Below are 144179 nucleotides of genomic sequence, written 5' to 3' on the forward strand. Positions count from 1 at the left end.
CAAGTACCTTTGCGTGTTCACACCACTTCAACTGAGAATGAATATTCATTCCTAGAAATTTTGCATTTGTTACATAGTCATTACAGGTCCCAACTTCACTTAATTTAACATTCTCATTTTCCCTCTTCAAACTGAAATTCATGGCATTAGTTTTCTTTATGTTCAATGTCACTTTATTGCTTATTGACTCATCACAAACTTCCTTGAGAGTTTCATTTGCTTTCTCAGCTAGGAGTTCTCTTGCTTTCTCAGTGACTATAGTATTGCTGTCATCAGTGAGTTTCCAAGATGGCCGCCGAGTAAGTGACGCCAGAAACCATTACCAGAAAGTTAAGTGATTTAGACAGGAATATAATTTAGTTTAACGTCGACAACAAATTGAATACATGCATTAGTGTATCATTTAGTCTTGCCGTTAAAGGTTTGACTTTTCTTTGCGTATTTTTTCAGAAAACACGAAAAGATCGTAACTTCGCGAAGTCGCGCTTAGGCTTAAATTTTGTAAACGTGTTTGTTTCTTGTTTCACGGTAATTTAACTAATTTCTCGGTAACAAATAAGTAAACTACCGTAAATAGCGTATAACTTCATTGTTTTAATACAGATTTCAGAAAAACAGCGCAACTTTATATCAGAAACTTGCTTATATACATTTGTTTATAGGCCTAATTCTCGTAACGTTTTTGCAGAATCAAAGTTAAAGTATCTCGTTTAATTGTCCTTTTTTTCATTCCATCGAGTGAAATATAAAATAAATAGCGTATACCTTCATTGTTTTAATACAGATCTCAGATAAACAGCGGAATTTTAAATCAGAAACTTGCTTATATACATTTGCGAATAGGCTTAATTCTTGTAACGTCTTTTTTTTATTTTCGGTAATTTAATTGATTTATTCTAGCTAAAGTATTATTTTTGCCATGAGTGAGAAGTGCCTGACTTGCCGTAGAATTGTTAGTTCCGGGATTTGGTGTGATGGATGCAGTAGTTTTTTTCACTGGGGGGACTGCAGTGGCGTGGGTGTCGGGAAAGTGGATCAGGCTCATCAGTGGTTATGTAGGATTTGCAGCAGAGATAGGAAGATAGTGGAACAGGAGGGGAAAATTGCTGCCCTTCAGGCTGAGCTAGATCAGGCTAGGGAAGATCTGGACAGGTTAAGGAGGGAGAAGGGCAAAGAGAGGTGGGAAGTGGCAACAGGTAGCAGAAGGAACAGGCCTAGAACTAAGTCTGACAGTTTTGTGGTGAATGTCAAAAATAAGTTTGACCTGTTGCTTCAGTTAGAAACTGATGAGCCTCAAGCAGAGGTAGGTGTAGACAGGACACAACAAACTTTCAATAGGAAATTGAAAAAGAATGTAGGAAAGCCATCAAAAAGGAAGAAAGTTTTGTTGTTAGGCAGTTCTCATGCCAGAGGTGTAGGCCAACTTCTGCAGGAGGAATTAGGACCAGAATACCAGGTCACAAATTTTTTCAAACCAAGTGCTAGTCTGGATCAGGTGACAGAGGATTTAGGTTCACTCTGTAAAGGATTTACCAGGGAAGACACCGTGGTTATTGTGGGAGGGCCAGGGAACAGCATCGACAGAGATCCTGGGTACAGCATAGAGTGTGACCTGGTAAAGATTGCGTCGGCATCGAGACACACCAATGTTGAATTTGTATCTGTCCTGAGACGCCATGACCGGCCTCATTTGAACTCTTCTGTTGGGAGAGTTAATTTGGAGTTGGAACGGCTGCTTGGGTCGGGTGCGGGGGCTCATATTGGTGTGGTTCATGTTGATGCTCTCAGTAGGTGGGACTATACCAGGCACGGCCTACATCTCAACAGGAAAGGGAAGGGGAAACTGGCTGGGGTAATAGCAGGAAATTTAAGGGGGGGAGGCACTGCCATGAATGGTAAAATACCAGTGGTTACAGGTGTTGGAGCAGCATCTTTTTTAGGATAGGTAAGACAGAAAGATGTCAAGTTCTACGAGAGGTCAGGATTGAAACAAATCTTCAGTTTAGGAAAGAAATTAAACAGCACAATTCTAGCACTTTGGATCACCAGTCACAGCTGTCAATTATAAATTTTCACCAATCACCAGAAATTTTATCTCCACCAAGTTGTATCTCAGTCCTAGGTAATTGCATTGATGAATTAAAGTCACCCAACCCAGTTGACATAATCTGCCTCTCTGAACACCATGTGACCACTGGTATAGCAACTAGGCCTAAGCACAATGAGAAACTCAGACAGGAGAGTACTGCAAATGTTAGAATAAGGAAAGGTTCTCATAAAAGTACAATTAAAAATAATGTAAGTATATTTCATCAAAATATTGGGAGTTTTAAGAATAAAATAGATGAGCTTCTGGTTTGTTTAGAAGATTTAGAAGCTGAGGATGAAATAGATGTACTATGCCTGTCTGAGCATCACATTGTTACTGATATGGATAAGGTAAATGTAAGTGGATATAAGCTCTCTGCACATGTAATGAGAGAAAATATGGAGAAAGGAGGAGTTGCCATATATGTCAAAAGTTATCATTGTGCAAAAAGTATAGAAACAAAAAAGTTTTGTGTAGAGAAACATATAGAAGCATGTGCCTGTGAGCTTAAATTAAATAAAGGCACATTTATAATTGTAACTGTATATAGGTCCCCATCAGGAAATTTTCATCTATTTCTGAAAAATTTGGACTCCCTGTTGTGCTATCTGTCAGACAGGGGGAAGCAAATTATTATTTGTGGGGACTTCAATGTAGATTCTCTGAAAGAGGGTAATAGGAAAAATGACCTTGAAGTATTACTCGGTTCCTTCAATTTGACACCCGTTATTGATTTTCCTACTCGGGTGGTAAAGGATAGCAGCTCACTGATAGATAACTTCTTTATAGACCAAGATAAGTTTAACCAGATAAATGCTCAGCCTGTTGAGAATGGTCTTTCTGATCATGGTGCACAGCTAGTTACAATATATGACATAGCTCCATTCAGCAATACTAAACAGTCCTCCAAAGTAGTACGTTCAGTCAACGATTTAAGAATTGCAAATTTCAGGGAAAGCCTAGAGCAGTTAGACTGGGATGAGGTGTACCGTGAACCTGATGCCAATTTAAAATATAATTTATTTCATGACATTTTTGTAAATGCATTTGAAAACTGCTTCCCCAAGAAACTAGTTAAATATACTCGTAAGAAACCTTGTAACAAACCATGGCTTACTAAGGGTATAAAAATATCTTGTAAACGGAAAAGGGAAATGTATCTGACAGCAAGAAAGAGTAGTGACCAAGAAACTATCGAACATTATAAAAACTACTGTGTTATATTAAGAAAAGTTATTAAAAAATCCAGAAGTATGTGTATCATGTCTGAAATCAGCAACTCTGATAATAAAATTAAAACAATTTGGAATATTATTAAAAGAGAAACAGGTCAACCAAGAGCACAGGAAGACAGTATTACCATCAAATCGAATGAAAACTTTACGAACAAAAAGTCAGAAGTTGAAAATATTTTTAATAATCATTTTCTAAATGTTGTGGATATAGTAGGATCCAGCTGTTCATTAGAAGATGCTAGGCTGTTAATGGAAGAGGCCATACCTATGCAACTTGATACAATTGAAATCTCACCCACTTCTCCCTCTGAAATTAGAAAAATAATAAACTTGCTTAAAAGCAAAAACTCACATGGAATTGATGGCATTTCCAGCAAAATACTAAAAGCTTGTTCTCAACAGATAAGTAAGATTCTCAGCCACCTGTGTAATAGCTCTCTGGAACAGGGCATTTTCCCTGATAGACTGAAATATGCTATTGTTATACCTTTGCATAAAAAGGGGGATAGATCTGATGTCAACAATTACCGTCCAATCTCCCTTCTAACAGCTTTATCCAAAATTTTTGAGAAAGTAATGTATTCAAGAGTAGCTTCACATATCTGTAACAATGAAGTACTAACAAAATGTCAGTTTGGTTTCCAGAAAGGTTTTTCAACAGAAAATGCCATATATGCTTTCACCAATCAAATTTTGAATGATCTGAATAACCGAACACCATCCATTGGGATTTTTTGTGATCTCTCAAAGGCTTTTGATTGTGTAAATCATGAAATTCTGCTAGACAAGCTCAAGTATTGTGGCATGAGTGGGACAGTGCACAAATGGTTTAATTCGTACCTAACTGGAAGAGTGCAGAAAGTTGAAATAAGTAGTTCTCATAATATGCAAAGATCAGCACATTCCTCAAACTGGGGAACTATCAAGAATGGGGTTCCACAAGGGTCAGTCTTGGGTCCTTTGCTGTTCTTAATATATATTAATGACTTGCCATTCTATATTCATGAAGAGGCAACGTTAGTTCTCTTTGCTGATGATACAAGTATAGTAATCACACCTGACAAACAAGAATTAACTGATGAAATTGTCAATACTGTCTTTCAGAAAATTACTAAGTGGTTCCTTGTAAATGGACTCTCACTGAATTTTGATAAGACACAGTACATACAGTTCCGTACAGTGAATGGTATGACGCCATTAATAAATATAGACCTTAATCAGAAGCATATAGCTAAGGTAGAATATTCCAAATTTTTAGGTGTGTCCATTGATGAGAGATTAAATTGGAAGAAACACATTGATGATCTGCTGAAACGTTTGAGTTCAGCTACTTATGCAATAAGGGTCATTGCAAATTTTGGTGATAAACATCTTAGTAAATTAGCTTACTACGCCTATTTTCACTCATTGCTTTCATATGGCATCATATTTTGGGGTAATTCATCACTGAGGAATAAAGTATTTATTGCACAAAAGCGTGTAATCAGAATAATAGCTGGAGTCCACCCAAGATCGTCCTGCAGACATTTATTTAAGGATTTAGGGATATTCACAGTAGCTTCTCAGTATATATACTCTCTTGTGAAATTTGTTATTAACAACCAAACCGAATTCAAAAGTAATAGCAGTGTGCATAACTACAATACTAGGAGAAAGGATGATCTTCACTATTCAAGATTAAATCTAACTTTGGCACAGAAAGGGGTGAATTATACTGGCACTAAAGTCTTTGGTCACTTACCAAATAGTATCAAAAGTCTGACAGATAACCAACAAGTATTTAAGAAGAAATTAAAAGAATTTCTGAACGACAACTCCTTCTACTCCATAGAGGAATTTTTAGATATAAATTTTAAAAAAAATAAAAAATAAATAAAAAATAAAAAAAACACAAAAAATGAAAAAGTTGTTATATTAACGTAAGTATGTTGTTAAATTAACTTAATTATGTCATGTATTGGAAAATTTGACTCGTTCCACATCATTACGAAATATCGTATTCATGATCCATGGAACTAGTATTAATCTAATCTAATCTAATCTAATCTAGCAAAGAGAATTTTTTCACCATGAGTACAACTACTGGGAAAGTCATTGATGTATATCAGGAACAGTATTGGTCCTACTATGCTACCTTGCAGAAACCCTATATTAATGTATTTTGATTCTAATAAGTGTTTTACTAAATGTTTTGATCTATTTGAAGTATTGTTATCTCTTCTCTTTGTATCTGTTAGGTATGATCGAAACCAGTCATTAGCTACCCTCTTATTCCTAATTCTTCTAATTTGTTTAATAGAGTCTTGTGGTCGACTGTATCAAACGGCTTAGAAAAATCCAAAAATATTCCTGTGACACACTCATCTTTATCAAGAGCATGAAGTACAACTTTTGTGAATACTACTGTGGCTGATTCCGTATTTTGGCCACTTTGGAAACCAAACTGTGATTCACTTAAAAGATTTATTTAGTCATGTAGTTCATTAATCTGTCTTTCATAATTGCTTCTATTATTTTTGAGAATGGTGACAGCAGGGAACTGAGCTGGTAATTTTCTGTGTCTTCTGCATTGCCTTTCTTAAGCAGAGGTACAACTCTTGCCTGTTTTAACTGCTCTGGATGTGTCCCTGATGTGAAGGATTCATTTATTATATTTGTTAAGGAGCCTTATATAATTCCTATGCATTGTTTCAGTACACACACTGGTATTTCACCTAAGCCTACTGACTTTTTAATTTTTAGTTTTTGAACAGTTTTATTGACTTCATTCTCTGTGGCTGGAAGTAACATCATTATATTTAGTGCAACATTATTTACAGGTATTTTATTTGTTTTGGTGAATTTTTGCTGTAACTTCTGTACAATTCTTGAAAAATGCTCGTTTCCATAGTTTGCTAAGTGTTGTGGATCTTTTATTATTTTATCCCCCTCCCTCAGCAGTATGTTACTGTGCATTTCTTGGCCTCTCCCCGTTTCCTTTTTATAACATCCCAGACTGCTTTGCTTTTATTCTCTACATTATATATTATTTTGTCATTAAATGACTTTTTTGCAGCAGTCAGCACCTTCCTACACATCTTTTGGTATCTATGAGAGAAATGTAAGAATTCTGGATCATTGCGAAACTTTTTCATGGACCTGAGGTGTTTAAGTGTTTGGTAGGACTTCTTAATACCTGCTGTCATCCCATCTGTTTTTGTGAGATGTTGATACAGACATGCATACGTTTGGAAATGCCTTTTCAAAGCTCTATTTAAACAATGTGGAGAATTTAGAGAATTTCATATTCACATTTATTCCCTCATACACTTCAACCCAGCTTTGTTTTTCTTGCTCTTTTAAAAAATCTTTTATTTTGATTTCTGATAGATGTCGTTTGTACGCTTGTAGTTTAGGGAATGATTCGATTCCTGAATTTACTGTTGTTATTTGAAAGAGATTGTCTGATAGTCCGAGGTCTTTTACAGCTACATCACATTTTTCCCTGTCCATATTTGTGGCCACATTGTCAATTATTGATGCAGTCATTGTAGTAACCCTTGTTGCACTATTGACCAATAGGGACATGCCAAAACTTTGAAGGATGTTTATGAAGGCGCTGCTGGATTCATTTATGATATTAGTGTTGATGTTAATGTCCCCACACAGAATTATGTTGACCTTTGTACTTGAGACTTTATCTAGAACTTCTGTTAATTTATTGAAAAAAGTGTCCACACTATCACTGGGAGATCTATACTCACACAAAATGATTAATTTCTTGGTGATATCAAGCCCCATTCATTCAATAGCTGATATTTAAAAGTGTTTGTCTTCACTTACTGTTCTGAGCTCATGTCTTGATTTGAACTGTGTTCCTTTTCTGATATAAATGCATGATCCTCCACCCCTTGAAGTAGTTCTGCAGTAAGAGTTTGCCTCTTCATATGATGATAATACTGCATGTTGGATTTATGTGTCTCTACACCAGTGCTCAGTAATACAAACTACTGTGCAGTTCAAAGATTGGAGCTCAACTTCTAATAGTTGTATTTTATTTTTTATTGATTGCACGTTTCGATGAAGGATTGTTACGTCTATGAAAAGCCCCTTGTTACTCTTTCAAATGGTTTGTTCCTCTTTGTGACATGTGGTATATGTGATATTTGAAGCGTTAACATCTGTTTTGCGAGTGATTGTTTCAGTATTTTTTAGACTGTTAGAGATACTCTTTAGCCGTGGGAACCTATTGTCAGGATTTATCCTAAAAAGACCTACTTTTCCTACCTATGACAACAGGTATTTGACCATGTGTGGCCTGAGATCCTCCCCTATACTTTCATGAATCAGCTGTACCAATCTTCCTTATTCGCCTTGGGGTTTTCTAAGTGCTATGTTTTTGAGTTATGTGATGTACACAATTTTGCACTTTTGGACAAGTAAAGGAAACTGCTGATCCATTCACCAGTTTGAAACATTATCAATATCCGACTCAAGATTTGGGCAGCTTTTTCTTTTAGACAGCACGTCGTTGTAGATGATTCCATCATCTGCCTGACGTCTATATGGTCATCAATATTCGTCATGAACCTCAACTGATCCAACACTTCCTTGAACTACACCTGCATTTGCTTTACTTCTGTCATGGATTTCCATCAAGTTGTGTCCTGTCCACCAAGAAATCCTGAAGGCATATACTTTCATAAGACATATCATCGTTCTTTCGTTAACAACTCTTTGTGTGATACTTAGTTGAATGTTTTCTTAACCTTCGTAATATCAATGCCCAGCTTTTCAAAATATTGTAATCCAGTAATATACCCTACATTTCCCAATTCCTGAAGTCTTGTTATTGTTTTTAACGATTTATTGTGCCAGTTTCCGTGATCGTTCTAAATTTTTCTGTAAAACGTAAACCAAAAATTTAAGTCTTAATAGTGGATGAAACTTTTGACATCTAATGTCGTATTCATGTTTTCACATTCAGAATCCTTTTCATACATCAAGATGTTGTAATGGTACTTGAATTACGTAACCATTACGGCAGCTCACCTGAACCTCTCGATACCAGTAATACTCTACCGTGTTTTTGTAGAATAGTTAACATATTTCTGTGACAACATTCAGATTTGATTTCATTAATGTAGAGGTACTTTGATACATCGATATGTTTATGTTCCAATGATATTATTCTTATGTGTATTATTTCTTTTGTCACTATGATCTTTGTCGTACTTGTAACTCTGATTTTTGGGCGCGTAAGCGATTGTTAGAGAGTTAGAGACGGACCTTGAGAGGGTCAAGTCTTGGACGTCATGTTGGAAAGACGCATATTGTAGCCAGTTTATAAAATGTGAGCTTTAACAGTGAGGAAGATGTTTTCAAGCATGTTTTGTATTGTGAAGTGATGTTTTGCGTGTTACGTGCCATTGCAACAAAAGCAATAAAAAGGAAGTGTAACTTAAATTCGGAATGCTGATTAATTTTTTTACATAATTATTGTGCTAACTTTGAAAGGTTTAATTTTCAAGAATGGTTTGTGAAGCGCATCGACAAATCTTTTGAATATAGCAGAATAAAACCTAGGCCTCTTTGCATCCGAGCTTGGAATCATCACCACCTAGATTTTCGACTATTGAGCCATGATTTTAGAACGAGACCAGCGTGGGAAACACGAAAAGATGAGTGCCTAATTTATTCATTATTACATGAAATGACTTTATTAACTGTGCTCTAATGACATCTGCCACATAATATGACTGTTGTTGCCCGAAAATGCAGTATTTAGCAGCGTGAGCAACACCACAATCATTATTAAATTTTGACCTTTGTTGTGGTAGGGTTGTTAGAATGTGAACGAAAGTCAACGATATTTAACAAAATTTTTAATTCTTTTTGTGGAGGTAATTAAGTATCGCCCCTTGGTAATGGAAAATTCGTTGGTATTGTGAAGAGTGTTCTAAAACATATCAAGTTCTGGTCCATACTGACACATCAGTCTCAAAAAAAGAAAAAAAAGTGTTGTTAACAAAAATTGACAAAAATTAATGAAATTTGTTGCTATTCAATTTTTTGTCATGGCTATAAACTACTGTCTTCTTATTGCCTTGATCTCTGGCTTTCGATATACTATGAGTGAAAAATTACTTGCGTTCCATGTGACCGATTTTCGATATCCTCGCTGATTGGAAAGGCATTCTGCTGGATTTACCTCATTTCGTTTGAGGTCAGAATTTATTCTAAGATTATGTAACGGATGACAGTTATATTGGACGTAGTTTTCGGCACAACATCCGTTATCTGACTGATAGATCTAAGTGACTAGAGATTTCTTCAAACTTCTTCACACGCATTTGTATTCGAATGATCTACGGTGTACGGTATTGTTAATAGAGGGACTGGTTTCCTACAGAATCAGATGTATTTTACCCTAGGATCCTACTAAATTTTAACGAGCACAGATGTTTCTTACGTTTGATATCATCATGTTGATTGCAAATGACAAAGAACTCCATTTCTTTGCGCGAAGGGCAGTCACAACTGAATTGTACTTTAACATCGTGGGAATCAATATTTAAGTCTACACATACAATCCACCAGCCACTGAGCATATAATGTTGGCAACAGTGTCTACAGATTATATTGGATTAGATATGCTTTCCTCTGGGATGTGGAGAGTGTTAGAAAACAAGAATACACAGTAAATATTTGCAAAATAAGAACAGATACGCTAATGTTATTCCACAGATCCCAAATGAAATTACCCTTTTAGATTTCAAACCGTACAAAACTTGTCATCAAACATTAAACGTTAAACACACTTAGGTGCATATGATAATTCTTAGGCTATTGCAGCCACACATCATCAATTAAGAAAAAAATAGTTTTACAGAACTTATTTACAGCGATCGCTGCACAAACTAATCGTACATAATATTCAAATTATGTGATGATATTAATAACATACACTCATCAATTGGTTCTAGTAAGAAATTTATAGAAGACGTTTTGCGAGAACTACCGCTACGTGTCAGTTGAGCTGTTCAGCTTACCACTAAGATGCTACAAGTCAGATTCACGGCGACCTGCAGGATAGGGAAGCTCGCCGTAAGATCATGCAAAGTTAACAGAAACGGTGTCATGCCTTATTGAATGAGAGTTATTAGTGTGGCCTAATGACGCACGAGAATGCACGGAATCTTAGGCACTACACAACAGATCTGTAACAACATCTCATATATTAATGAAATGAGACATCTGACTACAAAAGGAAACTATCCCTCACTATAACAATTTAGTTTGTTGTCGTACGACATCAAATACAACGATTTTCTCACTGAATCAAACAGACAAACAATAAATGTACAAAATTTTGTAATTCTGAACTATAACGATGATACAGATGGATGGTCAAATGAAAGCATAATATGAAACAAAATCAGTGATATGGCCAATGACTGTGTAATTGGTTAGTGATTTGAAGAAAGAACGACAGAAAAGGAAGAGTAAACACCAGTCATCGAAGTACGTGGTGGTGCAACTAGCTGGCTGCTATTGTTACAATTAAACTCTGATACATTTAAACCCTGATACATTTAACTAGCTTTCCATATCCCTTTTCTCGGAAATTGCATCGATGGCTCATGCTTACCACTCCTAATGGGTATGAGTGTGCAAGACGGCTGCGGTAGCAGCTGTAAATTTTGAGTCCAGTTTGACCTCAGTACTCTGCTGTAAGTCGGAGACATCTCTCTTTGAAATTCTTTGCAACGCCCTGGAGCAATTATACTTTTAGACAACCCGACAGCAGGTGTTCTCTGACTTTTACTCGGCCGTACCTGGTTAGTTGTGCTAGTGGAGGAATATCGTCGGAAACTTGCAGCAGACTTGCTAGTGCCGACCAATAATAATTTTATAAACTAGTTTAATAAATTCTTCCCTCACGGATTTTGTCAAGATAAATAATAATAGTATGATGAGGGAACTACAGAATCTCTCGCACCAGACAACAGTACTCGGACCTCAACCAATCAAATCCTCTGCAAGCAGACACACATAGGAAAATGCTCCTTCTACTGAAGTAACTAGCATGAACTAACCACAGATTCTCACTCGGATTCAAACCAAAATTCCTCGACAGCACTGCTGCGATCAATAGCGGGACCCTTCGTCTAAACCCCTGAGTTTTTCACCTGGCTGTAAGACCTCATCTAGCCGAAAAGAGCTAGTTAACTTCACTTTCTTGAACCAGCTGCAGAAAGCTCCGAAGGCTGTAGATATTAAGAGATCTCTCTCACTGTAATAAAAGCAAAGGAGACGAAGAAGCAACTAGCAGCGCAGTCATTGGCAGTAGTGAATACTGTCTGCAGTTTTCATGCAGCGTTGAAGACTACTGGGATGTGCATATTACATGATACAATAGGTTGCGTGACAGTATGGGCATAAGCTACCTCGTAACATTACAACTTCATTAATCCAAGTCCCTGAGCGTATCTGCTATGCTTCCGTATTTGCTGTACCAACCTCTTAGCAACCTTGCAGCATGTCTCTGGATTGTTTCGATGGCTGTTGTATATTACAGTATAAAATAGGTGCATGGCACTTTGGGCATAAGCTATCATGTAACACTACATCGTAATTTATCCAAGTTCCTGAGTATTTTTGTTATACTGTCTTACGAACCTTATAGCATATCTTTGGATTGTTTCGGTGGCTGTTTTCATGTATCGTTCACAAGGACTGCAAACACAGCAACAACACACTAGCTATGATCACACTAACGATATGTATGCGACTTGCTTTATAGATGCAGTGCATTTTCTCAGAACCATATCCACAAACTAACCCTTCTGTTCAGCTTCCCTGGTATCCTTCACAGTATTATCTCTAAGTAAAAGATTAGATAAACTACTGTGCTGACTGCAGGCTTATACCTGTCAGGAAAATGTTCTCCCATGTTACAGTTTTACGCGTAAACATTTAAAAAAACTTGACAACAGTGGGGATTAGAGCGCGGGACCTTTTGTATGGCGATCACATGATCACATACTCAATGAACTCACCCACACGTGATCTACAAAACTATTACTCAAAGATAAGCTCTTCCTGTGCTCCGTAGGACTGGTGTTAGTGAAACCTAACTCTCTTCAGTAAAATATTTGCATGTAAAAACATCATCACCGGAAGACAAAGAGCAACAATCAGAATACTAAGAAGCCAGATACAAAGCAAGATAAATCTGACATTGTCCATATGTTCTGGAGAATTCTACTACATACATAATATGGCACATGGAAAATGTGATGTAGAGTGGGATTCAGATGGAGTTAGGTTAGTGTTGGGTGTTGTCGAGATGTGATTCTCAGTTTAGCATTTATTTTACAAAGCATCCAAGCTTTACATTCCAGAATAGCAAACCACTTTCAGTAAAAAAATAATATTTCTGTTGCCCGAAAGAGCTTTAAGTAAGGTCAGAATAACTAACAGCACAATCATCCTTATAACAATAACAGAAAAAAATTAAATACACAGAAATTCAGTCTTGTCCTATAACGAACAAATGGTCAAGAATGAAACACTTTATCAGATGTGGCACTCGGCCATAATTATAAATAAAAACAGCAAAGCTTAAGACACCAAAAAATAGCTTACCTCTTATCAGTAAACGATAGGTAGTTCCAATTAACGCGCAGCTACTCACAGAGGTCCAGTGTTGGCTGCACTTATAGTAGGGCAGCGATAGTTTATAGATATTGTAATGCATTAATAAGGAACTGATTAACGATGGGAAAAAAGTTGTTCAAGTTTTAGCCTCGAGGTGCAGATCTGACTCTGTGAATGGGAGAAAGACATAGAGAAATCTTCCAGTTATCAATGGATTACGAACGGGATGAGGGCAGTTCAAACAAGTGAGAAAGGCATAATGTTGATTTTATTATTAACCGTCGACAGGTCCAGCAGGAGCACCGAAGACGTCGATGAGGTACTGCATTCGTAAAATGGCATAACCAACTGTTGTTCATAGCAGTTCCGGTGTGATCTGAGCAACGTGTTCCTGTATACCGATATTCAGATCAGGTAAAGACCAAACATGTCCCTGACAAGAGCTTTCTTTTAGATATCCATCGAACTCAGGACTAAAGTCTAGAAAATCTGTGGAGATAGTACGTTTGTGGAAGGTTGCGTTAAGCAGATCTTTCACCGAACTAACGACGTGAAATGTTGCTCATCTTGCATGGAACAGTGGTTTTCAGACGGTTGCACTCTTCGAAAGCGGGAATCACATACTGTAAAGGAAGGTCTCGATAACACGCAGACGTCACGGTGCACCTGACAGTACAAAGAAGAATGGACCGAGAATAAAGGTACTTGTGAATCCGCACCACACTGTAACATACGGTGCTTGCAGCAGCTCTTCGCGCACAACACGCATCTTAACAGTACACCTAATACAGCAGTTCTTAGTATTCACAGCACCCGTTAGTGTAAAATATGCCCGGCCACGTGTCATCAACATCGATTAATGCCGGAGACAGAAGAGGAAATTCAGAACTTTCAGTTGATATACCATGTGGTTTCTTGTACGAGTACCAACGTAAAGTAGACCACACAACTTACCATATGGTTTTCCGTGGGACGGACAATTCTCGTAAAATGCACCAGCACTAATACTATCCGGGGCATGAGCTGCTAGGTCAGTTACACCAACAGCCACCCCGACAAAAATTTCCGGCAGGATAGGACTCTTCCAGACGCCACGCCAATTTCACGTCTGTTTTCCATTTCCTTATCATCTTCTACAAACCATTTAACGACGTCGGGACTCTCCTCAAACCTCCAATCGGCAGTACTCTCTCAATGCAGCACTGTAATTGCTGTCGTTTACATAAACAAGTCTCGCTATCAGTGTACGGTCTCTCTTCTTGATAACCATACTGTTCACTCACGCCATAGCTTGTTAAATGACGGTGTGGACGTCATAGCGTCATACAGACAGTGTACAGCGCCAATTTTGCACCTGGCGGTGGAGATAGAAACTAGGTTTCTACTGGCTAAATCGGTTCCGCATTAACGCATTAGCATAATTATCAAGTTTATAGATAATTAGAGCCCACACTGAACTGGACCTCTATACGTAATTGCACTGTAATTATAACTGCCTGGAGCCGGCCTGAGCGGCCGAGCAGTTCTAGGCGCTACAATCTGGAACCGCGAGACGGACAGGGTATCAGGTTCGAATCACGCCTCGGGCATGGATGTGTGTGATGTCCTTAGGTTAGTTAGGTTTAAGTACTTCTAAGTTCTAGGGGACTGATGATCTCAGAAGTTAAGTCCCATAGTGCTCAGAGCCATAGAACTGCCTGGTATAAACTGCAATTAGTCCTTGGTCTAGTATTCCTACACTTACCAGACAACTGCCCACAAAACTACCAAGCTATCCACCTTTATCTCTCTATAACTTATTATACAATATCACACTTAACAGCTGTTCAGACAACTGCCCACAGCACTACCAAGACAACCACACTTAGTTCTCTATAACTTATTAAACAATACCATACGTAACAGCTGCATCACGTAAAAGCTAGAACAATAATCTCTTAATGCAACAAGAGTAGCCACAGGGTCACTCACATAAAATCAGTAACATAATAAACTCTTAAATCTACTGAAGTAAGCAAGTGAATTGCGCTGACAGCAATAAATAATCAATTTCTCCTTTATACAATTAATCACGCCCACAGCATGCTATAACGTAGTTATGGCTGGTCTGCCTCACAACTCACACTGTTGCATCCCTATGTGTCACAAATAACCAACAACTTGTTACGCAGCGCTCTTAGATTTTCGTGCCGGAAATAGTTTATAAGTGGCTACACTCAGTCCACGATTAGCCCCTAACACGATGCATTTCTGCAATCACAATACCACCATTAACTGTGTAAGCACTTAAGTAGTGCTCCTTATGACTTTCAGAAGACATTCCATTGCTTCCACTGGAAATGCTACGGGTCTGGCCTGGAGAGACAACAATCGCTCCACCAGGCCGTTGTCCAACGCTTGCGGCGCAAGTGCTGGCCATCTTCTCGTCCGGTAAACGTCCCAAACACCAACTTCTGGCAGCACATGGCTACGCCCAGAAATGTATTCTTTGTGTCAGTCCAGAAACTGACCCATCTCGACCCACATTGATCCTGTACATGACACCACCCGTTCAAGGAGATCGTAGGGCGTAGTTTATTGAAAATTTAATTTTTGTTACCCATTGGCGGTTTTTCAGTCGGTAAACAGCACTCTTTCACATTGTCTCCTTGCGAAGTCAGCTTGTATTTCCAAACATAAGCAAATTCCGATAAGGGTGCGTGACAGGTCACGATTTTCGTGTGAAGCCTTAAGACATCCAGTAGGATTCGTGGGAACAGAAACAAGTGGGATCAGCAGAGAGGCATCCGTAGCAGCGCGGGAAAGACTCTCTCTGGACGCAGCCTTCGGGATGGCAACACTTGTATTTCCTCCCCTTTGCTTCGTTTCCTGTTCTCTGGGTCTCGGTCCATCTCAACCTAAAAGTCATTGCTCCTCCAATGGTCGGTGGCTACTATGTCTTCCTAGGAGCGCTCTGTTTATACTTATAAAAAGTACGCTTCTTTTGTTTACCTCTCAGATCTCAGGTGTTTTCTTGTCCCCAGAGTGAATGTCGACGCCCGGCCTATCATTAGCACCTGCAAAACGAGTTTGATGACATTTTACACCAGCAAAAAAAGCTAACCATGCCCCATGAAGAATGTACCGCGTCCTCCAACTAATGGATCATGGGTCTTGGATGAAATTAGAGCCCAATTAGATGCTGACTTAAACGAAGAGTTTACATTTCAAATATATTTGTACTAACTACTACAATACTTCATACTCAAATCAGTGACGGCTCGTGACCACACATTTCAATTATGCCGTAAATGGCTGATTTGCAGCCTCACGTTCATTGGAATGTTGTCGCTTTTGTTGCATAATGTCATGGCAGTAGTGTCGATCTGAGGACAAGCTTACAAATAGATTTAAAACGCTGTGTAATCAGTGATGTGTTGGATTTTCTGAGTTAATAATTCCACATTCGATAGTAATTTGGCTTGATATAAACACACAACTTATTAGTAACAGTACGGTATTGTCAGTTACAAATAATTGTGCTAACTTTTTATGCTGAGTCGCTTAAAACTTGGACAGCAAATTATAATTACAATTTTTGATGACTCACATTAGATGTATTGGTCTAATATACACGTGGGGATATGAACAGGTGGTAGACGATAGGAAAGGAAAGCAAAGTAATATATTTACAATGTTTGCTTTGTGGTATTAGTTGTCTCCGTTTTACATTCCTTGCGGTGTCGACTGCGTCTTCGTCGACCGCATCAACACTGCTGTGCGACGCTCACAGTTATGCGGGGGCGCCACTGTCAAACCTACCATCAGTGCACCGCCGACCGCGATCGCTCCTTCATCGCTCTCTCCGTCTGGAGGCGCAACGCATTCTCGCCACCAGAGGACGCTGATTTCACATGACGTCACTGCCTGCGACTCCGATTGGCCGGCGCTACTTTTTCGACAGCCGCACTCAGAGCTTCTCCCGGACTCAGTGAACCTACACATATGTCGGCCTTATTACGAGAAACTGCAGTGAGAAATTACACTGGCACAATGCTACCAAACATTCTTTGTTATCAGTGACTTGTCGCATTGTATCAGTGTTCCAGATTACGTGTTTCTATGAAGAGCATTAGAGCAGTTGTATATAACTCTGGTTCACAAACGGACCTACAGCACTTCACAGTTACGCATACCTCAGTTACGAGGGTTGTTTTTTAAGTAGGGGCCGTTTTTATTTTTAAAAAATGATACAAATGCTTTTGTAAAAAAACTTTTATTTTCTAATTCTACACACTTTTACCTATTTTTCTACATAGTAGCCTTGTTTATTTAAGCACTTGTCATACCGTACAACTAAGTTTTTAATTCCCTCTTCAAAGAATTCGGCCGCCTGCTCCGACAGCCAAGAGTTCACCGCCGCTTTCACTTCATCGTCGTCATTGAAGCGTTGCCCGCCAAGATGGTGTTTCAGGTACCGGAAAAGGTGAAAATCGCTAGGAGCAAGGTCGGGGCTGTATGGTGCATCGTCCAAAACTTCCCAGCCAAAAGAATTAATCAAATCCCGAGTCTTTTGAGAGGTGTGAGGCCTAGCGTTATCGTGCAGGAGCAAAACTCCTTTTGTCAGCATGCCGCGCCTTTTGTTTTGAATTGCTCTGAGGAGTTTCTTTAGAGTTGCACAAGAGGCATCTGAGTTGATTGTCGTTCCTCGTGGCATACAGTCCACTAGCAAAACACTGCGCCGGTCCCAGAACACAGTTGCCGTAATCTTGCGCTTTGACAGCGTCTGTTTCGCTTTGACCTTGACGGGTGAGGTTGTGTGTCGCCATTCCATCGATTGTCCCTTGCTTTCGGGAGTGATATGGGATACCCATGTTTCATCTCCAGTGACAATTTGACTCAACATGTCATCCCCTTCTTCCTCGTAACGAATCAAAAAGTCCAATGAAGTGGCAAATCTCTTCCCTTTGTGGTCCTCTGTGAGGAGTCTGGGTACCCAACGAGAACACAGTTTCTTAAAGTTTAGGTTTTGAGACACAATTTTGTACAAAACCGATCTTGAAACTTGTGGAAATTCCAAAGAAAGAGTGGAAATTGTGAATCTTCTGTCCTCACGAATCTTTGTTTCGACTGCAGCCACCAAATCATCAGTGATCACAGAGGGCCGGCCTGAGCGTTCTTCGTCATGGACGTTTTGACGGCCATTTTTAAACTCTCTAACCCATTGACGCACTTTACCTTCACTCATTGCATTCAAGCCATAAACTTTTGTTAACCGACGATGAATTTCTGCAGCTGATAGGCTTCTCGCGGTCAAAAAACGTATCACTGACCGTATCTCACACGCGGGGGGCGAATCAATAATCGTAAACATTATAAAGTAGCACAGCGATGCGTACACGTCAGTTACAGAGCTGCAACTTGCATCAGTGTGAATGGGAAGGATGCCGGCAAGTGGCGCGGTGGCTTGTTGCGGCGTCCGCGTGAACTACGGGACTATACGCGCGAACGGCCCTTACTTAAAAAACAAGCCTCGTATTAAGCGTACATATTGTAAGTATACATGTAACTGCGTTGTACTTTTGTAGATGCATGGCTTTCTTGGCCATCACATCATTCTTCCTAACTAATTACGTTTTCTTTTTGCATGTATTTTCCATTAAGTTGAATTCAATAAATTAGCAATTTATTAGAATTAAGAAAATAAATGTAGCCGACTTGGTTATGTAGAGAAGCTACAGTCTAGTGAATATATTGTACGACCTGCTAGAGAATCATAAGAAGACAGATTTTATGATTGCAATAAATAAATAAATAAAATAAATTCTTGCACTTCTGTCAGTTTTTGCTATTACTTGTAATACACCCTGAATGTATACTGGTTGTCGTCTGCGTCTATAACCCAATTTCCGCGATGCCCTACTATATACGTAAACATATCCTTAGGCGGCGACATTTTGGACCATGTCCGAGATACACTGGTAATATTGCCAGTTTTCAAGTTTCGACCAAGGTTCTTGTGAAGTTTCCCTTGGTTATTGGTCGATGCAATAAACGGAAATCTCTTCCACGGTACTACCACTTGAGAACTCTTATCTCGCTCCCTACGTGACTGGACATAGCTGAAACAGTAATAGTAATAGTAACATAAAAGGCGTAGGGAACTCCTAGTGGTCTTACCACAAGTGACTTCTAACCTTTTCGATTATCCCTTACCTCTAATTCGTTCCGCACGCGTAGTAGTAGCTTATTCGACTGTTTTAGATGTAGCTTTATCCTCTCGGGACGAAGCGTGTCGAAGTTTCTTACATATCCCGTGATAGGACTATGAAAATTTTTAAAGCTACGTTGCAACGTTGCTAACATTCAGACCTTCAGACGTCAGACACTCAGATCGATAGAGTATGAACCAAAACACCAATTTAATTCGTGCTGTGAGCTGTCGCGAGTAGAAATTGGAGGTATCACAAGAGATACGGACGGCAGGAAAAACATATCTGTGAGTGATCGTATTGTAGATCTCGCGTGGGTCAGAAGGTTGAGCGTCAAAACCCCACTGATGACAAATTTTTTAATTGGTCACGCGAGAAACTGATGTATGGAAGAACATTTTCCTGACGTGTAAAAGGACTTTTCAGAGTTCGTAGTAACACTGCTTTGCCGAGCTGCTTTCTCTTCGTTAGTTCGACGTTATGTTCGTGTTAATGATTTTATTAATTTGTTTATTTTTAATTATTATTATTACTATTACTTCCTCACGTGTGATGCAATTGGTTCTGGATATTTCTGTTCTGATTGTATATTCTGTGAAACTACAAATGTACTCTACAGTACCATAATGATGGAAGCTGAAGAAATGAATTAAAAATGTGCTGGAGCAGGGACTCTATCTAGATCTCCTTCTTTAGAAGACAGAAACGCTGACCATCACACACCGTAGCACTATAGTTAACACTCCTGCACGAACTAACTTACTTTTCCCCTAAATTGTCACTATTGCCAGAGATTTCCGGTATTGGAACAGCAGCCCAGCGTTGGACGTAATGGGGAAGTACTGTACCTCAGATGATCGTATAAATCTTATAATTAAATTTTTCCCGAGACATTTAAGTCTCATCTTTATCTATGACAATAGTGGAAGCTGAATGTTCGTCAACGTGCAGCAATGATTATGTTTGTGTGTCTTGTGTATGTAAAGCAGAGACCGAGAAACCGTCCCTCCGTAGCCGTCAGTGGTTTACAACCCCACACAAGGCCACAGCAGTCCACCCACCCCACCGGCGCCCCACACCCGAACCCAGGGCTTTTTTGCGGTTCGCCCCCAGCTGACTCCCCCCCCCCCCCAAACCCCCAGTCCCTTCAGGCCGACGGGAACGTCTCATACCAGACGTGTGTACCCCAAATGTTTGCGTTGTAGAGTAATTGTGGTGTACGCGTACGTGCAGACAGTGTTAGCGCAGCAGTCGCCGACATAGTGCAACTGAGGTAAAATAAGACGAACCAGCCCGCATTCGCCGAAGTGGATAGAAAACGGCCTTAAAAACTATGCACATGCTGGCCGGCACACCGGACCTCTACACTAATCCGCCGGGCGGATTCGTGCCGGGGAACCGACACTCCTTCCCGCTCGCGAAGCAGCGCGTTAGACTGCGCGGCTAGCCGGGCGGGCTATGATCATGTTTGGTTTGTGGGAGGTTCAACTCTGCGGTCATCATCGCCCGTACAAAGCCCCAATTTGCACACAGTCCAATTTTTACACAGTCCAATCTAGCCACTGTCTGAGCGTCATGTTGAGAAGCCCAGGGAGCGGCGTTGTTATCGTTGTGCTTCTTCTGAACATTTGGTAGCTCAGTGCCCGGTACAACGGAAACCTCGTGCTTCTCAATGACGCCAGGTAATAGGGAGGAAAAGGAAGCGCGTTAGGAACTGGCTCGTTAAATGTAGAGCCATTTCCTACCCGAAAGGCGCTCAGTACCGTATTTATGCCTTGCTATTTGGCAAGAGCCTCTGTGTGACCTCTGGGATTCCGGGTGCGCTCTGTCGGTTGTTGATAGCCGTTGGTATCATGAATTTAGACGTTTCTGTGGTTTTACTTTACCCAAACCTTATGAAGGTAGACGTCGGCTCGCGGATGAGCAATGGTTACCCATCTTCGGTTTGATGAAGGTAAAGGTCTCTACACAAGGTTTTTCATGGCCGACCCCTTTCTTGATTGCTGAAAAATTGAGCGCCCCGGTTATTTTGGGTTGTGATTTCATTCAACATACGGGTTTGGTCTTTGATTTCTCTGGGAACACCTTTTATTTTAAATTCAGTCCTAACACTTCTATCGCCCTGTGTTCCTGTAATCGCGAAAATCCAACCGAAACCCATTGTGTTATACAAGATGAGGCGGGTGTTGATCTGCATCATCTTGAGCAGGTGTCTGCTAGCCAACTTCAGCAATTAATTGAGAAGTTTCCTGAGGTAATTACTCAACGCTTGGGTATGACTGCCCTGATTCAGTATGAAATACAGTTAACTGACAACGTCCCCGTCCATCGGGCACCTTACCGCCTCTCTCCACCAAAAATGGGCATTCTTCGGCAAAAGATTGATATTGTTGTTGTTGTGGTCTTGAGTCCTGAGACTAGTTTGATGCAGCTCTCCATGCTACTCTATCCTATGCAAGCTCCTTCATCTCCCAGTACCTACTGCAACCTATATCCTTCTGAATCTGCTTAGTGTACTCATCTCTTGGTGTCCCTCTACAATTTTTACCCTCCACGCTGCCCTCCAATGCTAAATTTGTGATCCCTTGATGCCTCAGAACATGTCCTACCAACCGATCCCTTCTTGAAAAGATGTTACAAAATGGCTCTGAGCACTATGGGACTTAACTGCTGTGGTCATCAGTCCCCTAGAACTTAGATCTACTTAAACCTAACTAACCTAAGGGCATCACATACATCCATGCCCGAGGCAGGATTCGAACCTGCGACCGTAGCGGTCGCGCGGCTCCAGACTGTAGCGCCTAGAACCGCTCGGCTACTCCGGCCGGCAAAGATGTTACAACAGGGAGTCATTCGCCCTTCTACTTCGCCTTATGCTGCCCCGATGTTTGTAGTGCCGAAAGACGACCAAAAGGACTTTAGGCCGGTGGTAGATTATCGCGAACTTAATGATGAGGACAACACAAACATCCAGTCCCCGGGCAGAGAAAATCCCCAACCCGGCCAGGAATCTAACCCGGGACCCCGCGATCCAGAGGCAGCAGGGTTAGCCTTTTTTTCGTTTTGTTCGATATAGTTCATTGCGTTTGGTCTGGGCCGACGTCACAAGACATCCGCTCAAGTTGATCGTTGATGCCTTGACTCAGTTTGTTTTATTAGAGAGCACGCAGCCCTCTGACCGAACACGCTGAGCTACCTTGCCGGCTAACCGTTAGACCACGAGCTGCGGACACGCGCAGCAATGCCAACAATAGTGCTGGTGTGCGTTATTGTCAGAATTTCTGCTTAGCAAGCAAGAAGACACGGGTTCGAGTTCCGGCTACAATAGGTGAAGGTGCGACTTAAATATCTCGGGGGAAAATTTAATTATAAGATTTATACGATCATCAGCTATTAATCTGACAATATTAATGCAGAACGTACCGAATGTTGAGCATCAATGTTAATTTATTAAATGAGTGTTGAAAATGGAAGATGGACCCAACTCTTGAAGAGTCGATAAAGTACTTTCTTTCTCTCTTTCTTTCTTTTCTTTGTATTTTTTCCAGTGGTCAGTTTTCTGACTAGTTTGATGCGATTTGTCACAAATTCCTCTCCTGTGTCAACCTATCCATCTCCGAACTACGTCCTCAGTTATTTGCTGGATGTATCCCAATCTCTGCCTTCCCCTACAGTTTTTACCCGCTGCAGTTCCCTCTAGTACTAGGGAAGTTGTTCCCTTATATCTTAACAGATGTTCTACCACACAGTCCATTCTTCTTGTCAGTATTTCCCATACATTCCTTTTCTCGCCAGTTCTCCGGAGAACCTCCTCACTCCTTAATTTATCAATCCAGCTTAATTTCAGCATTCCTCTGTAGCATCACATCTCCAAGGCTTTGAATATCTTCTGTTCCTGTTTTCCCACGGTACATGTTTCACTACCATACAATACTGTGCACCAAACGTACACACTCAAAAATCTTTTTTTTCAAATTAAAGTCTACGTTTGATACTAGCAGACTTCTCTTGGCCAGGAGGGCCCCATTTGCCACTGCTCGACTGTTTTTTTGTTTTTTTTTTCTTTTTACTTTTTCCGTTCGTCATGGGTTATTTTTCTGCCTAGGTAGCAGAGTTCTTTAACTGCATCTACTTCGTGATCACCAATCCTGACGATACGTTCCTCACAGTTGTCGTATCTGTTACTTCTAATTACTTTCGATTTCCTTCGATTTACTCTCAGTCCAATTTCTGCACCCTTTAGACTTTACTTAATTCAGCAGATCTTGTAATTCTTCTCACTGTCACTCATGATAGGTATGTCATCAGCGAATCTTATGACTGATATCCTTTCACCTGCAATTTTAACTCCAAAAATGAACCTTTCTTTTCTTTCTATAATTGCTTCCTCTTTGTATAGACTAAACAGTACGGCGAAAGACTGCATCCCCTCTTACATTACTTCGTTCATTGTCATCCTCTCTTATTGATTCCTCTTGGATCTTGACATGTTTTATATTACCGGTATTCCCTTCACCTTACTCTTATTTATCTCAGAATTTCGAACATTTTGCACCGTTTGACATTATCAACGCTTTCTCCTGGTCGACTAACCCTGTGTCCGTCACTTTATTTATCTTTAGTCTTGCCTTTATTATCAACCTCAGTTTCAAAACTGTCTCTCTGGTCCCTCTACCTTTCCTAAAGCCAAACCGATCGTCATCCGACACATCCTCAATTTTCCTTTCCTTTCATCTGTACGTTACTGTTGGCAGTAACTTGGATGCATGAGCTGTTAAGCTGGTCGTGCAATAATTCTCGCATTTGACAGCTCTTGTAATCTTCGGAATTATGTAGATGATGTTTTTTCGAAAGTCAGATGGTACATCGCCAGACTCATAATTCTACACACGCCCCCCCCCCCCCCAAAAAAAAAAAGAAAAGCTAATGTTATACTTATAAGAACAATTCTGGTATATTATGTTAAATAAAGTTAAAGTGAAACAACCATTGTGAATAGTCGTTTTGTAGCCGCTGCTCCCGACGATTTTAGTAATTCGTACGGAATGTTATCCGTCCCTTCTGCATTATTTCATCAGAAGTCTTCCAAAACTTTTCTAAATTCTAGTTCTGCTACTGTATCCTCTCTCTCTTCCGTATCGACTTCTTTTTCTTGTTCTTTTCAGGAAGATTTTCTTCCTCATAGAGGCTTTGAGCGGACACTCTCCAGCAATTCGTTTTGTCTTCTACTTTTAAGACTGGAAAAACTAGTTTTTAATTTTACTTTTCTGTATGTTGAGTCAGTCCTTATGACGAGCATAATTTTTTTGATTTCTGTACATTTTTCATGCAGTCATTTCGCCTTACTCTCCCTGAACTTCCTTTTATTTAATTCTTAAGTGAGTTCTATTTCTGTGTTCCCGAATTTCCTACCTAGCTTTTGTACTTCCTTTTTCAACGATCAACTGAAGTGTTTCTTGTGTTATCCATGGCTTCTTCTCAGTTATTTCTTTTTACCTATGTTTTTCATCCCAACTTCAGTGATTTCCTCCTATAGAAATGTTCATTCCTCTTAGACTAAAATGCCAACTGAGCTATTCCTTACCGCAGTATCTATAGCCTTAGAGGACTTCAGGCTTAACTCTTCATTCTTACAACGTCTGAATTCCTCGTCTTTACGCAGTGACTTTCTGACAAGTCTCTTAAACTTCAGCCTACTTTTCATCACTAATAAGTTGTGCTCTGAGTCTGTATCTGCTTCTGTGTATGTCTCTCAATCCAGTGTCTTATTTCGAAATCTCTGCCTTACAATGGTGCAATCTAACTGAAATCTTCCCGTTATCCCGGTCTTTTCCAAGTACACCTCCTCTGCGTGTGATCGTCGAACAGAGTATTCGTTATTACATCTGAAATTTATTTCAGATCTCAGTCTTTCTGCTGGCTCATTCCTACTACCAAGTCCATACTCTCCTGTAACTATTTCTTCTTCTTCTTCCCCTACAACAGGATTCCAGTCCCCTATAAATATTAGATTTTCCTCTCCCTTTATGTAATGAATTACCCTTTCAATAACCTTATATACTTCCTCTATCCCTTCATCTACAGTTCACGACCTTGGAGTGTGTACCTGAACTATCGTTGTCGGTGTTGATTTGTTGTCGATTCTGATGAGAATAACACTGTCATTGACCTATTCACAGTAACTCACTTTCAGCGCTAACGTCCTGTTCAATGCGAATCCCACTCCCGTTATCACATTTTCTGCAGATGCTGATATTACCCTACGCTCATCTGACCAGAAATCCTTCTCTTCTTTCCCGGTTACATTTAATCTGAGCATTAACCTTTTCAGATTTTCTAGCATCCTTAGCACGTGCAGTCCTTCTGACATCCCACGTCCCGATTCGTAGAACGTTATCCTTTCATTTGTTGTTCAACCCAGTTCCGATGGTCACCTCCCCCTTGGCAGGCCCCTCCAGGATATCCAATTGCACGACACATTCCTTGGGTATATACACTATGTGTCTCTAATGCAGAGGTTTCCATTGCATTCTGCATCCTCATACAGTTGATCATTGCCAATTCTTCGGCCTTTAGCTGCAGTTTCCAATCCCTAGCGCCAGACAGTGCTCTGAAACTCTGTCCGATGCTTCGCCTTCTTTGACAAGGCCGTTGGCTGAATGAGGATGACTTCTTGTAAGTTTTCGGCCGCCATTGCTGATGATTTTTGTTCAAACTTTGAGCGGAATTAATATGACTCTATAAAGATGGAATTAGAAATGGCTGTGAAAATTACAGAGACTGGCTATCAATTACATGAGCAAATAAATAATAACTGAATGATAAGAGTAGATGACGTCTTCCTATTGGAGGAGCAAATTGGTTTTAGAAAAGGATGAACATGCAGTTGCAGTATTACAGGGTTGCGGCAAAAAACTGAGAAGAGAGAAGAAAATAATCTGAGGACATGTCCCATATTGTAAATTATAAAAAAGCCTTCACTAAAGTGAATAGGTGTACGATGAGGAACAGAATGGGAAGACGAAAATATCCTAAATATTTAATACAAAAGATAAAAAAGTTTCAATAAAGAAATTTTTGTAAGTATAGGGAAAGATAGTACAGGCCCAATTGCAATTAACAGAGGTATACGGCAACGGTGCATTCTCTCTTCTCTCGCCCGCTTCATTTAAATTGTATGCCGACAACATTGTTGTGCCATGGAAACAAGAAGTTAAACCACCAATGAAATTAATTCTTAGAAATACGCATTTCAATACTGTACTCTTTGTTGATGACCAAACAAATTTACAAAGCACAGAGGATGATTTGCAGTTTGATTTTCATCTCTTGGACTTAAAAGCAGAACTCTATAAATCAAAAATAGCGTGAATGATGTCAACAACTGTGCACAAACACACACAATGAGACCTGGAAAATAACCAAGAAAGTCTATACATGCACGCAGTCAGCTGAAATGAAGGATGTTGAAAGCGTACGGATAGAAAAAATAGTCAGACATATGATAAACTATGGAACTGAAGGAAAAACAGTTACGTGAGTAACATGTAAAATGTGACAAGCTATAAGCCTACTTTTAAAGAGAAGAAAAAGAGGAGGACTATCGCGTTCATTTTCTGAACAACGAATATTTTTTGCCGTGTTAGGGTATGACAACACAGCTTGCATTATATACGTTACAAGCATTGCAAAAAAGACGCTGTCACTTCTAAAGCTATTAGTGCTCTGATTCTGAACAACTTTAAGGCGTTACCACTTGTATACCTACGCCTTTTTCGCACAGAAGTACTCAAACATCACAGACGTTTCAACAACTACTTTTTATAGTGGTTAATTTAGCAAAGTTTACGTTCATTTACACACACAGCTAAATATGTTCTATTCATGTTTCTACAACTGAGCTCTTCGGTGATAATTTCGGAGTACACGCCAGCAGGACGCTATGAAAACTTGATGGCCTTTGGATCCAAGGCGTGCGCCCCGTTCTTGCAAGGAACCCTGCCGTGGCAGTCAAATATTCATGCGTGCGATATTGACAATATAACTTGGGTAGCCGCCTCCTTTGCTGGCGCGCTGCATAATGCACCGCGCACACAGCCCAGCCGCTCTCATTAAGGCTGTGGCGCCGAGAGTACGTCGGTGCGGCGAGGGACGGTGATCGAACGTTTGTAGCAGAGTTACGAGCACCGCCTCCGGGCCCGCTCTTGAAGCTGGAAGTAATAGGTCAGGGTCCTTTCAAACTGTTGGAGACGTGGAGGTATTCGTCAAAGTCGAGTCAACGTGGGGCTACTATTGGCCATTAGTTTCTCATCTTTGTTACTGCATCCCTGTTGAAAATTACAATTGTTCGGAGCTTTAACAACTGATATTTAAGAATGTAATCTAACGTTGCAAACGTCTAGTTTAAATTGATCAGAGTATTATAGGATGCAAATACACTGCTGGATGTTAAGACTGCAACGCAGGGAAGCAGAGAAAAACGGAATTCTCCTTAAGGGGCTCCGGAACGCCCTATACTTGCAATGTTAAAATAACGCTTTTAAATTACATCTTTCTTCACAAAGTATTTGAGGTAGGAAGTTGAACTTTTTACAGTTATTTATTGGAATATGGGCTACAACTTAACACAGGGATTTTACAAAATTTTAGTTCAGTTATTAAAGATGATTTTTTTCAATTGTAATGAAAATTCACAACATTTTTTATTTATATATTCAAAAATATACAGTTTTTTGGAAAAAGGCTGTGTTAAATTATGCAGAAGGTACTGTGTAACATTTACTGAAAGTTTGAAACAAATATGTTTGGAAGATCCTTAGAAAACATGTAATTAGTATGAGAAAATAAAAGCTTTGGGAATCGAGCGACAAAGATTGGATTAACTTTTTAGTGCATTCCAGGTCCATAGGATGGATTATCTTCATCCTCTGCAAACTCCTCCTCCAGCTTCCTCTTGTTCCTCCTCCTGTTTACTCTTGCTTGTATTTCTAGACTCCTTACAGCCCTGTCTGCAGCCCGAAGGCGTTCCTTGTCTAAAGCAAGCATCGCTCGTACCATGTTAGAACCTATCTTCATTCCCATATTTCTAAATACCTTGCACCTTACAATGTTGCCATCATTGAAAGTCGCAACAGCATCATACACACCAAAGTGAAGTGTTTCTATTCCAACAAATACAGTCTTGGGGATTCTCGACCATATAACACTATTTACACTTTCATTGCGGTTTTGAGTTTTTCCGTGAATACACTTTTTCAACAGTTCAGGTGCTGCTAAGTCTCTGAAAATAGGTTTTATCACCTCCATTATTGCATGAGGCAGACTATGCTTATGAGTGTACACTTCACTAGTTAGCAATCCTTTGTTATATTTACACCAACTGTCTTCTTCTTTGGGACACAAGCTATGTTGGGGATTTTCATCGGTTGAAGAAGTATGAAAAAAAAGAGCCCAAACAGCCTTCTTCATTTCGTCGACACTTTGTGTATTTTGCCTAATAGCCATTCCATAATAGTTCTGTATTTTGTCAATTACACTGTCAGTTAACCTTCCCTTCCCATCCAACCCTTTACCATCACTGAGTTTTTGTTTTTTGTACGAAGCTTTCAGTCGCCGAAGTCTTGTTCCCATTCGCTTCTGTACGTGTCCAATACACTCAAATTTCTGCACTACAACATCACCACCATAGGGCTTCAGTCCTTGAACATGTTTGAAACTTTTAGAATCACCGTCACCAAGGTAATTAACATATCGCACAGCGCCACAGTGGGTCACGCCCATGTAGAACACATTTCAAAAAAAATTTAAAAATAGTTGTAGTCTTCGGAATTGTATAAATTATATATCTATTAAAAGGTAATAGTCTGCAGATTCAGAAAACGCAAAAAAGTAAAAATTGAACTTTTCATGATTTTGAGCCTTTCCGGAGCCCCTTAATTAGCAAACACAATGTGATAGGAAGAAGCAAGATGGAAACAAAAGGAAAGTTAAAGACTAAGACTAAAATTCAAGGTGTAAGGATATCAATGATAAGTTTTGCTAATGAGATTGCTATCCTCTTGAAGGTGAAGAAGAATTACTGGATATATTGAGGGAACGAACAGACTAATTGTTCTGGGGTACCCACAAGTGCCGGAACGAAGATGCGGAACGCAAGACCAGAGAAGGCGGTGTGGAAACTTCGCCTACGGTGCATGGAACTGGACCGCGCCGCGCCAAGAGCGACACCTGGAAGAAGTGAGTATAAGAGCCGCTCCTGCTTGCCTCGGCCGCTCAGATCGCCTCAGTGTACTGACATTAGTGGAACGTATCTGCGGAACGTGCTACAAGAGCAACTAGTTGTGATCCTTATCAGTTACCTGTCTCGAATTTGACTATAGGAATGACTATTACTATTTGCATGTTAAGAGCGGCACCGATGTAATTCCAAAGTTAAGTATTGTCAAATCTGTTTTATAGAAATAAAACTACCAATGTTATTTGTTTGAATTGTTGTGTAGCATTCCCGGAACGCTGCATCCCTTAGGCACCATATAAGCGACGAGTGGGCGAGATCCCACAACTGATGACGAAGTGTTACAGAGAAGCCATGTTCCTGCCGGCCACGGACTACCTCATTTTGTTTTATTTTCAGTTCCTGGTGCCTTAATTCTATTTTGTCTTTAGTTTTGCAGGGACGCTTATTGCTTCAACAGTTTCGTGTCGTTTTTGCTAATCAGTGTTTTCAGGTGGGCTTCGCAGAAACTTTCTTTGTGCATATTTATGCCTATTTTGCTTCCCTTATCTATTTGTTACATTTGTGTATTCCAACATGACTACCCCTCCAGTCCCACCCCCTGCTCGTGCTCCGCACAGCTAATGCAGATGTTTCAGTTCCAGACTTAGCATTGGAACCCTGCTCAACACGGTGCAGCAGCTACTCGCCAACGCTGCACACCCGACAGAACAAGCACCGCCTAGTACAGCTACTATACCACGTTTTCGACAGTTGTGAGACCAAGAAGATGCATGGCTCGAGTTGTTATCACAGTCTGAGGCGCACATTGACGTTCATAATGTACCAGGTATTGTGAAACTTCCCTGTCTATTATCAACAGTAGGCAGTGAAGTGTTCCGCCTCATTTAAAAACTTTACCCTATTGCCACTCCGAGTGCACTTGATTACAATCAGGTGGTACAAGCCCTAAAAAACTATTATGACAAACAATTGAATGTGGTAGCAGATAGGTATCAATACTTCAGTTGCAAAAAACGGTCAGAACAAACTTATCGCCAGTGGGTAACAGATTTGCAAGGTATGACAACGTAATGCAAATTGGGTCAAATGGTTCAAATGGCTCTGAGCACTATGGGACTTAACTTCTGAGGTCATCAGTCCCCTAGAACGTAGAACTACACCGAGCGAGGTGGCGCAGTGGTTAGCACACTGGACTCGCATTCGGGAGGACGACGGTTCAATCCCGTCTCCGGCCAGCCTGATTTAGGTTTTCCGTGATTTCCCTAAATCGTTTCAGGCAAATGCCGGGATGGTTCCTTTGAAAGGGCACGGCCGATTTCCTTCCCAATCCTTCCCTAACCCGAGCTTGCGCTCCGTCTCTAATGACCTCGTTGTCGACGGGACGTTAAACACTAACCAACACCACCACCACCACGTAGAACTACGTAAACATAACTAACCTAAGGACATCACACACACCCATGCCCGAGGCAGGATTCGAACCTGCGACCGTAGCGGTCGCGCGGTTCCAGACTGAAGTGCCTAGAACCGCTAGGCCACACCGGCTGGCTAATGCAAATTCAAATGTGCTTGTGGTGCTTTATATTCCGATGTCATGTTGCGTGATGGGATCGTGTACAATGTGCCTGATATCAGAATCAGAGAACAAATTTGAAACAGTCCGATCCCTCATTTCAGCAGGTAGTGCAAATACTAGATCCGTACGATTCCGGTGCCTTGTCGGTTCGTACATTTGAGCAGCCAGCTATTTGTCGGTTTGAGTCCCGTAGTTGCGATCGCCCCATTCCGCACGGACGGCGTGAGCTAGCCACGCCGCGTAACAACCTTTCACGCCGCGTATGCAGTTCGCTACACTGGCGGCTACAAAGGCAAACAGTATTACGTCTTGCCCAAGCTGTTATACACGGCACAAACGCCAAGATTGCCCCTTCCGCCAAGCTCAATGTTACCTTGTGGTAGGAAAAGACACGTGCAATCCGTGTGTTTGCAACGGAACAAACATCAGGATTCTGCCCCCTCACAAAACTCTCATCACAAGGCACACCTCATTAAACCAGTATATTCCAAGCTTGCAACTAGAAAACGTGTAGCTTCGTCAGTGATACGACAGTGAAACAGACTTTTTGTTCATTTGTTTATTTGTGGGTAAAGCGAAATTTCAGTTGGACACGGATGCCTCTGCCACATTGCTCAAACGTCGCAGATATGAACTATTAGGCTCCCCACGCCTGTATAAAACTAGCACGCAACTAACGGCTTATAATGGACAAGACATTCCCGTTCTCGGAACATGTACTTTGCCGCCTATGTATCGCTTCCATACGCGGACAGTGACTTCTATAGTGCTAAAAACACGTGAGAGTGAGAACATATTTGGTCTTTGGCTTTAACATTCAGGACAATATGTTCTCAACGTCCGCATTCAATGCAAAAGAATTTCCGGAACTCTTCTCTGATGGCTTAGGAAAAACTAACCATTTTGTTCCACAGACAATGCTCAGCCAAAATTTTGCCAGGTCCGAACTGTTCTCACTTCATTACGCGACAAAGTCGCTGCTGACCTTAAAGAATTGCAAGATAGCGGAGTTATTGCGCACATATCAGCCAGTCAGTGGGCAAGCGTACTGGGTTTGCTCCTCAAACCGTCAGGACGCGTTCGCCTCTGTGTTGAGTTTATGCTTATCCACTGCCACGCCAAGAAGATCTTACGGACAAATTAGGCGCTGGAAGCTATTTTCCAAAAATTGATTTGCAGCGTATCTTCAAATACCGCTCGAAGAAGAATCTCAAAAAGTGTGTGTAGTAAGTACTGATTTGGATGTGTTTAAATATTTGCGTTTGCCTTTCGGCAGTACTTCCGCACCCGCCATTTTTCAGCGTATTTGGAACACCTGGCTGCACAAGCGCCAAACTGTTCAAACTACTGTATTTGACGATATTGTAGTAGCATGTCGTACACCTGAAGAACATATCGCAAGTTTACGTGTTTCGTTTCCTGTGTTATCTGATGCAGGACTAAAGTGGAGACTGGAAAAGTGTGATTTTTTTTTAAACATGAGTTGCGGTGCCTTGGTCATGTCATAAAAAGTGAAAGCGTAAATAACCTTCAGTCGCATTTGTTAGCCATTTGAGATTTGCCAGTGCCTCGCAATCTCACAGATTTGCAATCAGTTTTAGGGAAAATTAACTATTATATCCGGTTCATACCGAATGCTGCACAAATCGCAGCTCCATTGCATCGCTTGCGTCACAAGAATGTCTCCTTTGTTTGGACATAGAGTGCCAAGTAGCTTTTCAGAAAATTAAAAATACATTGCTCAGTGATCGCTGCTTAGTTCACGTTGATCCTGAAAAATCAGTTGTATTGTAAGTTGAAGCTTCCTCTTACGGAATCGGTGCAGTGCTTTGGCACAGAATTGGTGATAAAAACTGACCTATTGCTTTCGCTTCAAAAGTGTTGTCGAAAGCTCAGTGTAACTACTCACAAATTGAAGAAGAGGCTTTGGCTATTGTGTATGTTGTCACCAAATTCCACCACTATTTGTATGACAGAAAATTGTACTAGTAACGGACCACAAGCCTTTGCAGTCATTGCTTCGTCCGACGAAACCGATTCCTGTACGAACTGCCAAAAAATTACAAAGATGGGCTTTGTTGTTGTCTCAATAACAGTACGAGATTGTGTATCGTCCGATAGCTCAACATAGTAAAACGGACGCATTTTCACCTTTTTCTAATTGGCCCTGATACAGACTTTGACGCTTCTGCTGCATTTTGTTGTCACATCGATGCTCAGGATTCTGAATGGCTTCAGTCTTTTCCGCTGAACTATAGGAAAATTGCACAGGCCATGGACGCTGATCCAGATTTGAACATTTTGCTCAACTACATTCGCACATCTTGGTCTCCGTCAGGGAACAGCATTAAGAACTCTGAAGTGCGCCGATACTTCGCACGTCGGCATAAGCTCGCTGTACGGAAAGGTGTAATTCTTGTTGAAAATGACAGTGGACAGTCACGTGAATTGATCCCTACAGCTTTGCAAAAGGAAGTGAGGCAGTTTCTTCACCAAGGACACGGGGGGATTGTTCGTACGAAACAGCTTGTCGACACTGTACTTGAGAGGGAATGGACGCCCAAATAGAACATATGGTGTCATAGTGTCAGGCATGTGCGGAAAATCAGTCCGCTTCACCACAAAAATTCTCTGCTTGGCCTAAGTGGCAATCGCCATGGCAACGTGTGCACATAGATTTTGCGGGATCTTTTTGAAGCACTCTTTGGTTGATTGTGATTGACTCATATTGCAAATTTCCTTTTGCTGTGTCAATGAATTAGACAACGTCACGTAGCACAGTTCAGGTGTTCTCACCGATTTTTTGCCTAGAAGGCTTACTTGAAGCCAGACAACGAACCTCTGTTCACGTCCAACGAATTTCAAATATTCTGTGAACGCAATGGCACACGGCGTCTCACTAATGCACCGTTCCATCCACAGACAAACGGCAAAGCGGCACGTTTTGTCAGAACATTCAAGCAGCAGATGGCCAAACTTCGCTCTGCACACGCCAGGGATCATGCACTGCAACTGTTTCTCGCCTCATGTCATTCGCACCCACGAGATGGACCATCTCCGGGGGAATTGCTTCACGGCCGTCACCATCGGACAATGCTCTAACCTCCTCAGCTTCCGGCACAGCAGAATGGCCTCAAGTATCGCTTCGCGCCACATGATATTGTCTTTTGCAGGGTTTTTAGCGGCAGCAGACGGTTGGCGCAAGGCGAGATCGTCGGTCGACTTGGAACTTGCATGTATCTTACTTCAGATCCCGATGGTTTGCAGCGTCTCCATCAAAATAAACTTCGCCACTGTCATGTACATGACGAATTTAATTCTCTCTTCCCCCAGCTGCATGGGTCCAGAGGACGGTGCGGTCACAGCAGCCCCCAGAGGGTGTCATCACGACACCGCAGGACAACCTCTTGGAGACAGAGTCTTCGCCTCCTCCGCTTTCTCTCGTTCTACCGATGGAACTGGAACCGCCCACACCACAGCAGTCGCCGCCTTCTTCCTCTGGTTCATGGCAGCAGGAGGTTGACACATACCTTTCTAGTCGTTTTCCAGGGGACGTTTCCGCCAGAGCGCAGGCCGGATGGTGGGGTATGACCGGAAGTTGGACGTCCCCTGCAGCCACAGCTTCCGGCCTGTCGAGGCCCCCACACTCCTGCATTCCCCTCCGAGGTCGCACACCATACACGACGACGGTCCGTCGCTTGGGACGGAATCTTCTGGCGTAACCAGAAGCTCCGGAAAGAAGATGCGGAACACAAGACCAGAGAAGACGGCTAGGAAACGTTGGCCAATGGTGCAGAGAATTCGACCATACCGCGCCAAGAGCGACACCTGAAAGAAGTGAATATAAACCCCGCTCCTGCAAGCCTCGGGTGCTCAGATTGCTTCAGTGTTCTGACATTAGTGGAACGTATTAGCGGACCGTGCTACAAGAACAACCAGTTGTGATCCTTATTAGTTACTTGTCTGGACTTTGACTACAGCGATGACTATTAAGGCCTACATGTTAAGAGCGACACCGATGTAATTCCAAAGTTAAGTATTGTCAAATCTGTGTCGTAGAAATGAAGTGATCCGTGCGTGGCACGTGTTCGTGCTATCTCTAATTTACCATCTTTTTTTTTATACCGTACTGCCACCTCGTTATGTTAATTTTCCATTACTGGTGTCACTGAGTTTCTGCCTTGCCTGCCCGTGAGCGACAGCAGCAGCGCTTATCGATATAGGCCCCGCCGTATTACACTCCTGGAAATTGAAATAAGAACACCGTGAATTCATTGTCCCAGGAAGGGGAAACTTTATTGACACATTCCTGGGGTCAGATACATCACATGATCACACTGACAGAACCACAGGCACATAGACACAGGCAACAGAGCATGCACAATGTCGGCACTAGTACAGTGTATATCCACTCTTTCGCAGCAATGCAGGCTGCTATTCTCCCATGGAGACGATCGTAGAGATGCTGGATGTAATCCTGTGGAACGGCTTCCCATGCCATTTCCACCTGGCGCCTCAGTTGGACCAGCGTTCGTGCTGGACGTGCAGACCGCGTGAGACGACGCTTCATCCAGTCCCAAACATGCTCAATGGGGGACAGATCCGGAGATGTTGCTGGCCAGGATAGTTGACTTACACCTTCTAGAGCACGTTGGGTGGCACTGGATACATGCGGACGTGCATTGTCCTGGTGGAACAGCAAGTTCCCTTGCCGGTCTAGGAATGGTAGAACGATGGGTTCGATGACGGTTTGGATGTACCGTGCACTATTCAGTGTCCCCTCGACGATCACCAGTGGTGTACGGCCAGTGTAGGAGATCGCTCCCCACACCATGATGCCGGGTGTTGGCCCTGTGTGCCTCGGTCGTATGCAGTCCTGATTGTGGCGCTCACCTGCACGGCGCCAAACACGCATACGACCATCATTGGCACCAAGGCAGAAGCGATTCTCATCGCTGAAGACGACACGTCTCCATTCGTCCCTCCATTCACACCTGTCACGGCACCACTGGAGGCGGGCTGCACGATGTTGGGGCGTGAGCGGAAGACGGCCTAACGGTGTGCGGGACCGTAGCCCAGCTTCATGGAGACGGTTGCGAATGGTCCTCGCCGATACCCCAGGAGCAACAGTGTCCCTAATTTGCTGGGACGTGGCGGTGCGGTCCCCTACGGCACTGCGTAGGATCCTACGGTCTTGGCGTGCATCCGTGCGTCGCTGCGGTCCGGTCCCAGGTCGACGGGCACGTGCACCTTCCGCCGGCCACTGGCGACAACATCGATGTACTGTGGAGACCTCACACCCCACGTGTCGAGCAATTCGGCGGTACGTCCACCCGGCCTCCCGCATGCCCACTATACGCCCTCGCTCAAAGTCCGTCAACTGCACATACGGTTGACGTCCACGCTGTCGCGGCATGCTACCAGTGTTAAAGACTGCGATGGAGCTCCGTATGCCACGGCAAACTGGCTGACACTGACGGCGGCGGTGCACAAATGCTGCGCAGCTAGCGCCATTCGACGGCCAATACCGCGGTTCCTGGTGTGTCCGCTGTGCCGTGCGTGTGATCATTGCTTGTACAGCCCTCTCGCAGTGTCCGGAGCAAGTATGGTGGGTCTGACACACCGGTGTCAATGTGTTCTTTTTTCCATTTCCAGGAGTGTGTTTTTGCTGGACTGCTATTACTTCCCTGGTCGTTGTGAGTTGTGACTTAGCTCGGACCCAGAAGAGTTTGAGTTGGCACACACCACAAGTTCAGTTGGGCGCGGGAGGAGGGAGGTCTGGACCGCCATGACATGCCGACGGTTGCCGACATACATGATTTCAGTGGGGACGACTTTGGTTGGTTGTCGGTCGGTCGTCTTGTAGGATGACATGTGTGTGTGTGTGTTTGAAGTTTACGGGCGCTAAACAGCGTGGTCATCAGCGCCCAGGATGACATGTATTTGGCCGGCAGTCGCTTATGAGTTGGCTGTGTGTGTCGACTCGTGATTCGTCCTTGTTATTGTACAGGCGCAGCCGTTAGCATTGTCTAGTTCTTCGGGCAAGTGTTCGTGAAACTTTCTGTAGTTGGTGTGATTTTGACTGACAACTTATTTTAAATGTTGTTGGCGTACTGGCTCTCAGTCGGTCGGTTATCGTGGAGCAGCGAGGAATTCATGGTGGGGCGTAGTTTGTCCGGGCCCGCTAGCAGTCTCTATATGCTGTCTAAGTGTGTGGAGCTGTTGCCATTGCTACGAGGTCCGTGGTTCACCGATCCTAGACACGAAAGTTGAGTTCTGATTTAACCTACCAGCAAGTCAAGACTGTTCACATTGTGCCATTTGGAGTTCGTTGTCGGCTGTTGGGATATTTCTGTGAGCAACAACATGGTTTTCAAGTTGGAAAATTCTAGCCACCCTCCAGTGAACTTTCACTTTATTTGGTGATTTGAATTGAAGTGCACCAGCGGAATCTTCTGCCTTGTGGACGTTAACGTTCCGGTCATTTGCCCTGGCCGTTGACGAAAATTTCAGGCAGTGTAGTTTCCTCATTGTGTTGTTGCTGTCCAGCACAGTGTGTAGTTTGACAGCTCCATGTATGATTGGTTGCGGGCGTCAATACCTTCTACGTTGTTTTGTTGAACACCCTGTTGTGCCCCGGTCGGGTAAAGTGGAAGTTATCTTGTCGGTCGGCTGGGTTGTTGTCGGATCGTGAATGGTTGGCCCGACTGCCTGTGTCACTTAAGTGAGCGTTAGTGTTTGCATTACAGGCCGACCCTGAAACATCTGAGCACCCTTGTGAGTACTGCCCTATTTTTTAAAATTTTTCTTGTTGTTGTACTTGTTACGCTTCTAGCTGATTTTTTAAAATTAGAGTTGTTTTGGTCTTACAGTTCAAATGACTCTGAGCACTATGGGACTTAACTTCTAAGGCCATCAGTTCCCTAGAACTTGGAACTACTTAAAGCTAACTAACCTAAGAACATCACACACATCCATGCCCGAGGCAGGATTCGAACATGCGACCGTAGCGGTCGCGCGGCTCCAGACTGTAGCGCCTAGAACCGCTCGGCCAACCTCGGTCGGCTTGGTCTTATGGCCTTCAGCCTAGATTAAGGTACTGTTTCATGTAAGCCCTTTGGCATTTTAAAATTCTTAACGTTGTTGAATTTTAAGTCTTGGGCCTTCCGTCAAATTTGAGTTTGAGTTGTTTGCTTTAAGGCCTTCAGCCTAAATTAAAGAACGGTTTCACATAACAGGTTTGGTATTAAAAAAATTAATGCTATGGAGTTTTGAGTGTTAGGCCATCAGCCGATTTCAATTTAACTTGTTATTTCGGCCTAAGTAAACAACTGTTTTGACATAAGGTTTGCCTTTTAAATTTCTGATTATGCTTGCGTTTTAAGTTATTGGCCTTCGGCCTTTTTTAAATTAAACTGGCTTTCAGCCGGTAATTAATTCCTAAAGATTAAAGCTGCGTGTTCCAAAAAAAAATTATGGGATCTTGTAATGTTTCATTAAATGATAAAGTGGTATGTTCGAGTGTAACTGACAGCCCCTTATTTTGGCCCCTTTCCACAATTTATACTATCTGTCTTGTCTTGCGTTATAAGCAGGATGTCTCATGACGCTACTAATATTATTTGTTTGTATTATTGTATAGAATTCCGAGAACGCTACATCCCTTAGGCACCCCATAAGCGACGAATGGGCAAGATCCCACACAGCATTGTATGGTAGTGAAAGTGGACAGTGGGGAAATCGGAACAGAAGTGAACCGAAACACTTCGGATGTGGTTCTTTAGAAGACTGTTGAAAATTAAGTAGACTGATAATGTAGGAATGAGGAGGTTCTCGTAGAATGTGCGAGGAAAGGAAAGTATGGGGGAAGGGGGAAGGGACAGGATGATGGGACATCTGTTAAGACCTCAGGGAACAACCGCAGTGGAAAACATCCAACAAATAATTGAGGACACAGGTTGCAGTTGCTACTCTGTTACGGATACTTTGGGACAAGAGAGGGATTCATGATCGGCCGCATCAAACCAGTCTGAAAGCTGATGATAAAATAAAGAGTACATAACTAAACTTTTAGGTAATGTGTTGTGGGGTGTAGGGGTGTACCTCAGCTGTAATGTTTATGGATGCGTAATCAGCTCAATGCCACTTTCTCAGTCCTACGACTGGTTAGCGAGTGGTGGCGTGTTGCTGCTCGAGGACCATTGGCCTAACTATTTCAGCAAGTGAGAGATTTGGAGGCTACATTGGCCAGAGCCATAGTCGACCATTCCCGGTATCGAGGTAGGTGAGGGTTGTACGGAAGAATAAGCTGTCTGGTGTTGTCTTGTTGAAACATAAGGCTTTGGGTACCTTGAAGGCACGGAACAGCCACCTGGCTTAACATTTCGAAAATGCTACAGCTTTATCGAGATCGCCAATAATGTGACATCATGCCAGGTGCTAAAGTCATACAACGATGATGACTGAAATCAGGTAACTCTCATTGTACTCGGAGCCACCACACAAAAGCATACTTCTAATGTGAACATAAAGGTTCGTCTGAAGAGTGGGCTTGGGCATTGTGCCAAGTGACGTCATTGGAAACATCGATCTGCCACGTGAGAGAAAGCCGCAACAGTCCATAAAAGGTGCAGACGTTATCACACATTCGGTTCGTTGTAAATAACCGAATTTCTTTATCCTCGCGCTGCTGCTGTCGAATCACGATGGGTGTTTGTAGATATTTCTTTTTTTTTTACACGAGCAACCAATATTAAAATGCAGTATCTGATCTGAATAAGAAAAGCGTTGCACAATCTTTCCATACATGTATTCTTTTCATATATATAGAACGTAGATTATGTTACTCCAGCGTACTTTGTGTGGTTACTCTGAAACGCTAAACATTTGCACACGCAAGCGTGTAGCACACTTGACAGCAAAAGCATTGGGAGGTGGAAATTGTAACCAGAGTTGAAGACCGATGCAGCACTCACATGAATGAACTGTACCATGCCATTTTTCTGTGTATCTTGGGAATATGCACACAAGGAAGAATTACTTCAAAAATCCAAAAATGTCCAAATACGTATGAAATCTTACGGGACTTAACTGCTAAGGTCATCAGTCCCTAAGCTTACACACTACTTAACCTAAATTATCCTAAGGGCAAACACACACAACCATGCCCGAGAGAGGACTCGAACCTCCGCCGGGACCAGCCGCACAGTCCATTTGACTGCAGCGCCTAAGACCGCTCAGCTAATCCCGCGCGGCACTTCAAAAATCACAAGAAACTGCCCTTGACAGTATGACGGTACTCTTCCAAGAAGACACAAAATATTTTATGAAAATAGCAAGTGTTGGTATTATGTATAGATGTAGTGTATCTTAGCTGAATATGTCATAAATGATCATTGTAGTTGAATAAACAACATGGAGACTTAGTATGTAAATTGTCCCTTGTTAGAATCCATCAACATTTCTTTTTGTTTGTTTTTTCGCTTTAAGAGACACATTCTTCTGATTCAACAATTTTCTATCTATGAAGCCTGAAATACAGTTCGATTATGAGCAGTTCGTTTCCCACAGAATTTATGGCGAAATTTCAACTCTAAATCTTGAGAGTTACTTCTGATGGAGAATGACCTTCCTGGAGTCAAAAATTTTAATTCATAATCTCTATCTGTTATATAAACCCCTCGATTGGGGTCAACCGAGTTTGGCACAGAAACAGCAGCCCTCACAAATATCTGCACTGTGAGTTTATATAGTCCTCACTCCAAATGGAGTCGAGATACAGGCAAAGACGTGTTACTTGTCAGCTCTTGCACATGGGGTGCCCTGTATGACAGGCATATTGTGTTGAAACACCACTGGCCTGCTAAATCAACCTGCTTTGCAAAGCAGCCTATGTGGTGTCACCGCCAGACACCACACTTGCTAGGTGGTAGCCTTTAAATCGGCCGCGGTCCGTTAGTACATGTCGGACCCGCGTGTCGCCACTATCAGTGAATGCAGACCGAGCGCCGCCACACGGCAGGTCTAGAGAGACGTCCTAGCACTCGCCCCAGTGGTACAACCGACTTCCTAGCGATGGTTCACTGACAAAATACGCTCTCATTTGCCAAGACGATAGTTAGCATAGCCTTCAGCTACGTCATTTGCTACGACCTAGCAGGGCGCCATTACCAGTTACTATTGATACTGTAAAACATGTACCGTCAAGAGCGACGTTCACCAATTATGGATTAAAGTTAAGTATTCCATCAGCTACGTCAGTTTTTTTTTTTTTACAGTCTAATTTCCTTGTCCTGTTCCAGACCTCACGCCAGCCTGCGTGAGCTAAAACGCGTGCCTTTCGGGTTCCTCTTATACCAGTGTTGGCTCTCCTGCCAACCCACAACATTTGGCGACGAGGCAACACCGCGTTCGTAACTATACTGCCCTGATTTACTTGTGTAAAGGCTTCGCCACCATCTCCAGATGTACTGTCAGAATTTTATCGCATACAGAATCAGCAGACGCAGGCCTTACTGGATGCCCTTGGACAGCTCGTCCAGGGTCAACGTGAGCTGCAACACGATGCGGCAGCTGCCGCTCCACCGCTAACGCAGCCACAACACGCAGTTGCACCAACTTTTAGTCCTTTTCATGCTGCACTGGAAAGATAGACGGAGTGGTCACGCCAATTTGGATTCCATCTCGCTGCCTACAGCATTCAAGGTAACGAGCGGCAGCGTTTTTTATTATCTTCCGTCGGGGTAACCACGTACCGTGTGATAGTCTAATTATTTCCCCGACGCGACGTAGCAACTCTGTCCTACGACGAAATTTTGTCTGCATTAGATGCATATTTCAAAGAATCAGTCAATGTAGTTGCCAAACGGTATACGTTCTTTCGTACAAAACGTACGGCAGGTCAGACTAATCGGGAGTGGGTTGCAACCTTGCAAGGCCTTACTAGGGATTGTGCTTTTGAGTGTCAATGTGGACTCCCTTATACAGATACTATGGTACGTGATCCAATTGCACAGAACGTTTCTGATGTTCGTCTAAGGGAACAGATTTTGAAACTAGTCAATCCCTCCCTTCAACAAGTGATGGACACATTGGATCGGCAGGACACACTCGACTTTGCTCAGGAATCATTTGAAACTTCGCCACCTGTGTGTCAGGTTAACCGGCCCGCCGGGCGAGCTGCGCAAAACACTAAACAGCCCTCGCGCCCGCCGCGCCGCTGCCGCTGCCGCCAGGTACTCAGCCATATGTACCGCGCCGGCAGGCAAATGCAGTGCGAAAATCATGCCCGCGGTGTGCTACTAGACATTCGCGTGAGAATTACCAGTCACGCCAAGCTATTTGCTTTTTCTGTAATAAAAAAGGACATGTTCGAAGTTTTTGCCAGAAAAAGCTCAGATCAGAAACTCAAAACCAGTCCAGGCCCTTTGCTTCGCGCCGGAATCGGCATCGAACCAAGGATACTCAGGCTCGCGAAACTTCGCCCATGGAAATTCATGTAGTTCATTCCACTCCGCCCGTGCCACTCTCTCTAACAGTGACTGTGTTTGTCCCACAAATAGTGTGCGTTGACATCGCCGGAAATCCCGTCAAGTCGCAAGTGATTTTGTACCAGTGTCAGTTCACATTGCACGAGACAGTCGCTCTTGTCGTCAGCAGGACAATAAACTTTTTGTGGACTTGGACATTAACGGCAAAGTGATACCATTCCAGCTCGCTACCGGGGCTGCAGGTTCACTGATCAATCAAGACACTTACAAAGTGCTGGGCACACCTCCGTTGCGTGCCGCAAATGTTAAGTACCTATTTAGGTCAAGAGATCCCTGTGTTAGGACAATGCAGCCTTCTTGCAACATACCAGGGACAAACAAAACTTGTGTCATTTTACATCCTTCGTTCTTCTGCTGCAGTGAACTTGTTTGGTTTCGATTTATTTCAGTTGTTTAACTTGTCTATAGTAAATCAGGTCCTATCAGTGAACCATACTGTGCCTTCAGACAGTGTTTCTCGTCTCTGTGAAGAATTTGCAGACATTTTTGCACCGGGCCTAGGTTGCGCTAAAAACTATAAAACACATTTGGAACTGATAGTAAACGCGCAACCGAAATTCTTCAGAGCGCGCAATGTTCCCCACGCATTGCGTGATGCGGTCGCAAAAACATAACACGATTTGGAATCGCAAGGTGTAATTGAACGTGTGCAGGCTTCTCTCTGGGCATCACAGTTAGTAATTTTGCCAAAACCTTCGGGAAAATTGAGACTTTGTGTGGACTTCATGGCAACAGTGAATCCACAACTAGTGGTTGCAAATTTTCCTTTACCCCGCCCAGAAGATCTTTTTGACAAACTGTAAGTAGGCTGTTTAGGTTTTTTTATTGGTAACGCCACATAGCGCTCTGTATGAAAATCACTGGCTGTGCTGTGTGCAGTCTGTGGCTAGTTTGCATTGTTGTCTGCCATTGTAGTGTTAGGCAGCGGCAGCTGGATGTGAACAGCGCGTAGCGTTGCGCAGTTGGAGGTGAGCCGCCAGCAGTGGTGGATGTGGGGAGAGATGGCGGAGTTTTGAAATTTGTAAAAATGGATGTCATGAGCTGCTGTATTTATTATGACTTTTGATGACTATTAAGGTAAATACACTGTTTGTTCTCTATTAAAATCTTTCATTTGCTAACTATGCCTATCAGTAGTTAGTGCCTTCAGTAGTTTGAATCGTTTATTTAGCTGGCAGTAGTGGCGCTCGCCGTATTGCAGTAGTTCGAGTAACGGAGATTTTTGTGAGGTAAGTGATTTGTGAAAGGTATAGGTTAATGTTAGTCAGGGCCATTCTTTTGTAGGGATTTTTGAAAGTCAGATTGCGTTGCGCTAAAAAATATTGTGTGTCAGTTTAAGGACAGTCGTGTATAATTGTTCTAAGGGGATGTTTCATATGTCGACCTTTAGCCTAGGATACCTCACTGGAATCTTCTGATTTTTTTTCTTTTAGTTTGTGTAATTAGTGTAGATTTTGTTTATTGCTAGTGCATAATTGTAGAGAGAATCTCCTTTGTAGTTGCAGCCTTTCATTCTTGTACAGTAAAACAGTTGTGGCATGCATGTAGATTTGCACCAAGTATTTCGCAGCTGCGCTTGCAATTAACTAGATATTATTTTCAGTGCTATGTTAATGTGTTCCCTTATTTATGCTCTTCAAATTGTGTTTTCTGTGTTGTCGTGTGAAATATTGTGACAATAATGGCGTGTGAAAAACGTAATTCTAGGCTCCAAAGTAAACTGAGAAATGACAGTGAAGACGAAAGCAGTGTGTTAGCGCCACCGTGTAATGAATTAACTAATGTTCAACATAGTAATTTGGTAATTGTGCATAGGGAAATGGAGTGGGCGGCAAACAATGGCGTAGGCAGTGAAACAATTAGTGAACGGGGAAGCATTATCGATCGATCGGTCGGCAAAGCTCGCCTCAGGAATCCGAAATGACAGAACACAATATTGCAAATACTGTAGACTTAGGTTTTGGGTCCTCACCGTTTTCTCAAATGAGTCAAGACACATTTTCTGCTTGTCAAAATGTGAATGTTGCCGGTGAAAATGCACTGCCAAAAAGCATAGAGAAACGGATTCCAGACACTAATACATTATTATTGCAATTAATGCAACAAATGGAACAAAATCAGAGACAAATGGGACAAAGGCTTCAAAAGTTAGACACAATGGAACAACACCAGAGACAAACACAGCAACAGTTTGACACAATGGAACAACACCAGAGACAAACACAGCAACAGTTAGACACAATGGAACAAAATCTTCAAAAGTTAGACACAATGCAACAAAATCAGAGACAAACGCAGCAAAAGCTTCAAAAGTTAGACACCACGCTTGAACAAACACGTGAGTATTTAACTACTGAGTTACATAACATCGAATCGAAATGTCAAAAAGTCTGTAATGACGTAAAAACACAAATTTGTGAGCATTTCCAACCTATTTTTTCGCGTCATGAAAATGCATTACAGAATCACGAAGCAGCCATAAAAGAACTGCAAACTATTGTTCATGAAAATCACGACACCTTGCAAGCTAAAATTGACTCAGTTGCATCTACCGATTCGGTTACGCAACTTGCAAAAACTCAAGAAAACTTAAAGGACACAGTACATACGATTTCAACACAAATGTACCCTCTGAAACTTGGTTCAGAAAAACACACTGAGGAAGTAAGTACACTATCGGAGAAAGTAGCCGAACTTTCGGATCAGTTCACTATCTTATCTGCAAAGGTAGATGATCTTCTGAATGACACAAGACCTGTAGCCATCACTGACACAGAAGAGTATGAACAAATGAAGAAATTTAAACAAAATCAGAATCAAATTAATACGCAATACAAAAGAGAAATCTGGGAAGTACAAGATCAGTTGGCACAAGTAATACAAAAATTTCATATTTCAGAGGACACTCGCGCTCCAACACGGGAAGAAGAACTTAGAAATATGGAACAGCCACAAAATAATAACTCAGGGCACTTCGGAAATTATGAAAGAAATTGGCAAGGTACACCGAATTTTGAGATGGAATCGCCGACACGACGTAACAATGACCGATATGCTACTCGCCGACACGATGATTTTGACTATAAGCTGTTCATTACTACACGTAAATTCAAAACGTTTAAGAATTCTGCCAACGACATTCATCCACAAGCGTGGCTCCATCAATTCTCTCATTGTTTTCCTCCCAACTGGTCATTGGAGCACAGTTTAGAATTTATGTGTGGCTCCTTGGAGAATGAACCAGCTGTAAGAATTCGATCGGTCATTCACGATTGTCACAGTGAAGGAGAATTTTACCATGCGTTCCTCTCAGCATATTGGTCTCAAGCTACACAAGACCGAGTAAAACATAGCATCATAATGATGAAACATTTCGAACAATTTGAATTTTCCAGTCTTGTGACATATTTTGAACACATGTTGCACAAGAATCAGTACCTGTCAAACCCATACAGCCCCTCAGAACTCATACGCATTTGCTTAATGAAATTGCCTGAACATTCAAGAAATATTATTTTGGCAGGGCGTTGCAAAGACGACACTAAAGCTTTTCAGGGACTCCTACAAGAATTAGAAATTGACACAGACAGTCGCGGGATGCGAAAACAGAAAAACAATCACTACAGGTCACATCCGTCACAATTCCGTGACGACAGACACAATAACTGGACACGACAATCTATTCTTACAACGTAAATCGTGACCAAAAGAGACACCACCCATATGACAACCACTAGCAGAGTAATAGTTACAGAGAGAGATCGCATTTCCGTAGTAATGAATATGACAGAGACACTCTTAGAAACAGACTATTTGGCAACCAGAACAATTATCACGGGAGACAGAATAACTTCAGACGCAATGGTCCACCGTGCAGTGATAATGCAGGGAGAAATTCTCCACCACTTAACCGACAAGAAATAAACTATGGAATCTACCGACATGACGACAGACGATATAATCATAACGACAGACCTGAATTTCATCAGAACTGGCGGGATTCTAACAGAGCTGGGCCCTCTCGGCAAGGGGAATTTGTAGAAGTTAGGCCTCCTAATCCCAGTAACGACGCGCGCCAACAAAGAAACAGACAATGACTCACACCGCAGGCAGCCACTTGCACCCGCTGGCTCAGGGAAAATTAACATTGTCGCTAACCTTGAGCAAAATTCCAGTATTCTTTACGGACGAATACCGCATGATAATTGCATTCAAGTTGAAACTCTGCGTACTAGGAAGAGCAAATGGTTACACCACATTTCACATGTAAAACCATTTATTGAAAAATAATCTGCTTTTTAACTTTGTCTTTGCTATAAAACGTTTCACTTCACATTTCTAGTATGCATTGTCAGACTTAGAAACTGTTACCATGCAACAATGTTTGAAGTTAAATATTCAGTCAAGAACCAAGAGAACTTATTTAAACAGAAATTACGAATGCATTGTTACTGTGAACAGACGACACAGTGTTATTGTGTGGGTGCATTCTTGTTTGTTAGTTGCACAATTACGTAACGACTATAAGGCTCACATACTTAGAACATTTACCAGTACTGCTAATGAGATTTTAATGCAACATTTTGGTTTACTTGAAAATACATTCTGAATTAAAGTACTTTCTGAGAGATACCAGATGACACAGTGGTTAGTTTATGTGACAGCTACACGATTATATCACGACGTTACTAATGAGTGACAATTTACAATGTTGCTTTTGCGGTGTATCTGTTTTATATCTGCACAGTTTTTCGGAATTATTCTGGAAAGTAAAACATGTTTTAGTAGTAACTTTTGTGGTATAGCTACAAGGAGACAGCCTTTTCCGTAGCACAACAATACGTTACAGCACAGTACTTTCATCATCACAACAATAAGCGTAATAACTAAGATATCTCTACGTGAAGCATTTCACTTTTGTTTATCATGAGGTAAGTACATTGGCTTCTGCAGAACTTAGCTTTCGGAGGAAACTAAATACGACACTTCCACAGAGATTATCTTACAACAAGATGCACATTTAGCGCTACAGGACACGCATTTCAGTGATTAATTTTGTACTTAAAACATTTGTTTTTAAAGATTTTTGAATTACAAAGAAAGTTTTCCGTGATACATTTCATTCCATTGCTGCAATCTGTAACACCTGAGGGTATAATTACATTAATCCTCAGGGGGGTACATGCTTACTTTGTGTATCATGTGTTTGGCAAGCACAAGGAGCCCTAGCTAATATGGTATTTGCTTATACAACTTTACACATCGGTACCATATTCCTCTAACACATAAATTACATAGCTATCTGATCATTTAACTGAGAGAGACAAACTTTTTTACTACGGCAGTGACAGATGTTTACGTAATTACACCGTTGGATAACTTCACACTTACGAAATTATATTTTGTCTGTACTTTGTGAACTGTTCATATTTTTTCCGACCCATTGTGATATTATGAGAGCTTTGAATGATATATTTGGTATGGGATCACGATTTTTAAAGTACGTTTGAGGCAGATGACACTTTTGACATGAGCAGAGAATTTTTTTAATTATTGGAGGAAGCTACGACTATTTTGAGAATTGACTGAGATGTTATGATATTATTATGACGACGATGTGTATTATGCTGTTGAGGTATGTTTATGATCAATAAGCCGATGTTATATGAGTAATTTGATTATGCTACATATTTATTAAGATGAAATATTGAAGAAGTGTCGACGAATAAGGTAAGGAATAATGAGTAGTGGTTAGGGACTCTGGTTTGTGAAAAAGGTTGTTGGAAACCAAGAATCGTACTTTAAGAGTTATGAAATGTATGTAAATGCGTGAATGTATTACAATGCCGACGAAAATTTTTTGGACACTGTTATATCAATAGCATTTTGTTTCTACAGATTTGTAACGCAAATTCTTGACCTGTGAAATATTTTTATATGAGACTGTCACTGTAGCGGAAACTGCTGTCGTAAATATTCCAGTAAGAAAGGGTAAGTGACCTTGACGTAATGTGTTTTGGGTGCCCAGCTGAGAGGTAGTCGTCTGACAAAAGGAAGCCATTAGGTGGAGAAAAAAAGAGGCCATTATCCTCGCCATTGACATTCCTTTAGAGAAAGCATCGCAAATACGACACGCTCATTACTTGGCAAGATGTTTACATCTGCACACCTGATTATGACAAGCATCTTTCTACGTGAGTTGAGAGAATTTCTACTAACTTATGAAATGTCACATGACTATTGAATGCTTTGCTTTTCATAGTTGCTTATTTCATTTGACATCTAGTTTCCAGCTGTGTTGCAGCATTGGTTTTATAAAATAAAATAAAATGCATTTGCAAATGTGAACACTTTTTGTCAACAGATCTATTAAATAATTCTTTTATGATCCACATTCTTCGAAAAAGGAGCTCTTGGAATGGAAAGAACAATAAGAAGGGACTAATAACAGTAACTGCATATATAATTTTCTTTTCAAGTACTTGGTAATTTCTTTTGTAGAAATAGTTGTGGTGCACCACTTTAATTACATAGCCATTAAGATTATCTGCATTGTTGTCTTTAGTGTACTATTTTTTCTGCTTGAGCTTTGTCATGTTTAGGTATAAGTTATAGCATTTACTGCTGCTATTTGCCAGGGATATTGCTACTAAATTTCACTTTGTATTACTCTGTTAAGCTAGTTTTACTACTGATTTATTTTTCTTGTTTGCTGTGCATTGCCTTATATTAGTTGCGATATTGCATTTGCTTTGCTAATTTATGCTGCTTGCTTTGCCATTTGTATTTTTTATCATTCCTGTTTGTGTTAATTGTTTTGTGCTGCTGCATTGCCCTTAGTTTAGCATCTGAGCTCAGTAGATTTAAGTTAGCTTAAGATGGGGTAGGCCATATAAGAGAACAAGTTGTGATGAATTGGAAGAAATGCATTGAGAAGCTGTAAGAAAATGGTTTGGCCAAAAAAGTATTTTGAAAGAGGATATGAACAAAAAAGTAGGGTTTAGGTACAACAGGTTTAGGTAGGATTTTCTTGGAAATAAATGATGAGGTAAGATAATGGAAAATAAATAATGAGGTAAGAAAGGTGTGAACATATAAATACAGAAATCATGCTTGGATAGAATTTTTTGGTGGAAAAAAAGTTGAAATAAGAGGAAAGATATATGGAATGAAGTTTTGGGGTGGACTGCAGTACCAAATGTTACACTGAAAAGGAACCCTGTCGTTTCCTTTTGTGTTATCCCACTACGTGTTTGTGTACCCTTGTGTATTTGTTTTCTTCCTTTCTCTGTGTAGTTTCATAGAATTGTCGCTAACCTTGAGCAAAATTCCAGTATTCTTTACGGACGAATACCGCATGATAATTGCATTCAAGTTGAAACTCTGCGTACTAGGAAGAGCAAATGGTTACACCACATTTCACATGTAAAACCATTTATTGAAAAATAATCTGCTTTTTAACTTTGTCTTTGCTATAATACGTTTCACTTCACATTTCTAGTATGCATTGTCAGACTTAGAAACTGTTACCATGCAACAATGTTTGAAGTTAAATATTCAGTCAAGAACCAAGAGAACTTATTTAAACAGAAATTACGAATGCATTGTTACTGTGAACAGACGACACAGTGTTATTGTGTGGGTGCATTCTTGTTTGTTAGTTGCACAATTACGTAACGACTATAAGGCTCACATACTTAGAACATTTACCAGTACTGCTAATGAGATTTTAATGCAACATTTTGGTTTACTTGAAAATACATTCTGAATTAAAGTACTTTCTGAGAGATACCAGATGACACAGTGGTTAGTTTATGTGACAGCTACACGATTATATCACGACGTTACTAATGAGTGACAATTTACAATGTTGCTTTTGCGGTGTATCTGTTTTATATCTGCACAGTTTTTCGGAATTATTCTGGAAAGTAAAACATGTTTTAGTAGTAACTTTTGTGGTATAGCTACAAGGAGACAGCCTTTTCCGTAGCACAACAATACGTTACAGCACAGTACTTTCATCATCACAACAATAAGCGTAATAACTAAGATATCTCTACGCGAAGCATTTCACTTTTGTTTATCATGAGGTAAGTACATTGGCTTCTGCAGAACTTAGCTTTCGGAGGAAACTAAATACGACACTTCCACAGAGATTATCTTACAACAAGATGCACATTTAGCGCTACAGGACACGCATTTCAGTGATTAATTTTGTACTTAAAACATTTGTTTTTAAAGATTTTTGAATTACAAAGAAAGTTTTCCGTGATACATTTCATTCCATTGCTGCAATCTGTAACACCTGAGGGTATAATTACATTAATCCTCAGGGGGGTACATGCTTACTTTGTGTATCATGTGTTTGGCAAGCACAAGGAGCCCTAGCTAATATGGTATTTGCTTATACAACTTTACACATCGGTACCATATTCCTCTAACACATAAATTACATAGCTATCTGATCATTTAACTGAGAGAGACAAACTTTTTTACTACGGCAGTGACAGATGTTTACGTAATTACACCGTTGGATAACTTCACACTTACGAAATTATATTTTGTCTGTACTTTGTGAACTGTTCATATTTTTTCCGACCCATTGTGATATTATGAGAGCTTTGAATGATATATTTGGTATGGGATCACGATTTTTAAAGTACGTTTGAGGCAGATGACACTTTTGACATGAGCAGAGAATTTTTTTAATTATTGGAGGAAGCTACGACTATTTTGAGAATTGACTGAGATGTTATGATATTATTATGACGACGATGTGTATTATGCTGTTGAGGTATGTTTATGATCAATAAGCCGATGTTATATGAGTAATTTGATTATGCTACATATTTATTAAGATGAAATATTGAAGAAGTGTCGACGAATAAGGTAAGGAATAATGAGTAGTGGTTAGGGACTCTGGTTTGTGAAAAAGGTTGTTGGAAACCAAGAATCGTACTTTAAGAGTTATGAAATGTATGTAAATGCGTGAATGTATTACAATGCCGACGAAAATTTTTTGGACACTGTTATATCAATAGCATTTTGTTTCTACAGATTTGTAACGCAAATTCTTGACCTGTGAAATATTTTTATATGAGACTGTCACTGTAGCGGAAACTGCTGTCGTAAATATTCCAGTAAGAAAGGGTAAGTGACCTTGACGTAATGTGTTTTGGGTGCCCAGCTGAGAGGTAGTCGTCTGACAAAAGGAAGCCATTAGGTGGAGAAAAAAAGAGGCCATTATCCTCGCCATTGACATTCCTTTAGAGAAAGCATCGCAAATACGACACGCTCATTACTTGGCAAGATGTTTACATCTGCACACCTGATTATGACAAGCATCTTTCTACGTGAGTTGAGAGAATTTCTACTAACTTATGAAATGTCACATGACTATTGAATGCTTTGCTTTTCATAGTTGCTTATTTCATTTGACATCTAGTTTCCAGCTGTGTTGCAGCATTGGTTTTATAAAATAAAATAAAATGCATTTGCAAATGTGAACACTTTTTGTCAACAGATCTATTAAATAATTCTTTTATGATCCACATTCTTCGAAAAAGGAGCTCTTGGAATGGAAAGAACAATAAGAAGGGACTAATAACAGTAACTGCATATATAATTTTCTTTTCAAGTACTTGGTAATTTCTTTTGTAGAAATAGTTGTGGTGCACCACTTTAATTACATAGCCATTAAGATTATCTGCATTGTTGTCTTTAGTGTACTATTTTTTCTGCTTGAGCTTTGTCATGTTTAGGTATAAGTTATAGCATTTACTGCTGCTATTTGCCAGGGATAGTGCTACTAAATTTCACTTTGTATTACTCTGTTAAGCTAGTTTTACTACTGATTTATTTTTCTTGTTTGCTGTGCATTGCCTTATATTAGTTGCGATATTGCATTTGCTTTGCTAATTTATGCTGCTTGCTTTGCCATTTGTATTTTTTATCATTCCTGTTTGTGTTAATTGTTTTGTGCTGCTGCATTGCCCTTAGTTTAGCATCTGAGCTCAGTAGATTTAAGTTAGCTTAAGATGGGGTAGGCCATATAAGAGAACAAGTTGTGATGAATTGGAAGAAATGCATTGAGAAGCTGTAAGAAAATGGTTTGGCCAAAAAAGTATTTTGAAAGAGGATATGAACAAAAAAGTAGGGTTTAGGTACAACAGGTTTAGGTAGGATTTTCTTGGAAATAAATGATGAGGTAAGATAATGGAAAATAAATAATGAGGTAAGAAAGGTGTGAACATATAAATACAGAAATCATGCTTGGATAGAATTTTTTGGTGGAAAAAAAGTTGAAATAAGAGGAAAGATATATGGAATGAAGTTTTGGGGTGGACTGCAGTACCAAATGTTACACTGAAAAGGAACCCTGTCGTTTCCTTTTGTGTTATCCCACTATGTGTTTGTGTACCCTTGTGTATTTGTTTTCTTCCTTTCTCTGTGTAGTTTCATAGAATTTTTTCTTCTTCTAATACTAAGCTACATTCACGATGATGAGGAATACTGTTATCCTCAAATATAATTTGCATTAATTACTTTGTAAAGATGTTTAGACATTATTTATTCTGTTCTGTTTCAATGCTCATATGTGAAAATAATGTTTCGAAAACTATTCTCATTGTTTTATATATTTACTTATGTCATAATTCCTGTAACACTGATGTATATGTTATTTCGATTCTTTTGTAAAGCCTGTACTACAAATGTTATCTGTACTATTATGTTCTTTCATGATGTTTTTTTTACCTTTGTAATTGTATTCTTATGTTGTAAATTTATAATAATATAGATACAAGTTCTTCAAATTAAGTTGCATTTCACTGCACACATTTCAGTTGGTCATAGTATACGGACAATATGTGAGAAGTAGGGACTGTTAGTGTTTGCACGTGTGTTACTAATTCAGCAACGGACTGGATAACAGCATTGCTGGTTCTAAAGACAATTCCAAAAACTTTGTGAGTGTACAAGTGGTGGTTTATGGACTTGCTATATTGTCTGCAAGACTTCTAAGGACAATTCCAAAAACTTTGTGCGTGCACAAGTGGTGGTTTATGGACTTGCTATCTTCTCTGCAAGACTCTTCGATGGTGATTGTGCACCTGCACAGTCGCAGCAGATGGCTGCTGGCCATCTCTACAAGGACTACAGTGGGTCTACACCTTTGATGACCCACCAATACCATTATTTCTACAAGGACTACAGTGGGTCTACACCTTTGATGACACACCAATACCATTATCTCTACAACGACTGCAGTGGGTCTGCACCTCTGGTGGCCCACCATACCACAATCTCTACCAGGACTACAGTAGATCTGCACCTCTGGTGGCCCACCAATACCACAATCTCTACCAGGACTACAGTGGGTCTACTCTGTGATGACCTACCTACCAATATTCATCAACTTCGACTGACTCTGCGGTGGGTTTGCTCTGTTGTGGCCCATTACCTGTCTGCATGTCAAGAGTCAGCACTGTCTTTCCGTTGGAAGGACAACACTACTTCTTCAAGACTGCATGGAAATCCACAACTTCTGTGTGCAATTTCTTTTACTAATGAGACTTTGTGAAAAAAACTGTAATTACTATTATGATGAATGATCAGAACTATCTTTATGGACTGTGAGAAAATTTTAGCTTTTGACCAACATTGTATCAATAAGTGTGTGCATTTGATTACTTTGTTATTGTAATTACGATTATGAAAAATTTTAACAAATCTGTATTGCCCAGTGCCCAAAACAATTTGTAAAATTTTTTTGTGGGGAGCATGGGGGCTATGTAAGGAGGCTGTTTAGGTTTTTTTATTGGTAACGCCACATAGCGCTCTGTATAAAAATCACTGGCTGTGCTGTGTGCATTCTGTGGCTAGTTTGCATTGTTGTCTGCCATTGTAGTGTTGGGCAGCGGCAGCTGGATGTGAACAGCGCGTAGCGTTGCGCAGTTGGAGGTGAGCCGCCAGCAGTGGTGGATGTGGGGAGAGAGATGGCGGAGTTTTGAAATTTTTAAAAAGGGATGTCATGAGCTGCTGTATGTATTATGACTTTTGATGACTATTAAGGTAAATACATTGTTTGTTCTCTATTAAAATCTTTCATTTGCTAACTATGCCTATCAGTAGTTAGTGCCTTCAGTAGTTTGAATCTTTTATTTAGCTGGCAGTAGTGGCGCTCGCCTTATTGCAGTAGTTCGAGTAACGGAGATTTTTGTGAGGTAAGTGATTTGTGAAAGGTATAGGTCAATGTTAGTCAGGGCCATTCTTTTGTAGGGATTTTTGAAAGTCAGATTGCGTTGCGCTAAAAAATATTGCGTGTCAGTTTAAGCACAGTCGTGTATAGTTGTTCTAAGAGGACGTTTCAAAACTGTGCCCGGGTAAATATTTTTCGAAGTTGGACCTAGCAGATGCGTACTTGCAAATACCGGTGGATGAAGAATCCCAGCGCGTTTTGGTGGTTAACACGCATCTGGGTTTGTATCGATTCAACCGACTGCCATTCGGGTGTGCATCCGGCCCTGCATTGTTTCAGCAATATCTACAAACTGTTTGTGCGTCAGTCCCTACTGCAGCAAACTAGCTGGACGATATTGTGATCTCCGGAAAGACGGAAGGAGAACATTTAGCCAATCTCAGAACATTATTTCAGGTCTTGCGACAAAATGGTCTTCACTTGCGGAAGGACAAATGTGTGTTTTTTGCGCGTGACTTACCCTATCTGGGACATGTACTCAATGCCCAAGGCATACATCCCAGTCCAGAGCACCTCCGTGCCATACAAGACTTGCCTTCACCGCAGAATTTGAAGCAGCTACAGAGTGTGCCGGGAAAAATAAATTACTATAATAAATATGTTCCGCAGGCCTCTTCCATTTCAGCTTCGCTTCATCGCTTACGCCGTAAAGGTGTTCTGTTCGTCTGTACGACGGAATGCGAACGCGCCTTTCGCCAGTTGAAATCGACGTTGGTTTCCAATACTTGCCTTCCACCATTCGATCCCCAGCAGCCCCTTTTGTTGATTGTGGATGCATCGGATTTCGGGATGGGTGCTGTGCTTGCGCACAAAGATGGTTCGCACGATCGCCCTATTTCCTTTGCGTCCAAATTGCTCTCGTCTGCGCAAAGAAATTATTCACAGATCGAGAAAGAAGCATTGGCTCTCGTATTTGGTGTTACAAAGTTTCATGATTTCTTGTATGGTCGTCACTTTACCATCATCACAGACCACAAACCTTTGACATCGCTTTTTCGTCCCACCAAGCCTGTGCCTCCACGTGCAGCGCAGAAATTCATTCGCTGGTCTATTTTCCTCTCGCAGTACCGCTACGATATCATGTATCGGTCCACTGCTAAGCACGGAAACGCCGATGCGTTGTCCTGTTTGCCTGTTGCTGAGGATAGAGCATTCTATTCCTCCGAACTTGCTTGCATGTTCATTGATTCGGAAACCGATGACGTGGTCGAATCGTTTCCGATTGATTTTCGTCGTTTAGCTGCAGCCACAGCTGCCGACCCTGTCCTTGCTACCGTTCTGCGTTTTGTTGCTACTCAATGGCCCTTGTCAAAGTCACGGGTGGGGGATCCGTGGGTTCGCCGATTTTTTGCTCACAAGGAGAGACTTTTTGTACGACGTGGTGTTTTGCTGTTGCGTTCTGATAATGATCAGTCCAGGGTCGTGGTCCCACGTTCGTTACAGTCCTCTGTCTTACAGCTTCTCCACCAAGGACGTTGGGGTACAGTGAGAACGAAACAACTTGCTCGTCAGCACTGTACTTGGTTCGGAATCGATGCCGCGATTACGAATATGTGCTCTTCTTGCATGGTGTGTGCCGAACAACAAGCAGAACCACCACGGAAATTCTTTGCATGGCCAAAAGCCACTTCCCCTTGGCAACGCTTACACATCGATTTTGATGGTCCATTCTGGAATGCTCGATGGTTAGTTGTGGTAGATTCATTCAGTAATTTTCCTTTTGTTGTCCGGATGTCTTCCACGACGTCATCTGCCACCATCCAAGCGTTATCTGCTATCTTTTGCATTGAAGGTCTTCCACAGACTATTGTTTCCGACAATGGCCCACAATTCGTGTCTGCAGAATTTCAGTCATTCTGCAAGGCCAGTGGTATTCAACAACTGACGTCCGCGCCGTTTTCGCCACAGTCAAACGGTGCCGCTGAACGATTGGTCAGGACTTTCAAGTCACAGATGTTGAAGTTGAAAGAGACGCATTCTCGGGAGGACGTGTTATTGCTCTTTTTGTTCTCGTATTTCTCTCAGCCCCGAGATGGTCGCTCGCCGGCTGAGTTGCTCCACGGTCGCCCTCCTCGAACCTTGATGTCTTTGCTACATCCGCCGCATCAGGTTCCTGTGCAGCGGCAGACATCTGCTTTTGCCCCAGGCGACGTTGTCTACTACCGCAACTACCGAGGCTCACGGCGTTGGCTCGAAGGGCGCATTCTTCACTGACTCGGCCGCGTTATGTATCTGGTTTTGGGGGCCTCTGGTGAGGTGCGTCGGCATCTCAATCAGCTGCGCCTCTGTCGTCGCACGGGATCTGCCGCTCGCCGTCTGCTTTCAGCGGCGGTGCCGTCCGGTCAGCGCCCTGGGGACCCATCTACTGGCTCGCCTCAGCCCCAGGTGTTACCGACGCTGCCTTCCATTTTGCCCCATGGCGACGCGCCGCCGCCGCTGCCGCCGCCGCCGCCGCCGCCTGTTCTCCCGCCGGCGACGCCCGCAGTGGACGCGTCGCTGCAATCGCCGGGTGCCTCCCTGGGTCACGCGCCGCCGATCGCTTCCCGTGACCAGTTGTCCTCCGACATGGAACTCTTGCTCGCTCCGGACCATATGACGTCTTCGCCCTTTGGGTGCCCCGGCCCGATGGAGGTCGACCCTTTGGTCCCTCCTGTCTCTCTATGGGCGCATACACCGCATGTTGGCGTGCACCCTGGAGCAGGTTTTCAGGCGTTTCCTAGCTCCCCTCGGTCCGAATGGCAGGGTGCGGGTGGCACAGCCTCGCCTGTTGTTAGGCTCCCCACCTCGTCGGATACGTCAACATGGGGTCCTTCCCACGGCGGGTGGAAGCCTTATGCCACAACCGTCCGCCGATTTGCGGGGGAGGAATGTGGTGTCACTGCCAGACACCACACTTGCTAGGTGGTAGCCTTTAAATCGGCCGCGGTCCGGTAGTATACGTCGGACCCGCATTTCGCCACTGTCAGTGAATGCAGATCGAGCGCCGACACGGCAGGTCTAGAGAGACTTCCTAGCACTCGCCCCAGTGGTACAACCGACTTTGCTAGCGATGGTTCACTGACAAAATACGCTCTCATTTGCCGAGGCAATAGTTAGCATAGCCTTCAGCTACGTCATTTGCTACGACCTAGCAAGGCGCCATTACCAGTTACTACTGATACTGTAAAACATGTACAGTCAAGAGCGACGTTCACCATTTATGGATTAAAGTTAAGTATTCCACCAGCTACGTCAGTTTTTTTTTTTTTTTTTACAGTCTAATTTCCTTGTCCTGTTCCAGACCTCACGCCAGCCTGCGTGAGCTAAAACGCGAGCCTTTCGGCTTCCTCTCATACCAGTGTTGGCTCTCCTGCCAACCCACAACAGCCTACTTGTCAGAGGCAACACACCGTCTTCCAGGCCTCAAAATGTAGGCTGCTCAGCATGACATATGAGTTGTATTGGAATAGTATTTGCCTGTTTTTTTGACCTACTCTAAATGGAAGCCTGTATATCAAGGGCAGATAAACGATTTTTAAGATTCTGTTGTGTAGCCTGCCCTGCATGGCAGGTTTGTAGTGGGGTAGCATCAGCTTACTTTATTGAATTGTATTTATGAGGCTACATGTTCTGATGAGCATGCAGGGACATACTGAAATGGATAAATGAGGCAGTTCACAGAGCAAGAGGAGGAGGAAACGGACAGAGGGATTGGAGGAGGGGAAGATGCATGAGGCAGGTTCAAGGTGTAGTGGGATGATGGGAAGTGGAAGAGAGGGAGGCAGAGATTGAAGGAGAGAAGGGAGAGAGGATATGGTTGCGGGGAGGGGGGAGAAGATGTGTCAGAGATAGGGAGTGTGTGAAATGGAGAAAGAGTGGGGAGGAGGAGAGAGGTAGATGGATAAGATGGACAGAAAATGGAAGAGATGGACACAGAGAGAAGGAGGAAGAGAGGTGTAGAATATATGTGTCAAATGCATACAAAGTGAAGCTCCCAAACCCCTGCATCGATTACAGCCAATTTTGGCACGCCAACATCACCATGCAGTTCATAACCTCCTAGGGCTAATAGCAGTAATAAAGCAAGAGACTGGTGCATAAGGTGCCCTGAATGACAGGTGTGTTGCATGGGAATAGTATTGGCTTCCCTTACCGACCTGCTGTACAGGGCAGAATCCACATCAGTGGTGTGAAAAGGCTTTTCCAGTCCATGATGTGTAAACCACTCTCCATCACAGTTATGTTGTGCTGGAGTAGTATCAGCCTGCCTTATGGACTTGTTTGGCAGGTACCCTTCACGTTAGGGGTAGAAAACAGTTCACAAGCCACTAAATTGTAGGCTACTCTGCATGACATTCATGTTGTGCATATATGCCTGCTTTATCAGCCTGTTTTGCAGTTGCTACATGTACAGATGGGTGCAGCTGGGGGGAGGGGGGGATTTGGTCAAGGAGGCGATAGGGAGGAGGGTAGGAGTGATGAACAGGGAAAATGGTGAGAGAGATGGGAAAGAGGGGGGAAGAGTTTGATGGGCAGACAGAGAAAGCGGAAGGAGAAGATTGTCAGAGAAATAGTGAAGGAGGAGAAAGACAAAGAGGGAGAGAGAACAGGTAAAAGCAGAGAGAAAGGTGGGAGGAGCAGCCACACAGAGAGGGAGGAGATAGATACAGGCAGCTCAGATGGAGAAAGGTAGGTGGAAATGGAAGAGGGGAAGAAGGAGATGAACAGAGAAAGAGGGAGGAAGATTTTGATGGAGATTGAAGAAGGAAGATATGGCTTGAGAGGTAGAGTGGAGGGGATGGGTATTGAGTGGGGAGGGGAGAGCAGGTGAAGAGACAGAGAGGGGAGCAGGAGACAAACAGATATAAGTGAGAGGATGAGGCAGATAGAGAGACAGGGGGAAGCAAAGATGGAGAGAGAAAGGGGAAGAGGAGATGTGTGAAATATTTCTGTCGAATTCATGTGTAAGGGAAACTGTGGATGTGACGGCTAGTAAAATCACAAGTCTTCCAAGGTTCTGTTGAACTCTATTACTTGATATATCTATGTCTTCTATATTCCAGAATGAGATTTTCACTCTGCAGCGGAGTGTGCGCTGATATGAAACTTCCTGGCAGATTAAAACTGTGTGCCCGACCGAGACTCGAACTCGGGACCTTTGCCTTTCGCGGGCAACTGCTCTACCAACTGAGCTACCGAAGCACGACTCACGCCCGGTACTCACAGCTTTACTTCTGCCAGTACCTCGTCTCCTACCTTCCAAACTTTACAGAAGCTCTCCTGCGAATCTTGCAGAACTAGCACTCCTGAAAGAAAGGATATTGCGGAGACATGGCTTAGCCACAACCTGGGGGATGTTTCCAGAATGAGATTTTCACTCTGCAGCGGAGTGTGCGCTGATATGAAACTTCCTGGCAGATTAAAACTGTGTGCCCGACCGAGACTCGAACTCGGGACCTTTGCCTTTCGCGGGCAAGTGCTCTACCAACTGAGCTACCGAAGCACGACTCACGCCCGGTACTCACAGCTTTACTTCTGCCAGTACCTCGTCTCCCACCTTCCAAACTTTACAGAAGCTCTCCTGCGAAACTTGCAGAACTAGCACTCCTGAAAGAAAGGATATTGCGGAGACATGGCTTAGCCACAGCCTGGGGGATGTTTCCAGAATGAGATTTTCACTCTGCAGCGGAGTGTGCGCTGATATGAAACTTCCTGGCAGATTAAAACTGTGTGCCCGACCGAGACTCGAACTCGGGACCTTTGCCTTTCGCGGGCAACTGCTCTACCAACTGAGCTACCGAAGCACGACTCACGCCCGGTACTCACAGCTTTACTTCTGCCAGTACCTCGTCTCCTACCTTCCAAACTTTACAGAAGCTCTCAGGCGAAACTTGCAGAACTAGCACTCCTGAAAGAAAGGATATTGCGGAGACATGGCTTAGCCACAGCCTGGGGGATGTTTCCAGAATGAGATTTTCACTCTGCAGCGGAGTGTGCGCTGATATGAAACTTCCTGGCAGATTAAAACTGTGTGCCCGACCGAGACTCGAACTCGGGACCTTTGCCTTTCGCGGGCAAGTGCTCTACCAACTGAGCTACCGAAGCACGACTCACGCCCGGTACTCACAGCTTTACTTCTGCCAGTACCTCGTCTCCTACCTTCCAAACTTTACAGAAGCTCTCCTGCGAAACTTGCAGAACTAGCACTCCTGAAAGAAAGGATATTGCGGAGACATGGCTTAGCCACAGCCTGGAGGATGTTTCGCAGGAGAGCTTCTGTAAAGTTTGGAAGGTAGGAGACGAGGTACTGGCAGAAGTAAAGCTGTGAGTACCGGGCGTGAGTCGTGCTTCGGTAGCTCAGTTGGTAGAGCACTTGCCCGCGAAAGGCAAAGGTCCCGAGTTCGAGTCTCGGTCGGGCACACAGTTTTAATCTGCCAGGAAGTTTCATATCAGCGCACACTCCGCTGCAGAGTGAAAATCTCATTCTGGAAACATCCCCCAGGCTGTGGCTAAGCCATGTCTCCACAATATCCTTTCTTTCAGGAGTGCTAGTTCTGCAAGTTTCGCAGGAGAGCTTCTGTAAAGTTTGGAAGGTAGGAGACGAGGTACTGGCAGAAGTAAAGCTGTGAGTACCGGGCGTGAGTCGTGCTTCGGTAGCTCAGTTGGTAGAGCACTTGCCCGCGAAAGGCAAAGGTCCCGAGTTCGAGTCTCGGTCGGGCACACAGTTTTAATCTGCCAGGAAGTTTCTTCTATATTGTTTCCCATTTTTCTTCTATCATGCTTTCAGACAGTTCCTCCCTCTCATGGAGGCCTTCAGTGTACTCGTCTTAAATATTATTCTGAATTGTTCACAGCACACAGGCAAGTGAAATACTTACAGCACATAGCTTTCAGTCGAGTGACGTTATTCATGCGCCATGCCTCATCGTTAACAGAGTTTTCGTGACTCTGTCTTTGTTCTTGACAGGCATGGTACAGGGTTCATTTGAGCACCGGTCAACAATATATAAAATATTATGAATTTGTAACCACGTCACGGCACAATCTTTTTTAAAAGGCAGTGGTGGATACGGTCAGCACTGGTTTGTGAGGGCGGACTATTTTGCAAGTGTTGATCCATCAAGTAGAGGCTCCATGATTTGAAAACAAGGATTTGAAATCTCCTCTGGCGCAGTCCCCCAACAATCAGTCTTCCCCTTTCATCTCGGCTACTAAGCCTCCCCAGACTTTGGCTTCGGGGAGACTTTCCCAATCTCTTCCAGTTTTGTAAGCCTTGCCAGTCTTTTCCTTCATCTCTCTCCATTCCTCTTTAACACTTCTGCCAGAAGGAGAAGCCACTGTTTACGAAAGTTTGCTAATTTCGATACTTTTATACTTGTTTTCTCCTGCTGCCACATGGTGAATAGATTTTTCATCTATCCAATTACATTATATCAATGTACAGAGATGTCCCCAATGGGAAAAAATCTCTGACTTGGTCGGGAATCGAACCCTGGCTCGCACCATGGCAGTCAGACCCGCTTACCTGTCAAATAAGATAGAGGGCCTTTAGAGATAATTTGCTTGCAAATGCTAACCTTTACAGCAACAAAAAAAAGTTCAAATGTGTGTGAAATCTTATGGGACTTAATTGCTAAGGTAATCAGTCCCAAAGCTTACACACGACTTAACCTAAATTATCCTAAGGACAAACACACACACCCATGCCCAAGGGAGGAATGAAACCTCCGCCGGGACCAGTCGCACAGTTCATGACTGCAGCGCCTAGACCACTTGCCTAATCCCGCGCAGCTGTTGACAACATTTTGGTACACAAACTCCAACACCACAGCCTATGCAACACCATCTGCTTTCTTTGCTTACCTGCTTGCCAGTCACATTAATGCATGACATATACTTTCTTTGCAATGGGTGGTACTTCTAAAAATTGGCCACTACACTTTCTATTTATCCTATTGGCTCTATGCTAAACACTTTTTTACAGATTATGCTAGAGTTATCATTTATCTTTTGCTCCATGAGATCCTTACACTAAATAAAATAATTCACAGAGAACATTAGGAAGATGCGAAGGAAATTATTTTTCCGCTATTCGTTGTTTCAGTCGCCATTTGGTAATAAAGACGACTGAGACGACCCACACCAATGATGTTCATATTGTACATTGAAGTGACCTCATAATACCGTGTCGGGTCTCTTTTGCCATAGTGTAGTGCACCAACTCGACGTGGCCAGGACAAAACAAGTCGTTGGACGTCCCCTGCAGAAAAAGTGAGCCAAGCTGCCTCTATAGGCGTCCATGATTCCGGACGTGTTGGTGGTGCAGGATGTTGTGAACAAACTGACCTCTCGATTATGTCTCATAAATGTTCTATGGGACTATGTAGGTCGAACTAGGTGAGCAAACTATTTTCTCTAACTGTCCACAATATTCTTCAAACTAATCACGAGAAATTGTGTCCCAGTGACACGGCGCACTGTCTTCCATAAAACTTCCATCGTTGACAGGGTACCTGCAGTCCACGAAGGGCTGAAAATGGTCTCCAAATAGCAGAACACAACTATTTCCAGTCAGCGATCGGTTCAGTGGGAACAGAGGACCCTGTCCATCCATGTATACATATTCCATACCATTATGTAGCCACCACCAGCTACCACAGTGCCTTGTTGACAAATTGGGTCCATAGCTTCGTCGGGGTATGTGTCACACTCGCACCCCAGCATAAGCTCCTACCAAGTGAAATCGGGACTCATCTGAACATCTAGGGTCCAACCGATATGGTCACTAGCCCAGTAGAAGCTCTGTGTTGTTAGCAAAGGCACCCGCGTTGATCGTTTGCTTCCATAGTCCATTAGCGCCAAATTTCTCAGCACCCACCTAAAAAACATGTTCGTTCAAATGGTTCAAATGGCTCTGAGCACTATGGGACTTAACATCTGAGGTCATCAGTCCCCTAGAACTTAGAACTACTTAAACCTAACTAACCTAAGGACATCACACACATCCATGCCCGAGGCAGGATTCGAACCTGCGACCGTAGCGGTCTCGCGGTTCCAAACTGACGCGCCTAGAACCGCTTGGCCACACCGGCCGGCGAACATGTTCGTCGCGATTAATACGTGCAGTGTTTCTTGTCTGTTACCTCCGACAACTCTACGAAAACTGCGCTGTACTCGGTCGTTAAGTGAAGGCCGTCGGCCACTTTGTTGTCTCCGGTGAGAGGTAATGCATGAAATGTGGTATTTTCGGCACGCTCTTGACACTGTGAATCCCGGAAAAGTTAGTTCCCTAACGATTTACAAAATGAAACGTCCAACGCATCTATCTCCTACCACCATACTGCGTTCGAAATCTGTTAGTTCCCGTCGTGGGCCATAATCGCTTAGAATCACCTTAGTACAAATGACAGCTCTGCCAACGTATTATCCTTTTATACCTTGTGTACTCGACGCTATCGCCATGTGTACATGTGTATATCGATATATCGCGAGTTTCGTCACGTCGGTGAAACCTATGACAGTATCTGGCTTTATTGTTCTTGTAATATATCCTTCTGAACGTACAGAAACCTCTTTGGGAGGAGTCTTATGTTTTATGGAGAGGCTATACACACCACGTTTCCCTTTTCCCCTGCTCAAAAAACACGTTTCGTATCGCAAAAAACACGTTCCCTTCCTCGATTTTTTTTAATGTTCATACAGCACGTTAGGTAAGGGCACACTTGTAAATCGACTCTTGACGCGCCTAGAAGACAAATATGAACTACTACGACTGTCCTACAGCCGGAAGCCGTGTAGCACACGAGAAAACTCATTTCTGCTAATATAAAAGCTGTGTCGATACGTGCTCTCCCATATATAGTAGGTATGGGCAGAGTGCTGAATGTGCTGATTGTGCTTTTCCCTTGCCGTGCTTTGGCGATGTCAGAAGTACACTCCTGGAAATGGAAAAAAGAACACATTGACACCGGTGTGTCAGACCCACCATACTTGCTCCGGACACTGCGAGAGGGCTGTACAAGCAATGATCACACGCACGGCACAGCGGACACACCAGGAACCGCGGTGTTGGCCGTCGAATGGCGCTAGCTGCGCAGCATTTGTGCACCGCCGCCGTCAGTGTCAGCCAGTTTGCCGTGGCATACGGAGCTCCATCGCAGTCTTTAACACTGGTAGCATGCCGCGATAGCGTGGACGTGAACCGTATGTGCAGTTGACGGACTTTGAGCGAGGGCGTATAGTGGGCATGCGGGAAGCCGGGTGGGCGTACCGCCGAATTGCTCAACACGTGGGGCGTGAGGTCTCCACAGTACATCGATGTTGTCGCCAGTGGTCGGCGGAAGGTGCACGTGCCCGTAGACCTGGGACCGGACCGCAGCGACGCACGGATGCACGCCAAGACCGTAGGATCCTACGCAGTGCCGTAGGGGACCGCACCGCCACTTCCCAGCAAATTAGGGACACTGTTGCTCCTGGGGTATCGGCGAGGACCATTCGCAACCGTCTCCATGAAGCTGGGCTACGGTCCCGCACGCCGTTAAGCCGTCTTCCGCTCACGCCCCAACATCGTGCAGCCCGCCTCCAGTGGTGTCGCGACAGGCGTGAATGGAGGGACGAATGGAGACGTGTCGTCTTCAGCGATGAGAGTCGCTTCTGCCTTGGTGCCAATGATGGTCGTATGCGTGTTTGGCGCCGTGCAGGTGAGCGCCACAATCAGGACTGCATACGACCGAGGCACACAGGGCCAACACCCGGCATCATGGTGTGGGGAGCGATCTCCTACACTGGCCGTACACCACTGGTGATCGTCGAGGGGACACTGAATAGTGCACGGTACATCCAAACCGTCATCGAACCCATCGTTCTACCATTCCTAGACCGGTAAGGGAACTTGCTGTTCCAACAGGACAATGCACGTCCGCATGTATCCCGTGCCACCCAACGTGCTCTAGAAGGTGTAAGTAAACTACCCTGGCCAGCAAGATCTCCGGATCTGTCCCCCATTGAGCATGTTTGGGACTGGATGAAGCGTCGTCTCACGCGGTCTGCACGTCCAGCACGAACGCTGGTCCAACTGAGGCGCCAGGTGGAAATGGCATGGCAAGCCGTTCCACAGGACTACATCCAGCATCTCTACGATCGTCTCCATGGGAGAATAGCAGCCTGCATTGCTGCGAAAGGTGGATATACACTGTACTAGTGCCGACATTGTGCATGCTCTGTTGCCTGTGTCTATGTGCCTGTGGTTCTGTCAGTGTGATCATGTGATGTATCTGACCCCAGGAATGTGTCAATAAAGTTTCCCCTTCCTGGGACAATGAATTCACGGTGTTCTTATTTCAATTTCCAGGAGTGTATTTTGTTGAAGATTGTTTTAAGCAGTTTTCTTCTGGTGAAACGAGTTTGTATTCTGTTCCAGGAGCAATAAACTTAGAACTACTTAAGCCTAACTAACCTTAGGACATCACACACATCCATGCCCGAGGCAGGATTCGAACTTGCGACCGTAGCAGCCGTGTGGTTCCGGACTGAAGCGCCTAGAACCGCTCGGCCACCGTGGCCGGCCACGAAATAGGTGTTGTGACTGGCCTGTGATAGTTCGATATATATCGGTCGTTCGTTTGTCATGTGTTTCATCTTTATTTAGTCTTTTGTAATCCTGAAAATGTTCGTAGTGAATTCTATTTATTGAAATCTCTGTTTTATTGAAGGATAATCATGGTGAACCTAAGGTGACTAGAAATCCTCTGAAACCTTTTAACGAAAGGATAAATGCTGGACAGCCGAAGGTAGTGTTATCACGTAAACAATATAGACGATAACAAAGTGTGTGAACCAAAGCTGGCTAGTACACCTGCCCATTGCAATGAAAGTGAGAAAGAAAGTACTTCGCAGCGGAGGCTTGGATCAGTTTGTGAAAAGCATGAATGTTTTATGGGCGAATCTGTTGTGAACGAAATATTTGATAAGCCAGCCCTCAACGGAATTTTTGCAAACTGTGTGAGATATATTCAATGTAATGAAGTCGGTCTGTAACACTCTATAAATAATCACTTGCCAGTGAAATGAAACTGAAGCGTGGTAAGAGTTCATACATGATCACCATTTGGGACAGGGTTGCGGAACTCCAAATAAAGAAAATGGTAGCAAAATTTATGAACAAAACATTAGGTTTGTTTATGCCTTGCTTACAATTTGTAAGGGTGGTACTGCAGGTGCAGTTTTCTGTGGCATGATGAATTTTTCAAATCCCCTACCCAAGATTACGAACTGTAATAGATTTAGTGTAGAAGATGTCTGTATAGACTCTACGATGAAAGCCGTGGAAGTAGCAGTAATATAAAACGATGGTAATACAGACTTAAATGTAGCGTTCGATGGTACCTGGCATGAACGGGGACACATGTCTCTACATGGTGTCGTGTCTGCCACCGGTATGTATACAGGGAAAGTTTTTGATGTAACATTAATATCTAAATATTGTAGGTACCCACAAAAAACTAAAGGTTCACTTGAAAATAATTGCATGGATAACAATACCGACAGTAGTGAAGGAATGGAAGTGGCTGTTGTACCAATTTATTTCTACGTTCTGTGGCGTGTGATAAAGTGCGATGTCTGAATTACCTTGATGACGGTGATTCTAAAAGTTTCAAACGTATTCAAGAACTGAAGCCCTATGGTGATGATGTTGTAGTGCAGAAATTTGAGTGTACTGGACACATACAGGAAAGAATGGGATCAAGACTTCGGCGACTATAAGCTTCGTACAGAAAACCAAAACTCAGTGATGGTAAAGGGTTGGATGGGAAGAGAAGGTTAGCTGACCGTGTAAATGACAAAATAGAGAACTATTATCGAATGGCTGTTAGACAAAAAATACGCAATGTCGATGAAATTAAGAAGGCTGTTTGGCTCTATTTTCCATGCATCTTCAACCGATGGAAGTCTCCATCATTACTTGTGTGCCAAAGGAGAAAACGGTGTAAGTACAAAAAGGGATTGCTAACTGGCGAAGTGTACACTCATAAACGTAGTCGGCTTCATGCGCTAAGGAGGTAATAAAACCTATTTTCAGAGACAGAGACTGAAGTGTCTTCATGGAAAAACTCAAAACCCTAATGAAAGTGTAACGAGTGTTATATGGTCAAGAATCCTCAAGACTGTGTTTGTTTGAATAGAGACACTTCATTTTAGTGTGTATGTATCTTCCAATGATGGTAACGTTGCAAGGTGCAAAATATTTCCAACTATGGAAATGAAGATAGGTTTCAACATGGTACGAATGATGCGTGCTTTAGATTAGAAAAGTCTTCAAGCTACTGACAGGGCTGTAAGTAGCCTGTAAGTACAATCCAGAGTAAACAGAAGGATGTAAAAGAGGAAGCTGAAGGAGCAGTTTACTGAAGATGAAGATAATCGCTCCTATGGACCTAGAATGCACTAAAAGGTAATCCAATATTTGTCGCTTGATTCTCAAAAATTTTTTCATCCAAACTGCATGTTTCTCGGGATCTACCAAAGCAATTTGCTTCAAATTTTCTGAAAATGTTACGCAGTTCATTTTGCGTAACTTAACACAGCCTTTTTCCAAAAACCTGTGTATTGTTGAATTTATAAACAAAAAATGGCACAAAAGAGTAGTGAACTTTCATTACAATGCCAAAAATTCTCCCTAACAACTGAATTCAATTTTTTTTTAAATCCCCGTGTTAAGCTCTAGCCAATACTAGAATAAATGACCTATAAAATTTCAACTTCCTAGCTCAAATACTTTCTGAGAAAACATGTAATTTATAAGCTCTATTTTAACATTGGAATGATAGGACTTCCCGGAGCGCCTCGAGTGGCTCATTGGCGCTAGTGGTTTACTTAACGTTGCAAGGCACACACACGACGTGTACGGATCTGAACTTAATTCTTGTGTTGAATGGATGTCTTTACTATAGAGGAGCGGACTGTTCCTATTTCTTTCGTAGCTTCCAAGGCATACCCACCACTTTTACAGAGCTGAGCTTAATTGGCGTACTGTTTGGGTGTCCTTGGTAGAGAGGAGATGTTTATGGTTAGTCGTTTAGAAACCATTCTGTCTACCAATCTTGCTAGTAACTAGGTGTTTAAAACTTTTATTGGTATTAAAACTGCTTTGACCATTTCTGTTGCTTAATTCAAGCTGCAACGTTAATAGTCCAGATACTGAGATACATTTTTAATTTAATTTCATTTGAATCTTGGTTCAGATTACTTTGCATAAACTGAATTAAATTAACTGGAATATGTCGTTAAATGATTGTGCCAAATTTCTTCTGTGGATATACCTCTGGAAAATAAAAGCAGTTACTTTATTAAAACCTTGCTGTACTGCAGCAACAGTACCTGCTACTCTCCTGCCCGTGCAGTTGCTACAATCGCCAAATTGTCTCTGTAAACATTGGTCGGAACGATTTACCAATCTTTCAATTCCTCGACGATAGAAATCCACTCCTTGACCGTGGAACCATTCGGGAAACCTTGCTCGAACGTCCTCGATGTTGGAATATCTCTTTCCTCCCAGATAATGTTTCTCGAATTCCTATGGTCAGTGTCGATGGCCGTCCTTCCCAGTCAACATCAGCCACATCTATGTGGCACTGCTGAAACTGTGGGAATCATTTTAGTATGGCCGGACGCGAAATTGCATTTCGTCTTTGTAGCGCCAGAATTTCACGGTGAATTTGTGTGCAGTTGAGATCTTCTGCACACAAGAAGTGTACCGCGTCACGTACTTCCGCTTTAGAGTTCGTTTCCAGTTGCCATGCCATTTGACTCGGTATTGCATCAGAAAATTAATCCCTAACAACTGAATCCAAAGTTTTAAAAATTCCTGTGTTAAGTTCTAGCCAATACTCCAATAAATAACATGTAAGGCTTTCAACTTCCTAGCTGAAATCAGCAACAGAACTGTGTCTGTAGGACACCTGGAAAATGTAATCCCTTCTGACAACGTACAGCTATTACTGCGCAGCAGTCCTAGCATGGAACAACAAGTTTACTTGACTGCCTGAAGTCCTTGCCTACTTTTACAACCCAGTTTCTTCAGTGTATCTTCTAAGTTATCTATCCAGTCACTTTAGAGGTGTGTTACCTCTTCTTTATTAGCATTAACTAGCTGAGTACTCGACATTCCCGGGTTACGTATTTATTGCACTTACATTAGTCGAACACCTCCCTTTCTTTTTATGCTTCTCTTCCTACTCCCCATCCTCAATCTGTCCATTTACTACTTGCCCCTATCTGGGTCTCCGTCTCTCCCTCTTCTCTTTCTCTGTCGATTCCCCCCCCCCCTCCCCCCATTTCTGTCCCTCTCCTCTCCGACAAATTCGTACGTATCTCCTCTTGATGCCTCTTTGTCAACCCCATAATGCTCAATTCTCTGTCCACGGTACAGCCCTCACCACAAGATGAGGTCACTGGTTGATAATCCCACAGCATTTCTGTCTAGGCGGTAACTAATAGGTGTGGCAAGTTTGGTTGAAATGGATCTAGGGGCTCAGAAGGAGCTTTTTAATCGCGGCTCTGCCCGGCTACATACGTCTCACTCGTATTTCAGAGACATTTGATATATTTCACCTATATTTGTACGCATATTTCACTTGTACCTCTAGAGAATTTCACCTTGCAGGTTATTTTCCACAGAGATAAATATTTATGACGTCTTGTTTCCTGAACCATGTGACGTTTCCTCTCATCATTCGTGGGGTAGGGGGAGGGGGAGGGTGGGCGGGGAAGGTGGCAGGGAGCGAGAAAAAATGTCATAAAGGTTCGAAGTAACGTGTAAAGTATGCTGTAAGTCACTAAATGCTCTCATTTTAAAGAACTGGCTATTTTCGTGTAATGAGCTATCCTCCTTTTACATCTTCACAGCCGCCACTATGAGATGTAGGTTGCTCTTAGCACTGCAGTGATTCTTTCCAGACACTAAATGATACGTGTACCAAGTCTGGTTGAAACGGATACAGTAGTTTACGAGGATATGTGGAACGTACATACATCTTTACATCTACTTTTACAATATGCTTGGATTTAACAAGAGCTACCAGTATTGGTTATGCTGATTTGTTAGAAACATTTTGTTATCTGCTAACGGAGTAAGGTAGGGAATGGTAGCGGATCATCGTCTGGCTCTTGTTGCTCCCTTGTCCTTTAGACGAGAAGTAAAAACTAAACGTATGTTGACACGAGACAAAAAATTTGAATACTGCCGACACTATAACGCGGCAATGTCGAACGGCAATATTGCGGCCACACGAATTTAGTCTGCCCTTAATCGGGCAGGTAGGTTAGAAAATTTAAAAAGGGAAATGGATAGGTTAAAGTTAGATATAGTGGGAATTAGTGAAGTTCGGTGGCAGGAGGAACAAGACTTTTGGTCAGGTGATTACAGGGTTATAAATACAAAATCAAATAGGGGTAATGCAGGAGTAGGTTTAATAATGAATAAAAAAATAGGAGTGCGGGTTAGCTACTACAAACAGCATAGTGAACGCATTATTGTGGCCAAGATAGACACAAAGCCCATGCCGACTACAATAGTACAAGTTTATATGCCAACTACCTCTGCAGATGATGAAGAAATAGATGAAATGTATGACGAGATAAAAGAAATTATTCAGGTAGTGAAAGGAGATGAAAATTTAATAGTCATGGGTGACTGGAATTCGTCAGTAGGAAAAGGGAGAGAAGGAAACATAGTAGGTGAATATGGATTGGGGGGAAGGAATGAAAGAGGAAGCCGCCTTGTAGAATTTTGCACAGAGCATAACTTAATCATAGCCAACACTTGGTTCAAGAATCATAAAAGAAGGTTGTATACCTGGAAGAATCCTGGAGATACTAGTAGGTATCAGATAGATTATATAATGGTAAGACAGAGATTTAGGAACCAGGTTTTAAATTGTAAGACATTTCCTGGGGCAGATGTGGATTCTGACCACAATCTATTGGTTATGAACTGCAGATTGAAACTGAAGAAACTGCAAAAAGGTGGGAATTTAAGGAGATGGGACCTGGATAAACTGAAAGAACCAGAGGTTGTAGAGAGTTTCAGGGAGAGCATAAGGGAACAATTGACAGGAATGGGGGAAAGAAATACAGTAGAAGAAGAATGGGTAGCTCTGAGGGATGAAGTAGTGAAGGCAGCAGAGGATCAAGTAGGTAAAAAGACGAGGGCTAATAGAAATCCTTGGGTAACAGAAGAAATATTGAATTTAATTGATGAAAGGAGAAAATACAAAAATGCAGGAAATGAAGCAGGCAAAAAGGAATACAGACGTCTCAAAAATGATATCGACAGGAAGTGCAAAATGGCTAAGCAGGGATGGCTAGAGGACAAATGTAAGGATGTAGAGGCTTGTCTCACTAGGGGTAAGATAGATACTGCCTACAGGAAAATTAAAGAGACCTTTGGAGAGAAGAGAACCACTTGTATGAATATCAAGAGCTCAGATGGCAACCCAATTCTAAGCAAAGAAGGGAAGGCAGAAAGGTGGAAGGAGTATATAGAGGGTTTATACAAGGGCGATGTACTTGAGGACAATATTATGGAAATGGAAGAGGATGTAGATGAAGACGAAATGGGAGATAAGATACTGCGTGAAGAGTTTGACAGAGCACTGAAAGACCTGAGTCGAAACAAGGCCCCGGGAGTAGACAACATTCCATTTGAACTACTGATGGCCTCGGGAGAGCCAGTCATGACAAAACTCTACCATCTAGTGAGCACGATGTATGAGACAGGCGAAATACCCTCAGACTTCAAGAAGAATATAATAATTCCAATCCCAAAGAAAGCAGGTGTTGACAGATGTGAAAATTACCGAACTATCAGTTTAATAAGTCACAGCTGCAAAATACTAACGCGAATTCTTTACAGACGAATGGAAAAACTGGTAGAAGCTGACCTCGGGGAAGATCAGTTTGGATTCCGTAGAAATGTTGGAACACGTGAGGCAATACTGACCTTACGACTTATCTTAGAAGAAAGATTAAGAAAAGGCAAACCTACATTTCTAGCATTTGTAGACTTAGAGAAAGCTTTTGACAATGTTAACTGGAATACTCTCTTTCAAATTCTGAAGGTGGCAGGGGTAAAATACAGGGAGCGAAAGGCTATTTACAGTTTGTACAGAAACCAGATGGCAGTTATAAGAGTCGAGGGGCATGAAAGGGAAGCAGTGGTTGGGAAAGGAGTAAGACAGGGTTGTAGCCTCTCCCCGATGTTATTCAATCTGTATATTGAGCAAGCAGTAAAGGAAACAAAAGAAAAATTCGGAGTAGGTATTAAAATTCATGGAGAAGAAGTAAAAACTTTGAGGTTCGCCGATGACATTGTAATTCTGTCAGACACAGCAAAGGACTTGGAAGAGCAGTTGAACGGAATGGACAGTGTCTTGAAAGGAGGATATAAGATGAACATCAACAAAAGCAAAACGAGGATAATGGAATGTAGTCAAATTAAGTCGGGTGATGCTGAGGGAATTAGATTAGGAAATGAGACACTTAAAGTAGTAAAGGAGTTTTGCTATTTAGGGAGTAAAATAACCGATGATGGTCGAAGTAGAGAGGACATAAAATGTAGACTGGCAATGGCAAGGAAAGCGTTTCTCAAGAAGAGGAATTTGTTAACATCGAGTATAGATTTAAGTGTCAGGAAGTCGTTTCTGAAAGTATTTGTGTGGAGTGTAGCCATGTATGGAAGTGAAACATGGACGATAACTAGTTTGGACAAGAAGAGAATAGAAGCTTTCGAAATGTGGTGCTACAGAAGAATGCTGAAGATAAGGTGGGTAGATCACGTAACTAATGAGGAGGTATTGAATAGGATTGGGGAGAAGAGAAGTTTGTGGCATAACTTGACTAGAAGAAGGGATCGGTTGGTAGGACATGTTTTGAGGCATCAAGGGATCACAAATTTAGCATTGGAGGGCAGTGTGGAGGGTAAAAATCGTAGAGGGAGACCAAGAGATGAATACACTAAGCAGATTCAGAAGGATGTAGGTTGCAGTAGATACTGGGAGATGAAGAAGCTTGCACAGGATAGAGTAGCATGGAGAGCTGCATCAAACCAGTCTCAGGACTGAAGACCACAACAACAACAACAACGGCACCATTGGCGATCATTGTCGCCTGACAACGTTTGCGACTCAAACGCCCCGCCCTCCGCCCCTCCCAGTTTGTCCTACCACGGAAGCAAGGCGTGGGGATAGCCTTTCGACTTGGAACAGGTGTAGCTAGGTCACAAGGGTCCTAGAGTGGAAGAGGCTAAGCACAAAAAAATGGATGGCCGAGCGGTTCTAGGCGCTACAGTCTGGAACCGCGAGCCGCTACGGTCGTAGGTTCGAATCCTGCCTCGAGCATGGATGTGTGTGATGCCCTTAGGTTAGGTAGGTTTAAGCAGTTCTAAGTTCTAGGGGACTGATGACCTCAGCAGCTAAGTCCCATGGTGCTCAGAGCCATTTGAACCAGCAAAAAATGGAATTTACTTTATTGACAAAATCGTAATTCGGCACTCGGGCAAAACCCACAGTCAATCAGAAAAACAGCATACAGTTGGCATTCGCCACATTACTTAATTGCACATTCCAGTTGCACATCACAGTTTTCAGTGTTAAGTCAAGAAGACCCAACCAATCAGAGTTCTTAAGTTTCAACCGGCCCAAGTCGTCCTTAAAACAAATGATGCAAGCTAGCAAGTAATCAAACATCAGCTTGCCCTTCGTTACTAAAAATCTACAAGACAATAACACGTTAACATTCCCTACGGTTCTCAGCAGTCTCACCTAATGAGACCATTTACGACTCTTGCTTCGAAGTGGCACTAGCCTCTCCATGCAAAGTACCGAATAATGCTTACGTTGTCCTCAAAATACTAAAATTTCAATCGGCATGTAGCCGCCTTAAATACTTAGCTCGACTTCCTTACTTGAACCGGCAGTAGCCACTTAAATTGCTAACTACACATATAAAGAAAGTAAATTTACCACTGGTCGGAAGATAGCGCAAACAAAACATAAGGTTTAATTCTACACTTAGCCGTCTTTAAATTCTCAAACGAATTTGTCAGCTTGAATCTGCCCCAGCCATTTAAATTTTCATACTACACAAGCAGCTCGCAGAAACAGATTAAATTTTAACTCGGCGCTTAGCCCTCTTTAAATTCTTAAATGAATTTATCAATTTGAATCGGCACTAGCCACTTAAATTTTCAATCTACACGTGCCGCTTAAACAGAAAGATTACAGTTTAACTCGACCCTTAACCTTCTTTAAATTTTCCAAAGAATTTACGAGTTAGAATCGGCTCTAGCCGTTTTAACTTTAGGAATTCATCAAAATACTTTTGATTTCAGCTCTCGGCCACACATATACCTAAAACAATTTTTTAGAACAACTCCACGGCTATAGCCGCCATTAAACTACGCAGGTTAACAATTTTCCTCTGCAATGACAGGTGTTTGAGGGCTTGGGAGTTTAACTTGAGAGCACTAATGAAGCTAATCGCCTAACAGGATATCGTCAAACATAGGCCTCGATCGACACAGCTCATGAAAACGACACTTGTGTGAACCGATGCCTTCAGCGCTGACGAAACAAATCATTATACATAAGTACAACCAGACGCACGAAGTGACATTGGCATTAGCTCTTGATACTTAATAAAACACAATGTTACGACTTTTCAATGAATAACTCCTCAGATCCTGCAGCCTAAAAGGTGGAAGATTTTTAAAGAATTGAATGACAACAACTTAAAGAAAGAGGTGCGATTGAACGCCAGACGTAAACCACTTTACTGCCACAAATTCCACTGAATTCATGCATACAGCTGCACTGCCGGAACATGTTAAAGATGGCCTTAAGAATACTAACAACAGAGCATATTTCAACCAGGAAGCTCTACCCACTCACACATCAACCAATAGCTCATATGCAAAATTACCTTTGCTAAACTAGGTGACCACTCTATCTCCCTAAGGCTTAACTTGCAAAATATCAGAAATAACAGCTCCTGGGCTACCACTACAGCCACATAAGTTTTATCGCCCTTTAGTCATTCTGCGTTTTACACCTTTTTAAGCAAGCTATCAGATAAAGTACAAAGGAAACGACTACTCGGTACAAAACAGTATAAGACCAGATGTCAATTTTAGCCACAATGCTTTACATTTGTCCACTAAGACACAGCTCAGAGACTGCCATATTCCGCACAACCTACTCTTTTCATCATACGACAATGTGAGTTTTATAAGAAATGGGCTGACAAATTTTCCAGGAACGATAGGTGACTATGTTACCATGAATCTAGGAGTAGTACACTACTGGCCATTAAAATCGCTACACCTAGACGAAATGCAGATGATAAACGGGTATTCATTGAACAAATACATTATACTAGAACTGACATGTGGTTACATGTTCACGCAATTTGGGTGCATAGATTCTGAGAAATCGGTACCCAGAACAACCACCTCTGGCCCTAATAACGGCCTTGATACGCCAGGGCATTGTGTCAAAGAGAGTTTGGATGGCGTGTACAGGTACAGCTGCCCATGCAGCTTCAACACGATACCACAGTTCATCAAGAGTAGTAACTGGCGCATTGTGACGAGCCAGTTGCTCGGCCACCATTGACCAGACGTTTTCAATTGGTGAGAGATCTGGAGAATGTGCTGGCCAGGGCAGCAGTCGAACATTTTCTGTATCCAGAAAGGCCCGTACAGGACCTGCAACATGCGGTCGTGCAGTGTCCTGCTGAAATGTAGGGTTTCGTAGGGATCGAATGAAGGGTAGAGCCACAGGTCGTGACACATCTGAAATGTAACGTCCAATGTACAAAGTGCCGTCAATGGGAACAACAGGTGACCGAGACGTATAACCATACCATCACGCCGGGTGATACGCCAGTATGGCGATGACGAATACACGCTTCCAATGTGCGTTCACCGCGATGTCGCCAAACACGGATGCGACCATCATGATGCTGTAAACAGAACCTGGATTCATCCTAAAAAATTGACGTTTTGCCATTCGTGTACCCATGTTCGTCGTTGAGTACACCATCGCAGGCGCTCCTGTCTGTGATTCAGCGTCAAGGGTAACCGCAGCCATGGTCTCCGAACTGATAGTCCACGCTGCTGCAAACATCGTCGAACTGTTCATGCAGATGGTTGTTGTCTTGCAGACGTCCCCATCTGTTGCCTCAGGGATCGAGACGTGGCTGCACGATCCGTTACAGCCATGCGGATAAGATGCCTGTCATCTCGACTGCTAGTGATACGAGGCCGTCGGAATCCAGCACTGCGTTCCGTATTACCCTCCTGAACCCACCGATTCCATATTCTGCTAACAGTCATTGGATTTCGACCAACGCGAGCAGCAGTGTTGCGATACGATAAACCGCAATCGCGATAGGCTACAATCCGACATTTCTCCTCCTTACACGAGGCATCACAACAACGTTTCACCAGGCAACGCCAGTCATCTGCTGTTTGTGTATGAGAAATCGGTTGGAAACTTTCCTCCTGTCAGCATGTTGTAGGTGTCGCCACCGACTCCAACCATGTGTGAATGCTCTGAAAAGCTAATCGTTTGCATATCACAGCATCTTCTTCCAGTCGGTTAAATTTCACGACGTTATCTTCGTGGTGTAGCAATTTTAATGGCCAGTAGCGTAGTTCCCGCCCCGCACTGCCAAACCTTCGGGACGCCAGCCGCAGTGACTGCTTTGCCGTCAACAAACAGCACCGCGCCAGGCCCTGCACTCTCCACGCTCCAAGAATCAACAACCCGGCTACACCGCTGTACTGTGAACTGACTCGCCGACTGCTCGCTGTCCTTCACTCTGATTATCACCGCGCCACACTCCTCGTTAAAATCACATCCTCGTGTCTTCACGAGCTCTTTAATCGCAAAGTCACCGCTCCAACTATCGCTAATGCCAATCGATAGCCAAAGGACACAGCGGTAAGCATCAGCGACAACACGTTTTAGGGGCCAGAAGTGTTTACACGACTCACACTATGCCGCTGAATGGGCGAAAGCGATCTAGTGGAGGCGAGGACAGCTCGACGGCTCTCCTGCATTTGGATTTTCAGGGGAATAAGTTTGCAGGAAAAACAGAAATCGGCATGCCTGGGTTTCGCACCTCGCTCACACCTCACTCGCTAAAAACAGAACCCGTGTAATATCAAGAGATGATCGAAGGAATCACTGTGTTAAGAAGAAATCTGCGGATACCAGTCATTGAATGCTGTGCCGTACTTTGAATGCACCATAGGTGATTCTTCTTCCACGTCGGTTAGGAGGCCTTAAGATAGCGTAATGTAGCGCTGAAACTGATTGCTATAGTTAAATAGTAGGAAATTTAGACGGCTGAAAGTGTTTTGATTTGTCATCGTACAAGACCACTTTGTTTTCCGTGTTCTGTCTGTCTGTCAGGCTTTACAAAATCCTTTTTCTCAGGAACGGTAGAGGCATCAAGTTGAAATTTGTGACACATAAATGGTGTACTGTCCCTCAGCGATGTAAAAATGTGAAGTTTCTAAGTCAAAACAATCAAAATGTGCTGTCATTTTTGTCACATATTTTGATACTCGCAAACTCAGTCAGCAAGACCTATAGGGCACTTACCGCTGGTCTAGACTCGTGAAATTTGGCAAGAGGAAAGGTTCCACTGTAAAAGTGAAGAGAAACGCCCGAATATTTTGAAATTGTAATTACATCTTACAAAAAAATTTTGTCATTTGTTATCTAACTGACTGTATGTCCGTACTTCTGTTAATCCCAATTTTCCCCAGAAAGGGTAGCTGTATCAAGTTGAATTTCGTGTCACACACTAAGGTGTATAGTCACTTTGCGCTGTAATAACTGCAAGCTGCTAAGTCAGTGCAACCAAAAGAAGCGGCGATTTATGCCACATTTTTTGATACTCGCAAACTCAATCATCAAAATCTACAGAGATTTTCCCGTTGACCAAGAATTATGAAATTTGGTAATATGCACAGTATCACAGCACAACCAAAGAAAAAAAATGAGAAGTGTTTATTTATAAATGTGTTACACGAAAGAAATCTTTAGAAATTTGTTATTTGACTGTCTTTCTGTCCAACCACTTGTTAGGACCCAATTTTCTCATGAACGGGTAGACGTATTATTTGAAATTTATGTCACGCACTAAGGTCTACTGCCCCTTTGAGGTGTAATAAACCTTAACTTCTAACTCAATGCAATCAAGAGATACGGCACATTTATGTCACATATTTTGATACTCTCAAACTCATTCATTAAAACCTATAGCGTGCTTCCCCTTGCCGTAGACTCATGAAATTTGACAACAATTTGTCTCAGTCTAAGTAAAGGAAAAAGAAAATTATAAATTTATAATTATATCACACAAGGTAATATTTTTTTGTTATTTTTTGTCCGACTTCTAACTTTAAATTTAACTACTCTCGGAAGTCCCGCAACCGCTGATGCATATATGTTTCCAGTATCAATGCTGATAACAGACAAAAATCGTCGGGATCCTCGATTCCCGGAACGGATGATATAAATTTGTGCGGAACGCTCGGTGCGCGAGTCCCATTCGCCCCTGGCCAATTGTTTTAAGTAATCAAGCTGCTTCCGAGCTGTTAACTCCTGAACTGATGCTGCACATAAATCTCGTCCAGAACACTGAAACGCGATTTACAGTATACCGTTTAAAAGCATTTCGTCTGAGAACTATTTACACGGATACCAACCTCAAAGGCTGTATACTGGTTACAACCAGATCGGCGTCACGCTTCAGTTTTAGGCTAGAGATAATTAATTAAGAAGTAATCTGAGATGTACCTGTTTTAAGAGCATTTATCATCGACATGCCTCCGGGTACAAGCCGTCTGCGACGCTTTAGTGGAAGCACTCAAGCAATCCATTAAAGTACTTTGAAGTAACAAGAGAGCTGATAATAATATTTTAATAGGATTCACCAGTACAGTCGGAGACTATTAATTTCATAAATTAATTTCATCTTTAAAAGCAAGTGACATATTCAGGGTCCGGAACCACGCGGCTGCAACGGTCGCAGGTTAGAATCCTGCCTCGGGCATGGTCCCAACAGGCCTGTTAATGTCAGAGGTTGAGTTCTAACCCCAAATGTGAGTAGTCCAATTGGGAGTATGTGCGTATACTGGTCGTACTAATGTTTTAACTCACATTTACTACACTAAAGATGACCACACAGAGACTGAAATCTAGATATGCAATAAATATCATTTGCGAATGACTGCTGCACCCTTTACTATTTGTTTCCCTATGAAAAAAAACTTGTTATAACGCTGGACACTTGTTAGCTAAGACGTCGGTTAAAATAAGGCATCCATTGATCCAGATTTAAATTTCGTAGAAAATACTGTGCTGGTTCCATAGACACAACAGAACCGATTCTCCTTTCCCATTCTTCCCGAATGCTCTTTCTTCTATTGCACCTAGAAGGAAGGGCCAATGGGTGACAGGAATACTTCAAAAGCCCATGCGATGTGGAGAGACTGTCTCACGTTTGATAGAAGACGAAGAGGATTTGATGACATGCTCTGCTGAGCCAAGGCTTTATGCTCATTTGCTTTATAGAGAACAGAGTGTCAGTCAACCTTTGGAACGCAATTCAGCAGTGATTCATTAAATAAAACTCCCGGGCTAAGAGGCCGTGGTCGAACAGTAGAAATACTTCCTCCTGGCTTTTCGTTGCCAACGGCGGGCAACGTCTTCCGGAAGATGCTGCCCGCATTTGGTAACGAAACGTCAGTAGAAAGAGTTTCTACTGTTCGGCCACAGCCTCTTAGTCGTGAAATTTTAATTAATGAAGTCGCCAGCTCTGAAATCCTACATGTTATGAACAACAGCGATTCTTCGTAACGTGAACTCATCAAGTCTTGGTTGGCTTATGGGAGTAAGTGGTATAAAATATCTGCGCATAGGTCTCACAATACATCACATTTGATAATGTTTCCTTCACTGTATGTTGCCACTGCATCATACATTCCTCAATGGAATGTTTTTATGTGTACAAACACTCTTTTGGGAATCCTAATCCAAATTAAATTATCTACACTTTCATTTGGAATTTGTGTTTTCCCATGTAAACACTTTTCCAATAAACTTGACTGTGGTAAATCTTTGAATATGGGCTTAATTACATCAATTACAGAATTTGGTTCAAATCGTTCAAATGGCTCTGAGCACTATGGAACTTAACTTCTTAACTTCTAAGGTCATCAGTCCCCTAGAACTTAGAACTACTTAAACCTAACTAACCTAAGGACAGCACACACATCCATGCCCGAGGCAGGATTCGAACCTGCGACCGTAGCGGTCGCGCGGTTCCAGACTGAAGCGCCTAGAACGGCTCGGTCACCCCGGCTGGCACAGAATTTGGCAAACTGATTTATGGGCATATTCCTTTCCTAATTGGTACTTACACCATGAGTCATCACCTGTGATTTATGACCTGTACGTTCCCATGATCCATCTAACGCAACAGTTAAATCTCTACAATTCCCATTATCTGTCACAGATTCTTCAACTTCTTTCTTCATGGTTGCTCGAGCAATATCTTCAGCAGAATATACCACCAATTCATTATAAAATCCAAACTTGGTCGGTGGTTTTGGCAAGTTCATAATTCCACATAACATTGTCCCTGCAGCACTGCCCTGGCCAATGCAACACAAGCTATACACTAGCCTAACATTTATGTCATACACCTACTTTCCACTTTTACCACTACGAGGAATACTGTTAGAATTAGAAAACGAAACTTCTGCAGCACATTTGTTACACTTCAATAACATTTTATATGCCAAGTTATTTTATATGCCAAGTTATTTTCAATTCCAGTCCTCTTTCTTTGCAAACTTGGCATAATACGTTATGTTTCAAAATATTAGAGAGCAAGGAAATGTTAATTATTTCATTCACATCATTACTGTCACCTTCATAGTTTTCAAATTTTTCTTTGCTGTCACAAAGTTTCTTGCTGGAAGAAGTTCTATGGAGTAGTCGGTGAAGCAGTCTAAGCAGCATCTCCCTTCGAAACAACAAAAGATTTCTTCTTCCACTCATTGTGCCTTTTCGTAAACACTCTATTGCTGAAACGGGGCATACTGATATCCACAAACCAAATACTTCAAACAGGTACGAGCAAAATTCGTCAGATACGCAAAATTGAACAGCTAAACAACACAAATCAAACTCTACAAGTCAACACACACGGTATAGCGTTTATGTTTACCGATATGAACAGTCACTTGTCACAGAGATAAAGCCATACAACGATGAAAAACAAAACACTGTCTAATTCCGCAAAGATACCCTCCTTGCAGCGAGCGGCGCCGTCAGAGGTGACACACCAAGTCGCTACAACCGTTTATGCTGCGCGTCAACTTTGCAGCGATAAAAAGCACACTTAGAATTCACTTAGAAGGGAGAAACTTGACTTGTTTTATTCAAAAAATTCCAAATAATTTTATAACGAAAAAATAAAAAAAAACGTTAATATTGCATACATGTGCTTATGAAAAGCATTAAATAAATGGTAATTACTTTTGTAAGAGATACTGGCAACGAGATAGAAATAATCACTGACGCGGCGACAGCTTTGTTGCGCCACACAGCAGCGACAGTCGTGAGCTGGCTGTGAAAGCGGTCCTGGCCACAAACGGACTGTGGCATAGCAAGGTCCCTGTGCGGTCTGTGTGCTGTTTGGTGTTCCGTGCCGTGCCGCGAGTTCAGAGAGAGCTCTTACGGTCCTCTCTGTTCAATCGCGGTGCCGGCACTTAGTCTCCACTCGGAGGACTTAGAAGAATATTCTGGCGGGCTGTGTCGCGCAGTCTGAGAAGCCTTCGCCACGCCTGAAAACTTTCGACAGCTACGGCCATATCATTTATGTAGGACACACCTCGTCACCAGTAGCAGATGAGTACTCACAGTAAATTTTTTGCGGCCGAGTGTTCGCTTATAACTTACACAGAGAGTTTTAAATACACTTTCAAGACATTATCAGCAAACAACTTTTTCGAAGGTACGATAGATGCCTTCACATTTATGGCAGTTTATACAAAATTTAGAGATTAAAACTGTCAGGTGTTCGAATTGCATTTTAATAAAATCATTAAAATAAGAACAGCAGAGTTTTGCTACATGGTTAAAGTTAATTAAAGATAAGCAATTGTTTTCCGTAACACAGATGAATTTACACAGGTTTTGTGCATTGCACAAGATAATTTAGAACGGAAGAACAGATTTCAGCTGTTTATACAAAGAAACTACCAAAGATAGAAACACATTTCACATGTCACTGGACAGACGAAGTTTCAAAGTTTGTTCGCACAGACACTATACGATACACTCAACACGATGACTATGTGTTGCTCGAGAAACATCGAAATGAGAATTAATTTCATTCCACGATACGACTCAAAAGCTCTGTTTTCCGAATCGACAGCTTAAACAAAGTGATTGCTGTGCTCTTTAATTGTATGTTGCTGCCATAGGCGGGACAAAGACTCTGTCTCTTATGTAACCCCACGGAAGGAAAACGGTAGCTGTGAGGCCAGAGGCCGGCCGGGGTCGCCGATCTGTTCTAGACGCTGCAGTCTGGAACCGCGCGACCACTACGGTCGCAGGTTCGAATCCTGCCGCGGGCGTGGATGTGTGTGATGTCCTTAGGTTAGTTAGGTTTAAGTACTTCTAAGTTCTAGGGGACTGATGTCCTCAGATGTTAAGTCCCATAGTGCTGAGAGCCATTTGAACCATTTTTTCTACTTAATAAACGTGTTATGATAAGCCAATTAACAGTTATCCAGATTCTTGACAAATACATAAAAAGTTTTTAAGTTAAAATCACAATGCATAAGGACATATCCATTACACAGAAAACTACAAATCGTACTCGAAGAAGGTGTCAACTGTGCAATACAATGGTGGCCGATTACAAATAGTTAATTCATTAAATAAAGTTGCGGTGGCACTCTATTCGTCAGACTAGCATCACAATTGTGAGCTAATCCCACATTGCGACTTGAATGTAAGTTCAACAAACGTTAAATAAAAGACACCAAAATGCACAAAACTCCACTGGTTTTTCTGTTCTCATATAGACAAGGTACGGCCAAGCTGCCCAAACACTATCCACATGTAAAAACCGAAGTGAACAGTAATATTTCACTGATTGGCCACAAACCTGTAGTATGTAAATCAAATTAAATACTTAAATAAACAAGCAGGCCCCTAAAACACTATTAAAATGATAATAATAATTATCCTACCCTCACTACGTTTTTTTCAGAAATCGAGAAACTCAGTGGTCAGTTTGCCCAAAAGCTTTCGTTACACGCCTACAAGGACCTTACAGTAACAAAAACACCGAGTAAATACACTCCTGGAAATTGAAATAAGAACACCGTGAATTCATTGTCCCAGGAAGGGGAAACTTTATTGACACATTCCTGGGGTCAGATACATCACATGATCACACTGACAGAACCACAAGCACATAGACACAGGCAACAGAGCATGCACAATGTCGGCACTAGTACAGTGTATATCCACCTTTCGCAGCAATGCAGGCTGCTATTCTCCGATGGAGACGATCGTAGAGATGCTGGATGTAGTCCTGTGGAACGGCTTGCCATGCCATTTCCACCTGGCGCCTCAGTTGGACCAGCGTTCGTGCTGGACGTGCAGACCGCGTGAGACGACTCTTCATCCAGTCCCAAACATGCTCAATGGGGGACAGATCCGGAGATCTTGCTGGCCAGGGTAGTTGACTTACACCTTCTAGAGCACGTTGGGTGGCACGGGATACATGCGGACGTGCATTGTCCTGTTGGAACAGCAAGGTCCCTTGCCGGTCTAGGAATGGTAGAACGATGGGTTCGATGACGGTTTGGATGCACCGTGCACTATTCAGTGTCCCCTCGACGATCACCAGTGGTGCACGGCCAGTGTAGGAGATCGCTCCCCACACCATGATACCGGGTGTTGGCCCTGTGTGCCTCGGTCGTATGCAGTCCTGATTGTGGCGCTCACCTGTACGGCGCCAAACACGCATACGACCATCATTGGCACCAAGGCAGAAGCGACTCTCATCGCTGAAGACGACACGTCTCCATTCGTCCCTCCATTCACGCCTGTCGCGACACCACTGGAGGCGGGCTGCAGGATGTTGGGGCGTGAGCGGAAGACGGCCTAACGGTGTGCGGGACCGTAGCCCAGCTTCATGGAGACGGTTGCGAATGGTCCTCGCCGATACCCCAGGAGCAACAGTGTCCCTAATTTGCTGGGAAGTGGCGGTGCGGTCCCCTACGGCACTGCGTAGGATCCTACGGTCTTGGCGTGCATCCGTGCGTCGCTGCGGTCCGGTCCCAGGTCGACAGGCACGTGCACCTTCCGCCGACCACTGGCGACAACATCGATGTACTGTGGAGACCTCACGCCCCACGTGTTGAGCAATTCGGCGGTACGTCCACCCGGCCTCCCGCATGCCCACTATACGCCCTCGCTCAAAGTCCGTCAACTGCACATACGGTTCACGTCCACGCTGTCGCGGCATGCTACCAGTGTTAAAGACTGCGATGGAGCTCCGTATGCCACGGCAAACTGGCTGACACTGACGGCGGCGGTGCACAAATGCTGCGCAGCTAGCGCCATTCGACGGCCAACACCGCGGTTCCTGGTGTGTCCGCTGTGCCGTGCGTGTGATCATTGCTTGTACAGCCCTCTCGCAGTGTCCGGAGCAAGTATGGTGGGTCTGACACACCGGTATCAATGTGTTCTTTTTTCCATTTCCAGGAGTGTAGCTTTCTAAACCAGTGACAACCCCGCTGCACCACGATACCAAAAGAATTACCATAAACTACTCAAATTGGGTCTCGAACGAGAGGTCCACAGAAGATCGTGTGGCCTGCCAACATCTAGGCCTTGTGCGATACGGGAAAGCCGCTGAAGTAGAAGAAACCACGTCCGTGCCCAGGAACATCACAACAGTAACGCGTCAACCGCTGCCTTTACAAAGCTGTTAGAATATATCAAACAACAAACAGCAAACAAGTTTGAAATTAACATAAGCATCAATATTTAAACGGTTAATTTATTTTCAAGGAAACCAACTATTAAAAGTTCTGTATAGGAGCACCCCACTCATAAACATAGAAAGTTAACCTTCCTAGCAATAACAAGGAACGATGATTTGGAGACGAGTGAGAGAGTGTGCAAGTACAAAAACGCACACACCTTTGACCCAGAAATACGTTCCTTTAGGTTGAGCGCACACAACTTCAATTATAGGTCACATTCAATAACTCGCCCCAAGAAGGGCCATAAGGCCTACAACGAACAGAACATTACAATCAGTAGTATCAAATACTCAATGACAGAAACGATCATTTCAAGTACCAGATCAAAAATTGCAAAACTGCTTACAGAAACCTCCAGACCGACTCACACACCGACAAAGGGAGTCACTGAAAGGCATAAAGGAACCGGATTCCTGGTCATCTCACACTGGGGCAGAATTAACAATTCTTAAGTACAGTACTTACTTAATATCGTTCACACATAATTTTAAATAAATGGCCAAGGAGGCCAACAGCTTCAGGACTCCAGGTATGATCCGTATAATATAGCCCTCCTTCTCGTAGCAGCCAACAGATTGTCCAATACATCCCGGCGTTTTTAGCACGCCACAAATGACTGATGCACGCGACGGGAGCCGCTCCTTGCCCGCTAAACTCGCCGGTAGCAAAGTCAACGTTGTAGGAAACGCAGGCTCCCATAGCCCAAAAGCCAACGGTTTCAACTCGCTACAATCCCCAGGACGCTGAGTACCCAGGCAGACACGTCCAGCTCCGTATCCCACATACCACTCGCTACAACACAGCCCCAGAGGGAACACGTAACGAAGCAGAGATGATACGACGAGAGCCAGAATCGATGGAATGCGCGCTCAAGTGGCGCCAGTAGGATTGTGCGCGCGCTCTCACAAAGCCGCCAGGGCTCAATATGCGCATGGCTGGCCAGTGCGCTTCAGTTTCCGTATGCAAGTAACTTCCAAGAATTTTGTATGACAGTCGTAGATCTGCTTGTGCAGAGGCAGATTCTTACTGAATCGACGGCGGAAATGTGTCCATTGCAGATTCCGACACACAAAATGATTTTTCTTGTGCTGTAGTCATGTTGCCATAAGCAAACAACACCGCATCTGTGTGAAAACTTTGAACTTTCCTGTATCCCGTGACATGTGCAATGTGTTCCTATCTCTTACAGTATGTCTGTCATAAACAACTGAAATTTGTTCTTTCTTTATGAATCACCCGGTGATGTCTGCATTATTATTATTGTCTTGTTGTGTTTAATCTTCGCTGTTTTGCATCTAAGACACTGAAATATGCCGTCTTTTCTATCCTTATGTATTAGACAATGTTCATCTGTACAGTGCATTAAGTGTTACCTTATCGCGTCGCTTTTTGAGAAAGTGAATGAAATAAAATATCCTCTTAAATTTGCAATGAAATGTTTTGTTAAATAATCTCTTTCATTTTCGTTAAAAGCCACGGCTAAATTTTCTCAGGGCACTATCGCCAGAAACATCATACATATTCCAACGTGAAGTCATCCACCTTACGACGGAAAAAAATCTGTCTTTAATGTTACGCGATAGGTAAATTAAATAGAATACTCAATTAATTATTTATTTTCCTCTGCGAGGCTTGATGCTCCAGTATAGCTGCCTATGTACAATGGCAGCATATACAATTGAAATAATTTTTTTTAATAAAACTATACCTCTGGCCTACAAAAGGAAATGTAAAGTATTACAAGACGCCGTTCTCCATTTATTTAAATTATCGTCTTTAATACTTATTGTAATTAAATGATTATTAAAATAGTTTTATCATTTGTAACACCAATGGCGTCGCTGCAACAATGGACTTACACAAAAGGGCCAGATCAACATTTAATTATTAGGTAAATGATAATTATGGGTCAAAGAAGGTACTTTTAGCTACTAACGAAAAACAATACTACCAAGCTATTTGCATATATTCCTATTATGTTCGATTATTCCCTTTTGACAGACAGATTGAACTTGAGTAGTCATGATTTCTTCTTCTCTCTTCGTTCTTCCCAAATTCTCTTCATAAGTTTACTGTGTTCTCTCTTGCGTTCTTCCGGCCATATTTTTCCCGTTCTGTTCTCTATATGTTCTTGTTTAAGTGTGTGTTTCTTTATGATGTTTCTAAACTGTTCTCTATTGTTTATGTCGTCTTGTGTGATCCCCAGTTCTTTAACGTCTTCTTCTACTTTAGTGATTCACTTTGTCTTGTTTTTGCTCTTGTTTGTTATCTCAAAGATTTGTCTTGTGAACCAGCTTTTATTCATCCTGCTGATATGTCCATAAAATTTTATCCTTCTTTTTCTAATGGTGTCTGTATTTGCATATATATATTTAACAAAAATTATCATGTCACTGCATATAATTGAAATAATTATTTGCAGACCGTGATCTATATGCGGCCCTCAGATAGGACATCAGAACCACCCAGACGCAGTAGACAAAGAAGAAGACGAGAGCGTGAAACAAAGAAATGTTTTACTTATATACTACGATACCGAGATAACAGTAATTACTATTCTTTGAGCACGTACAGCCTTTCCATTGTAATTACATATCGGTAAGTTGATTTACTTCTTTTTTCAAGAAGTGATGCTATAACCTGGGGTTTTGAAAAGGTACCTGTTTGCTGCCCAGATTCTCACAAGCACTGACACGAGTAAAAAATTGCGAATTATCATGCACAAAAGATGTACATTATTTTATACAAGCGCCCTGTCGTGCCTGTTCACGCGTTCATTTACATAAATTGAAGCAGCAAGAATTTGTCCAGGTTTCAATTACCACTCAATTTAAAGCAGGGCCGGCCACGGCGCGCCAGTCTTCACAATTGCAGTGTGTGCGGGCCGGGTGCTGGCAAAGACGCGGCCTGCCACGACACTGCTCGTTTCTTTTCCGGAAGTGCTCGGTACAGCCCACATTCTGTTTGTCACTACGGTGCAGCGCTCTTCCAGTCGGAACAACTCTCTTCAGTACTGCAGAATCGTGATGTCAGCGCAGTTTACTCTTCACTATTTCATCTTGGTATAAAGGACGTTCACAAGTCCTGATACTGTTTGCAAAAAAACACTCAGTCTCACAGTCTATCGGCAAGAGCCTTTATAAATGGATGGGAATGGCGGAAGAGAGGTACGAGAACTCTCAACAGCATATATTATGCAGTCTCATATGCGACGGTTACTGCAGATTTGCAGTGAAACGATACTAAAACACAATGCAGAAACAATTTAAAAGTTTAGTTGAGAATGAGGGAGCAAAAATTAAACCGAATTGAACGAAGAGTATGAAGATTTTATATCTTACTGCAAAGTACGTTGGTTAAGTCAATGCTCATCCCAGGGACCATTTTTCGATTTGAAAGTCGCTACTGCTGAATTTATGAAGGAAACAATAGTGCAGGAAACAAAGTTAGAACATTCAGGGTTTGAGCGGATTTGAATGCACTCAAGACGGCCACTGTGGCCGAGCGGTTCTAGGCGCTTCAGTCCTGAACCGCGCTGCCGCTACGGTCGCAGGTTCGAATCCTGCCTCGGGCATGGATGTGTGTGATGTCCTTAGGTTAGTTAGGTTTAAGTCATTCTAAGCATGGCTGATGACCTCAGACGTTAAGTCCCATAGTGCTTAGAGCCATTTGAACTGCACTCAGCCAACAGTGCGTCTTTACAAGGTGAGAAACAATTTCTCTCTGATTTTATAGGCATACACCTAAAACGAAAGTCGCTTCATAGAAGGAACACAGTCCAATTTCCTAATCTCAAACCCGTTAAAGGAAACACGGAGAGTGAAGGATTCATTCTGGCCTTTGAAGAACTGTCAGGGTCGTTTCCTAAACGTTTGGAGGACAATACCAATCTTACTTCTATTTTAGGTCTGGTTTGACACAGTTTGCCGTTTCAATTGAAGGCGCCCATGTTCATGTGAAGATGTAACTGATTGACCTGCAGTGTAATTCTCGTTTTAATGATAAAGATTTTTACGTTAAAACTGTGCAGGCATCTACGTCGGTTTCCTCGCGTAAATCTTCAACGTCACCGTAATGAGACATGTCCGAATGATCTTTTTTCGGTTGTGAAATTAAATGAGTCACGATTACAAGGCAACCGAAGTGTGAAAATCTGTGAAATTTTTTGCATATGTCCGTATTCTGGCAGTTTGTACCAGATAACAATTATATTTCTGTAACATCTTCAACGCACTAAAAGTAATTAAATAGTGCTGAAAATTTGGTTACTTTGTGACCTAAGTTGTTGCGAAATGTGAATAATAAATCCAGATCGTATGGTGGTGCTTTTGCACAGATATTTAAATGCAGGACATTTGCAGTTTCCCCCTCTTCACCTTACTTGTGTTCAAACAGTACGGCGTGGCGGCGGGGGAAATGGGCACCGGGGCTAAGCGCTATGACACTCATGTCACGCCATGGCTCGTGTGGCGAAATCTTGGCCGCCCCTGGTTTAAATCTAATGTTATTTTCAGTTTGTAATGGGTCCATTGATGTTCTACTTAATGTACGTAAGTTAAAAAGCAGCATTATCTTTTTACATTGTTATAATCTGGTCATTGCTTAATTAGGCTGATGACAATGTTATATTCAAGATTACAGGTTTCGAAAGAGCTGAGGTTTTCCTCGTTGTTTATTGAAATTTTCTGATGTTTTATTTCAAACGTATCCCGTCGGTTTTTTTAACTGAGTGGAACTGCATACATGTCTCGGGTGTGGTGACTTAATATGGTGAGTCCAATGTCATACATTCTACGCTAAATTTATAACTTCATTGAAGCAATTGCATTGTAAAGGGTTGAGCAAGAATGTCAAGAGAGACCGATGATGCATCTTAAGATTTTTAAAGGTACCAGTCCAGCAGGAGTTTGCTGCTATACACACGACAGTGCAGCATTCAGTCACACCAGCAGCTTCTGCAAGAGCGACCCAGTTTTCTGGACAATGACTCAACTTAAGGATATTTCTATGACACTGAAGTAGTCACCAATTCTTATCTTCCGCATTAAAAAGCTTTCGTTGGTTTATATACACACCCAGGGGACCAGAGAGGGACTGAACTAAGCTTGGACGCCCACCATGTGTGAGTCTCTGTCATGTGATCACCAACACCCTTCTGCTGCAGCTACCATCGAAACCGTCATGCTGCAAACCAACAAGTACTGCCTGAAGGCCTAGCCATCAGGTCTCCTTGACTCTGCTACCAATTTCACGAGACTGTCAGGCATCGCCTAATGGCCTGATATTCATATCTGTGCCGAAGGGAACCGACGCAGCTGGACGCAGCATTGCAGGCATCGGCCCAGTGTCCGTCATCTAGGCGACACTTCTGTCGCCTGCTAGGATGGCCAAGAGCCCTCTTTGCCCATATCAGCTGAGCTGGGACGCTGTCGCACCATTCTGACTCGGCATCAACCTGCCATTCGCTACTGGGCTGCTCCTGCGGAAACTCTGACGATGGCGCGTTCTTATTGCCGCCTGGAGGTTGGGGTTCAACGCCTGTCGCCTCCAGTCTGCTTACTGCAGGCACGCTGCTCTACGTCTGTCTATGTTCAACAATAAAGAACTTCGACAGTATTTGGCTATCTCCATCCTCTATCTTCCACCCACTACCAGCACAGAATAGCTCGCCCACTCCAAACTTCCGAACCCCTTTACAGTTACTGAATAGGTATAGAGAATAGTATGTTATGTCCGTCTATGAAGCTGGTGAGTTATCATTACTTTTCTTAGAAAAGCCGTGTCAGTGTGTTACAAATAAAGCATGTGTGGATAAATGTGAAAATTATCTGGTTACATTCAAAATTGCTGTCCAAACAAAATGTAGCAGAATAGATAGCTACCTTGAAGATATAATGAACCAAGTTGTTTGTGTAAAGGTAATAAAGAGGTATTTGTGACGTTGTATTAATAATGAGAATTAAATATAAAAAATATATCGCCACTAAACCCTTGGAAATATAATGTCGAAAGAAATGTTCACTTTCCTTAGAAGATTTTGGCTAAGAACCGGGGCAGGTCAACAATTAATGCTAGAATACCTTAAAAAAAATAAACACAGTAATAAGAGAGGAAGGTCATAAATAAGTTCTTTTTAAGAGGGTTTTTAGGTAGGGTAGGAGCATGTCACCACTCCCGGTCATTTTGTAGGTACAGAAACAATCAAGTAAGTAACGGAAAATTTCGGAACAAGAAACAAAAGTTCATGGAACAGATTTACGGAAGACGTAGCCCTTTTGGCGCGATATGGCGAAGGCTTAGAAGAAATGGGCAGTCGAATACTGGGCATCATGCAAGCACCGTATTTAGCTTACAGATAAACAAAGCAAACACGAAAGTGGCGAACAGTATCAAACAAATAATAACTACTTGCTTACCATAAAAATGGGAACAACATTGTAATCAAAGAATTGGAAGATTTCTCCTATCGAAGGAGCAACATTACACAAGATGCCCTTACCACTAATGCAAGTGAAAATAATTTCCTTCAATATAAGAGCTCTAGTGATATGAAGTTTTATATGTAAAAGAAGAAGATGTAGAATGTGTACACAGTGTATGAAAGTGCAACGTGATCCATCGGAAAAATTCGGAGACTCAGGACGTATGGTCCTACAGAAGAATGCAGAAAATTAAGTGGGTAAAAACTACATAAGATGCTGGTTATATTGGTTAGAATTAGATGAGAAGCCAGCTCAAGTTTGGAAAAGATGGAAGCCAGCGTTAAACCTGTCGAATACTTATGACATAAAAGCAGAATTGGCGAATGGTTTCAAACGTGATTCTCCTTTTGAAGACAATCCTGGAGAGTTACATCCCAAAATCGCAGCCACCGATGAGAATATCGAGAAAATTCACTACATGCTTTAAAATAAGTGGTTGTTACAGCTAACGTACAAACATAAGCGCATGCGTGTACGAATTTCGCACACGTAATTGGGACAAGACTTCACGTTATAAATGAATTAAGAAATAAAACAGCGAGAGAAAGTGGTGCTTCTGCACCTAAAAAAGCAAAGTAAATATCTTATGCTGAAAAGGTTTTCTGAGAAGAATAAACGATTATTTCTGTTGATTACCTTGCTGAGGCTGGAACCACAATTGGCTATTAGTTAGCCCCCTCCTTTCTGGCATTCTGAGGCACGTAGATAGTAAAATGCGCGAGGACATAGGGCCCTAGCCCTAGGAAAATATCTGCATAATGATTTTTCACAAGCTGAACGGATGACTATGCCTTTTGGTTCTTATATAATTTTCTTGTTACATTATCTCCAGATGTGCTGCTTCTTTTAGTTGGATGGGTTGGATGTTAATCCCTAAAGTAAATCAGAGGCACAGCATTCAGTGGCTATGCAGAGAATTTGTAACTCATTGCTTCGCAACTTCCAATGTAAATGTGAGGGGGGAGCTACGGAGAAGTCTGTCCTCTCTCATCCAGATATCAATAGAAATTTTCTTCGGTGTCCTCTTGGAAGCCCAGAGTACAATTTCCTTATAGTAAACTATCGATGTATACGTGTCACAAGGATGTTATTGGTAATGTGCTCAAATTGGTAGTATATTTTAACTGTTAAACGGCGAGTTAGTGCGTTTTATCCGCATCGCTTCTGATAACTGAGAAATTGTGTTGACGCTGTGGGCTATGGCCGGCCGAAGTGGCCGTGCGGTTAAAGGCGCTGCAGTCTGGAACCGCAAGACCGCTACGGTCGCAGGTTCGAATCCTGCCTCGGGCATGGATGTTTGTGATGTCCTTAGGTTAGTTAGGTTTAACTAGTTCTAAGTTCTAGGGGACTAATGACCTCAGCAGTTGAGTCCCATAGTGCTCAGAACCATTTGTGGGCTATGTACTATCGATTCTGTGAGAGGATGCTATCAGGAAATGGAAAAGGCGATACATTTTTGCGGCCCTGCTCTACGCGTATTAAAATGTCATTTAGAGTCCCAGTAATGGCCTAGCCCGTAATAATCGTCTCTAAAAAGTGAGTCTCGTTTCTTCAACTTCGCATTAAGACTGACTGTTTCGTAACATGTTTCCATGATCATTAGGCTTCCTAATGTGACTTTCATGCCTTAACTGAGAGTCGTTATCAACATTAAGTGGTCAAAGTGGATAAGTATCTCCTCTAATATGCGTTCGATAAAGCCATTGAAAGAGAAACGGTAATACTGCTATAGGTCACGTAGCGTCTATTAAAGAAAATATTACCGCAATAGACAGATTAGGACGTCTTAGGATATATGACTCAAATCACCCTCTAAGTAAGTTCTGTGGATAAATTATGACAATGTAGTGTGGCACTGATTGTGGATATGCATTAAGCAGAAATTCAGGAATTCACTACCGAGCATCAAAACTGCAACACCATGAAGGCGAATTGCTGCAAATGTCAATTTGACATGAAGTTTACTTCGTGTTTGGATATGCAAATGATTAAAATTTCATGGCAACTGCACAAAATAAGTAATAGCAATGCCATCTACAGACTGTCTGTGAAAATATTACATCCCAGGATTTGTCATACAGGTACGTCGTTTGTCGGTGAGAATACTGTGTTATGCTTTGTGTAAGAAGGAGAAACGTCCACTAGTGTATGTCGGAATTTGAAAGAGGTAGGACCGTATCCTGAGGAGACTGTGCTTCACCGTCCCACGATACCGAAGCCCGTGTTAGTCGAGATTCCACGTCATGGAAACATCGAATCGTCGGATTCAGGAGTCTCATATTAAAGATCATGATGGATCTCATCTGTCCCACGAAACTAACGCCTGAGAGGACAGAGCGTTCGCTAGGTCATGCAGGATTTTACAGACATGTCATGTAGCTGCCGACGAGTAAGGAAAGCACCTCATGTTTTGTACACAACATAGAGCATTACAATGGATGTATCTATGTGTACTCATAGGAGAACGAACTTTGCCAGATTGTGTTCCTCATTGCATTGTTCTTCGGTCCCAGTACCGGATGTGATGTTATGGGCTGCCACTGATCACCTCCAGTTCGCATACCAACTAATTTGGAAAGCAATGTAAAAAACCTTTGTGCTGTCATTCGGTTCTCCCTGATGTTACATTGCAACAGTGTAGTCCATAACAGAATCATGCCCATGACCTGGCCTATCTCGATACAGAGGGTGTTCGACTGTCACGCTATCATGGACGTTCTCCAGGTGCCACACCAACTGAAAATAGCTACTGCGACTGATGAACCAGCATGGGATTGCATAAACAGAGCTCACTGCCTGTTCTAGCTCAGATTGTTGACATCATCATCATCGCTCTAGAAATTCTGAGGTCAGTGCATTTGGTCAATTGCCCCAGCGTCATGACATCACTGCTCCAGGAGTTCTGACATCATTGCATTCCGAAGGCCATGACGTCGTTAACCTCAGACTCTGGCATCATCATATGACTTGACCTGTGAAGACGAGCCCCAGGTCACAGTCCACACCACACGTCCACACTCTTGCACCCTCATACCTAAATGCCGCTGCTCATTGCAGAATTAATTGCATGTGGTGCTGTTTGACAGCTGCCTGTAGAGAAGCTGTGAGCTAGTGAAACCTGTGAATGATGTAATATGTGTGATATTTATGAATGCATAATGCTGGTACGCCGTTTTAACTAAATACCTGTGATTTTTGTATATGCATAATGTTGGTATGCTAGTTTAATTTTTGTTTTTGGTAGTTTGATTGCATGACTGTCTGGGCATAGGTCTGGGTCTCATGTGTACAACTGACAAGATGCTTGCATTGCGCACAGAAGAATTTAACATGTCTACTCGTATCTGTTGTGATCATCTATCAGAGAAATGTACTCACAGCTCCCTGCATAAAGAATGGCGTATTTTTCAACAAATAATGACAGTGCTACAGAATGGTAAGGAGATGGATTACCTGATTGCATCCACCAACAAAGTATGTTCCATTTGCTGGAATTATGTACCCTTTTTTAAAATGTCTGTCCAGTCTTCCATGACACAAGATGTGGCAGTGAACAGTGCAGTGACAAAGTAACTGTGTAGACCCCTGTCACAATTGCCAGAGTGACCTATCTGTTAGCACTCATCTATCTATAATTATTATTATGTGTGTATGACGTTATATCTAAGGTTTCGTTACTATTAAAGAACTAGCAGAGTTACTACTGGATGAAGTTATGCAGTTGTTCTACATGTAATAATAGCCACAAAAGTCAGCAGTGCAACAGGGCACAGAGATGTGCTACACAACTGAGCAGTAGCAGCAGCAGCAGACCACAAATGTTAGAGCAGTCAGGAGGAATATTGTTATCTATGCAATAAGCGACTGTAAAATTTTCTCTAAGTAAATAAATATGTTCTACAAAAATGATTTTTAATTTTCGAACCAGCCCATCAATAAAAGCACAAACACTTGATATTATAAAGTGCCAGCAGCTGAGCTAAGTATGGGATAGCTCTGCTGATGATGGCAATACAGTACATTAATGTTGGGTGTGTTCACCGCAAGATATGAATAGTGCTAGATCCAGAACAACATGCTTGTGATGAAATTATAATAACAGTAACTTTAGGTGTAATGCCAATATGGCGCCAAGCTGGTGCCACGCACTGCACACTGTATGAAGGGAAGGGGCTGCCTTTGACTCTGAGGCGATGGGGCAATTACTGGACACTTCTCATCGACATTTTTCAATTCAATAAACTTTACCAACAGCCGTACACTTTAAGATATTTTATTTTATTCTGAAAGCCACCAGTTTCGGCAGTTCATTTTGGTGAAACTCGTTGATATCAGAACAAAATAAAATATCTTAAAGTGTATGGCTGCTGGTAAAGTTTATTGAATTGAAAAGTACCAGCCTATGTCCCCTGGCCGTAATGGACCAACAGAGATCTCATCCACATGGTGCAATATTCAGTATTTAGAACATGTCAACACTTCTTCGTAACAGATAAACTGCAACTTCAACATGCCACTTCACAGCACAAACACATCTCACTAGAATACTTTCCTGTCTTAAAAACTTATTTTAACTATTTGCGCATGTAATGACTGACATAATTTTGTGATGTATACATGGTTAATTAGTTCCAGAATATCTATGTCACAAATAAATGACTACATTCAAAGATGCTTCAATATTCTTAACTTGTAACAAACATTACTTGACAATTAGTACCATCGCTTTGCATTTAGTATCGAAGATATAATAAGCAATATATCCGTTTTTTTAATGTTGCCAATAGTATGTATTGACAGTAATCATTAAATATTTCACGCCTTCTGAGAGAATGGTCAAAGTGCAAAGATGTCAAATTGTATATCAAGACTCCCTGCCATGAGGCACTGTAAACATTAATGCTGATGGGGCTGAACCAGAATATAAATAAAAACAAATTTACTTAACTAATAATTCTTTTCTTTCCAACCTCGTGACATATAAATAGTTCTGTACAATCTAATCTACAGTTTACACAACAGTTGTTATGAACGTGTCAGTGTTGATATGATATCGAATCAGTGCCATCCGGCGGCAGTATTCGAAAAACCTCGATTTAGTGACGTCATAGAAATATTATAAATGCATGAATGGTATCGACTATGTGATGTGTCAACGCAAATTTCAGCCTTGTTCCATGGAAATGTTCACCTTCCATAAGCGATACTAGGTGGCAGTACTATCTGCAGACTACTTCACTGGAACAGTTAAAATATTTAACAACAGAGAGTGCATACATCTACAGGAGGAGAATTTACGGTACGTCAGCCATGCAATACAGCATGAGATACAGTGCTGCACGTAGCTTGCCAAGCTCCAAACACGTCTCCCACAATTGTCTGATTAAAGGCATATGCGGCAGTCATTGGTGAAGAGAACGTGACACCAATCTAGAGTGGTCCATTCGGCATATTGGTTCAAATGGTTCAAATGGCTCTGAGCACTATGGGACTTAACATCTATGGTCATCAGTCCCCTAGAACTTAGAACTACTTAAACCTAACTAACCTAAGGATATCACACACATCCATGTCCGAGGCAGGATTCGAACCTACGACCGTAGCAGTCGCGCGGCTCCGGACTGAGCGCCTAGAACCGCTAGACCACCGCGGCCGGCATTCGGCATGTTGTTGGGCCCATCCGTACCGCGCTGCATGGTGTCGTGATTGCGAAGATGGACCTCGCCATGGACGTCGGGAGTGAAGTTGCGTATCATGCAACCTATTGCGCACAGTTTGGGTCGTAACACGACGCCCAGAGGCTGCACGAAAAAGCATTATTCAACATGGTGGCTTTGTTCTCAGGGTTCTCTCGAGCCATAATCCGTAGGTAGTGGTCATCCACTGCAGTAATAGCCCTGGGGCGGCCTGAGCGATGCATGTCATCGAAGGTTGCTGTCTCTCTGTATCTCCTCCATGTCCGAATAACATAGTTTGGTTCACTCCGAGACGCCTGGACACTTCCTTCTTGAGGGCCCTTCCTGGCACAAAGCAACAATGTGGACGCGATCGAACTGCGGTATTGACCGTCTAGGCATGGCCGAACTACAGACAACACGTGCCGTGCACCTCCTTCCTGTCGGACCCCTTCCGTCTAACAGGCGATGCTCATGCGTGGTTATTTACATCTTTGGGCGGGTCTAGTGACAACTCTGAACAGTCAAATGGACTGTGTCTGACACAGTATCCACAGTAACGTCTGTCTTCAGGAGTTTTGGGAACCGGGGTGATGTAAAACTATTTTTTGATATGTGTAAATACATAATTTCACAATGAAGTACTAATTGCCGTTGTTGCTGACTCAGGTCGGTATTTCCGTTTAAATCATGGTATCGCTACAATTTATTTGTTTGGCCCTTGATATGAACGTTCCGAGTATTTCAGTAGCATAATTTGGGAATAAGGACAATATGTACATAATTATCTATCTGATTTTAGAGCGCTTTTGGTATGGTTGACAGTTCAAGTAATGCATCTGGAAACTTAATTATTCACATAAAAAATGTGTGTCTGGCTATTATTGGAAGCCAGGCCCTTCCCTCTCACTGGTTACACTGTTTCGGACTGAACTTCCCAGCAGTGGCTCATACTCACGACCAAAGCTCGTAATCTGGATCTGTAAGTACAAATACGTTTGCTCTAACTAGAACGGTATTTCTTAGTGAAATCAGTGGTGAATTTTGAATACATAGTTGCAAATATCTCCCAAAGGGTCATTGGTGCACTTTTCAACTGCGTCATTTTTTGATATTAATTATAATACATTATGTATAGTCAGTGAGTACTAAAATCCATCTGACAATTAGTTTTTTATTACATTCTCTTAGGTACAACTTATTGAACGTTGGGACAGGAAGCAAACTAATGTAACATGGTCCGAGGGTGTTTGTTATGGCCTGCATGCTTACTTTGTTACTTATGAGTCATAACAATCACCGTCATAACATTTTCTGACAGGTTCTTGAATATAAGAACATGATCCGGTTAGGGATTACATAGAAAATGCATTCTAATACTCAACTACTGTACATACTCAGCAGCACACGATTGATTGTAACGCCTGGTAATGGTCCGCCAAAAAAACTAGAATAGTTAATACAAGCAGTTTTCGTCAAAACACACGTGTCAAGAATTTCGATCTTCTTCCTTTCTTTCTAGGGTAAAACCCGTTTCCTCCAGTATCCCTCAGTCTATTCTGAGGTTGTCACTCCAACTTTTCCTGGGGCAGCCAATATTTCTTTACCAGCTGGTGATTTATTTCTTACTATCTCCACAATCTTCCTTTCGTCATGCCAATTTCTTTGCTTTTGTTACTTTTCTCCGACTTCCTTTTCGACGTTTACAGTGATGGCCAGTTCAATACCAAGATTTTTAAATGTCATTACCTGTTGAATAATTTTTCCATCTACTTCCAGTTTCCATCAAATCGGTTCCACAGATGTCGTCATGTACTTGGCTTTTTGAGTGTATATTACCTTATTTAGGCTGTTGGCTGCCACGGTAAATATATGTAAAAGTTTCTGCAGCTTATCTTCTCTTAGATGCAGAACTGCATCATCAGTATAACAAACGAGTTTAATTTCTTCATCCCCCATTCTACAGGGTGTTACAAAAAGGTACGGCCAAACTTTCAGGAAACATTCCTCACACACAAATAAAGAAAAGATGTTATGTGGACATGTGTCCGGAAACGCTTAATTTCCCTGTTAGAGCTCATTTTAGTTTCGTCCACCTAAGCTCAATGGAGCACGTTATCATGATTTCATACGGGATACTCTACCTGTGCTGCTAGAACAAGTACGACACAACATGTGGTTCATGCAAGATGGAGCTCCTGCACGTTTCAGTCGAAGCGTTCGTACGCTTCTAACAACAGATTCGGTGACCGATGGATTGGTAGAGGCGGACCAATTCCATGGCCTCCACGCTCTCCTGACCTCAACCCTCTTGACTTTCATTTATGGGGGCATTTGAAAGCTCTTGTCTGCGCAACCCTGATACCAAATGTAGAGACTCTTCGTGCTCTTATTGAGGACGGCTGTGATACAAAACACCAATCTCCAGGGCTGCATCAGCGCATCAGGGATTCCATGCGACGGAGGGTAGATGCATGTATCCTCGCTAACGGAGGACATTTTGAACATTTCCTGTAACAAAGTGTTTGAAGTCACGCTGGTACGTTCTGTTGCTGTGTGTTTCCATTCCATGATTAATGTGATTTGAAGAGAAGTAATAAAATGAGCTCTAACATGGAAAGTAAGCGTTTCCGGACACATGTCCACATAACATATTTTCGTTCTTTGTGTGTGAGGAATGTTTCCTGAAAGTCTGGCCGTACCTTTTTGTAACACCCTGTATAATCACTATAAGCCTATAACTTCATCCATGAGTATATTATAAAGTAGTCGGCTCAAAGAGTAACTTAGTCTAATGTCATTATTAACTGCTATGTAATTAGTTAAACTGGAACCAACTGCTGCGCGGGGTAGCTGCACGATCTTCGGGGCCTTGTAACGGTTCGCGCGGCTCTCCCCCGTCGGAGGTTCGAGTCCTCCCTCGGGCACGCGTGTTTGTATTGTCCTTAGGTAAGTAAGTTTAGTTAGATTATGTAGTGCGTAAGCTCAGGAAGCGATGACCTCAGCAGTTTGGTCCCTTAAGATCTTACCGCAAATTTCAAATTTCAATTTGGAGCCAATTTTCGTCTGGATTGCTTTTATAAAGCCGTAAGGAAATTCTCGTATTGTTGAGCAAGTCCAATACATCTGATTTGCACAACTGAGCTTCAAAGTTAATTCAAATAATTTTGTCTTCCACCTTCCAGTGCAATTATCTGCCTGAGACACTTTGTACGTTGTAGAGTATACGGATAAGGTCTGAGGGAGGCAAAGTAAATTTTTGCTGAAAATCAGTGTCTTTACAGTCGAAGAGTATGAACTGTAATTTTATCCTCGTTTGGCTGGAACTCGGCCGCTGGCGTTGTTCTCGCATCGGAGCTCGTACCCGATTGGTCGGTGTGGTGAGACACCCCTCGGTGTATCGGCTCAGCGGTGGCGCGGGATGACACGCGGCAATTTGTCTCCCACCTGCCGTCGCCGCCACCGCTGACCGGTGACTCCCCCTGCCCGGTAAGCCCACGGCGCCCGCTGGATTTCAATCGCGTCCTGATTACCGCCCCGTCCCAGCCGAATCGCGCCTGTTATTACCGAGCACGGGGCGCTGTGTGCTCTCCCACCGCCGTCCCCGTAATAAAACCGTAGCTGGCGGCCAGGGCCGGCGAGGAACGCACCTGCCGCGCTGCCTCCCTCCCCACCCCTCCTCCTCGACCGACCTACACACACACCCACCCACACACACACACACACACACGCACGCACGCACACACACCTGGCCGCCCACTAGACCCGCCCTCGCTTTATGCCCCGGCGAGCTGTTCGCCGTGTGTAAATTATCCTCCTGTGATTGTTGGTCGCCGTCATGGCGAGCGCACTCCGCGTGATGTATTGCTAATAGACTTTTTATTGGCCTCCGCTCCTCTGTGGGCATCCTTAGGTACACAAACGCTCAGACCCGCGTTGTCGATCCCCCGCAAATGGACCCGCCGTGATTGATGACACACTGGTTGCAGCTTGCAAAGAACGTCATCCTTCAAGTGGCGAATCACGCCAGTGATGACATGGCGTACCGTACGCATAATACATAAGTGCGTAGTAGGGCTACCTGTAGACTCCAAGTCACTGTAAGAAAAATATTAAACTTCGATTCGGTACTTACATTATCTTATTGAGCCGTCTTACACTGGAGTAATATCGCCAATCAAAAGAAGGACCTCGATGTATGAGGAAAAACAGATGAACTATATTCTTCATAGCACACGTCTGTTATTGCTAAGACATGCACCTATCCGGAACTGCATATAACATTTCTTAATTATTATCAACCAATGTGCCATAAAACACCACCCTTCTGCTAATACGTAAAAAAAATTCGTAACTGATCTACATGGTCTAAATTCTCGAGTTCGATTCCTAGTGACAATTTCATACATTTCTGCAGTGGAAAACTGTAAACTGAATTTGTATTGGATTGGATTGTATGTTAACCAGGGGCCTAGATACGACGGAGAGGCTCCATCCCCGCCGCAGCCGCAATGGTCCACAACCCCACGACGACTACCGCAGTCCACTTCACCCCTCCGCCACCCCACACTGAACCAAGGATATTCTGCGGTTTGCCCCCGCTGGACACCCCTACCCCCACCCCCAGGGAACGTCTCACACCAGACGAGCGTAACACCTATGTTTGCGTGGTAGAGTAATGGTGGTGTACGCGTACGTGGAGAACTTGTTTGCGCAGCAAACGCCGACATAGTGGCGCAATAAGGGAACCAGCTAGCATTCGCCGAGACAGATGGAAAACCGCCTAAAGACCATCCACAGACTGGTCGGCTCACAGGACCTCGGCACAAGTCCGCCGGGGGAATCTGTGCCGGGGACCAGGCGTGCCTTCCCAGTCCAGAAAGCCGAGCGTTAGACCGCACGGCTAACCGGGAGGGCAAATTTACATGTGCTTATGTACGTGAAATACCTTTTATTTATTCAGAAAACACAAGCATTGCCTGCGGCTGATACAATAACATTAGGAATTTCTGTACAGATAAACCACTACAGGTCGCACATTACTTGCTTTATAAACAGTTTCACTGATTTGACATGCAATTCCTCGAGTAAATAGTATCAGTGCTGAAAGTTTCCATGAAATTTCCAATGCTAGAGTAACAGTTAACTCCCTACCTACTTTTTCCAGCGACAGATCGTTTAAAAGAAAGTATGCTAAGGACTTCCTTCACACACTCAAGTAGAACAATTGTAACATGTCTGGCTCTCCTGAAGTCTACCATCTGACAATATGTTGAATTCAGAGTCTCACAGTGCTCAATTTATACTTGTGAATGTGGTTTGCATTCACCTCCCAGGAGCAGGTCCCATATACTTACTACGTTGCAGGTATCAGTGTCAGACAGATTCCTGAAATCTATGGTAGCACATTCTCGATATTTGAGACCGTAATTAAAGAGAAAAATTGTGACTAGCTCTTTGTGATTAATTTTGTGTGAGCACCACTGCATATTTCTTGCCTTTGAATATTTTTAACTGTCTGTCATTTGGTTCACAAATAAGTAGATATTATGTATCCTGAAACTTCCTGGCAGATTAAAACTGTGTGCCCGACCGAGACTCGAACTCGGGACCTTTGCCTTTCGCGGGCAAGTGCTCTACCAACTGAGCTACCGAAGCACGACTCACGCCCGGTACTCACGGCTTTACTTCTGCCAGTACCTCGCCTCCTACCTTCCAAACTTTACAGAAGCTCTCCTGCGAACCTTGCAGAACTAGCACTCCTGAAAGAAAGGATATTGCGGAGACATGGCTTAGTCACAGCCTGGGGGATGTTTCCAGAATGAGATTTTCACTCTGCAGCGGAGTGTGCGCTGATATGAAACTTCCTGGCAGATTAAAACTGTGTGCCCGACCGAGACTCGAACTCGGGACCTTTGCCTTTCGCGGGCAAGTGCTCTACCAACTGAGCTACCGAAGCACGACTCACGCCCGGTACTCACGGCTTTACTTCTGCCAGTACCTCGCCTCCTACCTTCCAAACTTTACAGAAGCTCTCCTGCGAACCTTGCAGAACTAGCACTCCTGAAAGAAAGGATATTGCGGAGACATGGCTTAGTCACAGCCTGGGGGATGTTTCCAGAATGAGATTTTCACTCTGCAGCGGAGTGTGCGCTGATATGAAACTTCCTGGCAGATTAAAACTGTGTGCCCGACCGAGACTCGAACTCGGGACCTTTGTCTTTCGCGGGCAAGTGCTCTACCAACTGAGCTACCGAAGCACGACTCACGCCCGGTACTCACAGCTTTACTTCTGCCAGTTTGGAAGGTAGGAGGCGAGGTACTGGCAGAAGTAAAGCTGTGAGTACGGGGCGTGAGTCGTGCTTCGGTAGCTCAGTTGGTAGAGCACTTGCCCGCGAAAGGCAAAGGTCCCGAGTTCGAGTCTCGGTCGGGCACACAGTTTTAATCTGCCAGGAAGTTTCATATCAGCGCACACTCCGCTGCAGAGTGAAAATCTCATTCTGGATTATGTATCCTATCTTTATACACACTACCAATTGTGGTGTCATAGACCAATATGGTGTCGTAGATCAATACCAGCTTCACCAGCGTCTCACGGAAGTAAACGTTTCCAGTACATGCCACTGGCAATCGTGCAGAGGCCACTGGATCCGATGATACGTGCCCTCTAAGCCAGGCTTTCAGCTGCTCTGACTACGAGTGCCTCGCGCCCTCTGCTGTCGCCAAACAGGATGGCCGGCGGCAGCTACAAAACCCCAGTCTCAGTCATAATTTTGACAGTCTTAGTCAGCCTGCAGCAATTCACTCGTGCACTAGTAGCTGGAGCCTCAGTCTGCACAGTATCCTTTGGTTTCCTTCTTGCAATATTTGAACTTCACTGCTGTTTGTTCCTTTGTAAAGTTTCTTTGCAACACTTCGAGAAAGCTACAAGTTCAGTAAAACTCTTTTACATAGTATATACGTGTTCACTAATCATTTCTGCTGCTGTTGATCTCCCCTATGATGTCAGTTGCTACGCCACTCTGCAGTATACCTCTTCTTACCATTGTGTACGAAGTAGTACACAACATTAACACCTACGAGCTTGATGTTTGCGTACTATATGCTATGTGAATAGATGCATCGCAAGTATTGTGTGATGCAGAGTGCTTTTGTATGTCTTGGTCGTTGGAGTTTTATGAAATTATTGTATTTCTGATGTGCTCATGTTTGGACAAAAGGATACAACCTGGTAAGAGTGGTATTCATTTTCAAGGAAGCGGCTGCTTCATATATATATATATGATAAGATTTTTTATGATTCAAGAATATGTACTACAAATAGTTTCGCTTACGATGTGTGCTGACACTATGTGTTGAACCCTAAAGATCCAAGGTTTCTAATAGTACTACGTAAGCACATGTCCATGATCTGGATATGAAACACACGGCCATATGGTTCTTTTTATACTTGTCATGATATATGTGACCGTGAACAGCAATGCATATTATTGCTGCAATGCAATATTTCACGACCTTTTAATCCAGATAATCTTGCACGTTATGCCGTTTTTTTTATCAAAGACATACTTTTGTATAGTGAAAATTACACAAATAGAAACTGGCTACCCAAAGATGTCCACAAAATATGTGGGGCCAGTAAGAATACTTTGTATATTTACACTATTTGGTGTACTATGTAAGTGACTTACTGGATCTGACTTGTTTCCAACTTTGTTCATACCATCAACTTCCACTGTCCAAAAACTCCTCAGACTGCAGTGGGGCATGAACAACGTCGCTGGTGTGCTGAACATTTTCAGACGAGTCCCTGTCGAAGATGGTCTGAATGTCAGACGAATGATCTGTCTCCGTAAATCAGCCGACATTATTTTCCAATACTGCAAAAGAGCGATAGTTTGGGATGCAATGTGATTATATTTTCTTTGCAATGTTCAGCTTATGTGTCGTGACTGGAGAGTATTTTAATTTTAAATCATTGTGTAAGGAGAATATATTCGGATGGTAGTTCTTGACAGGCATGCGAGGGTACTCCTACTTAGCCCTGGACGAGTGGTCCCGGGTACGCTGCGAGGCAATGGTATGGCGGGCAGGATATTTGGAAAAGATAACATGTCTCGACTGCGCTGACCTCCGAGCCACTAGTTATGGTTAGCAAAGAAGCCACTATGTGGTTACGACCTGTCATTAGGTCAAGAAGGTGAAGGTTCGAAGCAGCCCTCATGATAAGAGAAATCTGGCTGATAACTTTGTCTGTTAGGTAGAAAACATGGCGGTCTCATAGGAAAAGAATGTTTCAGCAGGCTAGGAAGATAATGAAGAGCGATTTGTGCAATAGTAGCCGAGTGGAAAAAAACATAAGTAATAGTAAAAAGGCAGCCATAGATAGTATCAAATCAGCGGCCAGCAAAACTGGCAAACGGCAGCCGCTACTCATACAACAGTAGCATTTCATCCATGAGAAGATAGTATTACGAGGAGCATTTAATAAGCAGTGCAACACATTTATTCTGAAAGCAGACTTGTTTTATTCACGATTCAAAAAAATGGCTCTGAGCACTATGGGACTTAACATCTATGGTCATCAGTCCCCTAGAACTTAGAACCACTTAAACCTAACTAACCTAAGGACATCACACACATCCATGCCCGAGGCAGGATTCGAACCTGCGACCGTAGCAGTCGCGCGGCTCCAGACTGAGCGCCTAGAACCGCTAGACCACCGCGGCCGGCATTCACGATTCCAGTACACCATATTACTTCGCACTCTTTGGCCTGCAAAACTCTGGTTGTCAGTATAAACTGCGGTCAATGCGACGACTTTATGCTACGTTACTGCGAGGGTCTGCATACCTGCATGGCAGCACTCCTCCGGTTGAAATCGGAACCAGGGTCTTGCTGCATCAATAATCTATCCATCATCCACATACTGCTTCCCGAGGAGGGCTTCCTTCATTGGGCAAATCTAATGGAAGTCCAAAGGTTCGAAATCCAGGCTGTACGATAGATGAGGAAGAATAGACCGAATCAAGTTTAGTGAACTCCTCTTGCGAGTGCAGACTTGTGCGAGGACTTGTGTTGTCAGGGACAAGGAGAAGTTCTTTTGCGTTTTTGTGGCGACGGATACGATTAATTAGTTTCTTCAGTTTCCTGTCGGTAGCACAGTACTTCAGAGTTGATCGTTGCACCACAAGGGAGGACAAGCAAAATAACCTCTTCACAGTATCTGAAAACCGTCGCCATGATTTTGGCAACTGAGGGTAGGACTTTGAGCTTTTTCTTCGGAGGAAAGGTAGTGTGGCACCACTTCATGGATTGCCACTTTGTTTCCTGTTCGAACTGATGAACCCATGTTTCATCGCCTTTGACAGTGTTCGATAAAGAGTTGCCACGCTTAGCCTCGTAACGTGCAAGCAATTCCACACACATGGTTCTTCATCGTTCTGTTAGGCAGCGTAGAACTCAGCGGACATAAGTATTTGAGTTCCCCAGCAGGTCCACGAATACGTCGGTACTAACAGCAGAGACATCCAGTTGTGTAGCGAGGTTTTTGACTCTAACACGTCCATCACCTCGACTGAGAGCGTCAGCATGTTCGAACAATGGGGGAGTCCTAACAACGTGCGGCCAAGGGCACGCGGGAGATAGGACAGGTTTGCACGACCTTGTTGCAATGATGACAGACGCCTCTCACCAGGACTCACCGTGCTTTTGTTCAATGCCAGGTATTCTTAGGCAGTGCTCAACCGCCTACGAATATCTACGACGCACTGGTTTTCTGCCCAAAGAAGCCCAATGACAGCTCTCCGTTTGGAATGGTCCTTCGTTACACACACCATTTTGAACGCTACATATAGTGCTTCAACCATCGGAACGTAATGAAATTAAAGAAGCAGCAGCGGTAATATTTCACAATGTTCAACAATAAATTTCGCGTTGTTTCAACCAAAACTTATCGGGAGAAAGAAGTATTCCATTACTTACTGAGTGCCCTTCGTAACCTCGTTGGACCAACTGCAACTGATATACAAGCAGCAAGCTTACCAGTTCCTGACATAGTTTCACTGACCAGTGCTGAACAGAGACGTCCTGTTTGTCTTAAATAGCAGTGCAGTGGATTTAATTTGATGGGTGCTTGTAGCTCCTGTAACTAAGGCTAAGCAGGCAGTGATATAATAATTAGGCCCTGTGGCCACTGATTTCAGAGTTGGGCCAAGCAGCCATTGATTCAGTAGACTACAGAGCAGGTGCAAAGTGTGCACTTGTCTCTGAATTAGGCACCGCAGGCATTGCAGCTAGGTGGTTTGTCTCTTGACAGTAGAAAGTCAATGTATAATGGGACAGAATTAAAGCGAAATAGGTTCTGACTGATGTTCATCTGCTAGTGGGTTATTTGGTTAGACGCCTCATTTTGTCTATTGGTAAGGAAATGTATTTAAAGAATGCATATGATCTTGCTATTTTGGCAGATAATCATTCCTGTCACAGACCCTTGTCTCTGCAATACCAAACCTCCATTGAAAGATTTCTTAGGGGAAACCTCGACAGAGTAAAATTGTTTCCAACGTTCAGAATGCGTCACGCAGGCGTCACCAAATCTAAACTGGTAGCTTGAACCTCCACCGGGACTCGGAGTACGACACGACAATCTATTTACGACTATTGCACATGTCGTGGGTAAGGTTTATCTATTCCTGTGAGGGCTGGGTTACTATTTTCTATGTCCAGATTTCAGTGAAAGATTTTCGTGAAATGAGATGACTTTGATTTTCGGAATGGACTGTGAATTCCACAATTTATTTATTCACTATGTTTAATCTGCAATAACACAATGAATATACAGTGCGCAAAGTTTCAATGAAATAGCTGTTAACCGAAGCTACAGAACTACATATCTATCAAAGGGCCTCACAATCACGTAACAAAACCCAAGCGCTCAAAGACCTTCGATGCCAGCACTTTGTCACAGGCTGACTGGTGACCAACTATGGTTGTCAGATCATTATTACGCAACGCCCAAGACAACGGCTAACTTCAGAAAATATTCATTCAAAATTATTCAATACAATTCCTTAATAGTACACATAAAAAAAAAAAAATTTGCATCACCCCAGTTCCCTCCTGAAGGTAGGTGTTGTTTGTGGATACTGTATCACAGACACAGTCCCTTTGACTATTAAGAGACGGCACCAAACCCGCTCAGTGATGAAAACAACCATGCATGAGCAGCGCCTATTAGACGGAGGGGGTCCGACAGCAGATCATTCCAGTCATTCCATCAGGAAGGAAGTACATGACTGGTATTGTCTGTAGTTCAACCATGCCTGTAGTTCGATCGCGTCCGCATTGTTACTCTGTGCCAGGAAGGGCTCTCAACAAAGGAAGTGTGCAGGCGTCTCTGAGTGAACAAAAGCGATGTTGTTCGGACATGGAGGAGATACAGAGACAGGAACTGTCGATGACATGACTCGCTTAAGCCACCTAAGGGCTACTACTGCAGTGGATGACCGCTACCTAATGATTATGGTTCGGCGGAATCCTGACAGCAACGCCACCAACGCCACCATGCTTTTCGTGCAGCCACAGGACGTCGTGTTACGACTTAAACAGCACGCAGTAGGCTGCATGATGCGCAACTTCACTCCCGACGTCCATCTTCGCAATCATGATACCATGGAACGTGGTACAGATGGGCCCAATAAGTTGCCGAATGGACCGCTCAGGATTGGCATCATGTTCTCTTCACCGATGAATGTCGCATATGCCTTCATCCAGACAATCGTCGGGGACGTGTTTGGAAGCTGGCCGGTCAGGATGAACGTCTTAGACACACTGTCCAGTGAGTCAGTGAGTGAAGCACGGTGGAGGTTCCCTGCTGTTTTGGGTTGGCATTATGTGGGGCCGACGTACGCCGCTGGTGATCATGAAAGGCGCCGTAACGGCAGTACAATACGTGGATGCCATCCTCTGACCGATAGTGCAACCATATCGGCAGCATATTGTTGAGGCATGCATCTTCAAGGATGACAATTCCTCCCCCTATCTTGCACATCTTATGAATGACTACCTTCAGGATAACGGCTAGAGTGGCCAGCATGTTCTCCAGACTTGAGCCCTATCGAACATGCCTGGGATAGATTGTAAAGGGCTGTTTATGGACGACATGATCCACCAACCACTCTGAGATATTTACACCGAATCGCCGTTGATGAGTGGGACAATCTGGACCAACATGTGCCGTGATGAACTTTTGGATGGTATGCCACGACGAATACAGGCATGCATCAATGAAAGAGGACGTGCTACTGGGTATTAGAGGTACCGGTGTGTACAGATATCTGGACCACCATCTCTGAAGGTCTCGCTGTATGGTGGTACAACAAGCAATGTGTGGTTTTCATGAACAATAGATAGGGCGGAATGATGTTTATGTTGTTCCCTATTCCAATTTTTTGTACAGGTTCCGGATCTGTCGGAAACGAGGTGACGCATAACTTGTTTTGATGTGTGTATTATGGCAAAGCGAGAGAACGAGAATTTCACAAGCTTGCTGTGCTATTGCCTGCACAAGTCTTTCCATTTGAGAATAACGTGTCTATTGTATTGAACCTAGATCTCGCTCTAAAAGTTTCACTCAGCCATCTCCAGTACCAAATCAACCATTCAATCGCGGAGGAGAAAAGTTCTGTCAGCTTCTTTTTCATATTATCACTCAATATTCTTTTAATTATCTTATCTTTTCCGTTAAGTATATTGCTACATTATAGAAAAATTCCTTCAGAATGAGTTCGTAATGCTTTATTTATATTTGTTTTTAATATATTTCTCTTGATAATTTTCTTTTATATTTCGGCGTTTTATATTCCCTTTCCCTTAAGACATTTCAATTATTTTGCTACTCAAACAGGTATCATAATAGAGCAAATTATTGATCAGTATTCCGGATTTGCAATAATATCAAACGTGTATTAACTGTTTTTAGAGGTTCTGCAATATACTTAGATAAAGAACATTTCATACTGCTGCAGTAGGAAGGTAGTTAGGGAATGGAAAGACACTAGCACCACAGAATAATGTACACTTTAACTACAGCACATTTAAAAGAATCAAATTTTTACAATTTGAGAAATAACCAATAATTAATCGACAGAAAGGAAAAATTTCAACGTTGGAAAACAAGCAGTTTTAAAAACTAACAAGTCAAGAAAAATAATAAATACAACTTAAGGGCAAATGACAAAATACTTTCCACAGTTGCAGTACAAATGAGTTACAATCAATTCCAGTTAAATCACAACTAATCAACAGGTACTGTTTACTAGAACACAAAGTTAGCATTGCGAAATTGACTTAAGGTTCACGTTAAGGAATGTTTCATCAAGCCAAAAATATTTATGTTACAAGTGGATGTAGTACAATACAGTATAGTACAGATGAGAAGGTAACGGTTTAAGGCAGCGGCATCTCACTGTAAAGCCGTTGTAATGTGAATACCAAGAACAGTTACAGACAAGAGCATGAACACTAAACTAAAATTGTAGTCAGAACCAAATCACCCCCCCCCCCCAAAAAAAAATTACAATGAACTTTAACAATATTTTGAAAGGAATTCACGTATTTTATTAACAGCCGGCTGCCAGGTAAGCAGGTCTTACAACTGCAGGAAATAACTTAAGATTCCCCCTGAAATTTGATTAAAATTCGAGAAGTCCACCAGTTACCGTGTAACGTGTTTCTGTAGCACAGTGGGCAAGCAAAACAATAACCTGAACTTATGCTAATGGAAGCCTTTAAGCGGTGTTTCTTAGATTTACATAGAGGATTAAAGACATGTTTATATATTTTAAAACAAACCACATATTAATTAAATAATTGAAAAATTGTTAGAGAGACGAACGCTAAACCTCAGGGGCAGCAGACAACGGCAGAAGCCAGTCAGATACGCAGAACGTGTGAGGCCCGTGAGCAACAAGACAAAATACACAACTGATAAACAGCCAGAGGACTCGTTCAAAAAACCCGTAAATGAGGAGTAATATGGATCTAATATACTCAGCTGGCCAGCTGTCTTATTAAAATAGATCTCCTTTGACGCATGTTTTACCAAATATGTTTGACCACTTACAGTAAAGTCTCTGATAATAAAGTGCTAAATACAAATGTTGGCAGGACTAAACGCTATTCAAGATTATAACCAATGAACAAAATAAGTTTAGCAATCGGTGAAATCATTAGCAAAATAAACATTATATCTTAAAATGCAAGACAGTAGGTAATATGTCAGGCAAGGAAATTATGGAAAATCCAAACAGCAGGTGCCTAGCAATATACCAAACGCCTTAAGAGACTGGTAAACATTAACCAAAAGACGAGAGCAGGTAATTTACGAAATTATATAACAGAATGAGCATCTTGCACATACAGCAAGGTAGCCACGTAGGTCAGTAACAAATCCTCACCTTCTAGCACGTCCTCAACAGTCAGATCATAACATCAATGAATGCTTTTAGCTTACGACATCAGACCGGAGTAATGACACGAGTATCAAGTAGCTGTGGAGGCAAACAAGATTTCAAAATACAGCACAAAAGTAATACCAATTATCGAAAGATCTCCACAATACGAGTAGGCAACAATCCCCAAGCAGGATGGCTTCCTTCAGCGGTCGGGTAGATGACACTCAAGTTCCCATCCAGTGTGAATGCGCCGATAAGGCTCCCTAGATAAGGTCGCCGCCTTCCAGCAACATTCGGCACTGAGGAGCAATCACACGTCCTCACTCAAAACGGACCTCCAACTGTCTCTGCAGCCAGCTAGTCAACCAATAAGTAGCCGAGGACGGCGTTATATCCCGTCCGCTGCAGTTTATACGCGCACTTTTGCTTCGAAGCGTCCTCTCCCACCTAGCTTAGATGCTATCGATATTAGGAACGGACACGACACAGAAAGCATATGGCTTTACTTCAGAAATATGCTGCCATGTGTCGAAAATGTTGGCAATATCGCTTCCAGTCGCACACTTGCTTCATTGATGTACGAGCTCTGAGCCTTTTGTGTTCAACGTAGTATTGTATTTACTAAAATGAGGTCAAAACAAGAAGAAAGCTCATTCATATTAAGAGTACATTGAAATAAACAGGCCATTGGCTGCATTATGGGATGTTACGGTCGGTCAATATGTTGTTGTTGTTGTTGTGGTCTTCAGTCCTAAGACTGGTTTGATGCAGCTCTCCATGCTACTCTATCCTGTGCAAGCTTCTTCATCACCCAGTATCTACTGCAACCTACATCCTTCTGAATCTGCTTAGTGTATTCATCTCTTGGTCTCCCTCTACGATTTTTACCCTCCACACTGCCCTCCAATGCTAAATTTGTCATCCCTTGATGCCTCAAAACATGTCCTACCAACCGATCCCTTCTTCTAGTCAAGTTGTGCCACAAACTTCTCTTCTCCCCAATCCTATTCAATACTTCCTCATTAGTTACGTGATCTACCCACCTTATCTTCAGCATTCTTCTGTAGCACCACATTTCGAAAGCTTCTATTCTCTTCTTGTCCAAACTAGTTATCGTCCATGTTTCACTTCCATACATGGCTACACTCCATACAAATACTTTCAGAAACGACTTCCTGACACTTAAATCTGTATTCGATGTTAACAAATTCCTCTTCTTGAGAAACGCTTTCCTTGCCATTGCCAGTCTACATTTGATATCCTCTCTACTTCGACCATCATCGATTATTTTACTCCCTAAATAGCAAAACTCCTTTACTACTTTAAGTGTCTCATTTCCTAATCTAATTCCCTCAGCATCACCCGACTTAATTTGACTACATTCCATTATCCTCGTTTTGCTTTTGTTGATGTTCATCTTATATCCTCCTTTCAAGACACTGTCCATTCCGTTCAACTGCTCTTCCAAGTCCTTTGCTGTCTCTGACAGAATTACAATGTCATCGGCGAACCTCAAAGTTTTTACTTCTTCTCCATGAATTTTAATACCTACTCCGAATTTTTCTTTTGTTTCCTTTACTGCTTGCTCGTTCAATATAAATATACGAAAATTGAGAACAATCCTTGTGAGCTGTTGATTAGAGCGGTACACTACTGCTAAGACGAAAGACCTTTGAAAAAATTAATTCCTTAAGAACCGACTTTAGGAAAGATGTTGCTCGAATAAGAATTTAAATGCTGTGGTCACCTCATTCAGCAAGCTATTTCTGAGCTGTGCCCGACCCACAGCTGAGCTGTGCGCGTCCGATATTGATAGCAGTCTCTGCAGCAGTGACTTTGCACGGTTACTGGTTACCAAGTGGATGCGCTTGTGCAAAGAGGCAGTGATGTGGCGCTGAGCGGCGATGTGTAGGCGTACACGGGGGATAAGTTATAGTTGGTTTATTGGATGCAAAGTGTGCTGCTCGGGATTCGCCATTGCTGCGGACGTGTTTAAGTTCCCGGCGGGCAGCCAGGCCTGAGGACCATTGGTACTGAAACGCCTAATGACCGTTGATACTGATATCAGAATTCGAGCAGCCCGCCACTCAATTATTTGATGGATGGGAACCTGGCCTGGAATTTATTCTCACCTGAGGACTGTTGGAATCTTTATCCGCTATTGGGCAGCGAACTGTACTTGATAAACAAGGTGTTTTGAGTCTCCTCCACCCTGATGACGCTGCACGTGGCAGTTGTGTTTCTACGCCTTGAACGGAACCGGGATAGAATGCGCACGTCAATAAATTGTATTCGGCTGTTTGTGGCCGTTTTGAGCAGGCATCGGCTACTGTTGCTTGTCTGTGTTCTTTGCAGAATTTTATTGTTGACTGCACCACGTTTCGAAGTTGCCTTGTTCGTTGGTGCTTACGCAAGCGACAAGTGTTATATTAGTACTCGTTTTAGTGTGCTGTGATCTTAAGAAATTTGTTTTAAATCTTCCACACTGCTTTACATTTTATGTCAAGTTGATTTGAGCATCTGTGTCTGTGTTGTGATGATGATGTTTGGTTTGTGGGGCGCTCAACTGCGTGGTTATCAGCGCCCGTACAATTACCCAATCTTTGCTCAGTCCAATTTCGCCACTTTCCTGGATGATGATGAAATGATGAGGACAACACAAACACCCAGTCATCTCGAGGCAGGTGAAAATCCCTGACCCCACCGGGAATCGAACCCGGGACCCCGTGCTCGGGAAGCGAGAACGCTACCGCGAGACCACGAGCGGCGGACTGTGTCTGTGTTAGTAGGAACTTAATGAACTCGTGTGTGGCAGGGGAACATAGGATTATTATTGTCATTGATGTTATTACGTGTACTCGTACTTCGCAAAGCAGACTGGAACGGGGTTTCGCATCATAGTCCTCCGTTCCTGCTATCATGCGCCTCATTTGACAACTAATTTAAAACAAAAGTCACCTTGACGTACTACTTTTGAATGCTGTGGCTGATGAAGGTATCTGTCTTGTTTTGCTACAGTAGTGGGTCAGCTAGTTATATCTGCATGCTTCTATTCCAATTTTTGAACGCCTCAGCCACATTTTGGTTGAAACGGAGACTTTGTGATGTTGCCATCGTTTTTGCGTGTTATCTATTATTCTGCCTCCCTCTGCTGGCCCATTGGGCGAAAGTTAATTTAAGTATTTTGTATTTAGTGTTTCTAGACGTTCAGCGGTGTTAACGGTTATTTTACAGGGTGATTCAAAAAGAATACCACAACTTTAGGAATTTAAAACTCTGCAACGACAAAAGGCAGAGGTAAGCACTGTCTGTCGGCGAATTAAGGGAGCTATAAAGTTTCACTTAGTTGTACATTTGTTCGCTTCAGGCGCTGTTGACTAGGCGTCAGCGTCAGTTGATGCTAAGATGGCGACCGCTCAACAGAAAGCTTTTTGTGTTATTGAGTACGGCAGAAGGGAATCGACGACAGTTGTTCAGCGTGCATTTCGAACGAAGTATGGTGTTAAACCTCCTGATAGGTGGTGACTTAAACGTTGGTATAAACAGTTTACAGAGAATGGGTGTTTGTGCAAAGGGAAAAGTTCTGGACGGCCGAGAACGAGTGATGAAAATGTAGCACGCATCCAGCAAGCATTTGTTCGCAGCCCAGGAAAATCGACTCGCAGAGCTAGCAGAGAGCTGCAAATTCCACAATCTGTCCGTAACTACCTGAACGTCAACTACCCGAGGCGATGTATCGGCCGCCAGGCAGCCTGTGACAGAGCACTTCATCACTGGCCTCCAAGAAGCCCTGATCTTACCCCCTGCGATTTTTTCTTATGTGGGTATGTTAAGGATATGGTGTTTCGGCCACCTCTCCCAGCCACCATTGATGATTTGAAACGAGAAATAACAGCAGCTATCCAAACTCTTACGCCTGATATGCTACAGAGAGTGTGGAACGAGTTGGAGTATCGGGTCGATATTGCTCGAGTGTATGGAGGGGGCCATATTGAACATCTCTGAACTTGTTTTTGAGTGAAAAAAAAACCGTTTTAAATACTCTTTGTAATGATGTATAACAGAAGGTTATATTATGTTTCTTTCGTTAAATACACATTTTTAAAGTTGTGGTATTCTTTTTGAATCACCCTGTATTTTTGTTTGAAAACTGATTATCAGGAATATCTTTTATTTTTTTACCTGATTTATTAATTTGGTGCCTGAGGGTGTTTTGCTTAAATCTCTAAGAGTGTAAAATGTCATCAGCGTCATATCATTGCTACTACATTTTTGCTTATTATTTGTGGTGTCACCGCCAGACACCTCACTTGCTAGGTGGTAGCCTTTAAATCGGCCGCGGTCCAGTAATATATGTCGGACCCGCGTGTCGCCACTATCAGTGATTGCAGACCGAGCGCCGCCACACGGCAGGTCTGGTCTAGAGAGACTCCCTAGCACTCGCCGCAGTTGTATAGCCGACTTTGCTAGCGAGGGTTCAATGTCTACAGACGCTCTCAATTGCAGAGACGACAGTTTAGCATAGCCTTCAGCTACGTCATTTGCTACGACTTAGCAAGGCGCTATATTCAGTTACTATAAGTACTATCTTCAATACTGTCTTCTGAACAGATAATATTGTGACTCATATACCGTTAAGAGCGACGTTCATCATTAATGGATTTAGGTTAAGTATCAAACTAATTATGTCCGTTTTCTGAATTCTTATTCCTTGTCATGTTCCAGGCCTCACGTCAGTATAGTTCTTACCTCCTCACGCCAGCCTGCATGAGCTAAAACGCAGGCACTTCAGCCTCCACTCGTATCACGGTGTTGGCTCTTCTGCTAACACAAAATTATTGCTCTAAGATCTCTGCTCTAAGCGTAGTTTACGAGGTCGTCGACGGCGTTTGCTTTTACTGGCACGGTCGTGAGGCGGTTACCAGCCAGTAACTTGTAACTGGCTGTTATCGGCGAATTCTGATTTAAATCATAAATATCTTTCTTTTATTTTTTAGGCATTACCAGAAGGCCATGACCTTTTTTAAAATTTTGATATTCTATGTTTCTTGACGTTTCTGTAAGGTGTTCAAGTTTTAGTAAACATGTATTCGTATATGGTTCTAAGAGAACAGTCAAAAAATGGTTCAAATGGCTTTGAGCACTATGCGACTTAACTTCTGAGGTCATCAGTCGCCTAGAACTTAGAACTAATTAAACCTAACTAACCTAAGGACATCACACACATCCACGCCCGAGGCAGGATTCGAACCTGCGACCGTCGCGGTCACGCGGTTCCAGACTGAAGCGCCTTTAACCGCACGGCCACACCGGCCGGCCAGAACAGTCACCTACCATAATTCTAAACTACTTTCTCGGTGTAGAATTGTAATATTTATTTATTCTATCTTGAAAAATGTTTTCTCGAAACCATAAGAGCTTCCCAAATAAGACTTTACACTTTGTTTGCTTGGTGACTCTTCACGTTAGTAAACCGTTGTGAAAATTTAATGGGATTTTATTGATCCAGCACCACTCAATTTGCCAATTCCCTACCTGTTTGAGTTGCCTGATTCGATGATAGCGGCTACCATTTGCTGTGCTGTATCAATCTTCTGATTGGTTTGTTGCGGCCCGCCACGAATTCCTCTCTTGTGCTGACCTCTTCATATCAGAATAGCATTTGCAACCTACGTGCTCAATTACTTGCTGGATGTATTTCAATATCTGTCTTTCTCTATAGTTTTTGCGCTCTACAGCTCCCTTAGTACCATGGAAGTCATTCCCTCATGTCTTAACAGATGTCCTATCATCCTGTCCCTTCTCCTTATCAGTGTCTTCCACATACTCCTTTCCTCTCCGATTCTGCGCAGAACCTCCTCATTCCTTACCTTATCAGTCCACCTAATTTTCAACAATCGTCTGTAGCACCACTTCCCAAAATGCTTCAATTCTCTTCTGTTCGGGTTTTCCCACAGTCCATGTCTCACTACCATACAATTCTGTTCACCAGGCGTATATTCTCAGAAATGTCTTCCTCAAAATAAGGGAGATATTTGATATTAGTAAACTTCTCTTGGCCAGGAATGTCCTTTTTGCATTGCTAGGCTGCTTTTGATGTCCTCCTTGCTCTGTCCGTCAGTGGCTATTTTACTGCCTAGGTAGCAGAATTCCTTAACTTCATCTACTTCGTGACCATCAATCCTGACGTTAAGTTTCTCGCTCTTCTCATTTCTACTATTTCTCATTAACTTCGTTTTTCTTCGATTTGCTCTCAGTCCATACTCTGTACTCATTAGACTGTCCATTCCGTTCATTAGATCATGTAATTCCTCTCCATTTTCACTCCGGATAGCAATATCATCAGCGAATCTTATCATTGATATCCTTTCACCATGAATTTTAATTCGACTCCTGAACCCTTCTTTTATTTCCATCATTTTTCCTCTATGTACAGATTGAACAGCAGAGGCAAAGGCTATATCCTTGTCTTACACATTTTTTATACAAGAATTTTGTTCTTGACCGTCCACTCTTATTATTCTCTCTTGGCTGTTGTACGTATTGTATAGGACTCGTCTCTTCCTATAGCTTACTCCTACTTTCCTCAGAATTTCGAACATCTTGCATCATTTTACATTATCGAACGCTTTTTCCAGGTCGACAAGTCCTATGAACGTGTCTCGATTTTTCTTTAGTCTTGCTTTCATTATTAACAGCAACGTCAGAATTGCCTCTGTCGTGTTTTTACCTTTCCTAAACCGAAACTGATAGTCATCTAGCGCGTCCTCAACTTTCTTTTCCATTCTTCTGTATATTACTCCTGTAAGAAATTTGGTTGAATGAGCTATTAAGCTGATTGTGTGGTAATTTTTGCAGTTGACAGCTCTTGCCGTCTTCGGAATTGTGTGGATGATGCTTTCCCGAAAATTATATGGTATGTCTCCAGACTCATACATTCTACACACCAACACGAAAAGTCGTTTTGTTGCCACTTCCCCCAATGATTTTAGAAATTCTGATTGAATGTTATCTATCCTTTCAACCTTATTTGATCTTAAGTTCTCCAAAGCTCCTGGAACCTTTTTGTACTTCCTTCTTTCATCGATCAATTGAAGTATATCTTCTGTTACTCATGTTTTCTTCGCAATTGCCTTCTTTGTACCTATGTTTTCCTTCTCAACTTCTGTGATGTCCCTTTTTAGAGATGTCCATTCCTCTGCAACTGTACTGCTTACTGAGCTATTCCTTATTGATGTACCTATAGCCTTAGAGAACTTCAAACGTCTCTCGTCATTTCTTAGTACTTTCGTATCCTGTATCCCACTTCTTTGCGTATTGATTCTTCCTGACTAATAACTTAAACTTCAGGCTACTCTTCATCGCTGTTGTATTATGATGTGAGTCTATGTCTGTTCCTGGGTACGCCTTTCAATCCAGTATTTGATTACCATGATATAATCTAACTGAAAATTTTCCGTATCATCCAGCCTTTTGAAAGTATACCTCCTCCTTTTGTGATTCTCGAAAAGAGTATTCACTAACACTAGCTGCAACTTGTTACAGAACTCAGTCTTTCTTCTCTTTCAATCCTTGTCCCAATCCCATATTCTTCTGTAACCTTTCCTTCTACTCCTTCCCCTAGAACTACGTTCCAGTCTCCCATGACTATCAGATTTTCATATCCCATTACATATTGTATTACCCTTTCAAAATCCTCATACACTTTTTCTCTCTCTTCATCGGCATGTATACCTGAACTATCGTTGTCGATGTTCGTTTGCTGTCGATTCTGATAAGAACAACCCTAACACTAAACTGTTCACAGTAACACACTCTCTGCCCTACCTTCCTATTCGCAACGAATACCATTCCCGTCATACCGTTTAGTGCTACTGTTGATATTACCCTATACTCATCTGACCAGATATCCCTGCCTTCTTTCCACTTCACTTCGCTAACCCAAACTATATCTAGATTGAGCCTTTGCATTTCCCTTTTCAGATTTTCTAGTTTCCCTTCCACGTTCAAGCTTCTGATATTCCACGCCCCGATTAGTAGAGCGTTATCCTTCCGTTGATTACTCAATCTTTTTCTCATGGTAACCTCCGCCTTGGAAGTCCCCTCCTGGAGATCCGAATGGAGGACTATTGCGGAACCTTTTGGTAATGGAGAGATCATGATGACACTTCTTCAAAACCACTCCAAATGTCCTGTGAATACACTTTACGTGTCCTTAATGCAGTGGTTTCCATTGCCTTCTGCATCCTCAGGCCGTTTATCATTGCTGGTTCTTCCGCCTTTAGGGGAAGTTTCCTACCCCCAGGACAAGAGAGTGCCCTGAATCTCTCTCCGCTCCTCCGCCCTCTTTGAGAAGGCCGTTGGCAGAATGAGGGGTGACTTCTTATGCCGGATGTATTCGGTCGCCAATGCTGATTATTAATCAAAATTTAAGGAGTGGTGGGATTCTAACCGGTGTACGACTACAAATGAGTAAACATTTGTTATAACCATCAATAGTGTTGAACGTAACTTCTCTCAAAAGGCTTTCAAACGAATTTTTCAAGCTCCTTTTTCCAATTTTTGATGGAAGCTCTTTCTTTCTCCTTCTTCTTCTTCTTGAAACAAGATAGAGCATTTATCACAACAACGGCGTCTTCACCGTCCAAGATTTCGTGCCATATTAAATACTACACAATATTCATACACATCTTTACTCATCAGTCTAGAGCAGGGGTTTCCAAACTTTTCGGCTGACAGGAACAGTTTGAGAATTCTGATTCTTTGATGGGACGCCTTGTTTATTTCATTCAGCGATTACTTCAATTTTAATTCAGAGCTTGTAAGTCATAAATTACAATAAAATTAAAAAAAAATAAGAAAGAAAGAAAACAAATCGCCATGTTAATGACGGTTTATCGCAGAGCGCTCATTCACTTTTCGCGGTACACAAAAATTTAGTGGAATACAGTTTGGGAAACCTTGATCTGAAGAAACTTCAGTAATACTGCACAACATTATGTTACAGTAATTTCGTTCTCCTAGGGGCCACTTTAGAGTCCCATTTCCTAACTCAGTTTCTATAGCGTCGCTTTCTTCGAATAAACTCTATTATCGTGTTATTACATTTACTGACGGACAGCTTTTCATGTCGTCCAACCCCTCTTCCAGTGAATTTTCTGTCAAAAATAAATCTCCGACATAGCTTTCTTTCAAATTCCTTCGCTCTGAATATCAATTCCTTTCCCTAATTTCTCCTTGACTCATTCTACTGTTTGCCTTAAACACGAACTGAGTAACGTGGGCGATGGTACATCTCCGTTTTCTTTATATAAGCTATTCATAATTAGCTACGACCTTAACTAGTTCGTGAAGCATCCGACGGTAACGACAGCAATCACGTTTAGTAGCTACTTCGAATTTAGTTCTGCATTATGTTTTCATGACAACATGCTATTACACTTACAAATTTCGTACCAAAACGATAGTGGAATAATAGAAAAGTCACTATCTGCAGTGTAACGACGGGATGGCTAGGGGATGGGTTGAGTACGGTGAAAAGGATAGACTGATTAGGATAACACTGCCTAATATCGTACACACCCTCAGATAATAGAAGTGTTCACTGCATGAAAAAAGAGACACACATCAAGTTAATATGAGAATAAGCTGCACTGTGTTTAAGATATAACGCGCACTGTGATGGCTGGTTATGTGTGTAATAGTATAAGCCACATTCAGAATCAGCAACATGTGTTTGACTTCACACTTTCAAATGATTACCTAGTAAACGTGAAGTGACTGAAACGTTTTACTGAAATGTACTCTTCAAACAGTGAATAATTTGTCTCGAACACACATAAGTGATGAAGGAACAGAGGCTGGAAAAACAGAAAGCGTGGAAACTCCACGAGAACTGCGTACTTGAACATAAACATAAATTCTAGCCATGCCAACAGTTTGCACCGTTGTATTTGACCACAAACGGCACCTATGCAATTTCATCCACACGTCACTGGTGTCAGTTATGGTCAGAACAGTGTTCTTTGTAGTTGTGAGAGCATTGTGTCGGAGCTAAGTTAATTCAATCTGTGTCGACCGAAAATAGTCACGAGTTCGACGGGTAGCGTTACTCACATGCCCCTTCCTCTCAGTTGACGTCCAAATGACGCATACGAGTTAGCAACGCGGCTTGTCGACTTCTGTCGAGTTTCGTGGTCATATCAAGGTGAATAGAAGTTGGTTCGTCATCCTCTTTCCTTCCATATTGTCCATATATCATGCCTGGTGTTTTGTTACTGAGCGAGGTGTATGACTTTGTTCTGTTGCAAACTGCAGTTTCATTTTCATATATCTTTGATACGTCGCTTTTCGGGATTTGATTCCAGATTTTAAGTGCGTTTTAAGTGTATTATGATATTTATTCGTTATGTTTCCTGTGTGAGGTGTTGCATTGTTTTATTACAGCACCATTACTGTAACTTATGAAGGTGGAATTTGTAATTAATGGCCGTCCTTCAGGTAGATAATAGAAAATTTGTTTCGAAATTTGCCATTTAAATGTTATAATAGAAGCACCTGAACAATGCAGCAGCTCGTACATGAACGCCATCTCCAATAAATGGCAAAATACACCAGGAACATACAAGAAAGCGGGACTTATTTCCTAGAAAGCGACATGAAAAAGATAATTAAAGAGCAAATCGGGATAGCAGAAATTTATTTTCTAAATAAACACATTACTTAACTTATGCAAATCGGATAATAAAAAGATCATTTTAACGTCTTATATGAGAGATTTTATTTGAAAGTAGAAACATTTCCGTTTTGAACTGAGGAATTCAGGATTATTAATTTTAGATGTGGATAAGAACAAAACTGAAAAGTAGTTAAATTAAATAATTCTGTAGTCCATGTACAGTATGTAGTATGTACGAAATTTTAGTTTCGATTGGCGGTCAATATTCTTTTTAGGTGGCTTAAAATTTTGCAATGGGAAGAGATGTGACTGAGCTCAGGAATGTAATGTTCAGCTTCTGTCCTGCATTCATACATAGTTTCTTTTACACATAAAATTTTTGCAGGCTTATGAGATGAAGCCGATCTTTGTTTCGGGTATTGTTTGTCCAGGTCACAGTTAACATTTAGATTGTCGTACTCCCATGATCGGTTTACAAATATACGTAGTTATAATAGTTAGTACCCTAGCTTTAAGGAAAAAAATTATGAGTGTCTTGATTTTGCACGCAAATCATTGTAATAACGTTTTTTCTGCAACAGTATAAGGTTGTAATGGTTTGCTTGTGTTGTGCCTCCTCGCACTTCTGTTCCATAGTTTATACTGTATGAGACCAGTACATGATAAATGTATTGTAGTATATCAGTATCATTGCAGCACTTCCTGAATGTATTTATTCGACTATATCTTTGCATACGTGCTTGCCAAAGAGTGAGCATCCATATCATACCAAAATGTATCCTGTATTATTATACCCGGAAATATTACAAAGTCCCCTGTACTGGAAATGTCAGTTCCAATGCACAAATCTGTTACTGCTCTTTTTATAGTGCTGTCAGAGAGGTACCGAATACAGAGTTTAGCTAGAAAAAATGTCTTTGCTGATACATGAAAGGCGGTGTGCTCCAAAAACTACAATAACTTTTCTTTCTCATCTGTATCTCAGTAATGAAATTTCAGTTACACCTTCTACTGGGTATAACTCACTCTAGAGCATGGTACTAACTGTCACCTTTTGCAGGTGTTACAACATGACCACTTGCTTGACCTCGCAATTGAAATCTGAGCAAAGATTAAGGGGTGGGCAGTGAGAACATTTTTTCGGGCTACTATTGTTCAATAATGTTAGGGAGGGGGTGCTGATCTGCCTCGAGAAGCAAACAAATAAAATATTTCAGATTCCCTTGAGATTCTAAAAGGAGCTGCTTTAGAAATGAGTTTCCTTAATTTGATGAAAAGATGTATTTTCGTCTTTAATGTACAAAATATAGATAGTTCCTCAGTGATGGTGCCATAGCAACAGGACTTATAACACTCCCCGTCTGCTAACTACTGTACCATAACCTCAATGCCAGAAGCAGGTTGTAACATAAAACAATTTTGTAAAAGTAACTATGGCGCAAAGCAACAGCGCAGTGTTACCCTCTGAGAGGAATTTTGTTAAGTTGACCGTATTGTTCCTAATGGAAGTGGCTTATCGGAAATGAAAGTCAGAATTACGTTAATATTGGAATAGTGACAAACAAAATTTTGCCTAGTTATACTGTTTATAGAATAAGGGAAACGGTCGCCAGCCTAATTAGGCAAGAGAAAGATTAACATTCTCGTTTATGAAAGTAGGTATAAGTAACTATAATGGACAACACGACAGACACAACCTAGACTTAGCCACACGCGAGTGCAATGAACTCTGACACACATATGTTTTAAGATTGAAGCTAACAGTTAGAGCAGTAGGAACTATTTTCAAAAAGATAACAGATACAGAAAAACACTATCACTTTCAGGGTTTACACAAACTGAGTGGTCTTTATACTGTTAATATGCACACAAGAGAGGCAAACACTTGGCATACATGAGAATGTAACGTTTCACAACTGCAGCTTTCTCACTTTTACTACAACGAAACACAATGTTGACAAAATTGCAAGAAACTGACTCTCCTTTTTAGAATTTACTACAGACAACAACGTGATCATTTACTTTATAAGACTCAGCCTAAAGTTAGAAGTTGGTAACAGCACTTTAAATAACAGTTTCAATAGGCATTATTTAACAAAGCTCTAGGCTTCAACGTACTTTCAGTAAGGGCACTCGGTAATCACTTTACTTCAAACGGAGAGGACCCTGAGAGGTGTTATGATGAGGAGTAAAATCAAGGTATTAGGTAAATAAATTCCGATATGAATTACCTTATATTTCAGCACATTAACAAATCCATTAGGCTGATCCTTCACTGTACATCAATATAGTATTACGTTACAGTGATTGCGCAATGTGGTGGCAACTGCATGTTGGTAGGTGGAATTGCGGGTAGAATTGCCGGACTTTATCGTATCTTCATGGCGATGATTCATACAAATTCCAGAATAGTTCCAGCTATTTATCCACCCATCCGAGGCTTTAGGGAGAAGCAGGAAAAGCCTCTCTCTGAATCTGCACGATATGCACCTTTACAGTGACAGTGCACAGACTCGTAGCTCCTTTCCGACTGGTTGCTCGTATCCGACTGGTGGCTCGTCTCCGACTGACTGCTCTTCCCCGACTGCTTGCTCATCTCCGACTGGTTGCTCATCTCCGACTGACTATCAGTTCCACCTTTTCCACCTATGCCAACCACAATTTGCGCGCTCTGCACATTTCCGTTCCCGAGAGGAACCACTACACCTTTTACATACAGAATAACTAAGAGCCCTAAGTGAGGATCAGCAATTTACATAACAGCAAACAAATACATTAAATAGAACAGAACATTTTCACATATTAACACTTCCACAAAAAATTATTCACACAAAATTACAATTATCTACAATAAGTTCTGTTCCCTCCAAATGGGACAAAGAATATAAATTGCAGATACACTACTTTGCATAGAATCAAATCACGACATCAAAGGTTTGACAAAGAAAAGAATACACAATTTTATGTTATCGATTTAAACACATTTACAGAAGATCAACAATGTGACCTTAAATAAAGCAAAAGGAAAATAAATTCATACAGCATTAAGAGCTGTGGTGTTACACATGCTCCATGTTTCGTCGAAGTTTCCTGTAAGGGATACTTCAAGGAAACATCTATAACACCTAAGTGGTGCTGGCTGCAAAAAAAAAAAAAAAAAATTATTCCATCCAACTTCAGTTGGGAGAAAAAAAACACACACATTACAAACATACAGTATATACACTAAGAAATTGCATACATTTCTTCCAAAAGATTTTCAAAACAAGGCATCTACAGCAATTTTCAATTTCATACTGGTTTGATGAAACTAATTTTCAACATTACACAAAATATGTTCAAGCATGTTCTTTCCATACACACACAGTTCAATTAATAGGCAATCAGTACAAAATTAATCTGCATATTAGTAGAATATGGTATAGCCTTCAACATAAATTAAAAGAATAAACACATATACAATAACACAGAACATTCTAACTTAGCAAAACAGAAGTTTGTCTCTCAATAATTTTAAAAGGAATGTAAGTTTCAGACACACAAGTAGAGTCATGATCACAGTACATTTTACAAGGTTCAGCAATTAATGAAATATTGAAGATATCAGTTTGCATTCACATATGCACAATTATTTATACAAACAGCTATAGAAACCTTTTCCAACTGACTCCTTAAATACCAAAGTAACTTTGCAAGGTTGTTTCAAAATAATTAACTTTAAAGCTGCTCTTCATTAATAGCAGTCCAAAATATTTGTTGCACATAAACACACTAACATATTCAGATAGGCTCTGAAATCATCACTGCTGTGTTTTAAAACAAGGCAGTCCAAAACTTTAAGTTATCCAAGAAAACTTAGTCTCAAAAACATCTACATCCATTTAAATAAGTTGCATATATATTTTATAATAACTTTTCACTGACTTCAATAAGAATAGTCAGTTTATAACATATTGCTCAAAAAACCTAACTTAATTCACTGCTTGCCTCAGCACTAGCAGTCCATGTTACACATTCTGCCCATTATTGGTTTAGCAGTCTCTTTTTTTTTTTTTTTTTTTTTTTTACATACACATTTAGACTCAAAACCACAATTTAGATTAAGAATACACAAAAAACACATTTTTAAATTGACACACTGCCCCATCCTCTAGGTTTGGCAGTTCATGACCACTTATCAGCTTCTTGCCCCACAATGGCAGGTCCTTTTGCTACTTCTCACATAGTATATTTTGTAGTCCTTAGCTTCAGGACCACAGCATTTTTATTATTTTGTCTTGTTCTACTGCCCATCAACACATTTTTGAGCAGTTTATTGTCATCATCTTTAGGTTTTTTCGTCTTTATGTCACATCTTTGGTAAAATTTGCATTAATGGTATAAAACATTAAACCTGCAACTTTGAAACAGTAATTAGACACTGGCAACAAAATCATTTCTTTACACCATGACCAAATCAGGTAACATATACATTAATCGAGAAAAAAAATTAAATGTCATATTCAGGATCAAGTTAGGATAAAGTATTTCTTACTACTCCTTTATCATTGCTTTTCCACACACAGTTAGGTCATTACATACATCAAGATCAGGACAATAATTTCATATCCTATTGCAAGTGATTTCTGCCAACTCTTTTGCTGGCACTAGACACATACCTCACACACTTATTTCCCATACATTAGCCAGGTTCATCTCCTCAGTTTTAAATACATATACTGTTTTTCAACACCATATTTGCCCCTTTCTTTTTCAAAAACATTTACATTTAATTATATTATAATATTAATTTACCTTGTTTTCAGTAGTTTTACCTTTTCTTATCCATATTTCTCTTTCCAATTACTTTTTCATTACATTTTCTCTTTAACAATATCCACTATGCTTTCATTATTCTTGGTCATTTTCTAGTGTATCCATATTATTTTTCCATTTACTTGTCCACAAATAATACACAATATCTTACATCATTGCTACACTATTCAATACACTCTGATAGAGAAGAAGGAAAGAAGATAGTAAAAGTTCTGAATGATGAAGAGGAAGGTTGGCAGCACGAAAAGAAATGGAAGTAGTGCTGGCAACAACTCGGGTCCCTGGTGCTCGTCAGGCACCTGACAATGCAAAGAGTGCATTTCCCCTGAGGGTGTAAATTTCATTCATCATTGGTTTCTGTGGACATACTTTTTCAGGTCAACTATATTTCTAACTCCTAAAGGCTTCCTTGACCTAGGGTACACAAGAAAATAAGCATTTGCATGTGGAGTTCCTTGCACTTCAAAAGGTCCATTGTAAATATATTTGAATTTAGAAATTTCATTATTAATTTCGCTAGATTTCTCATGGGTCTTTACTAAAACATAATCTCCAAGTTTAAATTTAGTTGTTTTGAGGTTATTATCATGTCTCTTAGATCTAGCGGCCGCTTTCTCTTTCATTCTTTTCTTAACTAACTCTTTTTTCTGATGCAGGTTAATTCCTACAATAGGGGGGAATTGCAAGATCTCTTCAATGATACTTTTACTTTTATGGTCCAACAGAATTTCTTCAGGGGTAAAACCTGTGGTTTCATGGTATAAGGTGTTCATGGTCTTTTCAAAGTCACTTACAAATCTGCCCCAAGTCTTATGGTTATGGTGACAGTAGGTTCTACCTAACCTTCCTAATTCACGCATATATCTTTCGACAGGGTTACTAGCCGGGTGGTAAGCTGAAATATATTTAACTTGAACACCATGTTGCTTCATACCTTCCTTCCAGATTTTTGAGTTAAACTGTGGTCCATTATCAGACAAAACTGCTTTAGGTTTACCAATGGTGTTAAAATACTCAGTCATCTTGCTGAAGACTGCTTTAGCAGTGGCTTTCCTGATTGGATATAATTTAATAAATTTGGAGAACACTTCCAATACTACAACAATGTAAGACCAATTACCTGAGGTTTTAGGTAAAGGACCATACAAATCCACTGACAGTAATTCTAATGTGTCCTCTGGTACGGTATTCTGCATGAAACCTTGATTTTGTTTGTTTGTTACTTTTGCCCTCTGACATACATCACAAGATCTTATTCTCTCAGTAATTTTCTTAGTAACACCTACATTAATTGCAACAACATCATTTAACTTTTCAATGCATTTCTTGGGACCACAATGCCCTAAGGCAAGATGAAAATAATCAATTACTTCAGTCTCAAATTGCCTAGGCCAACACACCTTCCATTCTTCAGTGCTGGTATTCTTTCCCCTGTATAAAATTCCATTAAATATCTTGTAAAATCTACAGATTTGTGGGTAATTCGGGTTACTAAAATTAACTTTCACTGATTTCCAAATTTCATCCTCATTCTGGTGGAACCTCATACTTTTACAAATTTGCTCAATTCTTTTCCTACCTGGAACCTCCTTAATATATCTTACATGGAATTTGCCATCTTCATTATCTTCCCTTGGTAAGTTGTTCATACCCTCAGGCAACCGTGATAAAGCATCAGCTACATAATTGTCACTACCTTTAATGTATAATATCTCATAATCAAACTGTTGTAAGTACGAAGCCCATCGACTCAACCTGCCGGTAAACAGTCGACAGTTTTTTAAAAAGGTTAATGCCTTGTGGTCTGTATGAATTATAGTTTTATGTCCCCATAAATAATTCCTAAATTTCTTTAATCCCCAAATGATTGCTAAAGCCTCCTTTTCTGAAATAGTATAGTTCTTCTCATATTTAGTTAAAGTTCTACTAGCAAAAGCAATGGTATTATGTTCAGTTTCCCCAGATTCTGTGTATTCCTGAAATATTTCAACACCAATACCATAAGCACTACTGTCTGTAATCATGTGGAATGGCTCACTTAAAACTGGATGATGCAAAATGTTTTCTCTTACTAACTCGGTTTTCAAATTTTCAAAATCTTTCTGACATTCAGATGTCCAAATATATACACTATTTTTCTTTAACAAGCTATTCAAATGTGGGCTGTTAAAAGCTTGCCCTTCCACAAATTTGCGGTAAAACCCGCAAAGACCTAAAAACGCTTTCAACTGTTTCCTGTTCTTTGGAGGAGGGCACTTTTCAATAGCATTAAGCTTTTCTGGGTCCTTGCTAATCCCAGATGTGGTTATTATGTGTCCTAAAAACTTAATTTCTTGTCTCACAAATTCACACTTTTTTAACTTTAACGTCATGCCCCCTGCTTGAAGAGCAATAAGGGTTTTGTTTAACAGGTCACAATGTTCTTCCCAGTTATCAGTAGCAATCAATAGGTCATCCACATATACAGTCAATCTGGCACAAAGTTCTTTTCCTAATACAGAATCCAAAGCCCTAATGAAAACAGAAACAGAAGTATTCAAACCAAATGGTACAACTTTGTATTGGTAACATTTTCCTGCAAACAAAAAAGCTGTATATTTCCTAGAATCTTTGTGTAATGGGATCTGCCAATATCCAGCAGTAAGGTCTAAACTGGTTAGATATTTCACATTATGAAATTTTTGTAATAAATCATCTAAATTTTCAGGCCTATCTACTTCTCTCCTGACAATTTTATTCAATGTCCGTGCATCAATGACTACTCTTACACCTCCATCCTTTTTGTTGACTATAATAAGTGGACTATTGTATTCACTATTGCTTCTTTCTATTACCCCCCATTCCAACATTTTATCAATTTCAGCTTGTACCGCTTCTTTCTTAGCTATAGGTATTGGATATGGTCTAACAAAGAATGGTTCATGTTCCAGGATATCCATACGGTATTCAAAGTTGTTTACGACACCTGGTTTATCAGAGAACACTTTCTTATTACTATTCAAGATATCAAATAAATCATCTTTCTGTTCACATGATATTCCTTGGATAACACCAACAATTTCCCTTAAACTGTCAGTTTTTTTATCATCCTGCAATAAACCTCTCACATGGTATATTTCATATAGTTGGGATAAACCATCATTTTCAGATTCTATTTTTAATAAAATGGATTCCACATTCACAGCTTGGACCTGGTTGTTACCTTCAAATTTAATTTCTATTGTTTCGGTTCCCCTATTAATCTTAACAGTTCCACTACCACAATCTAAAATTACTTTTTCCTTGTCTAGCCAATCAATACCTAGGATCATTTCAGCACTTAGTTCAGGGACCACTAAAAAATCATGTTCAAATTTTTGGCTTCCTATTTCAAGGTCCATCAATACTTGTTTTTGAATGGGCTTGCTGGATCTACCAGTAGCTCCTATAATTTTCACTCCACTAACAGACATTATTACTAACCCTGGATTACATGAAATATGATTAAAGAAAGATTCTGATATGGCACTGATTTGGGATCCTGTGTCTAAAAGTACTTGCAGTTCAGTGTCACAAACATTTACAGGTATTATAGTTTGTTTAATAATTTTCTGTTCCTTTTCCTCCTGTTCTTCCCATAATAAATCCTGCTCAACCATAATGTCTTTCCAGGAAATATTACCTACTGATTTCAGTTGTATATCAGGTGGCTTTTTGGGTTTGTGTACCTCTACATCTTTACAGATCTTTAACAGTTCATAGTCTACTATATTTATCTCTGAACATTCTTTAGGTTTCTGTAAATCTATTTCTGTCATTCCATTTAGTAAAGCCCGACCTAATATAGTATCATCCGGCGGCTCTTTCAGTTTTGTTTCAGTTACACATTCCGGATTTTGTTTCGAAAAGATGTCGTTAATTTTTTCGTAATCTCTTTCTGTAAAGGTATAATTATGTTTGTCGACCTCCGAAAACTCATCTGTATCTGAATCTGTCGTCTCTCCTTCGTCTGAACTATCACTAGGTTCTATTTCGTTATCAGATTCGAGCAGAAAAGCAACTTTTAGACAGTGAGGCAGATTATCACTAGATGTTTCAGTCACTTCGTTTTTCGACTCATTTTCTACACACTGCACATGGTTTGGAGACTCAGGCACTTCGGTTATATCACTTTGAACGATTTCAGCCTTAACTTCATACTTAGTATAATCGTCACATAATTCGATAACTTTCATTTCATTTTCTTCCATGCTGTCATTTTCAGGTAATCGTGCGAAATTCTTACTAGACCCTTCTGCATCAAAACTATTAAACACCTTTCCATCAACAGTAATTTCATCTGCACTGCTCATAATGTCATGATTACTAACGTCCTCCTCTACCTCATTTTTGCCTATTATTAATTGTGCACACGTCTTTTGCGTGGCATATTCTACCTCCCTTTCTTCTTTATTCATCACAATCTCCCCCACATTTACGTCGTTTACCTCATACACATCATTAACAGTACAATTGTTCTCCTTTTCACTCGCATTTTCTGGCTCCCTTTTATTCTTTAATAAAGTCTTTTCGCACGATTCCGATACCGAGTTATCTTTATCATATGACATATTAACTTTATTTTCATTTCTACATTCATCTACTACTGAAACCGGCCATCGGAAGTATCCGATCCCGCCTCTTCTGTCTCTCTCTACGGCAGCCATCTTGTTCCGACGTCTGCCATTTGTGTCTGCTGCCAAGTGCAATGTACGCTGCTTCGGCAACGGCTGGCCCGAGCACGAACGGTCACGTGACTTCGCACTGGGAACGCCACTATGTATCACTCCGCGCCCGTCTGCTATAGGCGCGCCCTTAACCTTCCTGCCCCGTAGTTCACGTCTTTCCTTCTCGAATCTAATACTTGGCATCTTTTCTTTGGGCCCAAAACCAGTTCCCGCGTGAATCCGGCCCGTAACACACGCGGTTTTTAGTTTTCCATTTCGTCTCTAGTTTGGGAATTTCGTGCTATGTATCCTCTGCCGCGCGTCGTATAATTTCCCCTGCCTCTCGCACGACCTCTTTGAATCGCGTTTACACGATATCTTTCATTTTCGTGTCGTTCAGCTTGGTCATTACTTTCTCGCGAATAATTATTGTTATTATGGGGACGGTACTCGCGATTTCTTCGCCAGTGATCTTCATCCTCTACCCTTTCCAAGAACGCAGAAAAACTTCTGTGGGTACTTCCAACATATCGTTTCGAATCCTCAGGCAATTTCTGCCAAAGAACCCAAACGATCTCGGCTTCAGTTCTTCTTGCTTTTAGGTGTATTAGTTTTCTGTACCATGATTCGCAAAACTCTTTCATGGTTTGCCTACCTCTGACATCATACAGTCTGGCCATTAGAAATTCACGCCACAACTGGTCTTGTTTTTGTTCTGACCAGTATTCGTCAATAAATTTTTGTTTGAAGGTTTCAAAAGACATCTGGTTAGTATCAAGATTCAACCCCCATCTTTTTGCTTCTCCCGTTAATGCACTGATCACAACATTGATTTTTTCCTGGTCAGACAAATATTCAGGAAAATTTCTTTCGCAATTCTTTACAAAGTCTAGGGGTTGCCATCCGTTATGCCTCTTTGCTGGGTCGAATTTTTCCTCGCCCTCTAATATTTTACTGAAAGGCATTTTTTCAGTAAAATGTGTAGGTCCGGTTTGTATTTTTCTTTCCAAGTCATACATTTTGCCTTGGATTTGAGAAGTGTTATGTTCACACTTCTTTCCGCAAGTAAGAATCTGTTTGGTTAGAGCTCTGCTTGTTTCTGTTACAGATTGTTTAATCTGTGCAATTTCCGCGTTACATTCGGTTTGTATTTCGGATTTAATACCGAATACTTTTTCGTCAATCTTAGTACAGACTAAGGGTTCAATTTGATCTTGAATTTTAATTACTTCAGAGTCAAATCTTTCGTTAATGTCATCAATTTGTCCTTGTACATTGCCAATATTGCCATTGATGACAGTTATTTCGCTTTTGAGGTTTTTAATTTCATTACTCACAATGTCTACTTTTACATCAACTTTCTCAATCTGTTTACTAATATCACTACCCTGTGCTGCAATTAGCTGTCTTTGTTCTACATTTTGTTGCCCCAGTGCTGTAATTAGCTGTCTTTGTTCTACATTTTGTTGCCCCAGTGCTGTAATTTGTGCAGACAACATTTTTAACAAATCAGTCACATCTGGTGTCTTTTTACTTTGAGATTCTACTGCCTTTTCGTGTTCAGATCCTACACCCCTTTCTGGTTTTGGTGATTCAAACATATCCCTTGATTCATCAGCATAGCCACTGTCTTCGACAACATCGCCTACATTTTCTTGCTTAGTACGCGCTACACACATAGCTTCGATCTGTTTATTAACGTCTGCGTGATAACGTACGTAATTTAACTCGCGCGTCATGCCATCTGTTGGTGTGCTGCCTGAACTGCTCTCGGCTGCATTCTGCTCTCGTGTCTCTACATTTATTTCTAATTTCCTGTCCATTTTAGCTATTATTAAGTACTGATACCTTTTATTAATAATTTAAACTGAACTTTCACTACTACTTCTGTCAACTAATGTACAGGTTCGTGCCGCTGGACGTTTTATGTTCACTCAATGTTTGTAAAATGCTAACTACTTATACTTTTTCCGTCTATAAGTGCAAACTGAACAACGTCCTGTCACGCGGCGCCACGTATAACACTCCCTGTCTGCTAACTACTGTACCATAACCTCAATGCCAGAAGCAGGTTGTAACATAAAACAATTTTGTAGAAGTAACTATGGCACAAAGCAACAGCGCAGTGTTACCCTCTGAGAGGAATTTTGTTAAGTTGGCCGTATTGTTCCTAATGGAAGTGGCTTATCGGAAATGAAAGTCAGAATTACGTTAATATTGGAATAGTGACAAACAAAATTTTGCCTAGTTATACTGTTTATAGAATAAGGGAAACGGTCGCCAGCCTAATTAGGCAAGAGAAAGATTAACATTCTCGTTTATGAAAGTAGGTATAAGTAACTATAATGGACAACACGACAGACACAACCTAGACTTAGCCACACGCGAGTGCAATGAACTCTGACACACATATGTTTTAAGATTGAAGCTAACAGTTAGAGCAGTAGGAACTATTTTCAAAAAGATAACAGATACAGAAAAACACTATCACTTTCAGGGTTTACACAAACTGAGTGGTCTTTATACTGTTAATATGCACACAAGAGAGGCAAACACTTGGCATACATGAGAATGTAACGTTTCACAACTGCAGCTTTCTCACTTTTACTACAACGAAACACAATGTTGACAAAATTGCAAGAAACTGACTCTCCTTTTTAGAATTTACTACAGACAACAACGTGATCATTTACTTTATAAGACTCAGCCTAAAGTTAGAAGTTGGTAACAGCACTTTAAATAACAGTTTCAATAGGCATTATTTAACAAAGCTCTAGGCTTCAACGTACTTTCAGTAAGGGCACTCGGTAATCACTTTACTTCAAACGGAGAGGACCCTGAGAGGTGTTATGATGAGGAGTAAAATCAAGGTATTAGGTAAATAAATTCCGATATGAATTACCTTATATTTCAGCACATTAACAAATCCATTAGGCTGATCCTTCACTGTACATCAATATAGTATTACGTTACAGTGATTGCGCAATGTGGTGGCAACTGCATGTTGGTAGGTGGAATTGCGGGTAGAATTGCCGGACTTTATCGTATCTTCATGGCGATGATTCATACAAATTCCAGAATAGTTCCAGCTATTTATCCACCCATCCGAGGCTTTAGGGAGAAGCAGGAAAAGCCTCTCTCTGAATCTGCACGATATGCACCTTTACAGTGACAGTGCACAGACTCGTAGCTCCTTTCCGACTGGTTGCTCGTATCCGACTGGTGGCTCGTCTCCGACTGACTGCTCTTCCCCGACTGCTTGCTCATCTCCGACTGGTTGCTCATCTCCGACTGACTATCAGTTCCACCTTTTCCACCTATGCCAACCACAATTTGCGCGCTCTGCACATTTCCGTTCCCGAGAGGAACCACTACACCTTTTACATACAGAATAACTAAGAGCCCTAAGTGAGGATCAGCAATTTACATAACAGCAAACAAATACATTAAATAGAACAGAACATTTTCACATATTAACACTTCACCAAAAAATTATTCACACAAAATTACAATTACATACAATAAGTTCTGTTCCCTCCAAATGGGACAAAGAATATAAATTGCAGATACACTACTTTGCATAGAATCAAATCACGACATCAAAGGTTTGACAAAGAAAAGAATACACAATTTTATGTTATCGATTTAAACACATTTACAGAAGATCAACAATGTGACCTTAAATAAAGCAAAAGGAAAATAAATTCATACAGCATTAAGAGCTGTGGTGTTACAGACTGATAGACTACGAGGCAGTAAAACTAAGATTTCACTTCAATTTGAGCCACTTCAAGTACAACTGTGGATGGAGGAATGTTTCTGTTCTTTCAATCAGCAATTTTTAGCCCAGAATGTTGGATTGCAGTCCGTGTCTCAACACTTTATCTACTGCTAACGCTGATACCAGATACACCTTCAATTTACGACTATTGTGTGTCAGATTATAAGAGCTAAATGTGAGTTATTCATTAAGGCTTCAAATTTGATTCACAGACGATCCATTTTAAATAATATATATCTAACGTTCATCTAATATTTTTAGGTATGATTATGGTATGTGTAATCATATATAAATGCTCTAAAGTAATTGACCATTATTACTTTTCCCTCTAAATAACAGTCACGTATTCTGTTGGCTTAGGTTATGTGTATATGAAGTATTAGCATTTTACTGGAAATGAGACAGTAAAAGATCACAAACTATGTACAGAAGGTGCCTTAATTTGTAAGCTTCTTACTGAAGAACACTCATCAAAGCCCACAAAACGAAGGCTGCATTCAGTAGTACTACATGATGGTAATGTCTCAGAAAAGCAGATACAAACCTTCAGAGCTTTTGAAATAGTAAAGTTTACCAAGAGAAAAGTATATTTATCAATGTGTATATTTCACATGAGGGTAAGGAACCTTTAACAGTGAAGCGCCAAAGACACTAGTATAGGCATGTCTATTCAAATACAGAGATATGTAAACAGGCAGAACATGGCGTTGCGGTCGGCAACGCCTAAATGAGACAAAAATGTCTGGCGCAGTTATTAGATCGGTTACTGCTGCAGTGGCAGGTTATCAAGTTTAGATGACTTAGAACGTGGTGTTATAGTTGGTGCACGAGCGATGGGACGCAGCATATCCGAGGTAGCGATGAAGTGGGTATTTTCCCTACGCCCATTTGACGTGTGTACCGTGAATATCAGGAATCAGGTAAAATATCAAATTTCCCACATCGCACCGGCCGGAAAAAGATCCTGTAACAACGCGACCAACGAGGACTGAAGAGAATCGTTCAACGTGACAGAAGTGCGACCCCTCCGCAAATTGCTGCAAATTTCAATGCTGAGCTATCGACAATAGTCGGAGTGGGAATCATTCAAGGAAACATGGGCCATCGCAGTCTTTGCCCACTCGTGTTCCCTTGATGATTACACGACATTGGACTATTGATGACTGGAAACATGTTAACAGGTCGGACGAGTCTCGTTTCAAATTGGATTGAGCGGATGGACGTGTACGGGTATGGAGACAACCTCATGAATCCACAGACCGCCTGCCGGAGTGGCCGAGCGGTTAAAGGCGCTACAGTCTGGAACCGCACGACCGCTACGATCGCAAGTTCGAATCCTGCCTCGGGCATGGATGTGTGTGATGTCCTTAGGTTAGTTAGGTTTAAGTAGTTCTAAGTTCTAGGGGACTTATGACGACAGCAGTTGAGTACCATAGTGCTCAGAGCCAATCCACAGACCCTGAATGTCAGCGGGCGAGCGTTGAAGCTGGTGGAGGCTCTGTACTGGTGAGGGGCGTGTGTAATAGGAGTGACAGGGGACCCCAGATACGTCTAGATACGAGTCTGACCCCTGATACGTCTACATACGGGTTTGACAGATGACACGAACGTAAGCATCCTGTCTGATCACCTGCATCCACTCATGTCCATTGTGCATTCCGACGGATTTGGGCAATTCCAGAAGCATAATGCGGCACCTCAGACGCCCAGAATTGCTTCTGAGTTTTAACACTTCCGCTGGCCACCAAACTCTCCAGACATGAACATTAGTGAGCATATCTGGGATGCCTTGCAACGCGCTGTTCAGAAGAGATCTCTACTCCATCATACTATTCCGGATTTATGGACAGCCATGCAGGATTCATGGTGTCAGTTCCCTCCGGCACTACTTCAGACATTATTCGAGTCCGTGCCACATCGTGCTGCGGCACTTCAGCGGGCTCGGGGGCCCAACAATATTAGCAAGTGTACCAGTTTCTTTGGATCTTCAGTGTATAATGACAATCGTCAACCCTTCCTTCTGGTATTGCCAATTATTTTTAAAATTTTGTGACAATAGATCGCTAGATCGCCTTTTCGTCTGCAAACATCCACTGGATCTGTGAACGTGTTACATACCACGGACAACTAGTGAAGGGTAAATACTGCAGACACCACGATTGCCCCGAGACGAGGATAGCTGTGCCGTCTGAAAAGTGCCGCAACGCAACACTAAATGAAATGTCGCTCTGTAGTGAAAACTTCCTGGGAGGAACGAGCAGAGGCAACACAGCCGTAGCCTTGGACCGCACTCTCGGCCCGTGTGAAGTTTGTCACTCTGTGGTCAGCCTGCTCTACAGTTGGTAATTAAATTCTCTTTAGCGACTTACACCAATACAAGAGAAGACTATTAAACTAGGGTCTAAAATGCTATACCTTAAGAGCTACGAGCCTTACTGTCGTCGATACTGTGAAACCATCTGTTCATTTCATAAAATGCATTTTAACCATCAGCTGCTTATTGTCCCATTAGCCATCTACCGATTTTGGCTGATACCATCATCCAGGACGATGATGCATAGCCGAAAGCGGTAGACGACTGATGCGACAGTAAACAGCTGATGGTTAAAATGAATTTTATAAAATACTTTACGGCTGGTGAACCTCACCTCATGGAAATATTACACGTCTCTTTTATTGTGAGTTCTTTATTTTCCATATTTTAGGAAGAGTCCAGTAAACACTGGCTCTAAAATGCATACATAACGAGTTTTGAGCATTTTTTCAGTAGAACCGATAGCGAAGATGAGCAACTGCTCACAGCTCTTAAGGTATACACTCTAGAGTCCATAATTACTGCCTAATGCTACGTCAAAAGGCAACATTCGAGGTGGCAAGACTGCACCCTATTATTAGTTAAAATCCTCGTCATTAGTTAATTGGCTGAATTGAGCTAATTCGAGTTTCCAGCCAGAAAAAAAATAACTCTGTTGGGATTTGAGTCAGGGACTGCCAAATAATTACTTAGACAGTTTCATATTCCTTAGATCATTTGCACGATACACAGACGATTTTGTATAGGTACTAAAAGTTTTGAAGCAGAATTTCGCGTCCACGAAATCAATTAATATATGCGCACGCACTGTCATACACTGTTATCATTGGCTACTACTTTATACACTGCACCATAGCCAATGTCTCTGGCATGCGTCTTTGTTCAAATATCGTTTGTGTAAGAATTTTACCAACTTGATTCCATCTCCTGTAAACTAGTAAACTCATATTGTGACTTGTCCTCCTAGACGTTTGTTGGAATACAACCCGGACAAATGCACGTAAGATGGCTCTTCATAGCCGAAATCTGGATGTGCAAGAATAAAAATTCAGCGGATGTGCGACTGATTGCTGTATCCCTACAGTTCCGTATAAGAAATTTAAATCACAAATTATTAGTTTTGAACAAATGATAGATGTTGACCTTAAAGTTCCCAATGCCCAGACTGTACGATAACTATATCGTAAACCGCTCACCAGGGACTCAGTGTGGTAGGGGATATGATGCTGTTGACAGTCTCGTACGCATCGTTTGTTTCAAACACGATCGAGAGTACTGGTAGCAAAAATGTTCAAATGTGTGTGAAAGCCGGCCGGTGTGACCGAGCGGTTCTAAGCGCTACAGTCTGTAATCGCGCGGCCGCTACGGTCGCAGGTTCGAATCCTGCCTCGGGCATGGATGTGTGTGATGTCCTTAGGTTAGTTAGGGACTGACGACCTCAGAAGTTAAGTTCCATAGAGCTCAGAGCCATTTTTTGTGTGTGTGTGTGAAATCGTATGGGAATTAACTGCTAAGGGCATCAGTCCCTAAGCTTATACACTACTTAACCTAAATTATCCTAAGGACAAACACACACACCCATGCCCGAGGGAGGATTCGAACCTCCGCCGGGACCAGCCGCACAGAATACTGGTAGCAAAGAATCTGGCTACATATGTATTTCTCCCTTGTTATAACGTACAAGTGTCACTGTGGAGTACTTCAGGCAACTGACCACACCTGAAAATGCATTGCATAGTTGACTGAGTACACTGATTTCACAACCGTACTTCATATTTCATCAATCCCACGAGAGTCTTTAATCTTTAGTGAATGAATAAAGGATTAAGTTTAATCTTTGCTGCACGTGTTACGAATTTCTCTGAACATCAGCTTTTAAGAGTTCTCTATAAATATGGAGCTTTAAATCTTGTCTCCGCTCATGAATCAGGAAATGGTAAAGGTCTCATGAGCAAATTAGTAGTCCGTACCTCGGCAAGATTTAATTTCACATTAAGGACATGTCATGTATCTTCGTTTCGTTACGTGACACATGTATCTCAGCCTAAATGTAATGCGACGCAAATATCTAGTGACACGGCAGCCATCAAAGTAGTGACGGCGTGGTTGCCAATCAAAGTGTGATGTTAGCGCGGCGCGCTTACGCGAGACGGGAGCGCAGTGATGGCGGCGCGGCGTGCCGTGTCCTTCCCGGGCGTCTTGCCGGCACCGCCGTCATAGAGAACCTCATTAGGGTGACACGGGCACGACGCAGTCGCTGCGATAATGGGATTACGCTGAGGACCCCTGAGTGCTTGCTGCGGCCCCGAGCTGCCGCTGCCGCCGCTGCTGCTACCGGGGTGATTGCAGCGTCTGAGCCAGATTCCCAGCAGGTGGCGCCACGCGGCCAGACACGTGTCCTCGACGCCGGTGTCGCAGTTTATCACTACCGTACGCTATAAGCGAGCTTTGTTCACAGCACTGGCGGGAGACGTGAAGCGTACAGACAGACAGCAACACACACACACGCACACGCAGAGAGAGACAGAGAGAGAGAGAGAGAGAGAGACGTACGAAATGTTATAAAACACTGATGATTGCAATTCACACATAAAGCCTTAATATGACCAGTCGTTTCTTATTCAACATCGTCTGTGTTTCCGCTCCACTAAAAATTTTCCATCCCCTCCAAATCCTCGCAGTTATCTAAAGTTTCATTATAGGGTACTTCCGTCTGTCAGAAAACTGGCCACACCTGAAAACGCACTCGACTGCGTACCATCCCCCACTCGGATACTTTAAAGTTACAACGAGGGTCGCGAGGGTCGTTCAATAAGTAACACAACAAATTTCTTTTGAAAGCAAGTTGGTTTAATTCAGAATTCCAGTGCACTATATTATGTTCCCCTGTTATGGTTACAAAATTCTTTTTTCCAACTTCCGAAGTGATGAACCCATGTTTCGTTCCCTGTCAATGCGACGGTCTTACCCCACCTTTCTGGAACGGCCTGTATGGTTTCGTGTACCACGCCACCAGTAGATATCGTAGCCAACTGCGCACTGCTTCCTTCGGAGCGCGTCCCTCACTGGGGCAAACGGATCGAAATCGGAAGGGGCGAGATCAGGGTTGTAGGGTGGGTGAGGAAGAACACTACAGTGAAGTCTTGTCAGGTCCTCTCGGGTGTTCAGATTTGCTTCAAGGGCTTGCGTTATCATGGAGAAAAAGAGTAATTCGTTTCCAGTCTTACGGCGACGAAAACGCTTCAATTTTTCTGACGGTAGCACAATGCACTTCAGAGGGGGTAGTTGCACCAACAGAGAGAACATCAAACGCAGTAATCTCTTCAGAGTACCATCGCTACGGCTTTACTGGCTGAAGGTGCAGCTATGAGGTTCTGCTTCGGAGGAGAGGTGATGTGGGCGCCACGCTAACGATTGTCAATTTGTGTCCGGTTCGAAGTGATGAAATCATGTTTCATTGCCTCTTCCCACGTTCGACAAAAAACTGTCACGAACTCCGTCGTAAAATGCAAGCAATTCCGCGCAGATAATCAGTCCTTCGTTGCTCTTTATAGTCTTCTGTTATGCAGCCAGGAACCCATTGGGCTCACGCCCTTGAGTACCCCAACTGGTGGATGAGTGCGTCAGCACAACCAACAGAGACGCCAAGTTGCGCAGCGAGATGTTTGATTGTGATCGGTCGGTCACCTCGAATGAGACTGTTAGGACGTTCCAACATTGCTTGAGATCGGGCAGACTTGGGTGACTTTGTTGCGATGATGACACACGCCTCACCCAACGAATCCCCTTGCTTTTGTTCACTACAAGGTCTCCATAGACGCTTTGCAATTGCCTATGTACAGGGTGTTTCAAAAATGACCGGTATATTTGAAACGGCAATAAAAACTAAACGAGCAGCGATAGAAATACACCGTTTGTTGCAATATGCTTGGGACAACAGTACATTTTCAGGCAGACAAACTTTCGAAATTACAGTAGTTACAATTTTCAACAACAGATGGCGCTGCGGTCTGGGAAACTCTATAGTACGATATTTTCCACATATCCACCATGCGTAGCAATAATATGGCATAGTCTCTGAATGAAATCACCCGAAACCTTTGACAACGTGTCTGGCGGAATGGCTTCACATGCAGATGAGATGTACTGCTTCAGCTGTTCAATTGTTTCTGGATTCTGGCGGTACACCTGGTCTTTCAAGTGTCCCCACAGAAAGAAGTCACAGGGGTTCATGTCTGGCGAATAGGGAGGCCAATCCACGCCGCCTCCTGTATGTTTCGGATAGCCCAAAGCAATCACACGATCATCGAAATATTCATTCAGGAAATTAAAGACGTCGGCCGTGCGATGTGGCCGGGCACCATCTTGCATAAACCACGAGGTGTTCGCAGTGTCGTCTAAGGCAGTTTGTACCGCCACAAATTCACGAAGAATGTCCAGATAGCGTGATGCAGTAATCGTTTCGGATCTGAAAAATGGGCCAATGATTCCTTTGGAAGAAATGGCGGCCCAGACCAGTACTTTTTGAGGATGCAGGGACGATGGGACTGCAACATGGGGCTTTTCGGTTCCCCATATGCGCCAGTTCTGTTTATTGACGAAGCCGTCCAGGTAAAAATAAGCTTCGTCAGTAAACCAAATGCTGCTCACATGCATATCGACGTCATCAATCCCGTGCACTATATCGTTAGCGAATGTCTCTCGTGCAGCAATGGTAGCGGCGCTGAGGGATGGCCGCGTTTGAATTTTGTATGGATAGAGGTGTAAACTCTGGTGCAGGAGACGATACGTGGACGTTGGCGTCATTTGGACCGCAGCTGCAACACGGCGAACGGAAACCCGAGGCCGATGTTGGATCACCTGCTGCACTAGCTGCGCGTTGCCCTCTGTGGTTGGTGTACGCGGTTGCACTACCTTTCCAGCACGTTCATCCGTCACGTTCCCAGTCCGTTGAAATTTTTCAAACAGATCCTTTATTGTATCGCTTTTCGGTCCTTTGGTTACATTAAACCTCCGTTGAAAACTTCGTCTTGTTGCAACAACACTGTGTTCTAGGCGGTGGAATTCCAACACCAGAAAAATCCTCTGTTCTAAGGAATAAACAATGTTGTCTACAGCACACTTGCACGTTGTGAACAGCACACGCTTACAGCAGAAAGACAACGTACAGAATGGCGCACCCACAGACTGCGTTGTCTTCTGTATCTTTCACATCACTTGCAGCGCCATCTGTTGTTGAAAATTGTAACTACTGTAATTTCGAAAGTTTGTCCGCCTGAAAATGTACTGTTGTCCCAAGCATATTGCAACAAACGGTGTATTTCTATCGCTGCTCGTTTAGTTTTTATTGCCGTTTCAAATATACCGGTAATTTTTGAAACATCCT

The 144179-nt window shown here is 42.1% G+C and overlaps 2 non-coding genes across 2 annotated transcripts; both read right to left on the reverse strand.

Annotated features, from left to right (window-relative positions):
- Window positions 1–59885: 59885 nt before the first annotated feature.
- Trnas-cga (transfer RNA serine (anticodon CGA)) lies at window positions 59886–59960 on the reverse strand. Its single transcript has one exon. It is a non-coding gene; the product is annotated as a tRNA-Ser (tRNA).
- Window positions 59961–60487: 527 nt separating this feature from the next.
- Window positions 60488–60562, reverse strand: Trnas-cga (transfer RNA serine (anticodon CGA)). The gene has a single exon. It is a non-coding gene; the product is annotated as a tRNA-Ser (tRNA).
- Window positions 60563–144179: the final 83617 nt, after the last annotated feature.

This window comes from Schistocerca cancellata, chromosome 1 (assembly GCF_023864275.1).
Source record: "Schistocerca cancellata isolate TAMUIC-IGC-003103 chromosome 1, iqSchCanc2.1, whole genome shotgun sequence".
NCBI lineage: Eukaryota > Metazoa > Arthropoda > Insecta > Orthoptera > Acrididae > Schistocerca > Schistocerca cancellata.